We start from the raw sequence: 129,229 nt of genomic DNA, 5'->3' as shown, positions 1-129,229 counted from the left end.
AGCCTCAATGCCATTACAACCAACCAGGACCTCCAGTGGTTAGTCCAGCCATCCCTCATGCATCCTCCGGGCCCTTCTCGATCACCAGTTCCTCCATACCCAGTCCTCCCAGGATCACGGTCACTGGGTCAACCACCTTCCCAGCCCCATCACCTCAGACCGGGGGTTATAAGAGCAGCTGCAAATGTTACACCTTCCACAAGGCGCAGGAATGATGAACAAGTAAGACATTGATCTTTTAGTAAAATCTTTCAAAAACACACTGATTATTGTAGTAATTGTGTCTCTGCAGTTTGAAAAGTGAACAGGCCTCTTGAGACTTATCTGTGACCCTTATAGGAAATGAAGAAGTGTGGACAGTGGCTTAATCATTTCCGTGTAACTGGTGGTGTAACTAGTGTGTAATATCCTGTAATTCTTAATGACATAAGTTTGTCATTTCCTTTTGACATGTAGTAAGATCAGCATAGAAAAAAAATTTTTTGAAGCTGTCATTCAACCAACTATTCAACAATTTTTTTTTAAGTTCTTTGATATTTTACACAAAATCAAGGAAGGATGAAATTCTAATAAATATTCTAAGCTAACAAAACAATAAACGATCTTATGCGAAACAAAAATATTATTGGTCTATACGAGTTCAAAGAATATTCATTATCAAGAGCATCACTCTCACCAGTGTAGTGTCATGTTTAGATTTTGTCGGAACACATTGGCACATCTTTGCCACAAAGTCTAAATTTCATGGCACAGGAAGTACTCGGTCATGTGAATCATTGGGGCAAGTCAGTTTTTGTGACTCACACCTGAGTCACAGTTGGGGTCTGAGCATGAGTCATTATCCTGAAAGGGCGGGAAATATTTGTTCGACAGTAATTATTTGGTAGGATGTCGGATGAAGTCAAAGTTTATTTGTTACAACAGACAAACACCCCGACGTTTACTAAATAATTCAGTCACCATGACTGTCATGACTCAGTGTGCACACATGGTGGTAGTATTTCTCCTGAATATGTTAAGATGTGAAGATGTTGGATTAAGTTCCCATGTTTCCTTGATTTTATGATACGATATGATTTTGGTCTGACCAAAGGAAGAAAATTAAATATAGTTTGACTCTGTCCTTGTTAATCTTTTTTTTAAATGCATCATAGTCATTTTATTTATGTTTCTTATCAGTTATCACACGAAGAGCTGGAAAGACGCAAAATAAGAAGAGAGCGGAATAAATTGGCCGCAGCAAAATGTCGCAATCGTCGACGAGAGTTGACAGACTCATTGCAAAACGTGAGTGAATATTTTGCAAATGTTATAACAAAATTTACAGTTATATCACAGTTAGGTATGAATTTATGTAAATTTCTCTTTTGCTTGGTGTAGGAGACTGACCAGCTGGAGGACGAAAAAACACGTTTACATAAAGAAATAGCTGCCTTGCAAAAGGAGAAAGAAAAGCTCGAGTTGGTCCTGGAAGCTCACCGCCCGATCTGTAAAATAGATGACTCCGATTCAGATTCTGACCCAACTCCATCACTTTCCTCTTTGGCGGGCATCAAATTGGAACCAGAAGAACCCAGCCGTCCTGGACCCTCAACCAAACTACCTGTAAAGATGGAGAAGCCCAAACCGAAGATAACTATCCCCACCAAACCTGCAGCATCAACTGCCTCTGCTGTTGCCAGTGAATCCGAGTCGCTTCACACACCTATTCTCACTTCTACTCCCTCCCTCCTGTCCTTCGCAGCTGGTATGGTTTTCACATATCCATCTGCCCCTTCAGACAACAGCATCTCCATCACGTCTCACGGAACATCAGATAAGGGGAGCGCCCAGCAGCACGCGGAGGCCCCGCAGTCTTGTGGAATCGCCCATCGCCGCAGCAGCAGCAGTGGTGACCAATCGGATCACTCCCTGCACTCACCAACAATCCTCACACTGTGATTCACACACACATTGGAAAACACTAAAGTCATTTTCTGCGCCTCCATGATGCGTGTGAGAAAACAGGACCTTGCGGGAAACATAATAGAAATGAAAATGATTGCGATGAGCATTTTAAGATGACCAGCTGTTTCATCTTTATCTCTGGAGACAGTTGATTCTTTATTTAGATAATATGAAAAATGGTGGCATTACCCAGATTTTAATGTTACACTCTTTAGTTTTCTATAAAAACCTTTATATGTACCATTTTAAATGCAATAACATGGCATGAATGTGTGATTTTTTATATCTAAAGAACTGCATGCAGCATTTATACCCTAAAGAAGTTCAAGTTTTCTAGAAAAAGCTGTGATAACCCTTTCTAATAATATATTAATGATATTTATGAACAACTTATGTCACATTATAACACTTTATAGAATTCCTCTACAAATAATGATCCTTTTTGTTTCTAAGACTCATGTAAGATTCTACAGATGTATGCAAATTACTGACTACTAAGGCTGGACCGTAGGAGTTTGTAAAGATTACAACATCATATATTTATTTTTATTTGAGAGTGTAATATATTTCTGGTAATTTTTGGATTTTCAGTTTTGGTGGGCAGTGCCTTACTTTGACCTGACTTGACAGACAAAAAATAAAAATCTTTGTAGAAACTGATGGTGTAACTTTTGGTGAAACATAAACAGCTTGAAGATTGTTATAATAATACGCAAATTAGATTCCAGCATGTATAAATAATTGGAAGCATCCCTAAAAAAATGCACAAATTAAGACATTGGACTAAATATACAGGACTAAAAACAGTGTCAGTTAGCTGATCAACTCATCAATTTGTATTTTGTGTCATCTGTAAACTAAACATTTTGGGATTGTTGAGAAGAAAAACCCATTTACCCATTATGGAAATATATTATGGATATCTTTCACCATTTCTTGGCAATCAATTCATTGTGAGAAAAGCTGTCATAATAATCAACACTGACATTGATCTGTAGTGGCAGCCAGTAAAAGTAATGCACTGTGCAGTGACAAACTCCAGTGACCGCTCCCTAACCCCTGAGCTTTGATGTACTTGCTGTTACTCCATTTCCCTAAATTAAAGTGAATCTCTTGCTAATTTATCCATGGGTCAGAGAGTAGTGGATTACTAAAATAGGGTTAGAGAAAGATCCAGAGTCAGAATGAGAGCTGCAGAGTAAAGGGAGAAAAAAAATCAGTGCATATGCTGCTATTAAATGGCATCTGTGTATTTCTAAGTGAGTACAAGCATTTCTACCCTACCTCAAAATGTGCAAACAGGGATCCAAAACTAAAACTGATGAACATCGGTAAAGTCCATCAGCATGACAAGCACGGAGCATCAATCAAGCAAAGCTGGTTCAGACGTGAAGGTCAAAACAGAAAGTGCAGAAATCAATCAATCATTGGGTGTCATGTAAATGCTTGTTTTGGCAAAGTTAAACACACAAAGAAAGGCCAGGACAGTGCAGGGTGTCAGACCCACTGTATTTAAAGCTCTTCAGTGCACTACGAGTATAGCCCACCAATAAACAGCTGACGACAAAATAAATCTTTTCTAATCCAACATTATCTATGATTTAAACAGAAAATGGTAAGTAATGTTAAAGTTAATACAGATAAATTAAGATAGAGAAGGTTCAAAGTCAAGATTATCCCTAATGTTAAAGATTAAATAGTTACAGAAGAGAAAAAGCAGATAATCTCCAACCCAAACAAATTCTGTGATATGCTAACTGAACATTAACAACAACACCAGAAAAAAGTTAAACAGGTGAGTTTAAGTGGCTGAGCTTGAACAGAATAGAATAAAAAAAATCATTTAAACTCGTAGACCTTCCAGTTTAATACAAAGAGTTTCCAGTTGGATTTTTAAAAAAAGTGACAGAACTTTTTCAGTTCAGCTCTGAGTGAAGTGGAACTATCATATCAAATCTGATGTCTTAACAAGTGTGCTGGTTCTGCCTAGGCTCCAGCACCTTATACTGCCATGCACAGCAGCCCCACCTCACTGCTACCCTTATGGGTCCTTAAAACAGCCTGTACAAATTGTGACGATCATCATGCACATATGGCACTCCAATCCTGTCCTGAGGAAGAGGGTGCATAAAATATAACACAATTGGGCATCTATAGCAAAAGCTAATATCAAATAGTTTCTTTTCTTTTATCACAAGTCTATTTCAGTGCTATTTGAATTTGATAGACTAAATATGGCTCAAAACTGGATTTAAATTAATCTTTAAATCTTTGATTTAAGATAATTCTATCCAGTGCAATAGAAAAAGGCTTCTTACCAGTGTAGACTAGTCCAGTGCATGAGATAAATTTACATATGTGACCCATTTTTTGGTCCCATTTTTTTTTCTAACAGACCACTGAAAAAAGAGAAAGAGTATTTAAAAAACACTGTAAAATTTGGATACATTATCATCTGGCAAACATCTATTAAAGTCCTGAAATGTGTAAGGTGAGAGAATCTTTGTCAACTCAAAATCTATAGTGGCACACAAACGTTGCAGCATTCAGAAAGCCCTAATGGATCCCCCCTCCCATGTTTAGAGTTTGTCTCTTCAATCTGTCCATCAAAAGTCCACTGCCTCCTCTTTAAAGTGGAGAAGACCTTGCTGCTGATATAAACCTGCCATCAGTCATCAGGTGAGCACACCAGATGAAGCTGGTCTGGACTTCCCACGCTGCCTGTGCTCGAGCTTCCGTCGCCCAGATCCCGGGCCACCATGCACGGCAGATTGAGCTCCGTGGACCCTCCTGGGCTGGAGTCACTCCTGCCAACGCACTCCTCCTCCAGAACCATACACAGCTCTTTCAGGTCCAGATTTTCTTTCACGAGCCCGTCCTGCATCCGCTCCAGGTCGGCGAGCTTTTTCAAGTAGCCGCCCAGGTCTTCCCGCATCACTTTGGCCGCGTGATGCCCGAACAGCTGCCATTCCCTGGCCAGCTTTTTCACTTTGAGCCGGTCGTCATCCAGGAAGCAGCAAAGGTCCCGGAGCTCCACGTTTTCCTCCTGCAGGCGCTGATTGATGACTTTCAGTTCCCTGATTTCGAGGAGGTGTCCCTGCAGCTGTTTATTGACCTCTTTGATGAGGCGGCCGCGCTGGATCAGAGCTGATATTTTCTCCGACTCCTCCTTACGCAACCGGCTCACCAGCTCCTCTTTAGAGCACGCCAGCAAATCCTCGTCAGACATCTTTGACAGTTCTCTGTTTATTATCTCACCTTCGCTACCCATTTTTTATAGCTATAAGAAAAACGAACCTATGGGTACCTGAGAATCTAATTAAAAGCACTAAGATCTGGCTGTATGTTCACGCTCACCACAATTTCATCCTCATCTTCATCTGCATCCACTGCGTTCCAGATGCCATACAATCGCCAGAGCACCGAAGGTAAAGGAAACATGTGATATCTTTATTTAGATTTTTTTTCCTGAAGGTGTCCTGCTGTTTTAAATATGCCCTCCGAGTAGAAATCCTTAATGAGGTCGTGTATGAAGAGCTCACATTAATGTCAGTGAATTATCCTCTAAACACTAGGCTGTGTTCTCCAAAGGCCTCTGGGAGCACAACAGTCCGAATTTCCCCTTCTTTTCCGACAGCGCTTAAAAAACATCAAAAGAAAGAAAGAAAAAAAAATAGGTGGGCTTTTTCCTCTCTGTGTGCACACAGGCCTGGTCGATCGACGGAGGCTTATTCCAGCAGCCACGGATGCACACCCTGCAGATGTTGTGGGTTTTTACGTCGCAGGCATCGTCTTATCAGGCTGTGCTCTGCTCGCCTCGGCTGAATGAACCCCGATCTCCGGTGGTTGGCGGAATACGCGCCGTGCAACAGCCGCTTCTTCTACGAGTAATTCATTCTTTAAGTCGGAAAACAAACGCAACACAATCTCTCCCGTTATCCAATCATGATTAGTGCATCATCTCGGCTCATCCTCCCGAGCTGAACTGTTACCACAACAATGTCCGCCTCCACCACTTCCACCACGACTCTGATGAACCCAGAGCTGCGCGTGAAGCTGCAACTCAACCGGAAGTCTGTTTTTTCCAGTGGCCTTCAACATATAAGCATATTCTTAGTATTTCTTAAATAATCAAGTGTTTTGAAAATGTGCAGAACTGAAACATATATCCATTGTTTATTGTTATCATCCCTTTAATTGATGTTTCAGAGATGTAAGGATTTTCAACAACATCACCATGAAGACAAAAATTGATCAGCCCAGAAATCCAACAGGCCAAAGTAAATTTCAGCCCAGTTATGATATAAATGGTACCAGAGAATCCATTCAGGCCCACCAGATTAGGTCTGGTGCTAAGACTGAAGCAGATCTAGATTTGATGCCACCAATAGTTCCTTTAAGTTTGTGTGTAAACATGAGGTCCATACACAGTTCCTGTCGCAGGCAGGGATCCTCAGTCCTGGAGCTGGAGAGCCAGAGTCCTGCAGGTTTTAGAAATTTCCCTGCTGCAACACACCTGACTCAAATCAGTGGTGAATTAGCAGATTTATACAGAGCTTCGTGTCAAGCTCTGCACAAGTCTGAGTCTGAGTCAGGTGTACTGCAGCAGGGACACTTCTAAAACCCTGCAGGAACTCCAGGAATGAGGATCCCTGCTCTATGCCATGGTTTTCCCTTGGCCCAATGCTCACCTCCTCAAAAATGTGACTGAAAATCACAGCATTAAGGGACCATCATTCACAATTCATCAGCTACTATGCTACCTTTGTTTGAAGCACACTAATGGCCACTAATGGTACTGGTACCTACTCAACTCAGTTTTTAGGGCTTTCCATTATGTAGTAACACCTGATACCCAGTAATTTTGAACACATATTTGGCAAGGTTTGAGCTGAAAATGTGAGTTATATAGACTGCAGGCCACTGACTGGCATGGGAGTGATGTCACTGCATGAGTCATGAGGTCGACTCCTTCACAAGAACCAAACTCCTGAAATTTCCAGAATGTTTCATCTCACTGCCTGCAGCCTCCTCTCACTCTCCTTTTACCTTGAGCCTGACAAAAAGCCATAGACCAAGCCACAAGCATACCATTATAAAGTTCTCCATTGCTGTGTTTGTGCCAGATACAAATTATGTTATGGGACTTCGGGCAGACTTGCTATGATAACTTCACCTACACTGAAGTGGTGCTAAATTGTAATGGAAAATTACCTAAAATGAGTAAAATGAAGAGAGGAAAGCAGAGGAAAACATGTACCACGCCATAGGTTTGAATTTTTAAACTTGATCATGTTTTAATACTGTTTTTATCCAATGTTCTTTCTTTTGTTTTTTAATGCTAAATTATGCTTCTTGTATTCTGTAAAGCTCCCTGTCGTTGAATTGTGCTATACAAATAAACTTGGCTTGCCTTACTAGTGAATATAGGCTATAGATATCCCAGTATTACCATTTACGTATATGAATATGTGTCAAGCTACACGGTGTTCCTTCAGTTTTTTAGTTTACACTTTTGTAAGTGTGTAACTAAATACATCTCAGACCACTTCTGGGATGCATGTGTAAACATAACATTGGTCTCTATCTGCTTGATTCACGTGGTATCCCAGGTTGGTTTTATTTTGAGTTTGTTTTCTTTTACAGGAAGTTGTATTTTTTTTATAACTGCTAACTTGACAAGTGTAGTTATTATCAGTAATGGTAATCTGCAATGTTTGTGGTTTCTCAGATCTTGGCAGGGGCTCTTTGTCATATTATAAATGTGGCATCTTGTATAATTGTACATAGTAACACGGAATAACACTTAATAAAGACAGTGGATAACACTAAATAAAAATCTTCATGATACAACTGATCTGTCTCTGAGCTACATTTGAAAAGCATAAAGATTTGGTGATGATGATAACAGTCATTGAAGAACTCTTGTGCTGCCATTTAAATTCAAAGCTGTGTTTTTACCCTTTCTGTCATATAAAACAAAAATAATATAGATAAACCCAGTTTAAAAAGGAAATGAGCAGGAAAGACCTGTTTGGAGCTACTTCCTCTGGGCTTTTAGAATGATCTCATTCTTGAAAATTCAACCTAACTCTAACATTTCCTCCAGGCTTTTTGAATTCACTACAAATGTACAGGAGTGTAGCTCTATCACGAGACACTACTTGTTTCTTTTCAAAGAACTCTGTTGGAAAGTGTGACTGCAGGCTTTTTTTTCCATGGGTTTATGCTGAGGCATTCAGCCACATCCTTCCGCCCTTTTTTCCACCTCCATTGTTTCACTGAGGCCATAACAATGTAGGGTGTTAACCGTGCAAGGGGGAATCTGGGGATGGAATCAGGGTGTCATGTGAGGTTAGAAATGAGTGTTGATATGCAGGAAGAGATTTGATAAAAGACAAGCCATTTTCTGACTCATGTTGTGATTTTGAAGGACATATGCAGAAACACAGAAAGGGAGGGTGAAGAGAGGGATTTACAGGGATTTATTCGGATTAATCGCCAGAGGAAAAGAGAGCAGATTGTGTACAAGCAGGACAGCAAGCAAAGCGCAGACTGCAGAGCCCCTGAGGCCACAGAAACCCGTTGATTTGACACATTTCATAATAACTAATAGCACAAATGTAAGAATAAAGGTCAATAAGAGGCTACCGTCATGCTGGCTTGTCAATGTCATTATTTGAGTCTTCGCATTAACTTCCATTGTCACTTGTTTTTATTCTGATCACTGAGGGCTTTTTTTTTTTAATTAAATTGAATGGTTTGTATTGAGCTGAGTGACTTATTCTTAGTCCTATTCTGTAAACTCAAGGGATTCATAAAATCTGATGAGTTTTATTATATACAACCATAGACTTTTGTCATTCAAATGTTTTGTGTCAGTGTAACACTTTGAAGTAAAAAGACTTGTATTTAAGCTTCATACAATAATACTGAGAAAAATTATAACATAAATCTGAACTTACCAATCAAAACTTATGATTACTACACTATACACTATACACTATATAATCACAACTTAAAGACTAAAGGATAATAACTAGAAGAAATTGCCTTTTGTTTTTATTACAATTAATTGTAACTTTGACAGATTTTTTTCAATGAGGCACCCCAATCACAAAAGCTAATTCGCCATCCATCTTGCATCCTACCTGTACTCTGAGCTCTTTCCAGCCAGTTAAAATGATGTTGACCCCTCTTTTAGCTTTTGCTATATCCCTGTTTTCTTTTTCCCTCTCCCAGTAAACATTGTAGGTATCTCTTTTCACAAATTAACCTGAATGGTAAAAAAATGTGATAAGGCTCATAAAAGATGATAAAAAAGTTCTAAAGTCGTTTTTGCAATGTTTTATTTTGTGATCACAAAATAAAAAAATTAAAGTTGAGCTTTTGACTGACGTCACCCAACCGGAAGTGCGTGCTACACGACTGTGGTTGTTGATACTGCGCACCATACCAACACAGGGAGCTACCGTTTGACAGATTTTTTCTGCTTTAAACGCCAAAATCTGGCTTGTGCAGGTTACGTGATTGAATCGTGAGGTTAATTCTGTCCTAAACGATAATTTTGTTTTCTGCGCGCTGACGGCTGCTAACTTTGTGACGTAGCTGTCGGTGAAGCTAACCTGGAATTGAAGCAAGCTAGCTAATGAGCAAGACATGGCGACCATACAGGATAACATCTAATAGAATCGGTTGATTCACTTATAGTTACGTATTTATTGAAGCTAGGTTCCTGAAACTGTTTTACAAAACCGTGACAACAAGGTATAAAATCAGCTGGTGTCTGTTGTACATGTTTAGCACGTTTAGCTCGTTGTTGATGAGTTTGTGAACTAAACAGTAAGTATAAACAGGTTTTGTTTTAACTTTTTGTTCCAAACAGATGGCAGTAGAGCTGGATGTGTTCGTAGGTAACACCACTATCATGGACGAAGAGGTTTACCAGCTGTGGTTGGATGGATACACAGGTAGGAATGGCATTCTGACGGGAAGTATAAGAAAATAAGCAATCACAGATAACTTTTTCTCAATGCTTATTGTATACACGTATACATTGTATACATACCTATATATAAACTGTGCTTCTATTCAAGGAATGTTAGAATGTTAAGATGAAACAAACTGTTACGTAAAAATAGGCCTAGTTTATTTCTGGCCCACTTAAGAAAATCTTTTTATTTACTTTAGGCCTGTCACTGGTGCAACTGCACTGCAGACTGGCTTTGAGAGAAAGGACATATTAACTGTGTCTAAAATTCCCTTTTCACGAGTAACATTACACCCAATGAGTTGTGTCCAGTATGTACAGTATAGCTGCTGCTGGTTCTGTGGATGATTTCAGCCTTCTCGGCTGGAGAATTATGAAAAACAACTATTTAAACTTACTGATATGATATGTGAATAAAGAGAAAGTAATTCATTGGTAGAGTGACCTGTAAAATATGAAAAGTTGACTGTAAACTTATTTTTAATTTATTCTGTATGGATATGCAATTTGAACAAACTGCTGCAAAACATTACATGGATCATCGGCTCATTGGACAGCCACTTTAACTCTTTTAACATATCTTTTTCTTTCTTGAGAATATGGCATAAATTTACATCTTCAGTCTTGCAAAATGTTAAAATGAGAAATAAAAATGCTCACAGTTGTTTTTACAAATAAGAAGCTATTTTTTAAATAAAAAGTGACTGCATCCTGCACCCTGATAGCAACTAGTGTGATTTCTAAAGATGCAGTTGCTAAACAGAACTACTGATTATTAATGCTGCAGAAGTTATTTTTATGCATGATAGTACTTTTATCAGGCATTAATGGATTTGACCTTGTGAACTCTGTGATTCATCCAATAGTGAATGATGCGGTGAAGGTACGTATGGAGGGAGGGGTACTGGATGAGTGTGAGGCAAATGCAGATGTTGTTCTGAGTGATACCATGGACCAGTACAGGACTTTCCAGATGTGTGAGCGTCTGCTGTACAGTCCATCCAAACTAGCCAACCAGTTACTCTTCCAGATCACACCTCATCGGCAAGTCATCCTCATAGAGAGGTAATGTTTTTGGTTTCCATTCTCTATGTATATTTCTGCCTCGTTTAGATCCCACTTGGTTATTTAAGATTTAAGGCAAAATCTGTCATTCTTCAGCCCCTCTACTTTTTTTAAAACTACATTTAAAAAAAGCTCACTATGATTTCATGTTTAGATATTATGCCTTTGATGATGGATTTGTACGCGAGGTCTTGGGAAAGAAACTCTCCAAAGGAACAAAGAAAGACTTGGATGACATCAGTGCTAAGACTGGTGTGACACTGAAAAGCTGCAGACGACAGGTAAAAACAAATTTGTGCAGTGAGGAGTGTAGATCACTATGGTCCTTTCAATTTTTATTTACAATACAGTATTAAATTAATAATCCTAATAAAAACAAAAACAAACCTCACCATACTGCAGATTGATGTTTGTTCGTGACGGCTTTAACACTGATTTTCCTGCAGTGGGTGCATTTTTGGTGCAAAGGATTGTGCAGGTGATGCCCAAGTCACATTGCTGCAATTAAGTAAATTTCCTGCATCATGTGTTTGACTTTCAGTTTGATAACTTCAAACGTGTTTTCAAAGTTGTGGAAGAGCTAAAGGGACCCCTGGTGGAGAACATACGGCAGCATTTTCTTCTCTCTGATAAGCTTGCAAGGTAATCTGCGAGGGGAGAGTTCAAATCTTCCTGCCATGTGTGTATATATTTTTTAAAACATAAAAAAAAAAATCACTGTTCTAACCTGATCAGCTTTTACTTTTAACTGCTTTTTACAATAATTACTTTGTTTTTTTTTTTTTTTACAACATCACAAAGTCATTATTCAGGTTTTCTAAATACATGGAAATAACTATTTGTTTATTTTGTCCTATTTTAAAATCTACCTCTTTGCTTCTTTCAGGGATTACGCTGCCATTGTTTTCTTTGCCAATAACCGCTTTGAGACAGGAAAAAGAAAGCTACAGTACCTCACTTTCCAGGATTTTGCTTTCTGTGCTGGGCAGCTTATCAACAACTGGACAGTTGGGGCCGTTGGTGAGTTTCTTTGGTTTTCTTTGGCCATTTTGCTGACATAAGATATGAGAAGAACAAATACTATTTATAAAAGTTATGTTGTAGATTTATTAAGTGTCTTAATTCGTCGTGGCCTGAGGTTTAACAGCAGTAAAACACAAATAGTCCATCCAAGTGAAACAAAATGTAAGATGAACACTTCAAGATGTGGTAGAATTTAGAAAGTACTTTGCGTGCGTTTGAAAAGCTCTATTTAAATTTAATCCATTATTACTTAAGAATCAAGTATCTGTATAATTAAAAATATTAGAGCAGTGCTTTGTCAATGAGGGTTACTGACCACCAGAGGTCCTTTTTTTACAGCATTGTAGCTGCTTCATTAGAGCAATATTTGTTTTTTTGTTATGCAAAATTACAGTGGTTGATATAGTCAGGTGGTGTCTCTGTAATGACATAATAACAGAACAGTTGTTGTAAATAGAATATCCTTTAAACAGATTCACCAGGGTCTAACATAGTTTTTTTTTCTAGATAACATGGTGGAAGATATGGATGTTGATCTTGACAAAGAGTTTTTACAAGAGCTGAAAGAACTAAAGATTTTAATCAGTGACAAAGATCTGTTAGACCAGCACAAAAGGTAACAAACACCCTCTAAACTCAAGCATTTTTGTTGATGACTGAAAAAATATTGCCTTTCTATTATGTTTTATTCATGCACTCATATTTAGTTTCCTGCTTTTTGTCTCTTCTTTCTGCTCAGTTTGGTCTGCACAGCTCTCAGAGGAAAGACGAAAGCTTTTAATGAGATGGAGGCTAATTTCAAGGTAAGAGACATTACACCCCGACCAAAATAAGCTGTTAACTTTTACACTCAGAGGAAATGATAGTATTTTAGCACAATTCTTGTCTTGTTGTTACAGAATCTTTCCAGAGGGCTTGTCAACATTGCTGCAAAATTAACCAATACCAAAGATGTCAGAGATTTCTTTATTGATCTTGTGGAGAAGGTGAGTTCATCTCCTCATACAGCCCAGATTTTCTAAAGTCTGTGCCACCTTCAGTCTGCCTGTGAGATGATGGTGACCAGTTCACCTGCTTTTCTTCTCCAGTTTATTGAGCCGTGCCGTTCAGACCGATGGACAGCTTCGGATATGAAACTCTACCTCACTCATTACACCAATTCTGCACATATTCTTGACACATTCAAGTGAGTTATTGTGATTTTATTCTGCATAGCTTATCATGTAGAGCTATGGCACCAGTCCTGCAGGGGTTATCTACACTCTAGGGTTGACTCATTCTAAAAATACATTCTTGATATCGTCAGGGGCTTTGTGAAAACTCAAGGATAACCCAATATGGGTATATAGATCAGCCTAAAATGCTGCTCAAGTGTTAAATTGTATGTTGAAATTCTCTAAAATTGACATCTCTGCTTTGCCAGTGGGTGTCTCCCTATCTCGCCCATGATTTCTTAAACTGTAGTTACCTTGTTTCTCATGCAAACTCTCAGGAATGCTGTTAAGGGTTTATACAGCCTTGCACCACTACAGCTTAACAAAGAGATATTCATAAAAAGAAGCAAAGACCCCCCCCTGAATATACAGAGGGGAAAAAAATTGCCTCATTTACTCTCTTCACCCAGATTTCACAATTCCAGTTTTTTTGTAAGGATTTCTGTGTGTCACTTACTCACTGTTTAATTTCTTTGTTTCTCTTCTCTGCCCCTCAGACATCAGGTTGTGTGGGACAGATACATGGGTGTCATCAAAAGCTGTATCTTCAAAATGTATCACGACTGAGCTGTGTTTCTTAGCCGCCTGTCGCTCCCCTTTTGGTTTGCCCCCCCCAAAAAAAACCATTGTACTGAGCTGTGCAGACCAAACTGAGCAGAAACATTATTTTCCTCCTTCTCTGTGTGTTTTTTTAATGATGATCATTTATACTGAAGTCTTATTGTTGCTTGTTTGCTCGACGAATGTCCTTGCAGCATCTGTAAATTTGGTTTATAAATAAAGTGAACAAATTTACTTCATTCTGTTTTACATTATCATTTAACATGTCTGTATTTTATGTTAGTGTTTTATCTGCAGTGTTATACGGAGGAGATGTTCTCATTAACTCATCCCAGAAACACAATTTATGATCTCGTGGGTGTTGGGTGGAGATAAGGGACCAAAAGATAAAAGGAGATTTGAATCATGCTAGAGTGATGTTGCCAGATTTGCAAACCCTTGCAGCAAGAGTGCGTGCCCAGCACTGAGTATAAATTGTTTGAATTGTAAATAGGATCAGCACATCACATGTGTGATGAACCCAGAATCCAACCAGTGTGTGGGTTGTCTGTGTGTGGTCATGAGGGACCAACCAGGAGAGGCACAGTTGGTCTAAACCGGAGGGTGTTGGTGTAATTTTTAACAACACTCCCCCCCTGTAATGACAGCTGCCATCTTTGCCACCACACACAAATACAAGGCAGATAAACAAGCTAAAGTGAAGAAAAACTTTTAAAACTAACACACTGAAGATTTTTTAAAAAAAAAAAAAAAGAAAGAATGAATAATCTTGTCTATAAATTTTTACTTGGACAATTTTTAATGGTTCTAGAAGAGAAATCTGGAATTCTGCAAAAATGGCTAATTAAAACACAGATGACCTCACAGTTTGACTTTAAGTTGACTAAGACTTTGACTAATAAGGACATAGTAGGTTAAGCAACATCCTGACTAGTTTGCAACATAACAACCTAAATATTTTGCAAGAAAATATGCAAACCGGAAATGATTCCAAGCCCAGAAATACATTCGTCATGTACAAACAGAAAAGCAAAGCAGACAGTTGTTTATTTTCTGTATTTTACCACTGAAAACTTGACTAGTTCATTCTGCTAAATAAGCTGAGAAATTTTCCAAGTCTCCACACAGTCACTTTCTTCCACTCACTAATTTTTGTCCACATTCCATTAACTTCTTTTTCTCTTGCTATAAATATCCTGCATGTCAGATTGGACGAGAGCAAGGGCTTAAGTCGCTTTATAGGGGGGAAAAAGGAAAAGATGGGGGAGGTAAGTATAGATAGATGGGGGGTGAGTGGTGAAAAGAAGGGAGGAAAGGGTGGGAGAGCTTGGGGCTTTTGCGGGGGTTTAGTTTAAATGAAACCAGGTGTGTTGTGGGACCAGTAGAGGGTGGGAGGTGGCGGGGCGGGGGCCACTGCGAAAGAAGATGGGGGGCATGTGTGTGTGAATCTGTGAGCTTTTGTGCCTGCGATTTGGACAGATTTGGTATTTGGGCCACAGACCAGGAATTTGCATCCTGGGGGGTCAGGGAGAGGGGGTTTGGAGAGTGGAGGATGGCAGTGCAGGGGGCCAGAGGGGGGGTAAGAATGGGCTGTCCCTCTCTCCTTTTTCCCTCCCTCGTCTCGTCTCTCCCTCCCTTTGCATGTGTTCATCTGCTCCAGCTGTCGGTCTCCCCACTCACTCTCTCAGGGTCATACAGGCAGCAGTTTAAGGGACCAGGTTTGAACGCCAACTCATCTGGGACGACCACAGCCGGCAGACAGACACACCGGTCAGAGGGAGACTTACAGACCGAGGACCTAGTTGATAAGACTCATCTGTGAGTTTTTCTATGTTTCGTTAATGTCTCATAAACATATAAGAGTAGAGTCATGTCAAACAGAGAGCCGGTGGATAACTTAGGCAGTTTGAGAGTGTTTTAGGGAGACGGAATAGAGGTGAGACGTACCTCTTATGCAGTTTTCTGGTACAGGCCGTACACGTCACAGTTACACCACTGCCCTGCTGTCTGCTCTGCTCTCCCAGCTACAATTGGCTTGGCTCTGTAGTTTTCTTCTTGGCTCTGACTGTAACAGAGTTAGACAGGAAGACGAGTAGTGAGTTACAGGGCGCGAATTATGGTGCTGCATATTACAAAATTCTTTTACCTCATCTCATTGTACAACCTTAAAAATCAGCGTCAGTCTTAGTTTTCTGACTATATGGAAGAACCGACAGCAACGCAATTCAGGGGGAGTCAAATTTCTAAAAGACAAGCAGGTGACAGCACATCTTTTAACTATGCCTCACTGCTGTTTGACTTTGTACTTATAGTAGTGATTAAACAACATGCTGTATGTTGACAGGAGACAGGTCCACGTTAGTGTCATGACTCAAATGGGATTGAAAGAGAACAGGAAGGAATGATATTCCCATGAGAGCAGGCCATTTTATGCCACATTGACAGCAAACACTCATACATCCACTCATTACAAAGCAGCATCACCACTGGGAGCACAGACCAGCTTAGGGAACATTTGGTGCAGTGTGTGAATTTCTCTGTCATGCCAACGCCATCCATCATTACGAAGGATGACAATGAGACAGAGGACCTCTGGTTTTGGTTTTGCAGGCTCATAGCTGCAGTTAGAACAAAGCTCAGCCGGGACGCGATAGGCCACCGTGTTCTCTAGCTTCTCCATGCACAGCCGAGCACAGCCACCCATATTGTATATGCTTTAATAACAAACGACCATCATGCAATTTACACTCACCTTATGTGTGTATGTGTGTGTGTGGTCTAGCTGTGGGTTTTTTCTGGTTGTCTGTGTGGGCATTTTTATAAGCTGTCTCACATTGTGCTTGTTAAATTGGTCTGTTAGGTTTTAGCATCCCAGCCAAGCTCCAAATATTAAAATAACCTGACTATAATTATTTATACTATTATGATTATTATTTTATAGAACAAGCGTATATATCATGTGATACAAACCTGTCCACCTGTCTTGCTTCTGTAGCCCCTAAAGGATAAAGTGACTGCAGGTTGGAGTGTTATTTAGAAGTTACAACACAGACTGAAACTCATGATCATGTTAGGCATCCACTGATTTAATTTTATTTGCTAATTTAATCCATCACAAGTTTCCAGAGCCAACAGCTGAAAAACTGAAATGATTTAATTTGCTTACATATTAAGAAAAAAGAGAAGAAAATGCATGTAGTTTCTTAGCTGGAGCAAGGAAGCACTATGCTTGAAAAATAATAAATCATTTATCAAAATGCATTTTAATTGTCTGCGGAGTGACTGCTTCAGCTTTAGTAAACCTGTGTTTCTCAGTGGTGTTGCACTCAGACAGTGAACTCCTGGGTCAGACCCACATCCTCTGACATCCTCCTACGCACCCTGTGGAGAGATGGGAATTAAGGGGAGCGGTGGCTGGAGGTTTGGCACCAGCTGTCCTCTTATTTGAACCATGGGGGGTTTCCCAGAACCTGATACTCTGGGAACCACTGCAGTGGCAGGGCATCCCAGCTGAGAACTGGCGCCCACATCCTCGCCACGGGCATTCCAGAGGTCCACCGCCACTTGATCTCCAGTGGCAGCAGGGCAACACCCATGCATCCCCGCTGTCCACACTCAATAGCCAGTGAGTGAGTGGACCCCAGACTGATGGTCAGTTTGTTTTTTGGGCGGTTTTGGTTCACATTCTTGCTGGTTGTAAGTGGCTCCTGAGCCAATTCAGAGAGGTCACGTACTGCGGTTGCAAGATGGTATGTTTTATCGAGTGTGCTTACACAGTCTTAGCTTGGTTTCTTTTCACAATGCAAAAGGTCACAAATTGCCTGTGATGTCATCCAGAAAGTATTTGAGGGTGTCCGAGTCACCCTGTGGCCTTCTGTTTGTCTACACTCCAAATACAACAATAAGCATTCCCTGCAAACGTGGCCACTGGAGTTTATATGAGAGCATGACTCTATGCATGTAGACAGACAGTGATAACAACCTTCCTGTCATGCGCTTTGTGTGGAGCTCACTTACTTTGTAAACAGCACTTGCTTAGAATTTTTGATTGCTTACATTGACGTGTATGTTTTTTTCTTTTATTTAATTTTTTTATGCGTGGATGATTTTTTTTATTTTTAGTGAGTTTAAGAAAAACTAAACAGGAACATTAACTGAGGTATGCTTGTGCATCTCCTGGTGGAGGGTGCCAATCCATCAGAATACTAAACAAACATAGCAAAAATCATATGTGGCCTTGATTTTTAGATTTTTAGTCTCACTTAGATTTCAGCCTTTGCTGTGTAGTGTGTAGAAATTAAAGAGGTACCCAATTAAGTTGCGACATACATTTATTTACCTCTAAATGTAGTAGAGATTTTAGTATCATAAACAGGAAGTACTTAAATGAAAGTACTAAATGACTTTCCATTGCTGGCAAAAACAGAGGCCTTCTTCTACTAAGAGACAACACAAAAGAAGTTTGCTTGTCACAGTGAAATATCAACTTTAAGCTTCAAAAGTGATGCAGCTGAGCAGAAGAAACTGCTGTGAAACATGGATGAAATGGTCAGGATTGATGTCTCCACTCTGATCAATGGCAGACTGTCATTCCAGCAGCTGCTAGTATGCAGACAGAGAGCTTTCTGTAAGCAGCTAATATGAAAGTATTTCTATGATGTTGACTTGGTTATTTTTAGGGGAAGGTTGGAGTATGTCACAATGTTAGTATTTTGACCTGGTAGAGAGGTTTATTCCATTTATTATTGCTTCAATAAAGGAGGGACTGTCCACATAGCTGTTTGCACCCCTTCTTAAAAACTGACTTCAGTGCCGTATTATCCTTTTCAGCTTTGAAACTGAATCAGACAGTTTTTAATTTTGTCCTTCTTTGTCCCTCATTCTCTCTGTCTCGCTCTCTCTCTGAAATACAGATACCACTTCCTGACTGCCCTGTACATCACAGAGTCTCGACTTCAAGACACTGTTACCTGTTGTGTGTGTGTTTGTGTGTGTGTTTTACATGTGTTTCTGCTTCATTATACATCAGTTAGTGCATTAGTATGCAGGGTGCTTGTGTGTCAGTTTTGTGTGTGTGCATGTGTGTGTCTGTGCTCCTCCGCAGTGCGATTTCACAGTCACATAGAGAAACTGACACCTACACGGTAAGGATGGATGAATCTCTCTCCCTCTTTTCCTCTCTTTTCTTTCCTTTTTATTCGCATCTTTTTTCAGTCTTTCTTCTTACTGACTATAGCTTGGGAAAGTGCGGGGACCTCAATAAAAATCTCTTCTACTGCAAAAGTTAGGAGAATGCAAAATAATACCCAAAGGTACTAAGTAAAGGAAAGGCATGGAAAGTTTGTTTGTGTAGCCCATGTCATGTGCAAGACAATTTAAAGTGCCTTATATATAATATTAAAAGCATTACAACAGGGTGCAGAAGAAGCATGAATAAGTACATGAAAAACAAACTTGGAAAAGGGGATTAAACTTTACTTTCAATATTATAAAGGTCAGTGAAATCTTTTTTAATTTTATCTCATTTTAGAGTGATGAAGGAAAAGAGCATCATACAAGAGTGAGATGTCAGCTCTCAGATTACTTTAGCCAAAGTTGCAAACTTTAATTATCTTGTTAGAACTGTATGGCTTGTTGAATCATTGTGAGGAGAGGCCAAATTTAAAGCTTTATAAATATTCTGACTTCTCAAACTCATCCCAACATCCCAGTTAAAATGACTCATGCCTACAAAGCAAGACAAGAATACAAAGACAGTAAAGTATTTTGAGGAGCTGTTTTTTCACTTTATAATGTAATTAAGAAATGGTGGTTAGCAGGAACAATGGAGGTAAAAGATGAGGTCTGGAGAAATAAGAAAACTTTGGGAGAAAATCCCTTGTAATATTGATAATTGATTGATCACAAATGCTGTCTGACTGCAGGAGACCTTTAGGGAGATTTAGCAGACACTCAAATGGTGGGGCATTGTTCTACTGTGCAGCCACAAACGCACAATTAGAACCTTCATGCATTATGCCCCATTTTCCCTCATCTTAATATACATGTATCTATGTATATAAGATATGAACAAAATGTGTTGTTTTTCACTTTACATCTTTAACAAATCAGAGGCCTCATGTACAAAGGATTGTGAAGCTTGCATAGTGAAATATGGCATATGACCAAAACTGGGAAAGTACCTATTCCCAAAATATTCAGATGTAGGAATCTGTGCTTATGCTTGTTCCTGAACATCTTTTCTTGATACATACATACACACACACACATATATATATATATATATATATATATATATTGAAGAGAGGTGGGCGGAGCTTACAGCATGCTGTGTATGAGTTCATTAGCCTAATATAGTGTTTAAATGTGTTCATATTTACTTAAATACAACAGTTCAGCAGGTGTAGTGCAGTAGTCTGTGTTATTCTGTTTTAGTGCTTATATGATTTGATTACTGATAGTTTTTGTGTTAACTGACGTGGAACCATTGTTCAGAAGGTAAGCAGAGTAATAGGTTGCCTTCTCGCTAACCTTCAGCAGTCATAATCACAGCACATGGGAACGTCAGTCGTGTCATTTCGGTCAAAATGAAGACAAAATGGTCTGACATGTAAATATAAGGAATGCTGCACATCAGTGGAGTATTGCAGCCTCAAGAAGAGGTTCAGATAACGGAGCTTCCATCCTCAGCTAAACTTTCTGATGTTCTGCCAACATATCGAGCGCAGCGTCACGGACACGCTATCCACAGCTATGGGCCAGGAGCTGGAGACGGGTGAGGCCAGCATCTCTGCTGTTGCTGCGCAACTGGAGGCGCATAAGACACCTCTAACCCTTAGCTGCTGAAGGACACCAGTCTGACCACGTATTGACCAAGATGGAAAGACATTGGGAATATGATGTCTTCACGTGACATAAACAGAGAAAACTGATCAGTTTACATTTAGTTTGTGAAATTTTATTAAGGCATATATGTGGCGAAACGAGGTTAAATGGTTTTCAGTTTTGTTGATCAGGTGTAAATTATCAGTGCTCAAATGCCTGAAATTTTCCAAGTACATGTTGACTTCAGAAAGTTTACGGTAACATATTTCAGTGTATAAAGGAGCGTTTCAGCACTTTGTCACTTTCAAATGACAAGAGTTTGCATGGGGTACGTGCATTCTTGGGCAAATCGAAAATTTGCGTGGCGGTGTTCACAGATCCACGCAATTGTTTTTTTTTTTTCGACATGTGCATGTAACATGGCATACGAAACGTCTACACGAGGCCCCAGATGTTTTACTTGTTTTGCCATTCATAGTTCAAGAACATTTAACCAGGGGTGTCCACATATTTGCATGGCACTGTCAGCTTATCCTGCTCTCTTAGTGGGGTTTAATATTATCCACGAATCACTTGTCATTGTTTTGTTAAGTGGTCCACATTTTTTGCCTTCTTACTTTATAGTGGCCATTGACTGATAATGATAAATTTTCTAAACTGTACTTGAAGAAATGACATTTTGCTCTGGGGTTGAAGTGTAAAATGTTGAAACTTTTTAAAAGAGGCAGGCTTTTTGCCTCATTGGCTCAGCACTCTGACAGAGGAAACAATTTTCTCCATCCCTTGCTTAATTTTTTTCATGTTCCACTAGAGATTTATTATATACTACAAACATATTATGCAACACCTTGGCTCAGAGAGACTGTTCAAAATTTTCTTTCCATCATTTTCTCACAGACTCTTTCTCTCTGCTCCTTTTTGTAGGAATGCACAGATGGGTATCATTGGGACCCTCTTACTGAGCACTGCAAAGGTAAAAGCTGTTTACAAGCTGTTGTCCCCTCAGCACTTCTTTGACCTCTCTAAGCTATTTTTAATTAGCTTCTAATAAATACCCACTTTTATTAAATATCTGCTTATGCATCTCTCGTCAGACATAAACGAGTGTGAGACCATTCCAGATGCCTGCAAAGGGGAAATGAAGTGCTTCAACCACTATGGAGGTTACCTGTGCCTTCCCCGCTCTGCATCAGTCATCCCTGCTCCAGAGCCCCCCATCTCGCCCACTGAGGCCTTTAACCCTTGTCCTCCAGGCTATGAGCTGCATGGGACCAGCTGTGTGGGTGGGTGTCTAGCTTTTCGTCTGGGGGTTGGAGGTGGACAGGTGGCCACAGGATGAGTGATCATTAAGCATTTGTGAGTGATTGTGTAACTTTATTGTTGGTGGCCACAGATTGTGAGGGACAGGTGGCTGTAGCAGGCGTTGGCACTGGAGGCAACGTGTTGGTGTAATTTGTGTGGGTGTGAGCGAGTCTATGGGAGGCAGACAGGCAGCACAGGAATTTGGAAGATTTCACACGAGGACAGCTGTTGCGTTTTTGGAAACCGACTCACAACAAAAAACCTACTTATGGTGAAGGACGAGGTGTTCATGTGGCTTGCATGAGGCAGCAAGCATGACTCAAAATGATATTCTCAGCTGCTGGGTGCAAGTGAGGAGAACATTGTGGCCACAGCCTCAGTCATACTGTATCTGTCAGTCATGGTGAATGATGCTGTGTTTTTTCACAAAAGCCACATTTTACATCCGTCTTTGTTGCACTTTACCCACACACAGACGTCGATGAGTGTGAGCGAGACGAGCACGACTGCCAGCCGAGCCAGCAGTGCATCAACACAGTGGGGGCCTTCACCTGTCAGTGCCCTGATGGTTACCGCAAGGTTGGCACGGAGTGTATCGGTGAGATAATCTAAATTTTTGAGCTAAGATTTGGCATCATTTTGGGCTTGTATTTAGGTGAGCTTTAAAACCTTTTGATTCTGTTTTTTTTTTGTATTCTGTCAGACATCGATGAGTGCAGGTACAGGTACTGCCAGCATCGCTGTGTCAATGTTCCCGGTTCCTTCTCCTGTCAGTGTGAACCCGGGTTTCAGCTGGCGGGAAACAACCGATCTTGCGTTGGTGAGATGAATTATCTTTGACTTTATAACAATGAGAAACTCCACTACAAATAAACTAATACATACTATGCATCTTGCCATCCAAAAGGTTAAATATATATATATATATGTTCCACCCTTCCTTTATTGTTCCTCCTCATTTCCTGTAAGAAGCTATTTTAATGTTGTAGGTAATTTCAAATAGTTTATGTAACATTTGTAAGTTACATTTGTCCAAATACCCTTATTATATTAGGTAATTCAGACTGTAACCAGCATATTCAAAGGAAAAAAGGTTCTTGGCTAAAAAACAAAGAAACGAACAAACAAAAAAAAAACCCCAAAACAAATCTGTTACAGCACCCTTAGTGTTCAGATTCAATACATTTTTATTTGCTTTTCCAAACTATTAAATCGATCCCTTCCATCTTGAATAAGAGGCACAGCTGCATCATCTGTCCACTGTTTTGTTGCATCCTGCAACTGCAGTTTACGATGTCGGACAGATTAGCATTTTTATCTTAGATTCAAATGAAATGAGGCATAATCTTGTCACATAGTTTTTTTTTTACTCACCTTTCAAGATGCCTTGCTGAGATTGAGATACTGAGTGGGATTATTGCAGGAAGGTGGAGAAGAGAGGAGAAAAGAGGCACCTGATAAGGAAATGAAAAGGGCCTCATGTACCCAGTTTGGGTTTGATAGACTAAAAAGTTTTTTTTTAAAGATAAGACCTCATCCCTTGTTTGGAGCTTTGCAACTATTTCCAGATAATCTAGTGGTATCTCATTTATATGTGGATTTTTAAAAGAAACATAAAATATTTTTAAATAAATGCACCTGAAATTTTACGTACTGATGCTGCTGCAGTGACAGTGGTACAAACACTAAAGTTTAATGCATTCCTGCTTTGTTCACATGCCACCTCTGCACCAAAGTTCACTTATGTTTTTTTTTTTTTTTTTTTAATTGTTCTGCTATGGAGAAAAAACACAGAAACACATGACAAACACAGATACCTCAAAACTAAATCTCAACTATCATCAGAAAGCTGCACTTATTGCTCTGACAAAGCTCTTACACAGGTTTTATAAGGTGCCTAATAAAAAAAATATCTCAAAATCTAAAACATTAACCTGTGGATCATTACATACATCAGATAGAATTCGTAATGGCATTTTACAGTTCACTGCAGTTTGTGAAGTCACCTTTTTCCAACAGAGCCTGCCTAATTTTCTTAAACAAGTGTAACAGAAGTGTTTGTATGATTTGGCAGAACATTGTATGGACCTTTTCTTTCGTGGTAACAAGCTGACTTGCAAAAAATAAACAACAACCAAAAAAAAAAAATCATGTTTCAGTGACTTCTTTGTAGTGAAATTTACTTTCCCTCCCTTCAGATGTAAATGAATGTGATATGGGTGCCCCCTGCTCTCAGAGGTGTTACAACACATATGGCACTTTTCTTTGTCGCTGTGATCAGGGCTACGAGCTTGGGCCAGATGGCTTTACTTGTAACGGTAAGAGACCCACTATGTCAGTTAAGAATTAATTTGTGATTTGCTGTTTTCTGTTACATTTTGCTCTTAATTATAGAGAACTCATAAAACCTGAATATGTCCTTGTCAGACATTGATGAGTGCAGCTATTCCAGTTACTTGTGCCAGTTCCAGTGTGTCAACGAACCTGGGAAGTTCTCCTGTGTGTGCCCAGACGGATACAAGCTGCATGGCACTAGAATGTGCCAGGGTAAGCGCGCCGGCCTCCGTTTCCGCTTGAAATGCACACCTTCTGCTTTATGCTCTCAGAGTCACGAATGCTGCTCTGAGTCAATACTCATTCATTCTCTGGCAGCAGCTCTATTCCTGTCTCGTCCAGCTCAGTCAAACATCACGAGCTGTTTGTCCTCTGCAGATATAAACGAATGTGAAACAGGTGAACATCAATGCACTGAGACACAGACTTGTGTGAATATCCACGGACGATACCAATGTGTGGACAACAACCGCTGCCAAGACCCTTACATACAAGTGGCTGACAAGTGAGTGACACCTCATGAAGGCTGGTGTGTGTTCGTACGCAAACACACTTCCACACACCTTGTCCTAATTACTCAAATATGTGCTGGCTCTCAGCTCAGAATATAATCAGGCACTGTGGTGAGTATGGCTCAGACTGCAAAATTACCCCAATTACTTTTTCCACATATGAGTCCAAAGCTGCAACGTTTTCTTTTGAACATGTTCCAGTGCAATAAGAAAACTATTACTGCAGTGAACAAGCTGTAACAGGTGTGGGTCACTGGTAACATATCCCAGAGGATTTCATACCATGAGATATGTGCCACAAAAACTTAACAAAGGCTACTGTTTAGTGTTAGTTTAGATTTTAAGAGATTTCTCCTCTCTGTCATTTTACTCCCTCTGCTGGTAGTTATATGAACTGCTATCACTGTGACAACCCTTCTACTTATTTGACTCAGGATTGAACTCACTCTAGCTTTTTACTGCTCTTTGTCTTTTACCAGCCGCTGTGTATGTCCTGTTAGCAACCTCGTCTGTCGAGAGCTGCCGTTCTCCGTGGTCCACCGCTACATGAGCATCACCTCAGAGCGCTCTGTCCCCTCTGACATCTTCCAGATTCAGGCCACCAGCGTCTCTGCTGGTGCTTATAACACCTTCCGCATTCGCTCTGGGGACGAAAATGGAGACTTTTACATCAGGGTGAGAACTATTAGAGGGCATGGACGATACTGGGATGGTGCAGTGGTTTGATGATTAATGATTCTGTTCAGCATCTGCTAACAGGTCTTTAAAGCTAATAGTGCAGAGGCGGTATGCACCAGTTCTGTTTGATCCTAGATATATATGACTAAGATTAAGCTATTTTAAATAAAGGACTCCAGTCAGCAGCAGGCATCTACTTTTTACCTGTTTTATGCAGAATGTCTTCAAATTTGTCATGTGACACAAATGCCTTATTGTCACTTGCTGTTTTAGAGTCTTTAGTAAGATTTGTGTGGTATTTATTCATTTTACATTAAAATGCTTTTAGTTAAAGGACTTTAAACAAATTAATAGTTCCTTTTCATACAGTCAGGGAACCTGTGTCTGTATAAAGACTATACAGACACAATCTGCCATGATGCAGCTCTACAGTAGATCCTCCCATCCTCATTAATACCTGTCTAGCTCAGTCAAAGATAACCCAGGTACCAGTGATAAAAGCTCCACCAGTCACATAAGACATAAATGCACAAGTAATGATATCTGTTACTGAAAATTCTGACATTTAAAATCTCTTTTCCAAGAGTGTCATGGCAAAAAAAAAATAGGCGTCAGGTCAGCAGCAATAAACACAACATGCACTTAATCATTGATCTTGTTTTCACCTATGGGATCAAATGTGACCAATTAGTCACTTTCTCTCAAATTCTTTTTTTGCTTGACAATTTTTAAATAACTTTTGAATTTGTTTTAAATTATTTTAACACATCTCAGAAGAAATTTTACTACACTAGGCACCTAACAGAAGCTGTTGGAACAGAATTTAAGGAAACTCCCATCTATGCTTTCCACCCTCTTCAACACAATGGATGAATTAACTTCTTTGCAAATTGATACATTTGTGGACCCCTTTATGAACTTAACGCGTACTACACTCATAAATACTGATCCTCTGAAAAAGGTAACTGGTCGTAGAAGACTTACTCCCTGGTTCAACTCCAACCTCCATCTCTTAAAGCAGACCACAAGAAAACTAGAACAATCATGGTGGTCGATTAAGCTAGAAGAATCTTATGAAGCCTGGAAAGTCAGTCTTTTAACATGTAAGAGTGCACTTCACAGAGCTAAAATAGCTTATTATTCCATTTTAATTGAATAGATCAAGAAAACTCAAAGTTTCTTTTCAGCACTGTGGCCAGGCGGACTGGGAGTCACCGCTCTGTTGAACCTCATATTCCCTTATCACTTTGCAGTAATGATTTTATTCATTTTTTCACAAACAAAATAGGCTTGATTAGAGATAAAAAATCCATGGCTTGAGTCTTCGTTCCCCTTCTGATGGGTCGTCTAGTCAATTAGTCCTGGACATGACCACTGAACCTGATCTGAGCCAGGACTGTTTCCATTCCACTGAGCTCTCAGAACTGGCAGAAGCATTAGCCACATCTAAACATGTCTTCTAGATCCTGTTTCAACTAGATTGTTTACAGAGATAGTCTCTTTAATTAGCAGTACCTTGTTAGATGTTTTCAATCTATCCTTATCAACTGGCTTTGTGCCTCAGCCCTTTAAGGATGCTGTAATTAAACCCATTCTTAAAAAACCCTGTTTTGATCTTGGAGTCTTGGCTAATTGCAGACCTGTATCCAATCTTCCTTTCATTTCTAAAATGCTTGAAAAAATGGCTACCAGTCAATTAAATGAAAATGTTATTGGAATTAAAGGAACCCCAGGGTTCCAGGGTTCAGTACTTGGTCCATTACTCTTCATATATATATATATATATATATATATATATATATATATATATATATACATACTTCCACTGGGTGTTATCATTAGGCTACATGACATCAACTTTCACTGTTATGCAGATAATACTCAGTTATACCTATCCTTATAAACAAATGACTTACTTAACACAAAATAAATATTACATATCATGAAAGAAATTATGAAACATAAGTTCAGTTATCAAAAAGCTAAAGAATTAAAAACCTCTAAAAATGTAATTAGACCAAATTGGTTAATCTCAGCATTTACAAACAGATTTACTTCCCATATGTTTAAAACAAGTTTAAATAAGTCAAAATACTTGTGAAGACATTTTAAAACGTACACGACCTGAACAGATAAAATTCTTTTGACTGGATAACATGTGCCAGTAAGAAAAGCAACAGTGTAAGTAATAAAAATGATAAAGGTTTAAATCCATTCAGAAATATTGTGATTGTAAATGTAACATGGTAAGAGCTTTAAACCCATCCTCTTAAACAGTGTGCTCATAATATTTGTTCATCTTCTGCAGCAAATCAATAACATCAGTGCCATGCTGGTGCTGGCCCGGGCCGTGTCGGGGCCCAGAGAGTACACGCTGGACCTGGAGATGGTTTCTGTTAATCCTCTGCTCAGCTACCAGGGCAACTACCAGACCAGTTCCGCCCTCAGACTCTCCATCTATGTTGGGCCATATACCTTTTAATGTAGAAGAAGAGAGGAGGGACACAGATGCAAAAACAAGCTGTAAAACAGAAGTGGTCAATGCAGTTCAGCCAGTCACTGTGATGTTATGTTATTAGCTTTTGTACATAGTCATCCAAAGAAAGTGACACTCTTCTGTCAGTCTATATTACCTGTAAGAATATACATGCAGTTCAGTGTGCAAATACATCGTAGCAGCAGTGTCACACCGATAAGTAGCAGCTTTAATTAGTCCAATCAAAGATTTTCTCTTGTGTTTACTTTGGCCATTTCTCTGTTATGTTTACTTTTATTTCGTGTTTTACACCTGCCTGACAGCATTGTTCTTTGGTCAGAGTGTATGACATCGATTTTACTCTTTTAAGGGTGATAATGAATCTGTGTGGCATATTCTGCTTTCAGGTGGAGCGATCCATGCCCCTTGTCACCAGATTTATTTGTTTTCACCAGTTTACATCCTTATTTCAGCTCTATTTATCACTTTATTGTTGTTAGCCCTTTTTCCTGTTGACATGCATGAATCAGTAACCACTCACTCAAGACCTCAGCATCCACGCTCTTCATTCACCCTTCAGCTGTTCACTCCAATGTTTGTGCTCCATCTGCCATTTCTACTTTTCTCACATTGTGTTGTACTTTTTATTTTTGAAAGCTCTGAACCCAAATAAAACAGTATACCTTTTCATTTGAGTAAATACAGTTTTGTTTTTTTAAACAACAAACCAAACATCAGTCCTGTTGGCACTGCCAGTATTTTAGAGATTTTTTTTTTATTTATTTAATGAGTTTATGAGCTCGACTAGTAACTGGATAATCTCCAGCTCCCCTGTGACCCTGAACAGGAATAAACAAAACAGAAAATGGATGGATGGTGTTTAGGGGCAGAAAATGTATTGGTAAAGATTTGATGCTCTATTTTCAACCCTAATAAATAGAATATATTTATGTTAAATTATTGATTGTGACCATCAGCTGATATACAAAATTACTAAAAAGTCCATTGTCCATGAAGTGTGCAGCAGAAACTATGATGAGCATGAAAAACATGAAGGCCCTGTCTGGAGCCAGTGTTTGGATTTAATGAAAGACGACCTGAGGCCTGTGCTTTAATGCAAGATCAGTATTCCCAGAGTATCTTCGTTATATATGACTTCACAAATAAACAAGCCATGGTAATGTGACTGTAATCAGCTCAGTGAGTCAACCCATGCTCAATGAAAAGCAGTGCTTTCATTAGACAACTAGTCCCTATCATGGATCTAGAGCTCCATATTTTGGTGAGAAGTGTAAACTATAAAGTAGTCAGAAACAATAAGGTCGAATTTAAATATATTTTCATATAAATAATGCTATGAGCCACTCCCTGAGAAAAAAAAACACATTAAAAGGCTTATGAATGTAATTGCCACAATCATTAAAGTGTGAGTAGATCTGACTATGAATTGCAGGTGTATTCTTTTGGCATGTGAGACACCAACTACCTACTGTGGTGTTGAGTGTGTTTACAAATTGTAACTTAATCTCATTCAAAGAGCAACATGCCAGACACCTTCACTAAAACTTCCACAAGTTTTAGCTTTAACATGTCACGGATGTCAGAGGATTTTCGAGATTTCTGTTCCCTTTCCTTTCATATCAGAGAAAGAAACATTTTACCTGAGATACAGGTGGGAATTAGACCACAGGATGGTCCACAGGGTAATCAGGTGACACTTTTTGGCCCACAACAGATAGAATAACTTAACAGCATGATGAAACATATTAAAACCACCTTGTTTTTACCTCTACCAACACATTTACACAACCTGCCTATAGCTTCTGTCAGCTTCTGTCTATAGCATCATCCTTGTGATTTCTGTTGAGTAACACTAATAGATGAATCCTAATGTCTCTAAGCTAAGCTGCATATTAGTTACATATAACAAAACTGAGTATCATTTCCCCTCTTTATCCATATTCTGTTATTGTCTGAGGAAGAGACAGATTAAGTCCTGCAATTCTTTAATTAGTAAAGAAATACAGCAGATATTTGCAACTGAAAGTAAGCAAGGCTACACCTTTTCTGCCCTGTTGTTATTGTCACAGCATTTCACTGATTCCCTGGCCCACAAAAATCTGAGAAAATACAGAGAGAGAGAGAGGGATAGAGAGAGAGTGAGGGGGAAGCCCTTATTTCACAGTCCACTGCCGTTTTCTCCGCCCAGTCCTACACACAAATACTCCACACACACCTTCCATCTGTTCTCACTGGGGATGGGGGGTGATGACTCACAGTCCCGTTTTATGTAATTGGATCAGACAGCTTTTAGCCACCAGGGGGCAGTAGACCCTGCAAATCTCCTCTACAGCAGGGCAGCAGTCCAGGAATAGCAAAAGGCTGAGGTGAATGTGGTGTTTCATAACCTAATTGACTATTGAGCCTACATTTTCTTCAGTTGTCACAAACTCCTATAGAAAGGAGTAGGAGGAAAAACTGATGGCAACTTTGTCTATTTTTCAAGTTATGTATGAGTTATACATAACAATACAAACCTCCAAGCCCTGAAATGCAGTATACCCTGCTGCAGATATATAACATAATTTGACAGCTTGTAATGAAGATCAAAGATGACAGAGCCTGGTGAAGGTGTTAAAGATTTGGTAGGAGGTGTGTGCGTTCAAATTAAGAGAAAGTGGCTTTTTCATTTTTTGCTTGTATTCAGATGGAAAAAAAAACCTGACCAAAAAAAAATAAATAAAAAAAAATAAAGCAAAATGATGCTGCCATGGTTGACTTCTTCTACAGGGGTGGGGTTCAAGGGTTCAGACAGCCCTTGGGCGTCACCTGCAAAATGTGGCTGAATGACACAAATCTGAGGCATCAAAACACGAGATGAGTACAAAAACGACACAGGATGACTGAAAATAAATGCAAAACACATGAAGTACAAACATTATCACAAAATATACAGAAGACATGACAGAAATGAAAAAAATTCAAATTAGTAAATGATGACAATCAAAAACAAAGTAGCACACATCAGGTGGAAATTGACTAAAATAGACATAAAATTACCCCAAAGAGACATAAAACAAGCACAAGACAAAAATAGCTAAATATACACAAACCACCCACAAAGAACTCCCAAAGGATCTCTGTGTTTGTTGGAGTTTGGACATTGTGTTCCTGTAGGAAATGTGGAGAGACATTTATATGTTCCATCTCAGGTGTTCTGGACTTTATAATCAATCTGGATGCTGTAATAGCTCAGAGTGCCCACTGGAGAGTGTGTGTGTCTTTGTATGTAACAGTAATAATCCAGTACAGCACTTATAATGTGTGTTTAAGTAGGTCTATGTTTGCATTCGGTGTAATATGGTTGTTAGTGTGTTTAAATATGTGTGTGTGAGTGTATGTGTGTGTGTGTGGGCAGTGTGTGGGTGTGTACATAGGAGAGCATTTGTTTGAGAGTGGCAGTGCCCACATAGATGAGTGGGAGGAGTGTTTGGGATGGCAGAGAGGAGAGTGCATGAGCGCCTGGGCCTCTCTTTTTTGGCACCTCATCCGGAGTATGATCTAATTTCTGGACAAGTCGTGCCCTGTGGGATGCAAAGAAAGTACCTGTGTTGGGGTTTTTGTGGGACCGGAAGTGGACAAACAGTCATGTGGGGAACAACTCCTGTTCAATGCAACAAACATGGTGGATAGAAAATACACTTTCACATGCTTTACAAACATGTTCTGTCCCTCAGTTTGATGCATGTTGCCATGATGGAGGAGCAATCTTTTCCCTTTTGATCTTCTCCTGTTGCATTACAAAAAGCTCTCCATGCCTCCCCCTCCACTACACTACAATGCAGGTATTATATTTATGAATGAAAGAGTGAGGTGGAGTGTCATTTCCCTCCACCCACAACCCTAGCACTGCGATTAGCTTATTAATGAAAAGAGCAGGCAGTGGAATCTGTGGGACATGAAAAACAGGATGCATAATACAAGAAGAGGTGAGTGATTATAGACTGAATTGGTGAGGACTCGAAGCAGGAAATGGCTCTCATCTGAATATTTGTTTACAGTATATATAGATATATGTTAAGAGGGTGAACAGTGGGGGAGGATTATTACAAAATAAAAAACACAAATAACTAAAAATAGATAGAAATTTATGCTACCTGTTATGTAAATATAACAAAGTGTGATGTAAAAACAGTATAAAACAAATGTTTTTGCTGTCAGAAAAGAAAATCTAACAGGATTGTGTAAGCTGCCTTGAGTCAAATGTAAACAAACATGAATGGGTAAAAGCTGAACAGTGTTTTGTTAATCTCTTGTAAATAAAAGACTAATGTACTCTCCTATATTTATGTATTTACCATAGATGTAAATATTTTGACTCTACCAAATGCTTTTGCCAATTTTCTGGAAGTTCTGATCGAGTTAATTCAGCATGGGAATGCACATGACAGTCTTCATAAGGCCTCACAGTTGATGGTGTTTGTCGGAGAAAAACCCAAGTCTTGAGGTTGAGTGAATTGTTAGAGCCCCAAAGCAGGATTGAGTGAAAGCACAAGAAATACAGGCAGATGCATGAAATTTACGCAGCATTGAAAATTCACTAAAACATCTTTCACATGGAAAATATTTGGCACCACCAACTAACTTCCAAACTGAATAATCTAGTGGAAAGGCCAGTGATAACGTAAAATGAGCTGCAGCACACATGGAAAGCCATCAGAGCATCATTCACTAATTAGACATTTATTGTAGATTTAATGCACCTTTTCATGAAGGCTTTCTTCATGAAAAGGTGCAACATGGCTGGCTGGGCATTAAGTAAAAGGCACCTGAATAATTTTCATCTGAGACAAAGATTAAACTGTGTGGTGAAAACAAGGCATTTGGGATCTTGTTATTAATTTCATCCATACAAGCACAATGATGGCAGTATTATTATGTGATGTTTATCTGTTATAAAGCTTATCAAAGGTTTTGAATTTCAGTGACTTGAAGCATACCTCCAAGAAAACTCAGGAATAGTATCTGGAAAACTATGAAATTCTTGAAGTGACCCAACCAGAGTCTGATCTTGAAGAAAAAATGCAGAATAAGCTTTGGCTATACTCCAACAAATGTATTAGGAAGTCTCAGATAGGGGAGAAATAGTCAGCTCCTCTTACGATAGTAGGACCAAGCAAGGAGTAGACATCCTTAAGATGCTGAGGCAGTATTCACCTCAAGCTGCAACTAGAAGATGACCTGTTGTGGCGTTTTATGATGTTTTGGACATCACTGCACTGATTGCAGGGGCAGACTGGGACAAAAAATCGGCCCCGGCATTTTGACCCAGACCAGCCTATATTTGATCATTTACACCACTAAATTTTGAGTTTGTTTAAATGTGAACATCAGCTGTACAACTCCTCAAATCCACTAAAACTATGCAGTTAGAAGGAATCAGTAAAAGCAGACATGAAACTTCCAAAAAGTGTAATTTGTTCATAAAATAAAAAAATCTATACTCCAGCACATTGATGGATGTTAGAGCAGCATTCATCCTACTCTGTGTTTTAACAAGAAAGAAAACAGAAAGAATGACATGAGAAATGATGGATCAGATTAAAACTGTTTCCAGTTAAAGTGTAAAAACAGTGTCTCTGTCTGCTGCCTGCTCCTCTCTTCTATGTTATCTCAACCAAGTTTAACAAAAGATTAAATGGGGATTTTGTTTTCTTCATTTTATCATAATGATGCAGTCTGGTCCAGAATAATTGGACTCTCTGGTAAAGAGGCAAACAACTACATAAGTAATAACTTATGGACTTAAGCGTAGGCTGAATAAATAAGTGTTTATTTCTGTATATTGTCTATACACATCCACACAGAAGTTGCCTTTAACACATTTTGACCCCAAAGTATCCAGCTAATTAGCCCACAACCAATAACATAAAGAAAATCTGAAAATTGCTGACTCATGGTTTATTTCAGAAAGACATTAAAGAGCTAAATTTAAGACCTGCTGTTTCAACCAGTGAACTCAATCAGTTAACCAGGTAATAAGACAGCTGTTTTATTGGCGTGTTTTCATCACTTCATCATTACTTTGTAAACAGCTAGCATGTTCACCGCTAACTGTTAGCGTGTTCACGGTTAATTTGCATATAATGATGAGACTTATTGGGTTTACTGGGTCTCTTCACTCAGAACACAACAGTAATGTGAAAACAGTGTGACTGCTGCAGTCCTCCTCATCATCATCCACAGCATCTCATGAAGGTCCTGCTGTGGTCGAACAGTCAATCATTTTTGGAGCTCTGCCGGCGTCTTTTCTTTTTCTTTTTTTTTTTTTTTTTCATTGCATAGTTTCTCTGCACCCCCTGTGGGCTCACCAAAGGCAGGAGGGACCATAGTGCAGTGTGAGCTTGGCGGCCGCAGAAGGCAGGGACCCTGGCAGTCTGATCCTAGGCTGCAGTAGTTAGCTCTAGGGACATCACCTCTCTGGAGGACAAAGAGCCTGAGCTATTGCACAAGGCTAAGTGGGTAGAAATAGTTGGACTCATCTCAATGCATGGCTTGGGCTCTGGAACCACTGTCCGTGAGAAGGGCTGGACCTTCTTCCGTTCTGGAGTTACTCCTGGTGAGAGGCGCAGAGCAGGTGTGGGCATACTCATGGCCCCCTGACTTAGTGCTTGTACATTGGGGTTTACCCCGGTAGACAAGAGGGTATGCCTTTGGGGAGGGGTTCAGGTCCTGACTTTTGTTTGTGCTTGTGCCCTGAACAACAGTTTAGAGTTCCCACCCTTTTTGGAGTCCTTGGATGGGGTGTTAGAGAGCACTCTTTTCTTTTCTTTTTTTTCATTTAGACACAAGGAACCAACATTTTTTGGGAGACTGAGAACACAAATTTTTTTAAGTCAGGTTCCAAAAGGAATTAATAGGGAACATCAATATTTGCTACTTATAACAATAAACATATATACTTTGTCAGAAAAAACCTATTGATGAGGCCACACCTCGAGCATCTCACCAGTTTTGGCTCATGTACTATGATTCAGTGAGGTCAGTGATCTTGTGCAGTTACGGTAGTGAAGTAATTCACATCTGTCCTGGTAACACGGATTTTTCCTGCTTGATTTCATGAAACATATCTGAAAAACACCACCGTACAGATTATTTGTTGATCATTACCTTCATTACAGTTTTATTCAAGGACAGGACTCTGCCGGAATGCATAATTTGTGACTAGAACCTAGCCAGTGAAAGCATAAAACCAGGCATGGTTTCAGCAGATGGGAGGTCCACAGCTTTTTGGTAGTTGCATGAAGGGGGTCTTCAATGAAAATAAGTTGGAAACCACTGTTTTAGGGTACAGACAAATAACATAAGGTCACTTGGACTGATGAAAATTTAAGGGGCAAAGGATTTGTATGATCGATCTATGTTTAACATGTTAGCATGTTGGTGGAAATGGTTCTGCAGCTTTTTTTTTTTTTTTAAGCATATTAAGTCTATTAAATTGCAATAAGATTTAATTTTATGGGGTCACTCAACGTCAGCATAAAATTCCATGCTTATCTGATAGCTTTTGAGATATTACAGTTTGAATCAAATTTGCATACAGATTGAGTAATTTCACTAGTTTGAATGAAGAAAAAAAGAGGACATTATTGTTTAAAGATGACATTATGCTGTTTGAGGTTTCCCTTTTCCTTTAGTGTGTTAATGATGTGCCTTGGTACTGGAGACAGAACCCAAAAACAAAGACAAAAGCCAGATTACAAATAGATTTATTAAGTGTTTAGAACCAAAACAGCTGCTGGGGCTGTGAAGGCTCATTCAGGAGGGCGGGGTTTCTGGTATGGACTGTGTGAGGGTTTTCCTGAAGTGCATGAAACCAAAACCTTGCAGGCATGTGCAGAGTGACCAGAGGATGGATGAGCTCTAGGGACTGGCTGATGGTTTGAATCAGTTTCCAATTAATTGAAGAGCTTTATAAATCCAAACTGATGATGATGATAGGAAGTCCAAAAATCCAAACTGTAGATAAACTAGCACCAGCTGAAGAACAGATCTAGGCTTTAAAGGAGGAAGCCATCAGCAGTCACAGGTGAGCTGCATGTGCCATTAATCTGCACCTGGAAACCCCAAGAGAAAACACAAAAACCAATAGTTAAGGCTTTGTTTGTACATTTAAACATTTTTACAAAGTTGCGAAAGTCCACACCAAAAGGTTCATGACAAAATTCTCTCCACACAAGACATCCTTCCTGAACTGCCTAACAGAGCATTTCAGAAGTTCTTCAAATAGTGTGAGAAAAAACAATGTTTTTTTTCTTTAAAACATACAGTAACCAAACCAAACATCTGAACCTAAAATTAACACAATATACAATATGATTTTTAAATATGCAGGAGCTCTAAAGTTGAACTTTCTGAATTAGTTTTGAGTGGATTGTGTATTTAGGATTAAATTCTGTAGGACTTTCTTCTTAAAAGCGTGACCACTTGACAATGCAGGCATGACCCCAACATATCACAAAACAGTTTCTTTTTGTGAAATTCTCCCTGAACTGCCATCTTGTTACACAACTGGATTCATATCTTGTTAACTCTTGAAATAATAAGCTTATCAGTCTTGTCCAATTACAGGTTCAATTGCTGGGTATGTTCATTAATTCGGGTCAATGTAATCTCCCATCAACACTGGGAATTTAGTGCACGTTATCGCACTGAGCAGGATATTGAGTCACATGTCAGTGATTAACAGAAGCATTATTAAATGTTTGACTGTGTGCAGTAGTCTGGGATGATTGCACATTCCACGTGAAGAAGTCTATGTCAAGAAACAGGTGCAAGCAAAAACATTGAGGACACAGAAAACTTGTATGTATTTTTAAACAAACAAAACTTAGGCAGAGATGTGTTGTGTGTGGATTGTTAAGACTGATTCATATCAAAATCTCAGCGAGACCTAGACCCGCTTACTTTCAGTTCCTTCACTCGTTGCGTAAATGTGGTTACCAAGAGACAGCAACGTGTTGCTATGGATGTGTGGGTGTAGAGCGCCAAAAGGGACTGATGCTGAAAACACATTCAGCCCTGAGAAAAATAACAGAGAAGAAGTGAAAGGTATGAGAGTGACAGGGAGCAGAAGGCTAGAGAGGAATTTTGTGAATCACGAAAACACAAAGTGATTGTGATACAGATATTTGGTTAGCTGCTGATGCACTTTTAAAGAATTCAGGCAAAAAACAGGGCAATGAACTCAACAGTAGAGAAAAGTTACAGAGTATATTTACCCAAGGAGTCAAGACCACTGTTGACATATTGGGGCTGTGTGTGCATTTTCCATAAGTTCCTGGTTTGACTTGTGAACGCTGCTTCATTTATCCAAGACATAGCAATGTCTCCTGGTTGGTCTTTGGTACAGAATTTTAAAACTTATCTGAATGGACAAACACAAAAATGATGAATAACACAGATTATCCCTATAAAATGGGTTGTGGTAAATCCAATTATCCTCTGACTTTCTATCTAGATATTTATCTTTCTATTTAGATATGATTAAATACTAAAACCAGTCCTATAAGCATCAGTTGTACCTTGTCTTAAGTGATAGTTATAAAATATATTGATCATGGAAATGAATGCATTCATTCCACGACTGTATGCCTTTGATCTTACGGCTTGTTGAGTCTTAATCTTTCAGTATCTGAAAAAAGTAGAATTGTGGAGTATCTTTTTAGTCTCTGTGACCCTGAACAGAATAATACAGGTTCAGAAAGTGGATGGATATTGTAAAGCAGGAGAATAAAGTTTGTAAATGTGAGAACGATGTGTACTTTACTTGTCAGCAGTGGGGATCTGTCCCGCTTCAACACCACCCACCTCCTCACACATGAGTTACAATAGAACTCATGGGATTTGTTAATTTTACTAACAATGGCCTCCTCTCACAAATCATCTACAACTTTTATCAGATAAGAACCAGACTGTATTAGTTACATTTCATCGCTCTCCAGTGTTTACATCTTCTTATAAAGCTAAACTCCTAAAACAGAGAAACTCCCTCTACCCATGTAAACACACAGCAAGCTCCCACAACAATCAGGCAATTAACAGACCATAATATTATCATTATTTATACCTAAACTTTTAACTTTTAACAGGTTAGTCTTAACTGCATAGAGTAATAATAACATAAAAGGCTGCTTTTCTGGAAAAAGGCTTGTCATTACCTGTTACCCATTTCCAGCTTGTTGACACCATATTGTGTGTTCTTGAAACGCTATAGATAGAAAGTAGGCCTTAGTGGGAAAAAATGAATGAATGAGTTGATAGTAATAGACCCTAACCATTCATGAATCAGCCAATAATGAATGGATGAGGGAGAGTGGACAATATGAAAGAAGAAGGAGAAAATTAAATAATGACAGTTATGTTTGAGGAGTCATTTGTTTGGTTGCAAAATGCTGGGTCAGTAAAGGTGTACTCTGAGCCACACTGCACAAGGACAGCAGGGGGAAAAAAAGAGGTTAAATGGACTGAGTCTTAGAAAAAAACAAAGTACAAATCCATTCAATCTGTCCCTCCTACACTCTAGAAACCCACTCACTGCTTTGTTATGCAACAGCTCAATCTATCTCCTTATTTCGAACATACATCCAGGTATACTCTGCATGAATATCATCACTTGACCAACACATCCACTGTCTCTGACCCAGTTTATCTACACTTGACCTTTTGGCTGAAAAGGAGGCTGAGAGTTAATTGAGGGAAGCAGAACACAGATGGGGAAAAGAGGGAGGAAAAGGCAGAGAAGGAGTCTCAGTGAAAGAGCTGCTGCTAGGAGGTTTTTCATGATGTAACACATCTACATCACATCACCATGGCAACCCTGCATCAGCACCAACTAATTGTGTGGAGAAAGAGTCAGTGTTTGTGCTGGTATGTTACAGTACAATACTCTGGAAAAAAAAAAAGTCTAAAAAAATCAATGACTTATTGTAAACTAGGATAAAGAGGTTACATAGAAATGTGTATAATAATTAGTTTAAAGAGGTAAATGAATTTTAGCTGATTACAGTTTCCAAACTAAGTAAAGATGTCTCAAACTTGTCTTGGACTTGGATGTTTCATAAATACCTTGATCTTGTCTTTGAGCATGAACACATGAAATCTCACATAGAAGCAGCCTCTCATGGTTGTCTTAATAGTCAATGGAACAATGCAGGCATTTACTAAGTTATTGTCCCCATGTTCTCCTGAGAGGCTAAGAATAATCCAGGGACCTTGGAGAGACAGAAAACTCTCACACAACTAAAGAACCCTGGTGAAAATCTTATGTTCCTTGTTCTGTACCCTGGTGGCTAAAAATAAACTGGATATTGAAACTTGAAGAGAAAAGGTGCAAGGCTGCTGGCTCACAAAGCCAAGCAGAGAGAGGGTGGTAGGGAGTGATGGATAAAGGCGGGAGATGAGGTGCAGAAGCGTGAGTGGGTGTTTGTATGGCTCATATTCACAGATTGTGTCTGTCTGTTGATGGGTCTGACCGACTCAAAATCTGACTGGGCGATCAAACTCAGCAGCACATTAAATTTGTTAAAACACTACAAAAATACAGGATAATTAGCAGTTTTCCACTCTATGTTCATACATATTAATATACAGCATATCCATGTTTCACTAGCCTAATTTTGATCTTTTTGGGTTCTCCTAGCAAACACTGAAAAGAAAGAGGATCAACTAAAGTGGTGGTTAAGCTCATAAGATAAAACTCCCCCAAAAAAGATCCCCAAAAACTGAGTAAGACTGGTTGAACTGGTGAACACGAGCAACTTACAGGTGATATCAAATCAAGATTTTTTCAATTACATGGATCACAAAACCAAAGGTATTCAGGGGAGGAACACCCAGAGGACATCATTTTGGTTCAGTTTTATTCAACCAAATGATTACATCTAAAATACATCTCTTGTATAATTGCTTTTCATTCAGTCAGATGCAGAAGATACAGGTAAGCTTTGTGAAAGAGAAAAATAAGAAATGAGGAATAACATAATAACCCCCCGCCACCCCTCTCCCAACTGTGCTTAAAATATCAAGATATTCTGATAAAAGAGAGATCATTATTAACAAATGCACAAACATATCATTGAATAATTTAGATAAAATATTAATACACTCAAAATTCAGTTTGATACTATTTTAATCATGGTTGCATTGTAATCCTGGGAATTTCATGGTTGTAACACTAGTTTAATTAATTCCTGCTGCCTCTGTTGTATTGTACATGCACAGTTATTACTGCAGCATGTTACTTACTAACATAAGAACTTTTAAGCAAACATTTAGCGGACAATCACATTTTTTGCACACTTTTTGTACCACTGCTGCAAATTTGAAAAAACAAAAGGAGTTAAACCAGTTAACCTGTTTAGTCTAAATGTGTCGTGGTTTATCTGCTGATGTTTTCTCTTACTTTCAAATACAAATTCAGTATGCCACATGTTTACATCACACTACATATTTAAAAAGCGCAAATTAATAGTATATTTTCCTTCAAATCAAATTATTTTTGGGGCTCCATAAAGACTCAGACAAGCCCTGCTGATCATCTTCACACCTGAACTAGCAAGTGATGAAAGGTTTAATTTAATTTAATGTTTTACTCCACTATGTGAAAATAAATGTCTTCTCTCAACATGTTTTGTGATTTGATCAACTGCAAATTTTCTAGATACAGAGAAATGGCTCATTCCAGACATTTGGTTTGCAGAATTTGGGTTCACTTACTCCTTTAGAGGCTGGAGTCACTGCAAATAAGTACAAAGTTGTTTTTAGTAATCAACAGACACATTTCTGTACTCATAGAGTGGTCTTTTCCAAGATGAAAATGCTTCAGTCCGCAGGGCATCAGTGAATGGTTTGATAAGAAGGATGTGAATACTACCAGGCCTTAACAAATAACTTGACAAAAACTGAACAGAATTTAGACTGACATGTTAAACAACATTCTCAAAAACACAAAAGAAAGGAATATCTTATTAAAGACTGGCAATCCATCCCTTCAGCGCACTTACACAAACTTATATAATAAATGCTGAGAAGTTTTCCTTCAGATAAATGGTGGCTGAGCACCTTGCTGAGAGGCCTTGGGTTGGTTTAACCTTTAATTTGCTACCAGTCTGTATTCATTAATGGAAATCAATCTGTGTGGGTGTGTTAAATTTACCTAGTGGCTAAGATATAAAATAGCAAAGGTCTTTCACATCTAGCAAAGGGTTTATGTTGCCACTGTTTGTAGCTGTGATCAGTATTTATTTATGGAAGGATTCATGATGTTGATGAGGTTTAAGTTCTGGCACAGACTATGAGATTTTATGATGCTTTTGTTTAGTTTTTATTGAAACCAGTATTCTTTTTGCTCCTCAGCTGGACTTAATTCCTGTTTGATTTAGCAGCATGTTCCAGGTGTTTAGTCTTACTTCCTGTCCTTTTTTCACACTTGGGTTAATACTGATTGCTCCTCACCTCCGATGTGTTTTTCATCACTTCTGTAGGTGTATATACTACTAAGCTTCATTTGGTACTCACTGCATCATTGTTGTTAGATGTTATAGGGGGATATATATATATATATATATATATATATACAATCTTCTTACAGGATTCCCTGCCATTTTGGTTTTGCTTTAAAGCAGTGTTTCTCAGTCCAGGTCCTTGGGACCCACTGCCCTGCATGTCTTAGACGTGCTCCTACTCTAACACACCTGGTTCAAATTAATGAACTCCTTCATGAATTTCTTTGCAGCCTGTCAATGAGCCATTCATTTAACACACCTGAATTAAATGATTGAGCCATTCATTTAATTCAGGTGTGTTAAAGTAGAGGTACTTCTAAAACATGCAGGACAGGGGGTCCTGAGGACCTGGATTGAGAAACACTGCTTTAAAGTGTATTTTTTACATTTACATACTTAGCTCCCATCTGTCAGCCTCTGTGGGTCACTCTTCCACTACTATAACAGCTGTGACAGAGGCTATCATTTCCAACTGATTTTTTGTGTTTCCTTGTCAACTGCTGCTTCCTAAAATCTGTTTATGTTTGTGTAATCTAAATTAGTAGGAACAGTGCTGTATGCCACAGAGGGTCTTACTTTGGAATGAAATTCAGTTTAAAAAAAGTAAAACTCTTATATAAAGTAGGAGAGAAAACATCAAAACAGATAAAGTCAGCTGTGTGCTCATAAACATGAGTATCAATGACAAATCAACACTATTTTGCAGATTTTAGGAAATGACAATAAAGTTGACCAGTTTGTCAGCTTTTCCTGTTTCCAGTTGCCCCTCTCTGACTTTCCACGCTGCTTAGTATCTAAATTTCCCAAATGTTTTTTTTTCAACTCTTCTTTTTACTCCACATCCTCTCCCACTCCCACTTCGATGCAGGAGTGGGAGGTGTTGCTAGGCAACAGATTAGCTCCTTCCTCTCAAGAAGCGGAGTGCAGACCTTGACTCTCGGTGTAAAAATAAACAGAAAAAGAAAAGATAGTCTTAAAGGGAAAAAAAATATGACTATCATTCAACTGTGGCATGAGAGCCGCACTCTTTTTCTATACAGCCCATCGCTCACAGCCTCCCCTACCCCCCCCATCTTTCCCCTGAAGTGGTCCAAAAATAATCCACTTATTTATGGACGCTTTTGAGATAAACACAATCCATGTCTCATTATCATCCAAATGACTTTTATCTGCGATTGACTTTCACACCAGTATGATGGAGCTGCTGTAGAGCCTGTGTGCTCTGTTCCCTGTGATGTGATGACTAAGGATACGGAGGAACATGCTGCTCGTCCCTCATCCGCAGTGTCACTCGCTGCCAAAGGCCAAAGCTGCGAAAGTCACACCTGTTGTCAACTGCCACTGAAAAAATGTGTGTGTAGAAAAAGAGCCAAAGTACTCCCTGCCCTTTGTGCATCTGCTCAGTGAGTGGACAGAGAGTAAGTGTTGGAGAATGAGTGAATTGCTATTGAATAAGCAAGTTTGAGATTTTGTGTGGGTGAGTGACAGAGTGAATGTGAGTGAGAATGAGCAAGCAAACAGATTACAGGTTTTTTCTCGCTACTGGTTAAGGACATTTTCTGTAAAAATGTTGCTGTACTGAGAGTTATTACACCATTATGTTACACAGAACAAAAAATGCTTCATTTATTGCTGAGGATGTATAACTCCTATGCCAAAAACAGCATTAAAAAAAACGTTTAAAATAGCTGAAATCTGCATTTACTGGTATTTTACTTATTCAAAGTTTTGAAGAGGAACTAACTGGTTCTGTAGGTAAAATTATGGACTTTGTGGCTATAACAGATATGTATGGAATACATTCTAGAAAAATAGGAAAACCTTTTTAATTACATGTTTGAAACTTAAATTAATGGAGCATTACCAACTGCTTTGCTTAAGAAACAGATCCAGATAACACCTCTATAGTTGCATCCTGAAGCATATGAACTCATTTTTAAACAGCCTAAATCTTGATAAAACTCAGACAGGAGTCAGACATGAGTACTCCAGTTGCAACTTAAACTTCTCGGTTCAAGATGACTGCACTGTATGCATGATGATGCAGACATGGCAGTAATAAGAAAACCATGTCCTAAAACACCCTGCTTAATTGTCAGTTTACCTTAAAGCACAACATCATGTTATAGTGTGGAGGCAAATGTCAGTGAACCTGTAAAGCAAGAAGTCAAGTCATTTTCTCATAGACTTTTATGCCCATTGACTTGGTGCTCCTCACCTGTTATTAGAATCCTACAAGATGAAAATGGCAAGTTTTTGGTGAATCTTTAGATAATGAAATTAAGCATGTTAGGCAGAGAATGAATTTACTGTTTAACTGTGAAATTGTTGCTTATTTTCTCACCTGGTTCAACAAAACACATTGCAGACAGATGATTGAGAATGGTTTCTGCTCTATTCCACTTGAGACTTGCACACAAGCTACATTCTGCATTAGCACAGTGCTGTGGAGAAAAGAGAAAAGGCCTCTCATGAATTCAAGAAATGTGAACCAGATCTGGAACAACCTTTGCTAATATGCCACCTGTCCATCTTGTTCAAAGAAAAGAAAAGAAAAGAAAAGAAAAGAAAAGAAAAGAAAAGAAAAGAAAAGAAAAGAAAAGAGAAGAAAAGAAAACAAAACAAAATTTTAAGTTTAATTTCTTTGATGTATTTGGTTGTGTATTTTTATTTATTTATCTTTTTCTTTCTAAAAATATAAACGTCTACTCTAAAAGTAGAATGTACTTTTGTTTTATCTGCTTGAAATCAATCAATCAGTCAATCAATCAATCAGTCAATCAATCAATCAATCAATCAATCAATGTGGACAAGAAGTTGTTCTGGGGATGGTTGTGAAACCAAACGAGTCTCCACATGAATAATGAAACTGATTTTTTCTGGCATAAAAAGGTCTTCTAATCGGATTCATTTGAGTCCATTTGCTACCACGGAGACAAGGCCCTCATCCATACAACCGTTGCTCTTAACCCATCTGCCTCTTCACAGCAATGTTCTTGTCTTTTCTTATCATTGATACCAACAAAAACCACAGCTCACAATGGTGGGATCATTCTGACAACCGCACCAAGAGTAACACTTGAGACAATACTGTAGAGTGTGTGGGACACGGAACACCTTAAGTGCCTCCAAAACCACTGGGTGAAACAAACAACTCGGAGTGCTTCTGTTCTGGGCCCTCCTGCATAATAATGTGTGTCTCTTCACCCATAGAAAGACAAAGCTGTTCAGATGAAGATATTGTTGATAACTTTAAATCTTATCAAAAGTGGCTTGCACATGGTCCAAAATCCAATGAAAACAAGGTCCAGATGTGTGTGGACACCGAATATATCCCCAGTTATCTCTGGGACAAAATGCATCAACATTCAACAGTATAACAAATTAAATAAAGATGAAGACTGTAACTAATCATTTGCAGGGATCAAAATCAGTGCTTCTCATGCAACCTTTCACCATGACCAATCCACATTTGTAATATCTAAAAGGATCAGTGTTAATTCACTGGGTAATTGTAAGTAAATGTGAGTGCCGATTCTTGCCATTTTTGGCAGCTTTAATGCCTATGAGAAAAATATGTCTTGTCCATGATAACCCTTTAAGAGCTGAAACATCATTTAAGGGAGAAAAGAGCAAACACACCACTCAGCACAAACGATTCAGAGTCTGAGCAAGGGGTGGAAGATTAAGTAGAGGTAAATGCTATTATGAAGTGTGAGGTGTAAATGTGTGAAATAGAAGGAATTGGATGTGAAAATGAAGACAAAATGTGTACTTTTACTGTGTATATTTACATGTGTGTTTAACAAAAAGTCAAATAGTTAAAGAGCAAAATGAGTCCCATCCAAGACTGACACACACATATCATTACAGTGTCAGCCATCGATGCTCTGCATCGATCACAAAACTCCATTCTCTGTTAATGCTTGTTGAAGTGAGAGTATCATATATGTGTCTTATATACCAGCTTTAAGTTTTAAATGGTGTTTGATACACGTGTTCCTACTTTTTCAGAATTGGAGTATTTTGTAATATCCACTCGACACCATGTACATTAATCTTGACCCTAAAAATGTTTTTTTCTGTTTCCTTTTTAAGTTTCTGACGGTTTCCAAAGTTTTTAATTATTATTTATTTATTTAATTTTTAGTTTTCATGAAATTTATGTGATAACTTGTTTATATGGTCAAGGTTGGTCAAATATAAGCTTTCCCCCAGCCTCACGATTACTTCATATTGAACTACATCAAGGTGTACCTCTAATCAGACTGTTTTTCCCTTTGCATAAAAATATTCCCACAGACTGAGGATGTCATTGCTGTTGACTGTAGGGTTGGTATCAAAGAAATACCATAATGATCTGTATATTAATTTCAGTGGGATTTTTCCATCTTTTATGAGAAACATGAATATCTGAAATAACTAAATTTTAAAGACTGCAAAGAATGCTCTATTTGCAATATATGCAGATCTCTGTAAAACAACTAAATGGGATGTACATGATTTAATTCAATTTAAAATAATTTGTAATCAACACCAAATCAATCAAACATTTAACCACGTTGAATAATTTAGGACTGTGACGTTCTAGACTAAAACAAAGAGGTGGTGAAACTGAATCACAGCAAAAAACAGATAAAGGAAGGTGACCATAAATTATGGTTGATGAACACCACACAACAACACACCAGGAGACTACAGTCCGATCCAAACTCTGATCAACTGCAATGATCAAATTAAAGATTGGATGAGCCAGAACTTCTTTCATTTAAATGAAGACAAAACTGAAATAATAGTTTTGGAGCTGAGGAAGAAAGATTAAAAGTAAGTACTCAGCATCAAACTGCAAAGTTAAAAACTAACAACCAAGCGAGAAATCTGGGAGTTTTCGCGGATTCAGACCTGAATTTTAGCAGATATATTAAGACGGTTGTGAAGTCACCCTTTTATAACTTAAAGAAGATACTGGGAATTAAAGGACTGATGACTCAGCAGGATTTAGAAAATCTGTCCATGCATTTTTCTTTAGTAGACTGGACTACTGTAATGCTGTCCTCACAGGTCTCCCTAAAAAGTCTATCAGACAGCTGCAGTTAGTCCAGAATGCTGCTGCTCCATTCCTCACTAAGACCAAGAAAGTGGATCATATAACTCCAGTCCTCAGATCTTTATGTTGGCTTCCTGTCTGTCAAAGAACTGACTTCAAAATCCTGCTGTTAGTTTACAAAGACCTGAATGGTTTAGGACCAAAATACATTCAGAATCTTCTGGTTCATTATGAACCAACCAGATCGCTCAGGTCATCAGGGTCAAATCTACTTTCTGTTCCCAGAGTCAGAATTAGACATGGGGAGGCAGCGTTCAGCTTTTATGCTTCATGAGGAATAAACTCCCAGAAAACTGCAGGTCTGCTGAAACTCTCAGCAGTTTTAAATCAGGATTAAAAACTTTTTAATTTGGTTCCTTTTATCAGAACAACTGTTAAATTACCCACACTGGAACTATAGTTTGTGCTTTTAATCTACTTTATTTTAGGTCTTTAAATCTATTTTTTTCTGTTTTTATTTTTTTTTAGTTCTTTTAAAGTTTGGTTTTAATGCACTTGCTTCTTGCACCCCACTGTAATGCTTTTAATGTTTTATGTAAAGCACTTTTAAGGGTCTTGTACATTAAATGTGCTATACAAATACATTTTCCAGATTTGCCAAAGCTTAACTTTGATTTCTTTATATATAATTATATCTAGTGACAATTTATCTTCAACACAGGTCATGATTTCTTACAATTACTGCAAGCATTGCCGATAATAATGCTGCCCTCGGCACACCCTTGTTACAGGGTTTGTTAAACCCAACTCATCTGTCACTCCAGAGAGCTGGATGATTTTTGAGACATCAAACCAAACAAAATTGTATCTGATGCACCCACCAACAAAAAGCATGATTAAACTTTAATCCTTTTCTGTCAGTAACAAAAGTTCTCAGTGACCAGTGAGTCTATTATTATATGTTCTCTGAGTGAACTGTACTCATAATGAAAGCAGTTCATGATGTTGCATCCAGAATTGCTTTAAGGAAAACTGATGTCACTGCCCTGACACATTATAGACCCCATTTTAGCATCAGATGGGTGTGTGATGTATTTCTCTCTGCTCCAGGGACACCACTCACCCATGCGATGTGCTCTGGAGATGACAAACTTTTATCTCTCATGAGAGCAGCTCCAAGCACCTTCGGGGTAAAGAAAATCAAAGCTGGACTGAGAATGTCAGAACTAGCAGTCATTTTTTAGAGGAAAACAGTCCATTTAACACTCCCTCCAGGTGCACATTTGTCGTTTGTCTCTGATTATCTGGTAGCACTTCGGTATCTTAAGGTCATAACCAATCTGAAGTCAGTGATGGAGGAAGAGGAGGTAGAAGTGGCTGAGTCATCCCATATGAAAAGTAAAAGGCAGACCCCACGAAAAAGGTGTAATTCTGAAGATCACTAACAAGAAGCAGAATGAATCATCATTTAAATATCCATACTGACTAATATCGCAGAAAGTAAGTAAGTAATAAGTATTGCTAAATTAACCTCTTCTCTTGTGACTTATGAAGAAGATAAAACAAATCGGGTTTAGAACCACTTTGCCAGATGTATGATATAACGCTGAATTTCATCAATTTCTCACTAAACCTCAAACAAAACAATAACCTTCGTAGAGCGGACATTTCCGCCGGAATAAAAAGCTACATCACCTTGACAATGTGACTTTTAGTCTTGCAGCACTTGGAGAAAATACGCCAAAATATTCTCTCCAGTCACTTTTATAATCATGTCAAACCACTTCCGTGTCCTCGTGCAAAGGATGAGTCCATTATGTTGTGTGTGTGTGTGTGTGTGTGTGCGTGTGTGTCTGTGTCTCTGTGTGTATGATGTGTGATGTGTAGACATCTGCACAGCTGCATGTGCAAGGCTCTATGTGTTAAGCACATACGGGTCTCTTCGGGGATCTAAAAGGTGAAATTCTCTGTCTATAAATAGAACGATGGGAGCTGGATGCGGGGGCGCGCCTCGCGGTCCTTCTGTTGGCCACCGGTGAGATCTATTTTTAGAAACAGCACTGCTTTGCTCACGTGCGACGTACATGGCTGGGGTTGTGTTTGCGCGCGCGTGGAATAATTCATGACTATCATTCATTAAAACGGCTTCACTTTTCATTGAGACTTTGAAAATCGTTATTGCAACTTGGAAGCAGATGAAAAAGATGAAAGAGAGACCGGCCAGAGTCAGACATGTACGTCATTTGTTAGACTGTTAGACGACAGTCAAGGCAGAATAAAAAAAAACAGGGATCTGGTGATTGATGGGCATTTTGTGACTTTTAGTGCTCGGGTTGTTTCTTTCAACATAATGATGCTCTGATTATTTTCTGTGAATAATGCCCTCATTCATTCCACAGAGCTATGAAAATAGAAAATTCCGCATCAATTTAATTAAATGTTGCACAGAATAAAAAAGAAATGATGAAGAAGTGATTATTTTGTATTTGAGTCAACTCAGACAGCAGACATGAAGCGAAAACAGGCAGCCCATCAATTCGCCGAGAAAATTATTTCCACAAGATAATATGAGTTTGCAGTGCAGGGACACTAGAGATAGCTGTTTTAGATGTTCAAACATTATTTCCATTCATAAAAGGCGACAGAGAGACAGCGCGATGTGCATCCATGCTCGCCTCCACTGAACATGTTGTGCTGATTTCTGCGGCGAGCTGAGCTTCATCTATCTCCCGTTTAAACTGCAAATGTGCTGAGAAAGAATTGATAAAGTGCATTTAACAAGCACCCATCATGTTTTTACTGGCAGGTCCGGGGCAAACAGGCAATGACGGGTGGCGTCCCTCAAGTGCCAGACATATAAACACAGAGACCTCTTTCGTGTGCAACACAGCCCCCCCTCCCCTTTCCAATTCACCGGAGTCCGGTGACTCCGTTTACGTTTTACGCTTGCTCCACCCCTTACTCGGTTTTGTCCAAATCGGGCTTTTTGCGTCGCCGGAGCTCCCGATTTCAGCCCCACGTCATCACCGAGTAAAGGGAAGAGCTGACGTCGAGGAAGAGTCACTGAGAGGAGAGGGCACCGGAGAGGGAGGGGGAGAGTTTCACCATTGCTTATATTGATATGAGACATATCTAGCCCCCTCCCTCTCCTCTTCCTCTTCACCCCCCCTCCCTCCTTTTTACGTCGGTGTTGGTGCGTCGGGAGCCCCCCTGCACCGGTGGAGTCCCAGGCTATATAAGTGACCGGCGAGCAGAGTCCCTCAACCAGATTTACGGGTTCCGGACTCTTTGCCAGAGACGGCTACCACAGCCGCCGATTCACCTGCACTCCGAAAGGAGGGACGGACATCCAGCAGCCGGCCAGCCCCCGAGCTGGACGTTGTGGCGGAGCTAAAGTTGAAGGAGACAGAACAGGAGAAGGTTTTTAAACCTTGCTCTGGAGAAAACAGCTGAAATGAAAGTCCAATAACACACCTAAAGAGCTTTTCCACTTCTGCAACCTGTCTCTTAACACATCTGAGACAGGGCACTTTCGCCGAGGCACGACGTTTAACAGCACTCCGTTCACAACTCTTCAACTTATCCCTGGAGGAATTTTGGTAGTTCACCGCAGCAACTGACCACAATGTACCGCTCAACCAAAGGAGCATCCAAGGCTCGACGGGACCAGATCAACGCCGAGATCCGGAACCTGAAAGACTTGTTGCCGATATCTGATGCAGATAAAGCACGGCTCTCATACCTGCACATCATGTCACTTGCCTGCATGTACACCAGGAAATCCGTCTTTTTCACTCAAGGTAAGACCGAATGAAAAAGAGAGAAATAGACCTGTTGATGTATCTCATGTTCCGCTGCATTGACAACATCCCTAACACCAGTGCCATCCACAAGCGTTTTATTGATACAGTAGGCAACTGTGATGATAGAGAATCTGATTTTTGTTCAACCGTAGAGATATTTGATCGACTGGAGCTAAAAAAAAGCACTAAAATTTTAATGTCTCTCTGTTCGTGGTGCTGAAACGCTCGAACATTATGAGCTGCCGTGTTGCTGTCCATGGTGCTGAAATGTAGTGCTGCTAGTTTTTCCTGTTGCAGAGATTAAACACACTGTTCTGTCATTTTATGGTTTTATTAACAAATGCGATACGTTTTTATTGTTTGTCCTAGAAGCGGGAACTAGTGCTAGTCCTGATGAAAGCGCAAGGTTCCTGTCTTTTCACGAGCTGTCAGAGTTGATGCAAGCGCTGCCGGGCTTTTTGATGCTCCTGACTGGAGAGGGAAAGCTCCTGTATCTGTCAGACAGCGTCTCCGAGCACCTCGGACACTCCATGGTGAGTCAACATAAATGTGATGCACTCTTAGATTAGAAAATAATATTACAGCGTTAGTTTGGATTTTACAGAGTAACATTTCTGTGTGTAATTTTCAGGTGGACCTGGTATCGCAAGGCGACAGTGTTTATGATATAATCGATGCATCAGACCACTTTATCGTGAGGACCAACCTGTCAACCTCTACATCACTTGAAATGGGTAAGAGAAAGTATTCATGTTCTTAACAATTAACAGAGAATAATCTTTTTTTCACCATATAATACAGAATAGCAACCAAATATGATTTCTAATAAAGCTCCTGCAATCTTTTCCTCCACAGACCGTCTCTTCCGCTGTCGTTTCAACACCTCCAAGTCCGTGCGGAGGCAGAGCGCTGGAAACAAACTGGTTCTGATCCGAGCTCGCTGCCTCTGTCCCCCCTCCACCACTCCCGCCACCGGGTCGTACTGGACCTCCAACCCAGTGTGGGTGTGTTTCTGCTCTCCTCTGGAGCCCCAGCCGACCCGTTCCAGCCCTGGGGTAGAGAGGGAGTCGACCTCTATCCCTTCCCTGACTGAGACCAACATGTTCCTGGCCTGCTTCCACTCCCAGCATGGCCGCGACTTGAGGTTACAGACAGCACAAGACAGGTGAGTTCATCCTATATCCCTCACCTGTTGCTTTAATGTGAATTGGTAGATTTGTCTGTTTATGGGATAAAGTGGTGAAACATTATTGCTCCTAACACATCACCACCCACTCTGCCCTGCAGTGTGAGCGCCTATCTCGGCTTTGATGTGACAGCTTTACGCTCTCGCTCCTGGTACAGCCTCCTCCACCCACAGGATCTGTCACATGCCTCTGCTCAGCACCGTAGCCTGTGTAAGTGTACTCTTCATATAAGATAACCAGTTACAACCTACACAATAACAGAAATTGTGCCCACTGGCACATCCACACAATGAAATACACTATGATGATTAATAGCATGATAAACTGATGCCAACTTGTTCTCCAATCATTGTTCAACAGTAAGAGAAGGAGGGGAGGGCAGAGCTGAAATGGTGGTGCGTGTACAGGCTCAGGACAATTCGTGGGTTTGGCTCTACATGGTACTTCAACTGCAGCCAGGAGAAATCCCCATTAGCAGCAACAACTACATAATCAGGTAATTACAGCCTCTTATTTTTTTTTAGATAAAAAAAATATATTTTCAAAGGCAAAAAATCTAATAAAAACAACAAAAAACAAAGACCTAACTATTGTTTTTCTTTTGTATTTTTTTTCTGTCCCTCAGTGACTCTGAAGCCTGGTCTGTGCGTCAGCAGCTCAGTTCAGAGCAGACCCAGCTGACCCTGGTCCTGGGTGCTGGTGCCTCTCAGCAGGAGAGTCTGAGTCTACAGTCTCCAGAGACCCTTTCCAGCCCAGACCAAGTGTTCACACCAGGCAGCAGTGGTCTGTCTGCCCAGTCCTTTGACTTCAGCACTGCTGGCTGCAGCGTTGGCTCTTCTGACGAACCAGGGAGCTCTGTTACTGAAGCCATGCAGCTTGAGGGTGACCCTCGATCCAGTATCTCTTCTCTGGAAGAGGAGAGCTTCTTTCAGCAACATTCTACCGAAACCCCCTCAGCTGCCTCCTCCCCCACTCCAGTCACTGTTGAAACAGTAGCAGACTTAGACTTTTTAACCCAGAACATTCTCCTGCCACCCTCCTTCCAGCTAGATCCTCCACTGCCAGCTCTCCCTCTGCCTCTTCCACCTGTCCCCACCTCTCAAGCTCAGCAGACCAAAGAGTTTGTGTGCACTCCCCCCTACACCCCGCAGGTTTGTGGGGCCAGCTTCCCATTCAGTGAACCCCTTTTCAGCTTTGACCCAACAGGCACTACCACTCCTCCACCCTCTGCTACATCTGCCACCACCACTACATCTTTGGCCCCCTCAGAATCCTCCACAGCCCCTCCAACTACAGCCTCCAGCCCCGCTCCTCCCACTACTTTAGCCACCAAACTCCCTCTTGCACTGCCTACCCCTTCTACTGACCTTCTCTTCCCTGTTGAGCCCTGCAGTGGATCTCTGTATGAGAAACTGCCCCCTACACCTGACAGCCCCGGAGATGGGGACTGCACAGTGATGACCCTACCTGAGGTACGGGGTCCACTGTATGTAGATGTGCCACTGGGGCCCCTCCAGTGTCCCCCTGAAGGCCTCCTCACCCCTGAGGCATCACCTGGAAAACAGCCTTGCCTCTCCTTCTTTTCTCTTGAGAGGGAGAAGGAGAGGGCAGAAATTTCCCTCTTAGCACAACACATCAGCTCATTGGCTGAGGGATTCTACCTGGATCCACTGTTGTCCAAGCTTTCTCCTCCCTCGTTATCCCCCACATCCTCCCCTCCCTCCCCCTTCTTGTCTCCAGTCATAGAACCTACTGATTCAGTCCACATGCTTAGGGAGTTTTATCCCATCAAAGCATGGAGAGATCTGGACATCCCCATCTTTCTTGATGATGATGATTCTCTGTTTGAAGAGAGCATCCTGGAAACCCTTCTGCAAGAGGACTTTGCTCCTCTCCAGACACCCGGGCTTTTCTCCCCTCCAACCTCCCCTGTGCCCAATCCCTCCAGCCCAACTTCTTCTCAAACCCCAGTGTGCTGGCACCAACTCTCCCAGTTTGAGGGAGTGGGCCACATCTGTAGCGTCCAATCGGCGCAATGTAACTCCATGGCTGGATGCGGGGCGAATGTGGCTGCTGAGGCCGGGGTAAAAGTGGAAGGGGAGGGGCTAGTGGAGGAAGCAATGGAGATCGAGGTGGTGTCATCTCCTGTGCCCTCTTGCTCCTCCATCCCAGCTTCCCCTCCCCTCATCCTCACTGCCTCCCCGAGCCCTGCCACCTCCATGCCCATCACTTCGCCCACGCCCGCCGTGTCTTGCACTCAGTCCCTCCTGGAGGAACTGGCCGTCCTGGAACCCATGTTTGGGGCAGGTGCCTCGATCGCCCCTGGCTTAGGGCAACAACCTGAGTTGTATCAACTCCAATGTCATCCATCGCCACAGTGCTTCCACAAAGGTAAGAATCTCTCATGGTTTTAGTCTTATGTTTGTTTACAAAAGCTCTTAAAAATGCTAAACTAACTTGTGCTTTCTCTCTTTCCTTTTTTTGTGTCTTTCAGATGGGAGTGGAAGTGTTCCTCCGTTCTAAAATAAGTCTGTGACTTACTTCATTAAGTATGGCATATTGTCATATTTTGTGGAGACCCTTTTACTGAAAAGTAAAAAATAATTAAGTGTATAAATATACATAATGTATATATAACTTAAGGACTTTAACTCCTACATGTGTCCTGAGAACAAAGATTGGCTTTATATTTTTGTTCAGTCATTTATCTGTGTACTACTAGAAAAACTGGTGCAACATTTACACTATGGTCAACTACATGGACGCAAAACTGACTGGGTTCTGAGTCCATGTGGTGTCTCAGCTTCTCTGTTACATGAGCTTCAGATGCGATCAGACAGAGAAACATCTCTGAACTTGTAAGCGCAGTCCAACCTCCAGACGCGCGTATGTATTCACTTGTAGTGAAATATATCTGTTGTGAACAAAAACAATGATACATTTCTTGCTATTTCAGTCAGGAGATGAATTATAGCACTTTTGCCTGACAAGCAGCAACGCAAACCCAAACCTCAAATGTATTGGAATCAAATGTTTACAATTGTTTACAACCTTAGGGTGATTACAATCAGTACATTAAACAAAAAAAAAAAGGGAAGATCTTTTGTATGTAATCTTCTTTTCAGTCACCAGAGAGTACAGCTCTGGTTTGAAAACATTCCTCACAGCCTTTAGGGCTACACCAAAACTCACTACCAGTATTGAACTAAACTTAAGATACTTTGAGCTTTGTGTTTGCGACTTCAAACCTTTAACATTTCATATTTATCTCTCCATCTAAAATCTTGTGTATCAATGTGATGTGCAAACAAAAAAGAAAACTTGTGAAGAGATCCTGACACCAGAATGATGAAGGTGTCCACTGCTTTTACGGGATGCAGCATCAAACAAGAGGTTGTCTGGAAGTTTGCCGAGGCTCTGATCATGCCACAAATCCACTGCTACGTTGTACTGTACAATAAGACTCTGAATGTAGGCTCATCGGGCCGCCCCCCCCTCCCTTGGTGGGGAGGGCAGACAGCTGGATATTCTTGCAGCATCAATATTTGAAATGCTGGCAGCTTATAGCGGCTCCTGTGTGCCTGAAATGGCCCTGACCTGCTGAACTCTGAACTCTTTATCATGTCCATTCAACATGGACAGTTACATCGTTGCTCCACTGGAGCGCGGTGTAGTGAGGCACAATTGACTATGTGAATGAGCGATTCTTCTTTTTTGAGAGGGGTTAGAATACAAAGGTTTTGTTTTAAAAAATGAAAACAGGGATGGGGTGCTATTTCTATTCAGTTACCAAACGACACGGGTTGAGAATGGTATAATTCCCATGGTGTCGACATGCTCACGTAGAGTTGTCTACGGTCAAGTAAAGGATTGATTCCTACGTTCTAGCTATTCAAGGCTAAGTTAATATACATGTGTAAAATTGTATTAATATTATTATTGTTTGTGTGAAATTTGAAAAAGATGTTAATTCATATGCATTATGTCTCAGGATGTAGGCATATGCTCTTTTCAGAAAGGTTGTACACATTTGTACATTTGTATGAAACAGTTATTGGTCTGTACATATAAGAAAGAGATTTTTATGCATAAGATGGAATATATTCTAAACATCTTATTTACTGCAGAATGGACATTGTGGACCAGTGTTCTATTGTGATGCTTATAAGTGTATTTGGTTGTCATACAAATGCATTTATATTAAAGTGCACTTAATGCTGCTGATGCACTTGTGTCGTCATAATCACACCCTCTGTTCCTCCCTCAGCCTCATCATCACCATCATCATCATCCCACCATGGCTGCCTCTTTTCCTCCCTCCCCTTCACTCTCCTGCATTTCTTCCCCTGAAGCGAGTTTCGCTCAGCAACAGCACTGACGCACACGCATGACGAGACAGAATGAGACACTATCTGACTCAGTCTGACGCACACACTTGGCATAGAAATTTTTGCATGTAAGGATGTGCACACTGACACACGCAGATGGCCTCCCACTTATGATGATGTACACACACACTTACACACGCATAATAGTGGCGAGATGGCACTCCCCCAACCTACACTCTCCACCACTAATACCCCTTCTCACAAATAACAGTAGCCCATATTCCCTGATGTACCTGCAACTCCATCAGCGCTCTGTGTGGTGTAAGACTCCATATATAGGCATTCCTGCTCAAGAGCTCTGACTGAAACGTCTATTCTCAGCTCTATTCAGAAGGTTCAGAGTGGGAAGGGCTGAGACGGGGACAAAGAGAGTGAAAGAAGGCTAAAATTAGAGGTACAGTAAAATGGGGATATGGGGCAAATCGATTGTCCATCACTACACATCTGAATTTTAGATATTATTGAAATCATAGTTTCAAAAAACAGAAGTTTGGCAATGCGGTTTTTCTTTAGACTAGCTTTATAGATGGAGGGCTAGAACACGTATTTGCTTAATCTCTTCAAAAAAATATATACAAAAAAAAGAAGAGGAAAAAAAGAGTTAAATGGACATAATGAAGCATTACATGTTTTCCCTCAAAGCGAACATTTTGTTCCACTTCTACCTGCTGCAGTGTTGGTGGTGGAGGGAAAATGAGTGGAGGCCGCACTGCAAAGCTGACTGCTGCTATCTTCTGGAAAAGACAAGCACTGCACCTTCAAAGAAACTATTTTTAGTGTGTTGTGTAAGAAGTCATATGAGGAAAAGGTTATGGGGAGAACAAAGAGAGGGAAATTGACCAAATCCAAGGTACTTACCAAGGTGCAACTGGCACTGTTTAAGGCTTAGATGAACATACAGACCATGTAGGACTGGAGGATTCAGTGGCATCATTACCACAATGTGTGGAGTATATTTGGACACAAATAATGACCACTGGTAATATAGGATTGTTGAAATAATATTGAAAAGCCTTCAGCCACTTATCATTTCTCTTTACTTTGCTTCCAAGGAAACAGACTCTTTTCTAATCTTTTAAAGTGGTCTTTGATAGTTCTCCAGACTTTCTGAAGGTCTTTCAAAGTTGATTTGCTGCTTTTTCATTCAGTTCAGTTTTTCTACTTAACTAATTTTAGGGGAATGTAATTTTTTTTCTTTATAAAGCTACTCAACACTGACCTGTGAATCATCCATGTGTAATAAGGCACTTAACTCGAGGAAGGAACCAGTGTTGTGTCTAGACATAACAGACCATTTACAGGATATGGTGTGGTGTGCAGTGTGTTCTTTAAAAAAATAAATAAATAAAATAAAAATGGGTAAAACTGGACAAGAGGAGGACATAAAAAGTGCCAGGTCTTCAAAAATAAATAAATAAATAACGCTGGATGAACATTATCTAAAAGTGATGTTGAAATCAGGAAAATCCAGCAAAGACCTGAGACAGGACTTGAGAGATGCACCTGGTCTTTCGGTTCATCCATCTATTGTTCAATAAAGTCTCACCAGAAATGGTCTCCATAGAAGATTTGCTGTCAAACAATCAACCAACCAACGTAAAGAAAAACAGAAGAAAGGGCCTGGGGATGTCAATATTGAAAAAGTGTTGGTTTATCTTGACAGACACATATTTCCTGTTTTACTAGCACCAAGTAAAGAAATTGGCTAAATACTTAGCACAGTACTGTTAATTGTGCACAAAAGAGTAAATAATTTTGAATCCATGCTTAATAATAATAATAATAATAATAATAATAATAATAATAATAATAATAATAATAATAATAATAATAATAATAATAATAATAAAAGTCATTTTTAAACACTGTCTGGGTTGTGGAGCCTTAGGGGTGTCAGGAAGGGCATTCCACAGATGTGGGGCAACAACACAGAAGGCCCCATCGTCCATGCTTGTCAGCTTTGAACTGGGAATGAAGAGGTTGGTTTGAATGAGAGGAACGGAGGGGGTGTATTAGAGTTTCTGGGATGAGCTATTTCCTGACGTATTGAGGGATGTTTCCATATAGACGCTGGTGAGTGAGAAGGAAGACCTCATATTCAATCCTGACAGAGATGGAAAGCTAGTAAAGGGAATGAAAATATTCAGATATGTTCATATATTCATACTTTCATCAGGATCCTAACTGCAAAGTTCTGGATGTATTGGAGTCTCTGTAGATTCTTGTAATCAATCCCAATTAGAAATGCATTGCAAAGCTGTGAAGTAGGCTGGGACAAGAGCATGTTTACCACCATGTTGCATCATCTCTTCAGACCAAAGTCTGTAAGTGTTTGGGAATTTTTCAAATTCAATTTTAAATTCATGTGTGTTGCATGTGTCACACTGATGGAAACATATTTTGCCATTATTATTTCTGGATTACAGAGTTTCAGCTGCTTAACATTTCAGAGTCTCCTCTGGTCTGTATTGATGTGGAATATATTCCCTTTTACAAATGAGATGTGCTTTTATTTATTTATTTATTTTATACCAGCAAAATATTTGACATATTTAACTCAAATCAAGGTTGTTCTCCCTGAGTACATTTGGAGAAAGAGTAAAATTAATTTTATTTTAGGATGGCCATGTGAAAGTCTGGAACAATATTAACATTTTGTGGAGGAACTTAAATGAAGCAGAAATCCACCAACATCCCAGAGTTAAACCTGTTATGTGCAATAGGATGGTGTACAATTCCTTTGAGCTGATGGGCACGACTGATTACCAGCAATAAAAAAACACTTAGCTGTTTATTGCTGCTTGTGGAGGTCATTCACCACGATGAAAGACTCTTTTATTAAATGTTTAATGACGCTAGATCACTACATAAATATAAAATCATTTACCTAAATAAATTTAAAATTAAAAATAGAAATGAATAAATGACTAATTGTATTAATCATTTTCATAATTGGTTAATTTCTTCTCCTTATACATATGAAAACGCTCTTTTAGTTTTGTTTACATTTATGTGCAGATATGGACATTTTGAATTTCATCTTGCGTCTGTAGAAACAGTAACCAACCCTATTTACTGTCAACACTGTTTAAAAGAAAATCTGTGCCCATACAGTTATTTCCATGGCAGGCTTATGTATTTTTAATATATTGTGAAATAAGTATCTTGAATCCACAAATGGTGAAAACTGTCGTTTTATTTATTCATTTATATTTTTTACTATAACACACTGAGAGGTGTTTTGTTTAAATTGTCCATTAATAAAACCCTGAATTTAATTTAAAGTGCCACAAAAGCAAGGTATGATATATATATATATATATATATATATACACTCAACACCTGATCGATGCCTGCTAGTTAAAGACACTAACTTCCCTCCATGAGCGCTTAGTGGCACAAATGAACCTGCAGAGAGATGATACCCATCCTGAATGGCTGACCAAGGGACGAAAAGTCCAGATACTGAAGGATCACCAGAAGGAACAGTTCCATCCAACTATCGGCCGATAATCTGTCTCTCCACAATATGGAAGCTGCTGCTGGGCATGTTGATAAGCAGCCACATGGATTGACAGAGACACAGAAAGGCATTGGTAAAGGTAACAGAGGAGCAAAACACCAGCTGCTGGTTGATAGATCTTTTGTCCAAGATTGCAAAACCAAACAGACAAACCTGTGCACTGCTTGGATTGATTATCAGAAAGCTTATGACTAAATACATGGATCCTGGAATGCCTGAAGCTGTATAAGATCAACAACACTCTAAGAGCCTTCATTACAAACTCAATGAGGCTGTGGCAGACCACCCTTGAGGCCAAATTTCAGCTAGTTGCACAGGTCTCCATCAAATGTGGGATATACCAAGTAGATGCTCTGTCTCCGCTGCTGTTGTGCATAGACCTGAACCCGTCAGCCAATTAATCAACAAGTCTGGCTATGGCTACAGATTTAGGAATGGGGCCACCATCAGTCACCTCCTCTACATGGATGTCATCAAGCTGTACGCTAAGTGTGAGCAAGACATTGACTCACTGATCCACACCACCATGATCTACAGCAGGAACATCAGAATGTCATTCGGACTAGAGAAATGTGGGCAAATGATAACAATGAGAGGGAAGATACTCCTAGGGGGCAATATAGTAGATGTTGAGGAGAGCTACAAGTACCTTGGCATACCACAAGCAAACAAAAACCATGAAGAAACCACAAAGAAAGCTGCCACAGGCAAATATCAGTAACGAGTAAGGCAAGTCTTAAGAAGTCAGCTCAATGGAAAGAACAACATTCAGGCAATTATCAGCTATGCCCTGCCAGGGATCAGATACCCTGCTGGGATAATAACCTGGCCAAAGGAGGAAGTTCAGACCACAGATGTTAAAACATGGAAGCTGTTCACCACGCTTGGAGGGTTCCACCCCAAATCCAGTGTTCAGAGAGTCTACGCTAAGCACAAATATGGAGGCTGAGGACTAGTGAGCATCAGGGCCACTATCCAAGATGAAACATTCAAGCTCCATGAATCCATCAGGAAGATGGTCCCAAGGGATGAAGCGCTGAGTGAATTCCTCAGGCAATGGATCCTGGAGGAGAATGAAATGGAGGAACCATCATGGGAGGACAAGCCCCTGCATGGGATGTACCACTGACAGATAGCTGAACTGGCGGATATGAACAAGTCCTACCTATATATATATATATATATATATATATATATATATATATATATATATATATATATATATATATATATATATGTATGTATATATATATATATATATATATATATATATATATATATATATAAAGCCTTAAGAGCCCCTGTGACTGTACATTGGAGTGGGTATATAGAATGGATGGATGGAAGAGCAACAACTACAAACTAAAAACAAAACAATAACAAGAGGCCCAATCTGAAGTCCCACTTGTAGTTTTACCCCTCTGTTTTGCAAAGTTGAGACACTTTTTTTTTCTTTTTTTTTTTTCTTTTTTTTTGTAGAGGCGGTGTTAAGCCAGCCATTTAAAACTCTAAAAGACCCCCAACACCTCAGCTGATGGGCTACTTTACCACTGCCTATTGATCCCTGAAACAGAGCCAAATGATAGGGCCAAGGGGTGGAATTAGGACTGGATCTAAATATATCAGGTACATTAAATCTAAAGCTTCCTAATGCTGTATTATGGGGAGAAATTTAAAAAATAAATAAAAAGAAATTAAATAGAGTGAAATCTGTTGTATCAAATAAATTAAATTGTAATCAGAGCCTGTGGATGACTTACCAGAAATGACCTGAAATGGCCTTTCTTTAGTTTATTTTATTAATTTGATTTATTCCTTCCTGTGATAATTCTCTCTCTCTCTTTTTTTTTTTTTTAGCTTATTTTGCTCTCATGAGTTAAATGACCAAATCTGTAAAATTCTCAGTCTAAGGTGGAAAAGTTGATGCTTATGGCTTTTCTTGATTTTTATGTTCAATGGGCAGCTGAAGCCCTTAAATTGTAAAATTAATTAAAACTGCAAGTGAAGAAAAATATGAAAAGTAATTTTTGCTGCTTAACATTCTATTGTTCTCGATAAACTGGCAATTACACATAATTATTGTTTAATATTTGCACAACATAAGACTAAATATGTTTCATTTTAAGTTGTTTAACTTCATTAATTTTAACAAGTGAAATTTGTGCAGCTAAGATCACGATTCTTTTGAAAGTCAGTAATATTGAATAATCTTGGTGCCTGGAGTTCTTGAGATTTGTGTAATAATTGATGTGCTGAAACTTTGAGATCCCAGATTGATTGAAAAAGTGTGGAAATATGGAGGAGCCCATCTGCACAACCTGTCAAAAAGCCAAACTGCTTCCAGATGTGTTAATAATGGATGTTAACATCAAGTGACTGAAATTACAAACCCTTTTCAGACACAGCAACTACATTTTCAGCAGCTCAGCTCAGACTAAACTAATCCCTCCGGATCATAAATATAAATAAAAAAAAAAATCACATAAATATATTTTTGTGACCAAACTGTAGATGATAAAAAAGGTCGCACTAATATTTAATTGGACTGCCTTTAGCTTTGATTAAGGCAGCATTCGCTGTGGCAGTGTTTCATTAAGTTTCTGCAATGTCACAAAATTTATTTAGTGTTGCATTAATTTTTCCCCAAGTATTGATGATGGGAGAGTCTGACCACTGAGCAAAGCCTTCTCCAGCGTGTCCCAAAGATTCTCAATGGGGTTAAGGTCTGGACACTGTGGTGACCAATCTAAGTGTGAAAATGATGTCTCATGCTCCCTGAAGCACTCTTTCACAAACGGAGTCCAGTGAATCCTGGAATCTTGGAATATGCTCGTGCAGTCAGGGAAGAGGTAATGTACAATTTATTTTTTAGTTATTGATGGAATAACCTGCTCATTCAGTATATTCAGGTATCAGCTCACCCTATTCTTTGGGCAAAAAATGTTTCTGAACCTAGACCTGACCAACTGCAGCAACCCCAGATCATAACACTGCCCCCACAGGCTTGTACAGTAGGCACTAGGCATGATGGTGCATCACTTCATCGTCCTCTCTTCATATCCTGATGTGCCCATCACTCTGGAACAGGGTAAATCTGGACTCATCAGATCACATAACCTTCTTTCATTGCTCCAGAGTCCAATCTTTATGCACCTTAGCAAACAAACCTCTCCAGTTAGCCTCACTGATTAGGGGTTTTCTTAAGGCTACACAGTTGTTCAGTCCCAATCCCTTGAGTTTTCTTCAGACTGTGCATGTGGAAATGCTCTTACTTTCACTATTAAACATAGTTTAATAGTCCTGAGTACTAGTGTAATCTTTCTTCAATTTGATTACATTAAATGTCTGAGTGATCACTGATCATCATCATTCAGGATTTTTGTCAACTTTTTCTACCTTGAAGACGATGGTTCCCCACTATCCTTCCTGTTATAATGTACTTAACACAATTTTAGTAGTTTCTGCAATCTCCTTAGATGTTTTCTCTGCTTGATGCATGCCAGTGATTTGACCCTTCTTGAACAGACTAACATCTTTTCCATGATCATGTGGCTGTTTAAGAAATGAGAAGCTATATATACATAGTTGGGGTTAAACAAATTGTTGCCAGCTGAATGATAATCACCCATGCAGTATTTATCCAATAGGAGGCTTCCACCTGCTTGCTTAGTGCCAAGAACTGTATGAATGCTGGGAACAAATAAACATCTTTATCAGATATGAAGGAAGACAAAGAACTCATAACAAGTGACTGTTTATTAACACATAATATTAACAGAGTTCTTCAGTGAATATGGTACATGTACGAAGTCAAAGTACACAGAAATGTGAGTAAGTGTTGCAGGTTTTCACTTCTTGCCCGAAGCAGCTGCGGCTGCAGTGGCTGCAGCAGCTGCAGCATCTGCCTTCAACTTCTCCTCTCTTTGCTCCAGGAAGACTTTGTACTCATCAGCTGATAGACTGAAGGGGAGCAAAGGGAGAAAAAAGGTAAACTGATGTTCAGTTATGAAACGCGAACACAACATAATGAATAGTTTACAGACAAAATGTTAAACTTTTTAATTGGACAGTGGTTTAAAAAGGCAACAGAATTTAATAAAAAACACCACACAATCATATTTCCTGTACACATGCAGCTAATGCAGCATTAACTTTAATTCACTTTGAACATCAGAGCCCCAAAATCAAAGAGCAGTGCCGTCCCTCTGAGCCCATCACAATGGAGCAATGTTCAACGATCATGCAAGGAGAAATCCACCGCTGAAGGGGCAAATACCAATCTCTCCACTGATGGTACACTAAATAAATCATAATACACTGCAGTCACAAGACATGTTAAGTTTGAGAGGGGTGAAACTGATTCTGGGAAAAGTACTTTATTAACTGAAGCAAAAACAGGAGTGACAGCAGCAGAATAATGTGCCTGGATACCAACTCACAACAGATGATGGCAAAATAAATAGGACTGTCGGTGTCATAAATTATACGTCTCTGGAAAAACGGTATGAAAGAAAACATGGATGTTAAGATGCAGAGTAAGCAGCTTTGTGTTGTTGAATCTGCAAAAGAAAGATTACAAGCTATAACGCAGTTTCAGTGTGCACAGTACAAACTGTGTGCTGTATAAACAATATGCTGTTTCTTCTCAGGACGTTTGTGCAATAAGCATCAAACAAAACAGGATGCCATACAACATGAGCATATTAGTCAAACAGCAGTCTCTGAATGAGCTTCACCTCACCTGCAACATCCAATTAGTTCTGTTATTTCTTTTTTCTAGAGTGTTAAGAGATGTTTGATGACTACAAACACAAAATTTAAGGATTTGTGGAAACAATGACTATGAGCCAGATGCAGTAACTATGCATACCGGCACACTGTGTGTACACCTCTTCCTACTCACAAACTGGTTTTTACAAATGAAGAATGTGCACAGCCCACACATTCTTCAGAGCATGAACACATAAATGTTTTTAAAGCAATTTAATCCTGATATGGTGAGATGGAAACAGGAACAATTCATAGTTTTCTCTGTGTGATAGTGATTTTATTTGATCTTTTGTCTTATTAATGGTTTTTATAATCTAGTGGTATTTAATTGCTATAAAAACCAGCAAATCCCTAACTTAGGGGTTGTCAAAGGTCACAGGACTTTCATGATGTGAAGGTTGTAAAAATTAGATTTGACCATGTGTTAAATCACAACACGTTTTCTGAATTATCAAAAGTCTGCAAGAGGATGAAGAGCTGCTGTTACACACTGACATATGTTGGGGTATGCTTTATAAAACTGTAGGAAATAATTCTTGATTAGGTGCATCAAACATCTTACTGATGCATTTCTACTACAACAGCATATGTTATGGAAACATTATCTTTCTAATGAGTCCAACAGGTGAATAAAGTGTCCTTAATTAAACAAGATGCAGTGCAAACACAGTTTGTCCTAACGTGCAAACTGGAGTTTAGAGATGAAAGAATTTTCAGGGAGCTGTCTGGGGTGATGCTGTACGTGCATCTTTACACACATTTGCACTGGCCTGTGAACATGCTTCATTAAGACAAACAGTTTTGCTTTACTCCTCTTACATCAGAGGAATGATGAGTTGGACCTCTACAACTTTAGCCTTGCAGATGCAAAATACCTTAGCTTATGGAAATGAGATTGATCACGTTTAAACGTATTCAAAAATATATTTCCACTCCTAAAAGATAAAGTAAAAGTTTTTGACTGACAACAAGTGCACTGTTGGACCCACACTGGCAAAATGCACAGTTCCAGGTTGTTTCCCATTCAGTACCACACAAACATCTTCAGCACCATTAACAATGACAAAAATAAATGCATAAATAAATGAAAAGCTGTGAAAAAGTATTTAGAGATAGATCCGATTTCCTGGTACAAGATGATACTCAGGGACCGATTGCACTAATATTTCAGATTGTAAGTGTTGGCTGCTTGCCATTGTTGGGTTATTATGTTTTTATGACATTTCATAAGAAGAATGAGGTGCTATGTGCACCCTACAACCATTAATCATGTAACTATTACAACCGCACTAATACACCACAGTCTAACTGAGAGAAATTTAGAGTTTTTTTTATTAATGCCAGAGGAAAAAATCATTACAGCAGCTCAAATCACATCAACCATAAAACTAAAAACATGGATGCATGTGGGGCATTCACAGTAGAAGCTTGGTAAATACTGCACAGTCAGGGACCCAACGATGCCACTTTTTTCAAACCGAGTAAATGTTTAAGTACTTACACTTGAGTACCTGCTGATACAGAGTATTGATATGAGTACTAATAAATACCTTTACAGTTAACTGGTTGTGATGGACTGGTGACCTGTCCAGGGTGACCCCTGCTAATTGCTGGAATAGGCTCCAGCTTCCCTGTGACCCAAATTGGACTAAGTGGTATAGAAGATGGATGGATGGATGGGTGGATGGGTGGGTGGATGGGTGGATGTATGGATGGAGCTCACTGGTAAGGAGTGTGATCCAGATGGTCATATAGGAAAACTGAGTGGTTAATTGTGTAATAGATCAAATCGGTCATCCTGCAGCCATCCCCTAAATGTAAGACTGGATAACTGTCAGAATCTTCATAAATAATAAGGATAAAGTGGTTTTTGGTGGATTCTGTTCACAGCTGTGACAAAACACCTAAATGCTCAAAATCAGCTTGTCTCACCAGGATAATACTAAAGATTCAGATTTATTTATTATTAAAATAATCAATCTTTGCATTAACTTGTTAATTTTGACAACTCTAGTTTTTTCACATTGATTTTGGGTTCTGTAATATCAAACACTTTTATAAACACAGAGTTTAAAACAAATGTAGTACTTTAAAACTCTAATTGTTCATGCAAAGATGAGTCTTTATACAGTCTAGAACGGTGTTCTCAGACTGTTTGCTCAATGTGGTGCAAAATATACAACCAAAAAAAACTTCAATCACCAGTTAATGTACTTGTTAACATAATTGTACTTTTTCATAATACTTAAGATGAGATCAAGTAAACAATACAACAAACTAGCTTAAAAAAAAAAAAAAAAGAGTAGCTAGAGAGGTCTGAAAACTCGCTAATTATAGCGACAAGTTGTAAACAATGGGTCCCCCAGGGAGGTGCTATAGGGGCAGAGCTGCCTGCTGCAGTGCCTGTTTAAAATGGGTAAAGGCAGCTGGTTCTTTCCGTGAGCCAGAAGACGCCAAAGTGGCATTTAAGTATTGATACCTGTGCTAATTAAAATCTAGTGAGATACTACATTTTAGAATCAATTAGTATCTAAGAATCTATTTATTTATTTTTTTACACCAGTACACGCATATTGTATTGAAACCCTTACCTGAAACTGGTAGCGGTGCATCCGTATCATGATGGTGGCAAGTATTAATTTCATAGGTTACAACACTCAATTCACTACTGAACATGCAGACAGAAATAAAAAAACTATTTCCTCTCTTGCTGATCTGTTTAATGTAACTTGAATATACACAGACCAGCGGTACACTTATTGTATTAAAGTGTTTACTTAGAGTGAATCCGGACAATGGCAACATCACAACCGTCAACTGAGACACTTTCCTTACATTTAGCAGCTAAACTAATATGTTGAACTGCATCTGCATCGCTCTCGTAGGTGTTCTTGTTATTGTGATTGAAAGCACAGCAGTGACACACTAAACCTGGAGCTGCATGTCCGGCACATAGGCAGATCTAGGTTCTGTCAATAACATTTCTAGCATTTCAGTTTAGTTAAATGAGATCAGAAGGACTTACTCGTTAACTATTTTGATGCCCAGTGATTGGGCCGAGCCGATGATACTTTTGACGACATTCTGGAGGGAGGTGTTCCTTATTTTGAAGCATTCATCCTGAGTCTTCACCTGTGCAATCTCGTATACAGCTCTCACTGACACAATCCCCGCAGTCTCATGGCCTTCATTAAAAAAACAGAAAAACAAAAAATAAATGTAGATCAGAAAAAACAAAAAGGGGGGTGTGGGGGGTTTGCAGGTGTGATTGCTGGATAGGTGTGGTGGTGGTGTTGGAAGCAAAAAGCGGGACTTTGCCGCTTTTTTGTTTTTTTCCTTCTTAACACAACACAATTTCCACCTCCTGTCCCAGCCACAGCTGTTCCTCTACAGGTCATGAATATAACATCAATCACTCAGTCACAGCAGAGCTCAAACTGAGTCTGCAGCACTCCTCACCCGTCTTGCCTGCTCCTTTTTCAATGCCCGCCGCTTGCTTGAGGAAGTAAGACACAGTGGGCTGGCCGATCTTCAGGTCATACGTCCTGTCAGGCTGAGAAGGAAAGAAACTACAATTAAAAACTGTTCTCAAAGTTTGGGCATGTCAATATAAAGACTGCAATGGATATAATAATTAAGGATGCAGCCCAGTTTTTAGAGGTTAAATGTCACAATCCTCCTAGAAGAGCACCTGCCACAAAAAATGCATGCTTATTAACGGAGGAATTATTTGCTTTTGTCACATTTATCCTTTAATTTGTTTATTCATGCTGCACACTATTCCCCATTCCAGACAAAAAATAATAATTCTGCTCTCACAGTATGTATGCAGCTAACAGAGACAACAATGGCAGATTTACTCATTGATATTCATACTAATGTTTGGAGCAAGAAATGGAGATCAGAGAGACCTTGTCACTTCTTTTCTGGCTAACAAGACAAAAGTTATAGATTTTAATCAACTGTTGCAGCCACAAATTGGTTTTTGCCTCTGATCTATTAGCATGATAACCATCTATTCTGTCACAAGGGTAAATGTTTTTTCTCTAAAATGATAATTATCCTGTGATATCTGAAAACCTGAAATACCTGCTGTCTCTGTTTTGTATGAACAGCAGGTTTATAAAATCATATTTTGCCATGCGGCAGATTGATTTTTTTTTTTTTTTTAATCCTTAACAAAAAGGAGCGTTTCTCATGATCATCTGGGATTTCAAAGAACCATCATATGTGTATTTTGTAAGATCATCAAACTCTGTGACACAGAATGAGGCTAGTTGAAGTTATTTCCACAGCAGAAGTGAAAAACCCAGCTCTGTAAATCTGACAGAAAACTCCCTGACAGTATCAATCCCACACCCATATAACCCTGTACAGGGACAGAATCACCAAAGACCAAAACATTGTGATGGTTTTCATTACTTGTGCCACTAAATGAACATGTACATAATCTTGACTTGTTGAAAACTGTATTTTTAACATCTCAGTCATTTTGAGACTGAAATGTTATGAACATGTATTTGAGTCTCATCATACCAAAGACTGAACCACATTCACACAAACAGTCAACATGTTGAAACAATATGAAAACTCATTTAAATGTGATCCTGTTTGGATGCTCAGCGTAGAGATATATATTCATATTCTGGAAAACACATCCACACACACATGCAGACACACACGCAAAAAATAAATAAACAAACACTGAACTCCATATTTCCCCAAATATGCTCATTATAATGTGTCTGCAGAGGAGAGTTGCATAAAGTGTTTTGTAGTACAGGACTGTAGTATTCTACTATGGTGTCAGTGGACTAATTATGCAACTACTGAAAGTTTTGCACCTTTTTTCTTTAAAGCAATTCTGTATTTTGCTGCAGGAAATATTGGCGGCTTGTAAAATAAAACTGGGATTGGGGTCCTACAGGGCCCAAAACAAACCTTGTAGAAGATGGAGATAATGGTCAAAAAATCCATCAGCAGCAGGAATCAGAACACGGTGCCACACATGGCTCTAATTTGTAAAACCTTAGTAAAGTTAAAAATGTGCTATACAAGTGTAAACTAACTTTTTTTTGTTTTATGTTGCCATGTTTAACAGTGTGTTGTTCACCTTAAAGTCATGTTAGCTTGCACATGGTGGGTAGATGCTGAAATGTTTGGAAATAAAGCTGTCTCAGGGTGCTACTGTGGATAATATGCTCTTTAGGTAACTACCAAAGATGGGAACTGGTGTTTGTGGTACTGCTCATTTCAAACCAGCACGCACATTAACTTTGATCTTTACATGCAGCTTTCACATGAGCTTTCAACACATCTGCAAATCCTGAAGTATGACTATAGCTTGGAACCACATTTTACTAGACTTGAATATTTCTTTGGAATAAATTATTCAAGGCACTCTGATTTGCTGAACTGCAAAATGTTATAAAACCCTTTTTTAAGGCTGCATGATTAAATGAAAGATAAGAAGTTCCAACGTAACAATTTGTTTTCTTTTAGGTCTTGAAGCAGTGCGCCTGAACTTCTGGGGGAATTGATTTTCTATTTTAATCCTACCCTAAAGAACAAGGGAACATGTCGTTTTCAGTTTTTTTCTCTCTTTCAACCTTGTTGCACCTAGCTATCTTGAAATAATCAGTTTCCTTATAAGAGGTTATTTTCTATCCAAGTTACTTCAATAGAAAATATCCTGGCTGCTCAGCTGCAGTGAAGCAGGAGCGCTTGACATAAAAGTTTGAGTTGTATTTCAGTTATTATTTTTAAACTGGGGCTTATTTTCTGAGTGTTTAAAGTCCGAATTATTAAACGTGACAAAACGTTTGAAACAGGTCCAAAATTTAAGAATAAAATTGTGGCAACTGCAAAAATGCTGCTAAGTAATTCAAGCGGTGACCACTCTCGTCACAGTGCAAATACTTGTTTTTGAACTGAGAAGCTCAGCTTGATAAAACGTGCTTGAGAACATCACGAACAGGATTCCTGCAAAGAAGCTATGATATGACAGTCTCACTCAAGAAGAAATTCTGAAATCCTCTGAAATCTCAAGGGAGGTGAGCTGCCTCCAGAACAATGAATGTGAGGATCTGGTGACTTTAGTTTGATGTCTTACTACTGGGAAAAATGGCTGGTGTTTCAAGGTATCTAGTTTAGTCTGCAGCTATCCAAACAACCGACTGTTTCATGCACTTGAAATATTATGATTACATGTTGATGATTTCAGTCCTTGCTTCTACCTCATATGTTTTTTTATACACAGATTTAATATGCTAACATGAAAACACATATCAGATCGAGTTATCCTTCTGTAAATGCTCCTGTCGGTACACTGCAGCTTGCAGACCCGAATATTTGTATCTTTAACTGCTGCCAATCAAACAGGGGAAGAAATTTTACATCAAATACCTTTTCTGGTAGAAAAATGCTGCTTCTACAATAAATCCACAAATATATTTATTTTGTTGACCTGCCATGAGGACATGTAACAACAAAAATAAACCCTACTTGTTTTATTCTCAATACTGGACCAGTTCTAGAGACTTTGGTCTTCATTAATCATGTACGCCTTATAAGATGGAAAAATAGGTGAAATGTTTTTCTATCTGAGTGTCTTCAGTGAGCAGCTGTGTGTTGTGGTAACACTTGTGGGACTGAATCACAACAGGAAGGCTGACCAAAACAATAAGCCGAGACAAATTGCGGCATCAGGTGAAACTCTTAAGTTGATTTATCGCCACCAACAGTCTCTTCCACATTACACGCTGTCATTTGATCCTCTGCTAATATAAAATGTACCATGGCAGGTTTGAAGATGACTGACAGGAAAACAGACAAGCTCACAAAATATTTAACTTTAAAAGAACCAAAACTGTCAGCATGTCAGATGTTTTTATTTTCTGCTGTCGAACAGCTGCTCCCCCTTTTCCATCAGGACCAAAGTAGAAATAAACTCATTATTTCCCTCAGTTGTTCTGACCATTTTTCTTTTAAGTCATTTTTTACAGCCTGGTTGTGAACCTTTATTAACCAGAAATGAACATATATTGATCCAATCAATAAATCATTGGGAAGGAAGTTTACTTTGGATCTAATACTATTTGTCCTATAAGAAGTGCACACACTAGAGTGTAGGCTGAGCTCAGGAGATATCACAGAGGTGGATATTTATCATCAGAGCCGTGTTTTCACAGCAGAGACCTTCTGACAAAGAGGGCAGATTTTTTTCTCTGTCAATGGAGAAGCTGTTGCTTGTATAAGGATGAATGAGAAGTTGTTGTTTGCTCCTCCATTTCATAAAATGAAAAACATTCACTGTGGTTGTTTTTATAACAGTCAAAGCAAGAAAGAGAAAAATTTAAAGCCAGAGAGATGAAGGGCAGCAGAGCACAGGAAAAGTTACCGAACAAGGCATCATAAACCACACTTAAAAGTCCCTTAAAGTTTCTGTTTGTTTAGCCACGTTGTTTAAGGCCCTATCAATTTCTTCTTTGAAATGTATCATCTATGGATGGTATCTTCCTAAAAGTTTGTTAAAAGTAAAATTATTTGGTGGATAAATTAAAAAATGTTCAATATGTTGAGCCACAACATAATATTATCCAAATGGATTTAATTATTTGCTTCATAACAAATTAGAGTTTAAATTAGGCTATTAGCTTAGCTTAAACTTTGAGCTTAGCTTAGCATAAAGACTGCCAGCTTACACAAAGTTTTAGCCTGGTTCAACAACAACAACAGAAATTATTTAACTCCTAACATTTAAAATGATGCTACATGTTGTTCACTTTATCAACAAACAAACTTTGTGAGGATAAGACACAAGATGATACACACATCTATACACATACACACATTCTATACACATTTATCCATGTTCCTCTCAGGACAAACTGTCAGAACTCCTGACAATCCCATGACATATTCCTATAACCCTCACCTGAAAAAGACATTGGTGAATGAGTTGTTGCATGGCGGCTCCTGAGGCTCATGCTCCAGGTCTGTTTTTGTAAAGATTATATAAATGTAACAGAGACATAACATTCTTCTATAATGTTGTTAAGGCAGTTAATGTGAGAGCACCTGTGCGCAAGACAAATTTCCCTATTGGAATAAGAAATTGTATCGTGTCTTATCTGATGTCAGTGGCTTCCAATAGTAGTACTCCTGTGGTATTAAGGGAGCGATGTTCTGATGGAAAGCAGAGGATAAAGTATTGCTGACTCGACTGAAACACCTGAGCTGTATGTGTACGGTTTCCTACAGCTAAGTGTATCTTTGTAGACTAACTTCGGACAAAACTATAAGCTGGATTTGTAATGATATGTCGGTTTTCACAAGAATATGAGCTAAGAATTATCTGCTGATCATCTGCGTTTTTATTTTAGTCATTCATTCAGGTATTTTTTAACTGTGGAAACTGATGAACATCATACTCTGCTCCATCAGTGTCACAGAACAACCAACTCACACAGACAAAGAATAAACATTCATAGAATCTTATTTACTTTCATTTTACCAAACAACTGAGGCATCACACAACTGCAGAATGTGTAGTGTCTCAAAATTGATAGAGTGGCGAGATGCAGTTTACCCAAGTCGTACAGCAGCAGTGACTATAGCAATTATTTATGTCTTTTGATCTGTCATTGTGATCCTTTATTGTCAGCCAAAATGTTGTCATGCATAGCACACAACTGAGTTCTACAAATTCACTGCTTCTACAAAGAAATCACTAACTTTTATGACTTTGCAGGGAGCCAGGTTAGTCATTGGCCCTTGCTTTGAGTCTTTATGTTGAGCTAATTGCCTCCTGGCTCAAGCTCCTCACTTTACAGAGAGACATGAGAGACATCGATCTTCTCATCTGACTCTCTGCAAGAAAGTGAAAAGCTGAACTGTCTTAACAGCGAGATGAAAGGTAATGAGAGCTCAAAGAAACTGACATGGTGAAATCCAACTGTTTCGCATCAGAGGCTTTAACATCTTACATGCACATATTTAGTGTGCACACACAACAAGCTCTACAAATCACCAGTAGATGGCACCAATGGACAGACCCAGCTGTGACAGCAGAACTGTTGCTAGATATTACATGTAAGACAGAATTCATGCCTTTTAAAGGATTAGGCGACCCCTCCTTACATCACAAATCTCATTACAACTCATGTTTTGTCTGCTGAAAGGACACAACTCTTGATTTAAAACAACACACAAACATGAGAGGAAGGTGTGACAAGTCCAACAATATGCAACTGTGTGAAATGCTAAACTAGTAACTCGCAAACCCTCCATTTCTTTAAGCATGCGCTTAATGCCTCTTGACTCCAAGATCCTCTGGGTATTGCTTCATTAATGAATGCAAATGGAAAGGCTTACTTCAGTGGTAGAGTATGAATAATGGAACTGCTCTGATGATGTTATGCAGCTAAAGGAATTAACCACAATTGTGGGAGGGAAGGGTGTTAAGTGAAAAGGGCTGGGGTGGGTTAGAGAGAAGCACCTTCACATGGATCTTGACGGGGAGAGGAATGCCCTCCTTCAGCTCCTTGGTCTTCTCGTTGAAGTCCTTGCAGAACTGTCCAATAGGGATTCCTCTCTGCATTGGAAGAGGGAGAAAAGAGAGTATAAACATGGGAAAATGGAAAAGAATTGCTTTAAAATGTATGAGGAATCTGAGCTCACGAATCATTCAGCTGAATATCAGTAGTGTCACGCTGTGCTGACAGAATGCAGATGCCTGGGCTGCTGTCAATCAATCCATCACAAACCTTCAAAGCTCTGACTTTATGCACACATGGGAATGGTTCAGGGAGCAAAGCTGTGCTTGTGTGAGTGGAACCCACTGTTTTTCCAAGGTGTGTGTGTCTGTCATGAGAGCTATGACTAAATGCATGTTGGAGCCCAGAGCCAGAGAAACCCAGTGATGAATGAGCTCCCATTTTCTGGCTCCTGCGAGGCCAACCAGAGAAAAAGCAAAATGGATGGGTGACATTAAGTCAACACCCAGCCAACGCTGCTCCTTTACAGCATTCCTCATTGTAGCTGAATTTAGTTGCAAAGACTAATAAAGAATCTAATTACTACTGCTGAAATTTAAAGTGACCTTCACCCTCCATCCTTCCCAAAGGCAACGCACCGATAGAAATGTTCGTTTTAGAAATGAGGCTAGACAAAAAAAAAGGAAGTTTTACTCACAGTTTAATGGAGATGCGAGCTAGTATTGCTCCACAACAAAACACCCTGAGCAGAGCACATTCTAATAATGGGTCTGATAAAAAGTTAGTCATGCTGAGACATTTTCCAATGACAGGCTGGGGAAGACATTTATTTGAAGTTAACGGAGCGGCAAGATTTCTCAACATCATCTTCACTAAAGGCTTTGAAATGCACCTGATGAATGCAAATCACCCACTGGATCCCCACCACCCCGTGCCTTCATTAGCGTCTAAAATGCTACTCATTACTCACTCACATTTCTCAGCATCTGCAAATGCAAAAACAACAAAGTGATTGAAATTTCAACACAAGTCGAGACAGGTTATTGTTTCAGCTGATGGGTGCTATCTGAATTACAAAATCCACCTAGTGAAATGAAACACAGCTGTGTCCCTGGAGTCCTCGCTCGGCTCTACCTTCCCTCTCCTTTGTACTAATTAAAGGTAATCCCATGTCAGTATCTTCTACCCATACCCTTCCCTCACTCCGCCTCCCATAAAACAACACAGGAAAGGTAAACAAGCAGGGAGAGTGCACTACAGGAAACTCTAATTAAATACGGATTAATATAAAGGCTGTGATGTCGAGCACGAGTCAAAGTAAACCCTCGGGCTCTGCCTCACAAATTCAGCTTCCATTCCTCTGCTTCTGTTCTGTCCCTGTCGGATAGTGATCTCTCCTACAGACTCAGAGACAGCCTTTCATGTCACACAAAGCAATGAAAAAGCCTCCCTGACCAGCAAGAGATAATGCCTGATGCCTCCAAAATGTGCTTAAGCACAGACAGTGAGACATTATGCAAACACTGTGCTAAAGATAGACAGAGGCCAACACTTTGCATGGCCTTTTCTGCCCAGACACTGCTTCACTGCTCACACAAATATTAAAAAAAAAAAAAAAAAAGTCATGAGAGACTAGCCTGAGGAGAAGAGATACGACCCACTTGGGACCACGCATACTTTGACCTGAGCTCTTTTCACAATTTAGGATGCATCAGAGTGGGGTGATCTTATTTTAATTAAACTGTTCAACAAAAGTCACGGCACATCTGAAGACTAAGTTTTACCCTGAGTAGTTCAATAATTTACCTGCAGTAACTGCCCAATTCAAACCATGTTGGTAACTGAAGTCACAGCCTTTAAATGTGGCAGAGAGCTGGCTCACCATGAAAGCAGTGTTCAAGGTTGGCTCCACCAACGTCCCATGACATTTATCAGCGAGCGCGAGCTTGAACAGTAACATTAATGTCCTGGCCAAACCGCTAACCCTGTTCACTGCATCTGAGCATCTAATCATCCACGAGTCTGAGCCGCTGGATAAATCCTTGCTCCCCAACCATGACTGATTAGCGCTCTCCAATAAAATGGCTGCAGCCCGTTAAAGGCGAGGCCTTCCACGCTACTGCTTGTGGACAAGGACATTCAGCCACACATCTTCAAAGCCTTCTGAGATCCTGGGCAGCGGGATTAGCCGCTAATCTAAGACGATATTTCTTGCTGTCAAATCCGGCAGCGACAGTGGTGAGTAATTGCTACATGATCCATTCGAGATCAGCACTGCAGGATGAGTCTTATTACTCATAATTATGTGAGCAATTAGGCATTTGCAATTAAAATCTGAGAAGCGTCCATTTGATTTGACCCTTCTACCATCTTTTCTGAGGTCTTTTCGACATTCTGTCCGTGTTAATGTGATTGGCCTTTCAGCTTCACTAACTCTTTTTAACAAGATGAAGGGCTGGTGTGGCAGCATTGTGTGTGCGTCTGGGAGGGAACTTGAATGGAGGAGAAGAGATGGAAATGGGAAAGGGGGAGACAGCTGAGGTGTATTAAAGTTGTCAGTGGTGAGCGATCGTGGTCAATATTTGAACAATGAGCGAGGTTTGTTTAACTGAGGTGAACAGCAAAGAAGAAAAGTAAAGAAAAGGGTGCAGGGGGTCCTCATGAATATGAGTGAGCGTATGGTATGTTTTTGTCCTCCGTTTTAATCTGATGAGACTCAGTTTAAGAAGTGGATGTGTGTGCATATTTAAAGGAAGCACTCGCTGTGTGAGGTTACAGGATGGTTCTCCATCTGGGATAAGAAAAAAAAGAGAGAGAAAAGGAAAAAGATGGAGCTAGATGAGACAAAGGAGAAGAGTTGGTCAAATGAGGTATTGTGCTCATGGAGGCGTGGCAAACATGAAGATAAAGGATTACAGAAGCAGGATAAGGTGTTAAGGCAGGAGGCAGAATTAATTGCCCCTGGCATACAAGGCCACTGGATAAATTGCCCAAAGTGGCCAGCCTAAAGGAGGTCTGCGGTATGGTGACAAAGGTGTTACAGTGAAGAGAGGCTGGTGGGAGGTGAGGTTAATTAAACTCTTTAGTGTGAAACACTCTCATTCATTACCTTCATTAGCTTGTTCATTTAATCTGCTCCGGTGTTGGCATTTTATCACATTCTGCCCCTCTGCAGCGTCACACAGCTGATTAGGTTTCAGGATGAACCCCTCGACTGCAGCGGGGGTAACAGAGAAGCTGATCAGCAGGTCAGCTCAGCAGACACAGCAGCATACTACAAACAGCCTGAAATAAATTGAGCTCACGCTGGACATGCATTTTAGTTAATTTTCCACAGTGGAATCATTGGATTCGTCTTAAAAGTGGAAAATGAAAATGATTTTCGCTCTCAGTCCCCACAAGCTGTGCTGAAGCCAAGATGCAGGCCAGCATAAAAGAGCTGAGGGGTGAAGCTGAAATTAGTGTGAATGTAGAACCTGACATAGTGGACCAAATTCATGGACTCATATATAGAACCACAAAATAAACCTAAACTTTTCAGAGGTCACTCTGTTCTCTTGATCTTTGCTCAAAATAGACACAACCTTCAGTTTTTTTCATCTGGCACAAGATGAAGAATTTGCCGTTTGAGGGCACAGTGAAAGCAAGAAAGCAGGCGGCGGAGCAACAAAATGGATTGTATCATGACAAAACATCCCATTTTCAACTCCATTAGGTCTCCCTCACAGACTTGACAGTGTTGTGCTTTTTGCCACTTCACATGATTAATCACGTATGGAGGCTGCAGCAGAAACATGCCAGCCTGAACTGCAGACAGCTGTGGCTCCATGCTGGAAATGACTGAAAAAATAGCAAGATTCACCCACATGTGGAAGAGAGACACACTTCAACAAGTGAAAGCAAATGTTCTAACAAAGCCGGTGGAGTATTCAAGAGAAGCTATCCCCTTTCACACAACCTGCTAACACCAACTAATTTGGATTTTGTCTTTAAGTGTGCTTCCTGCACCCCACTGTAGTGCTTTTAATGTTTTATGTAAAGCACCTTTAATTGTCTTGTACATGAAATGTGCTGTACAAATAAACTTGCCTTGCCTTCAATGGAAGAAGGGTACAAATTGCATTTAGTCCTGGGCATTTCTCTATTAGTTTTTGCTCTGGGCTGCAAGAGTGAGTGATTTCCTGATTTAGAATTTACAACCACAACTGAATGAAAAGTCTCACACGAAGGTTCAGAAACTGACATGAGCACCAACATGCAAATAAAAAGAAATGCAGTAGATCCAATTTATGGGTTCACATGGCAGCTGGTAGCTCACACACACCCCAGTGGAAAATATTAAACTATTTTCTCAGAAAGTCATGCTTATCAGACATTGTAGTCTACTACTAGGTGTAGCACAAAGCTAGCATAATGTTAAACCAGGGTTCCTGCATATGTAACCATGCGGCTTCTGGTAACTAACAAGGATTCAATTGCGTTATTATAATAAAAGTACCTGCAGGTAAAAGAAAAACACATTTGCATGTTCATTTTGGTTTAAAATGACAATAAAATCTAAAGGAGAACTTTGCAGATGTTGAAGAACATTACATTATATGCAGCAAAACTTTAAATAAGGCTTTTTGTTCAAGTGGTGTGATTTGAGTCAGTGCTGAGGTTAAAATAAAATAATAAAAAAAAAGAAATAAAGAAAAACAAAGTGTCTAAACTGGTTTTTAATCAGAAGCCCAAATTCTTACAATGGAGATTTTGGGGCAATATTTTTAGTTTTCTGCAGCAATTAAAAAACTGGAAATAAAATAAAGAGTATGACAGCAACTCTTGGCAAAAAAATATAATAACCATGTTGCTCAACAATGCAAAACATAGTATTATAACAATATAGGCTCAGAACATGGACCATGACTATGTTCCCCCTTATTCTATGCACAGATCCCAGCTTACATGATGACATCATGGGACGTGCGGCTGCACAAAAACATTGTCATTAGCAACCTTTTGCTACATGAGAACATACACGTTGCAAATTGTTGATTTGCAACATGTGTATGTTCCCATGTAGCAAAACATTGCTGAATTCATGCGTATGATTAGGTTTTGATTAACTTACTGTTTGTATATTTTAATATTCATAGAGCAATGTTATGGTAATGGGACATGGACACAAACAGGTGCACATACATTGCTATTTCACCTAATTGTGATTATTCCACATTTTGGAAATGTGGAAACACATATTTAAGTATATTCATTGTTTTGTGAGACTGGGCAGACCCCAGCCAGCATTTCCAAACCTTTGCTCTCCACAAGAAGCATTTACCTGCCTGCAAAGCATGCTCAAGCTTATGGTGTCTGCAAACGAGAATTCAGAAACCTTCTACTACTAAAATCTTGTTTGCCTCCTACAAATTCAGATAAGAGAGAGTGAGCTCCTTATACATCTGTAGTCCCCTCCTCATCCCTGTTGGAGGCTAGTGGCTCCAGGCTTCGTTAGTTGCTACCAGCAGGATTGTTGGCAATGAAGCTGAGTTATGTGTGATACAAGTGCCAGGTTTTGACAAGAAAGATGAATGTGCAGTGTAAAACAGACAATATCTCCTGTGCTGAAGCAATTCATGCTTGACTTTGTGAGATGACACTGACCAAGAGCAAAGAGCAGAAAGGTGACAGCAACGAGTCCTTCATATTTGTGGAGGTCAGTCTCGGGTCTGATGTGAAGCACTGCTGACTGTTGACGCCTTTAGCATTCTTGGACAGACTGTAACCCCATGTGTCCTTCCAAACTTCCCCAATCATGTCTGAAGCAAAAAGTGATGAGTGCACAGTACTGTGGACAGACTGCCCGCCTGGCTGCCCCTCTCTCTGCTGTCCTCACAGCTTCCCTCGTCCTTTTTCCTGCCTTCTCTCTCTCTTTCCTCTGTGAAAGTGAGTCAGTGTGCAAGTGACCTTCAACCACACCCAGTGGGAGCAAACGAAAAAAAAAAAACTAAACAAAAGGAAAGAAGGGTGGGTGCTGTCATGAGAAGGAGGGGAGAATGGGATTAACATGAAGAGATATGTGGTGGAAGGAGGGAGAGTGGTGAAAAGCACACACAGGCATACACACATATCCACGAAAAAAGAAGGAAAAAAAAAAAACACGCTGAAGAAAATGGAAAATCTCTCCTCTCTTGGAAGCCAGCAGAGCGCAGAGCCGAATCTGACAAGAAAGATGACTCTCCATCCTCTTTCTCACCAGTTTGATTAAACCTTTCACTCCACAATGAACCCAGCACACTGAGAGCTACGGAAACAAGAGAGCTCTGGACTAGGTTTGGTTAAACGTATAGGACCTTGAGGGCAAAGTGATGCTGTGAAATTCCACAAAACTTCATCTGTGGCTGACAAAGGAACTGAAATTGAATTTCTGAGAGAGAAAAAAAGACAAAAAAAAAAAAAAAAACTTCTTCTGAAACTGTTTCTGAAGATTATTTTTCGACTGGATGCATCTCAGAAAATTCCCAGTCCCTCTGTTTGAGCATGCACTAAGCCGGCTATAATGAGTTAATCTACAACAGAGGAATGATTTCCTTGTGTGACTAAGGCAGTAAGTAGACAGAAGGAGGGCTAATTAAAGTTGTAACATCTGCCTTCTGAGCTCTAAACGTATCTACAGGCTACCAGCATCTTTCGCTCCACTTCCTCCACTCCTCTTTCAAGCAGGAAGGGTAAATGAGGCATCTGCATACTCCCACACAGCAACTAAGCTTCTGCAAGTGGTAACATCATTATTAACATAAGCTAGTATTCAGTAACAGCCTGCTTTGATATATTCGCGGCATCTTCTTCCAGCTAAACTTCCACAGTTGATGGTGAAGAAGAGAGAGGAGGGAGGAGGAACTGAGGAGGGTGGGAGGTCTGTGCATGAGCACGTAGCCTGCTTACAAATGAACACAACCAAACTCGGACAGTGTGAGTGAGTTTGTGTTGCAGCGCTCTGCCTCTCTTTTCTCCCCCGAGTCGTCTCCAAGGTTGCATCGGTCTGCGGTCTCATCGCTGCTGATGTGGCTGCTCCACTTCCGACCGACTTCCCGGCTGCTCCGCACAGCCGGAGCCCGACGACGAGCGGCGCCCCCTCCCCTTCCCCCTGCTGCTGTGTCAAAAGATTAACAGACAGCAGCAGACCCCGACACTGCGGGAAGCGACACCCGGAGATTCGGATCCAGATAGAGCCTCTGCTAACACACTGGAGAGCAAAACGAGGGTCGGGACGGAGATAACGTGCCACGCCGGAGCTGCGCGGACGAGGAAATCTTGATAACTATGGGTCGGGTTTTTTATTTGCTCTTGTTAAAAACAACTGCTTTGGTGTGGCAGAAGCAATGACTTTTTCTCTCGATGAGCCTCTCTTTCTGTGTACAAACACCCGGACAGTGACACTTTTATCACCGAGCTCAGTTCATCACCGACATTAAAAGACACTTTATTGGTCACCGACAGCGCTTCTGCCTGGGATTACTTGCTGTAAATCAAACCAGAACGATCGAGCCCAAGTGCAAGGCGAATGGTTTGGGTAACTAAAAGCTTCACTTTACTACTATCCATGCACGGATTAAAGCCACAATACCTGCTGTTAATGCATCTCTGAAACAGGTGTTGCAGAGAGGCAGTTTATTAGAGGTTGTTAAATTAAAGGACGCCTCAAGAAAACATTAAATGCTGGTCAGCTAATGAGGAAAGATGTAACTGCAAGAAAGATTGTAACGGCAAGACCAACTCTAGGATTGCCACCTGATAAATCAACAGATGTTTTTAGTCATGTGGATTTGGGTCTGGTGGGGAGATTTAATCTGCATCAAGGGCTACTGTTAAATTATTAGTTTGCACATAATGGCTCTGATGCTGTCCTGATGCCCTTGATGCTCCTGAGCCACCTGTGCTAGAGAGGGATTTTGTCTTTGATGCAATTTGGGACACCACAGTGAGTGTTTATGGAGATAAACTGCAGGTGCAGACAAATTAATCTAGGCTCTACAAGGCTTTCTGTCCATCTGGGAAACACCTGATATTAATGGAAATGTAAAAAAAGAAACCCATGCGTTGCTTTATCCCCTTCAGTGTGTGTTGGACAGAATTTAAGTGCTTTCTAGGTGATTACTTAGACCAAGCAAACCCTGTGTGCACTCATGCAACATGAGGTGGATAAAACTGTGAAGGGGGGAAAACTATTTCCAGTGGTAAATAGAATTTGTGCAAATCCTTCACCTGCACACTATTATATGCCATTACTCATGCTTACTGTGAAATAGGTTGCCTCATCTTGTCAACATTTGTGTCACTTCCCAGACAGTGAAATGATGAATTTGGTCATTATTGATGAGCTGACTGGACATGAGGGCTGTCATCTCGGTCTCTCACTGAGAAAAGAATAAATTACAGAGTGCTGACAGGGAGTCAAAACAAACATAGGGCTGACGGGAGAGATTTCCTGGGTGAGATTCAAGGCGCAGGTGGGTTAACTTAGGAGGCATGGCTCGGAGAGAGTCAACTGCAACAGTAGCTGTGAACTTGTTCACCCACACTTCCACCTCCTCCCCTGCTGCAGGTCGAGGTTCCTCCCTGAGAAGCACAAGACACATTTAAATTCCAATATCCTCTCAATCTGCACCTTGCTGAAATTCATTCAGCTCTGAGGCAATGATAATCAAGTTGCCGTGTGCGGTGAGACAAAGGGCTTCATAGACAATGAGATATTTCCAATGCTGCCATGATTCACGCCTGTCCTCCCACCATGCCCGCGAGCAGGATTAATCAGTTGAGATCATTCCTCACATCCTTTTGATTCATCTGTTTCAGAATAAGCCTTTAATGCTTGTGATTTTTTTCAATGCTCCCAAAGATGAATTAGGATTCATTCAGGGAAAAGCTGGCTCATGAAATGCATGTTTCAATTTAAGTGGATGGAAGTCACTTTCTATCTACATTTAAGTCTTTTCTTCTTCATCACGCTCACCCCATCTCCCCCTGAGCTTATTTATGAACTATTACCATCATGCAGGAACACTTTATTAGCCATGCAGACAGCTCAAAAGGCCTATTAATCCTTCACTTTTAGTTCTTCTCTGCTTCCACATGTATACAATGTCTAAAACCCTCCTTTTTTCTCCATCAGAGGAGTTTCTCTATTCTCTTTAATGATTCAGACAGCACAGAGGAGGAGGCAGAGCTCCTGGTAGTTCTACACTTATGGAAGTGATGCATCTTCCATGAGCGAGATATCAATACACATTTTTCACTGGCAGACTTTTTCAGAGGCCACAATCACACTGACAATCTCCCGCTCGATCACACTCAACTGTTGCTGTTAGGACACATCGGAGCCGGTAATGATTTTATATTACAATGTGATCGATCCAGCTGAGGGGTTGACACCCCTGAGTGGTGCTGAGCAGATAACAGACAATCCAGTGGCTTGTGCTCTGCTTTTCAGCTAAATACAATAAAGAGACACTGGCTCGATTACAGTGTAAAGCCAGTGATCATTTTTCACACAGAGAACAATAATATTTTTAATGCTGTCTGCAGCCAACATACAGTATGAGCTGCAACAAAATAACACAAACCCTCATGTTCAAACACATTTGCATTGTTGTCATGCAGTCACCCAGACACACACAGTGTGTACATACAGACACAAGTCAGGCGCCTCTCTAAACAAATAGCAAGTTATCAATATTCATCTAAAATGAGATGGGAATTCAGGGTGATTAAAGGCTGTGGCGCAGTATGAGTAAACACGGCAGTCTATAGGAGCAAAGAAAAGGCTTTGACAGGGCACCTAGCTGTGCCTGAATGCAATTAATTAATAATGAATAAGCTGAGAACAGAAACAACAGAAAAAGTAACAGCAGAGCACTTGCAGGAAAATCTACGATTCAAAAGGAGACGGTGTTAGGACATTTATAGAAAATGAAAACTATTTAATTCACTGGAGAAGATAAAAATAAACAACAATTTAATAGGCCTCTCAGCTTGAGCAGCCAGAGTATGAAGCTCTGGCCAGAGATGAAGGGCGCTCACTGCTTACTCTGTCTTTAACCATAGCAACAAGCTTCAAACTATTCAACATTTGGTTTGGAAATAGTTTTGGAAAAACAAGCCTGTTTTCCTCAGCAAATCTGTCACTATTCCTGGGCACAGATGGAACATGCAAATTGATGCAAGCTGGGTCTGAGTTCTGTGGATCTGTGTGTCTTACAGGCATGGTGCCCACGCCCCAGGTGTGCGTATCAACCCTGGTCACAGTCAGCACGATGGCAGTGGTGGACCTCTACCTGCTGGAGCAGAGCATGCTGGGCGCTCGAGGACTGTCAGGACCCAGCATGTGGCAGTATGCGGCGGTGCTGCTGGGTGATGTGGGCTTCCTGCTTGCGCTCCGCTTTGTCTCAGCTGGAGTAGTTTCAGAGGCACGGTCACCACGCCGCGGTTTTGCCAATGCGCTCTGGTTCCTGTTCCTGTCCCTCCTCCAGCTGAAGCTCTTTTTTGTCTGCCATAACTACCGGCAGGAGCGTCGGCCGCCTGATCCACTGGCCAGAAAAACGCTCACACTGCTCTTATCCATCTGCCTGCCCTCCCTGTTTCTCATTCTGACGGGAGCTGATCACATGACCCCGCAACGCAGGAAGCAGGAGGTGCGAAGTAGGCTCCTGTGGGTGGTGGTTGACCTGCTGGATGTGCTGGACTTGCAGGCGGGACTTTGGGAAGCCCAGGGCGGGTCGACAACGGGGACTGGGGGGATAATTGAACAAAAGCTGCCCATCTGGGCCGAGGGCCTGGTTTTCTTTTACTGCTACGCCCTCTTGCTGCTGCTGCCGTGTGTGGCGCTAACAGAGTTGGGGGCCACTGGCCTGCCAGGACAGAGAGGACCCCGTAAGGAGGCTTTGTATCCCTGGCTTAGCTTGGTCACCATCAACATCTTCACCCTAGCCCTGAGGGGCACAGGCATGCTGTGGTATAGGGACCCCCGAGTGTCTACTGTGTTTTTGGGGAAAAACCTGCTGGCTCTGGCTTTGAAACTAAACTCAGCTTGGGAGAGACACAAGCAGGAGCGCGGTGCTGCAGGAGCTAGGACTGTGGCTGGAGCAGAACCAGAAGGCTCCACTGTGCCATGCCAGAATTCAGAGCAGGAAGAGGGCCAGGCTCAGGGGAAAGCTCCTCCCTCTCATTATCACACACTGTCTCGCTCCCAAAGCCACACTCTCTCCCACGTCAGCTTGGAGCCAACAGCAACGCCTTTAGGACCCTCTTTCATCTCCCATGAACTGTAGAGAATCACTCTGCACGCATGCAAAAATGTATGAGTGTACACCCAAACTTAAAATTTGATTTGGACCAGCAAAGCCAGTATCACATCCCAGCTGATAACTTGGATGGAATCGGAGTAAAACAGTGATGGATATAATGCTGAGCCACGGAAATGCATTGGACAAGCTCGGCCGTCTGTGCATTCTGTTGTGTAAAGAAGAAGTCAAAATGCATTGTGTGATTTATGAGAGTGCACTTGTATATTTAACACTGTGAGCACAACTATCAGTTTGAAAAGGGTACGCTAAAAATGTGGAGCCAAGTAGTGTTCACTATTGTATAATGAAGGGATAACTAGTTTACTCAAGTTTTTTTTAGCTATAAATTTGTTATTTGAGATGTGTTTTCCTTGACATTTATAACTTAACTTTATTTTGATTTCTTGCTAAACATCCGTTAATATCTGAACTTGATTTTTGTGGTTCTGTGGATTAACTGCCTCCCAAAAAAGTCCTTAGATGTCACAATAATGACCCAGACCTTTCAGTGTGCATTTTCATACATTTCACAGGGGAACTTTCTTGGAGAAAAAGTTTAATTCAGAGGAGTGATGGTTAATTTTTTTTTTTTCTTTGAGTTCCACCGAGGCAGCACTCAACAGCCATCTACCAGTAAAACTCTCTTTTAATGCAGTCCGCCAGTAATCCTTTAAATCTAAGTCTTCTCACAGCCTCAAGTGATGTTCTGTTCGTTGTTTGGTTTTACGTGTCTGAAGAAGTTAAATTACGCAGTTTTTCCTAATATAGAGATGGAAATGTTAGATAAGATTAAAGAAAACAATAAATGGAGTAATAACGTAGAAAGATATATTTTTTTTTTACAGATTGCATTTCCTCCCATTTGCATAATGTTTTATGCAATTTTAGCATTTTATCAGCTCAGAGAATAGGGGCTATTCATTGTCACTCCTGTAGATAGGACCAGACATGGACTTCACTTTTATTTTGCCCAGTTTTCAGTCACAGTTTGGTTAGATTTAGACAAAAACAGCTTGGTTACAATGAGGAATATTATAACCACAAGGCCAGTTTACTAATCTCAAATTCACTAATTTATTCTGTTTATGCCAGCAAACATGCTAATGTTTAATCCAAACATAAAAAAAAATGGAAATCATGTGATTTAAATTCAGCAACTGTGATGAGATTCACTTTGGGAAAAAAGGGGATAAAAATGACATTAAATTAAGCTTCAAGTTACATGCTTTTTATTCAGTTTGTCTATTAAAAAAAAGGAGAGAAAACATTTCAAACTGAAATGATCAATCAGTCCAACAGCTGTCATTGTGTTGAGATACAGTAATTTTCTCTGAGACAGTATTTTTTACAGACTGCCTCCTTTGACTGGAAGAGTTACGTTCTAGTCCAACAAAATGCAAAGTCGCTGGAGCGCTGCATTTGGCTCATCGCGCACAACCATGACGCCAAGCATGGCTTTCCATCTGCCTCATATTTTAATGTGCTTTATTTGATTTTTTTAAAAGCCAATTACCTGTCAATTTCTGCATATAAATGATGTGACTTATGTTTTATTTCATGCTCTGATGAAAGCTGCCAGGCTGAAACATCAGCATGTTGACATGGATGATAGGTGAAATTGAAATTAGTCAACCTTATTCTGCATACCTTTGAATATTCAGCTTAATTCTTTGATTTGGGTTTTGAATCACAAATATATATACCAAGATAGTAAATCCCTTTAAGGATTTGATTAACGCACCATCTATTGGGTAAAGACACTGGGTATGTAAAAGGACAACGGCAGTCCTTTTACACGCACTTACTGATACAACCACAGGAAGTCGTTTAAGGGATTAGGGTTACTTTTCATGTGTGAGTGATCAGAACGGATGATGACGCCTGACTGAGCCTCCAAGGAGGTGAAGAAGAACACCTCCCGGCCATATTTATCAGGAATGACAACAGGTGACCACGTCCATTAAATTGGCCGATAAAATTCCCCGAGGGTTTATCACATCCATCCAAAAGGAACAGCGACTGATTTCATTTCTAAGATCTTCTTGTCTGGTGGAAACAGTTGATATGAGGATTCAGGCATTAATGTGTTATCTGGGTGACCAGACACCTGCATGGCCAACCCTCCTCACAAAACTGTCATTAAAATTCAACTATCTGTTACCTGGAAATAACTTCAGTAACAGAAATGTGTAATTTACCTTCTTATTGTACATTTCAACATGTGTTACTAATATCTAAACCATCCAGCAGAGACTTTAACACACCAAAATGGAAGAGACAGAGTTTAAAGATGGGAAACAAGCATTTTGGAGCATTTAGTCTACTTTAACACAATTTTCAGTCTGTTTTGCTACATTGTTTACAAAGACTTAACAACTATGTAAGTAATCCCTTTACAGTTTTATTCAGAATTCATGTTTGTTGTAATCTGTATTTGTCTAAAAGTCTTTCAATCATTTAAAAAAAAAAAAGAACTGTCCAGCCTCCTGTCCGACCCTCGTATCTCTTTTTCCACAAAACACAAAGGTTAACTTTTTAATTCCATTTTAATTACAGATGCAGCAGTTAATCTGTAAATTTATCAAGATGTTGGGCATCTCGGGAGTGGTCGGAGCAGCAGGTGTAGAGGATGTAGCATACAGCCAAGTGCCTTGTTTCCTTGTGGAGCTATGGGAGACACTGCGTGTAGGATGTGGAAACTGGATATGTGCCATGTGTTATACTGTGAAGTTACTCTACAGCTGTTGTCAGCTACACCTCCAGGACAGAGTGCAAACTAATAAAGCGTTTCATACTGGCCTGGTGTTGACAGTTCATTGGCTATTATGTAGGAGACTTTCTGGCATAAACAGAGGAGAAAAGCAGGAGGAGTCAGTTAAAAATGTTCAAAGCCAGTAAGCCCTTGGGAGAAAGAACCCTCATTCATGTCAAGTCTCCACTATATAGGAGTCAATCAACAGCCGTGCTAAGTCACAGAAAGTTGTGTGTTTTAGGTTTTTCTTGTGCTGTGATAAAGCGAATGGAAACCTCCCTAAAAATTCAACACAGAGAAGCACGCTCTTTGTCTCGCGGAGCGGCACGCTGATGAAAGGCCGTCATTTATCACAATTACGCCAGCGGCACCATCAGTCCGGATCCTCTCGCTGACTGTCCTGGTGTGTTATCTGCCTTTAAAGCTAAAACAAGAGAGGTCCCCATGCTTTGGGTGTGTGTGTCAGGTGTTACAGTAAACATGTGTGATCCTTTTTAGAGTGAACTAGGTCTTTGCTCTCAGCTGCTATAAATGCACCTGTCGTCTGAGCTTTAATGATCCCATTAATTGAAATGGAGGCTTTTTGTCAGAATGGAAACGCTTATGCTCACTAATTTATGCTTGATTTACAGGCTGTGCTAAGAGTAATGTACACTCTCGTCCACAGAAAGATATTCATTTAAATTCTCCGTGGGGAGTTTCTCCCCAGTTAAAACAGACTTTAAGGGAGAAACCACAGAGGGATAACCAGCATAGTAGATGGCATCCAACTCTCGCCTACCCCTTTTCTTTCGTCTCATACTTCTTTGTTCAGTCTTCATTTCAAACACATGGATTCTGGATGAGGTCCCTGTTGGGCAACTTCTCATATTTCCATTATACTAAAAGCAGCGACTGCAAAAGCAGCAGCAACAGCAAATGACTACCTCCTAGAATTTGTTACACCTGTTAAGCTCTAGGTATGATGCTCAGCATTTTCCCTCAGCTCCCACCAACTCTCATAACCTCTCCTGAAAACAAGTGCATGAGCTGCTATGCTATTTTCTTTCTTCTTTCGCCTATGCCCTCTATTCCTCTCTCCCACTTGCCTGGGATAATTTCACTCTAGCTTGTAATTATTCTCATATACCACAGCTGTCAGTTTCTTGTTTTTGTCTCCCATTCCTGCTTTTATTTCTCTCGTTTGTTTAAATTTGCCCTACAGCAGACAGGCAGCCTACCTCTCTGCACTTCCTTGTCAAGGGTGGTTAGTCAGATGCAAGGAAAAAAAAATGAGTCAAGGAAGGCTAAGATTAAAGGGCCGGGGCTACTGCCTGAAGTAGAGTGTTAGCCGACTGCCATTTATTTACCGTTTTTTTCCACAGATTGAAAGCCAAAGGACACGAACACACATCAAGGCGTCCTGACGACAACATTTCAAACTGACCAATAAGGAAAAAAAAACATATGGCTTTGTTTTGCTTGATCAATCACTCGCTTGCAACCCATCCCACCTTGTGTACCCCCTAATGCACCAAAGCATGCAAACAAGCCCTAACCCACCTATCTACATTTAGCGGACAGATATCTAAATCATTCATCATAGCACACACATCGTTAGCAGCACTGCTTTGGGAAAGAACATCAAAGTAAACTCTATGAGAAAGAGATGGTGTAAAAGAATCTAATATGCAATGCAACAGTGGAGACAAATGCAAACTAATACAGGTCTAAAATACTGGGGACATGACCTGAGGTTAAAAACTTAACTGAACTTCTTAAACGCAAAGTAGGGCTCAAATGATCAACTGATCAAGAGAAAATTTAACACGCGCCTTGATGACTGCTAAAGAATTATTTAAGCTAATTATCAGAACACAAACATCAGGCATCTGCTGATTCCAGCTCATCAGCTTTGAGGAAATGCTGTGGTTCTGTTCTTAATTACAACAAATAAACAGGAGCGAAAGAGAATCTTAATTTGGTTAAAAAAATTAACAACGCAGAGTAGAAATACACAGTCAGGCAAACAGTATCAAAACAAACTTCCACTGTGATTCACATTGCATGGTCTATTTCAGAATAATGCATTATTGGGTTATTCTCGGTGATGCATCAATGAGTAAGCATGCTGCAGACTTGCAGCTGTTTAACATAGCACAGACTATCCTCCATGCATCATCATTTAAATCTTGTCTAGATTGTGTGCTGATTCGTTAAATCTGCACTAAACTAAAAGCTTTTAAAGAGTGTACAGCAATCTTTAACTTACAAGGTGCAGTTACATAATGAACTTGGGATTACAGTAAGACTTATTTCAATAGGACAAAGGGTTTAGGTATTATAGCTCTTAAATGTGTAAAGTTTTTGCCAGGGATCAAAGCTGTTTCTTGGACAGGTGTGAACTATTCTTGCTTTATTATTTCTAAATCAATGAAGTAGTAAAAAGAGTGGAATTTATACCAAGTGAGGCATTTGTATTTGGAAGCTGAAGTGCACTCTAAGGAGCTCTCAAAGCAAGTAAAACAGGCCAAATCCATCTGAGAGACAGCTGCAACATTAAGACCGGTCAAATCTAGTGTTTGATATATTCTCTGAAAAACAGAACACATTAGTGGGCTTAGCAACAAAAAGAAAAAGGTCTCGATGTCTAAGAAGACGACAGGTGTACAACTGCAGTTTTTTTTTAATGAAAAAGATGGATTATTGTGAAGTGTATTGGGAGATACATGTCTGATCAGAATCAGCAGAATGCAGCAGAACAGACTGGACGGCACCTTGCAGTTCTGATGGATGATGAAACAAAACATACTTGATGCCAACAAGTGTTTTTTTAAGGTAAAGAATAGAACTATTTTACAAATATTATCAAGCAAATCATCAGATTTTTATTTGACTTAAATCTTAATCCACTTTAGATGCATTTCAATGGCAAAACACAAGGTCTAAACAACAACAACTGGGGCACATTTATGCATTTATATACATTTTTTACTGACATCTGCAGGTTTCAGGATGCAGACACTCAGCCTGCGGATGATTCTGGATCAGTGGTTGCTGATCATGACATTTCTATCCATCCTCTTAATTAAAATTCAGAGTCTACACTTCTCTTGCATTTTGATTGTTTCAGTTATGTAACAGTATAAATATTTCTATACTTTGCTGCATTTAGTGAAATGAAAACGGACATAAAGGTACAAAGAAAATGGAATTAAGTGAAGAACAAACATATATTATCAACTATACTACATGCTCTATGTACTGGACAATTGAGCAAAATTGTCTCGAGTTACTTTATATTATTTTAACTGCTTTACTATTAAAAAATTAACTGTATGTAGACAACTATAACATTACTGTGTGCGGCGGCATGGCTCAGCAAGGCAGAGCAGTCGTCTTGTAACCCGTGGGTTGCTGGTTCGATCCTCGGCCAAGTCGAGTTCATGTCGAAGTGTCCTTGGGCAAGACACCGAACCCCTAATTGCTCCTGATGGGTCGTGGTTGAGCTCCTTGCATGGCAGCTTCCGCCATCAGTGTGTGAATGCGTGTGTGAATGGGTGAATGTGAAGTATGATGTAAAGCGCTTTGGGTATCGTTCCAGGTACAGTAAAGAGCTATATAAAATACGGACCATTTACCATTTACAGCTTTTAATAAAACTACCAATTGAGCTTATAAGCAGAAAAATACTGATATCTCAAAGGAAGATTTTAAACAAGAGCAACAAGGAACCAACAGTATTGTTTAAGAACTGTGTGAGATGCCATGTGGAGAAAACTAATCGCATATAAAATAATTTTACTGGATTTTTTTCTATGCATTATTTAACCGGCTGCTCACTCAAACAGAATATTTTGACAGGACAAGTGTTCCTGTTGAAATGCGCCACGCAAACAGAGACTTGTATAAACCACTCCATACTAGTTGAAGCCGGGGAAAGAAACCACTGCTCTTAGACTCCTGTGATAGATGTCACAAACTACATTTTTTTTCTAAATGATCAAATTCAACTGTGGTGTATTTGAGAAAAAAAAGCAGTCTCTAAAAATACCACACACACTCCCACAGATGCTGAAACACCATCACTCATGTCACTGAGATATGTTTTATATGATGTGAGGGGTGGGAAGGATTATACAGAAATATATAACTGCTTTTGTCTGAATCTTCACATGTGCTTATTGGGTAGCTGCCAATAAAAACACGCCGGCTGTCGGCCAAGGATAGGTTTTCGCTTCGAAAAGAAGCAGCATTCAATGGTAAAGCCGTTAAATGCCTCATTCTATTAGAATTTAGGTAATAAGCTGTGAAAGTTAATCTTCAACCAACCATAAAAGTGCACTTATTGCTATAAATGCAAGAAGTGGGGGAAAAAAAAATATATTCAAAGATCTTTGGAGTTTGGAGGAATGACTTCTTAATTCCCAGCATTGAATCAGACGGAATACAGCGGTCTCCTGTGTAGCTAAAGGGCAGGTAAGATTTAGCTGTGATCAGTGAAAAAATCTTAAAATCAATAATATATCCAAGTAATAAACAGTGCAGAGAAGTTAAAATCAAGTTATTAAAGTCTTTTCACTTGGCAGTACTTTAATTTTAAACAGGAATAAAGGACCTTTAAATAGGATAAGATTAAAACATAAATTCACCACTTCACTGTTAAACAATAACCACTGAAAAATAAATGGGTGTATTTCAGCTGTGGGAAGCGTTACTGTTCCACTTACTGCTTTCCCTGTCAAATAGTGAACACTGGAAGACATCAAAGTTCTTTATAGCAACCCATTTTAATCCTGTAGCAAATTTAACTTCCAATCCTTTGAATCCATCTAACTGAACGGACTAGTCTGGCACTGTGACATGAAGCAGCCGTTTCCCAGAGTGAAAAACAACTGGTCCGACGAGTGCCGTCTGAGATCTAACAACTACCCAATCAGCACCATGTTGGGACTAATGCTACTGTCAAGATGTTGCAGAGTCTTGTTGGGATGTGTAATATAACAGGGATATCCTCGGCTCCTTAACTGTTCTTCTACAACTGTGTTGGCATGGTTACACAGCTATGTCAAAAAGGCAAGTGGATGTAGTGGTCCCTTGTTATTGGTTTGAGTAAATCAAACACTTTCCCACACTGAAATCAATCAGAGTGAAGGTCAGACTGAGTGTGTATAAAAAGCAACAAGAGTGATAAATTTATAATTCAGTCTAATATGAGGCACAGATTTTCAACAACAGTTGTAGTATAGAAGTTTGTATAGCTAAAGAGTGGCTTATTTACACATCCAGCAGATATGAAAGCAAAGCACTTATTTATTTCAGCTCTTAAGCTGCTAAATGATCCACTATGTTCACTTGTATTACGACCAAGAACAATAACACTGAACAAAACAAAGATGCAAGCCAGAAAACAAAATGATGAGTGTAAAGAGGCTGATGTGCTCAGTAAAACTGAGGAGATCTGCAGAATTGAAAGAAAGTTATTTTTATGCTACGCAGTCATGTGATTCATTTTCAAAACATATTCTAGCAGCTTTAAGGCAAACCTGCATAAGCATAACCTCTTCGGTGCTGTGATGTGAAAAAGCTCTGATTTCTAACACTGAATAACTTAGTAAAAACTCCCCCACAAAGGAAAGATGGAGTGTCATCTACAAAACCACTGCCTTTATAAATGATGCACGGTTTGGGAGGAAAGACCAGCTCTAGAAGTGAGCAGGAGAGATAAAAAAGGGTTGAATTACCCTGTACAGAGATAATTGATGCAAAGCTTAAATGATTCATCCTTACGCCTGCTTACAAAAATGAATTTGCAGCTACTTTGATAGCTGCTAAATGTAACCGTTGCTTTTCACACAGACAAACCAGATGTGATAGTTTAAGCTGTTAACTGCACTTTTTGGGCAAGATGAAATGCTGGACAGACAAAAACTGGAAGATGAAAAAAGGATATCTTGAATAACTGCATCATATTAAGAAAGATTGTATTCACAATGGAGTATCTTTATAGGTGCAAGCTGAAGGTTTTACTGTGACCCTCACAGTCTCCAAACCCAAACATAGACAAAGAACAAAGCGGCAGGCTCTAATACAAAACTATAAAGCCTTTTGCAGAAAGAGTGGGCGAAAATCCCCCAAAATAAGTCGTGAAAGACTTGGCAAGCTACAAAATACATTACAAGCTATGATACTTGCAAAAAATGGGAGGAGGGGGGGGTTTGCACTCAGACTTCTACTTTAGGCTCTTTGTCTTTTGTTGTTGTTTTGAAACAGTAAAAATTAAAATAAAAAGTGATCCTCCTTACGATATCAAAGTTCTTGCCTTTTACAAATCAAATCATCTATTATAATTTCTTTACTGCCACAGTAGGCTTTTTTTTTAAATAGATTAGTAGAGAAATGTGTTTTAAACAAGTGCAGTAATTTGAAGCTTGCCATTGAGATCAGGATTCCAGTAATGAGCAGGTTTTCTGTTGTTGCAGCTTCGAACTGAAGACTAAAGCAATGGTTCAGATTCAGTAGATATCAAAAGAGAGAAGCATGTTAATTTTACATTATGTATCTTCTTCCTCACATCTCAACAATTTTCTGAATTTTGTGTCGCTCTTTCTTATCTGCCAGCTTTGTCCAATTTTCCATCCTTCTGTCTGAGCATCGTTGTTAAGTCACAGCGATGGATTAACTGTGGGAATTGTCTGGTTTTCAAGTGTAAAACAGCATTTAGGGCTGGTGAGTACTGTCCATAAACGAGGTTAACGTGATCATTTGTATGTACAAAACAAGTCTTATGGCTGCTTTCATTCAATACTGAAAAGGATGATCAAGCTTTAATAGCATAATGGCCACATAAGTGGGTGCAGATTGCACATTTATGGTGTAAAATAAAATAAAGATTTCACATGAAAGATAAAAAAAAAAACAATTGTGTGATCAGGAACACTTGTGTGATGTTAACAAACACAGCATCAGCATTGAGCTGCTAAGTTCAGAGGGATTATTTTAGTTTAAATAAATAATAATTCAGTCCCCATGCTCATTGTTTGAAGATTGCTGACTTCTCTTTTTATTGTTCCAGCCAATGCATACATTGTTCTGGTTGGAGTTGGCATTGTGGTAAAAAAGTTGCAGCAGTGGATTGCTGAGCAGAAAAAAAAATCAACCTCAGCTGTCTCTAGAATAATTGAAGCAGAAACAGATATATACGAATATAAGATAAAATCTTCACACATTCAATCCCACTTCATCTACTGGTTTTTATAAAAGTGAGGCTAATGTATAGGGACAGCTGCTAGAGATGGAGGCGGTAGTGTCTTTGCCATGGAAACCGAGTAAATAGTTGCAGACTTAGTGTGTGCCACACAGCAGCACTATGCAGCTGTGAGAGTAGAATAAGAGTAGGATTATACAGAGGGCTATAGGATGAGGCAGAGGTGATGGTGGGGATGTACGATGAGGTGACTGAGGGAAAGGAAGCAAGCCTGTGATTGGCAAAACGAAAATAGGGAAAGATCAGGTTGTCTCGTGGCTAATGAGAGCTGTGTGAGAAGGACCAGTTGATAAAATGAAGCACTGCTTCCACAATTAAGTTAACATTCATGATTACTTAAAGCAAATGGATGGAACAAGAAGTGAAATCGCAGGTAATTTACCTGTCCCAGGATAGGGCCTAGTGGGGGTCCAGGGGCCGCTTGTCCTGACCTCACTATAGCTCGGATCACATTGCCTGCATCCAATTTCTTCACAGCTTTCGCTGCCTTGGAGATCTTTGACATCCTGCTCCGTTTGCAAAGCTTAAATCTGCCTCAAACTCAACTGAGAATCCATCCACTGAAAACAGGAGAAAAACAAACAAATTAGGCTTTCGAGCATATACAACTGCAACAAATCCTTCACACAGTGGGCTCATTAAAACATCATACAGTCAAGTCGATATGAATACCCACAGGCAAAACCTGTGCCTTTCCACTCTGCAGTGAGCGAGTAATTAAAAAAAATCTTTGTCTTCGATTGTCTCAGTAAGAGCCACTTTCCTGGAGCTGTTTGCAGTGTGGATGAGCAGCAGAGGGAGATGCTGGAAAACTAGCCGGAGTTCAACTTCTGTTGCCTCACCTCTGTTTCAGATAGGTCACCACTAAAGCCTCGGTGCTGCAGCAAAACTCCTCTGTATCAGCGAGGGGTCAAAAGTCAAGGGCAGATATATGGAAGAGGGATGGAGGCATCATCTTTGTATGTGAACATTAAGAGGAGTCTGCTTTTTCATTTCACCTTTAAGTGCATTTGCCAAATTAGGAGTCAATTAGTGGAGTGGGGGAAATGGCATGAACTGCTGGCCTTTCTCTGGGGAGGCAGAAGACATAAAAGCAGACTTATAATCTGCTGCTAGAATAAAAGTGATACTGACACAGCTGTACCAAAAAAAGGAAAGAAAAAAAAAGTAAAAAGTAAGACAGAAAAAAGATCAATGACTGGAGCCAAGGGACAAATGCAAGTTTTAAGGTTGAGCCTTGAGATTCAGGGGAACCCTGCATTCAATAAAAATAAGTACTTATAGGAGGGAGGGGGGACGGTCTAGCAATGATTCATTGTATGCAACAGAGGGTATCCAATTAGATCAACAGAAGAGACAGTAGCAGAGAGATATATGAGATCTCATGCTGCTTTGGAGCACAGAAAAAGGGGGATAAGCTACTCCCAAGAAAAGTTGTGATTCTATCACGGCTGGTGATTATCCAGCAGCTGTTAAAGTGCAACCACCATGAGGCAATATTTGTTAGGGCATTAAGGTGATGTGCATACTGCAGAGAGAGTCTCAAATAGAATCCATGGTCTGGATTCCTAAATAGCATTTTTTTTTGCTACTTTTCAAAGATCAATTTTACTATACTCACCTAATGTGCTCAGCTGCTTCTTTGTGGAGAAATTATGTTGCAGTTAGGTTCATTTTAGAGCCAGTTAGAAAAGCAGAGAACAATATGCATTAAATCTGAAGTTAGAAAACCTGCTGCTATTGTCAAATAAATCTCATGAATCTATATCTGCTATAGCTAAGCTAAATAAGGAATTTGAAGGTGGATTAAAGTGTAAATTTTACAAATACAATAGCATTTGGAGCTAATCAAACTGCAAGGGAAAAAGTGTTCAGACCAATATCAAGTACTAAGTTTAATTCCAACTTGGGGCAAAGGGAATAACAGTCTGCAAGTAAGGGAAATGACAATGTCATGCTTTAATGCACCACAACTCCAATCTCTGTTGGAGTATGAATAATAAAACTGCAGTTCCCTCACAAAATGAAATCACTCATCATAAGACCAAAGAAGTGCGCACTGAAGAAGAATTGACCTACATAAGGCATCACAATGCCACTGACTGTGTTTCATACAGCTGGATTTACAGTAGATTCGAGAATGAGGGAAACTGACTCTCTGACTTCAGCAGGAAACAAACCTTGAACCCTCTTCCTTCTGCAGTCAAAGCTGGGTTGATGCGGTTGTGAAGGATAAAACTGAAGCTGCACTCATTTAAAAAGGAACTGGCAATTTTGAGCAATTCTTTATGTGTTTAAAGCAGCAGCAGCATCACCGTTAACAAGGAATTCACTGAAAGAGGATTTTTTTTGTGCATCGTGTCAAAGTGCTTTGTTAAAACATGCCTGATAAATAACAAGACACGACCCAGCATTTAAGGCATTTAGGTGAGGTGAAAATCCCTCAACAATTACATTCATATCTTGGCCTTACAATAAGCTTATCAGCAATGCTATATCAAGTTGATCTGGATAATAAATTGGCAGTGATGGCCAGAATCCAACATTTTAGACAAAATCTGGAACTTCTTTAGCTCCACTGTTGCCTGTCAGATAAACCATCCCTAATGGAAACAACATCTTTGGCAGAGGTAAACATGTCAATAAAAACCGAGCACTAAGGTGAGAAAAAGCTGGAGAGAAATCCCATCTGTCATGAGAATACGCAGGTCTGCAAAAAAAGATCATCCAAACCTGGACTCCGCATGTAAAAACACATCACATTTTACCACCTGCTTACTGTTGTGCGGATGAAATTTCTAAAGGCTGTCACAGAAACAGCAGTGTTGTGCATTTCAACGTGATTAAAACTGACTGCATTTCAAGGATAAATCTGACTTTGATTAAAGAGATTAATCAGCTTGCTATCAAAACTGTGGGCCTTACTGCACCGGTAAAGCCCACGGCTAATTTTTTGTTTAAGCCGTTAGGTTCATTTCATTGTTTATTATGGAAGCCAAACATGCAGCCGCCATCAACTAGGCTTCTAAATCTGTTATTCATCCAAAAGTCAAAGTTAAACACATTGATCCTATAGAAAATTCCATTTTTGGATTAACAAATAGGTCTTTTAGAGTATTTTTTTCACTGTGAATGAGCCTGACTCAGCTCAGTAGAAATGATGATATCATATCAGCCAGGGGGAAATTAAGCCTTCTTCTTCCTTCTATATCTTTCATATCTTTTTGATGCAGCCGGATGAAATAAAAGCTGAACAGTAATTAATTTCTCAGTGGGATCAGGCTTTGTACCCGCAACAACTCAGAATCAAGACTTGTTCAATAGCCTTTGTTACACTTCATCTGCCTCCTCTTCATATCTCTGCTAAATTAAAATGGAGAAAAGTCAAGAAAATCAAGTTCAATATTTCTCATTTACACCGATTCTGTGCTGCCACATGAAATGAAGAATCAGACATTATTATCTCAAAGGAACATCCAGACCAGGATGTAAGCTCAGTCACCTAAAGGCTGCTTCAGAAAAGGCTTTTCATGGTTTTCTTTTATCAGAGCGCCTTTGTAGAGTCGGTTTATTTCTTTTGACAGCTGTTTATGATGCGCATCCTAAACCCCCTTAGCAGCTCAAAAATAAATAAATAAATAAAATAAAAAAAGTCAAACTCAACAAAACACAGCATGTAAGTCTGGCATGTGATTGCCAACATTTAATGCTAACTTGAGTGTTATATTTTTATTTTGTGCAAGGTTAGGAACCTAAAACGGTGGGCTTAGCAGCCTTTTATATTTCTAATTTCTGTGGTAAACTTTCATTAAACTGTGCAAAAACAATAAGATGTTTGTCAGATGAAGACTTTTGAAGAAATTTTTAAAATTACAAAATGGTTTGCTGTGACACTGTATACAAATGTCAATTATTTCATTAACTGGATAAATCTACAAACTTCTTTGTATTTATTGTTGCATCTACAAGGTGATTTTTCCCTTTCTTTTCCTCTATAAAAATTACATTTATGGTATAAATCAAAGGTCCGTCAGAAAATGTGTCACACATATTGCTGATTACAGTTTAAAAGCTGTTACACGTTTGGGCTTAGCCTAAAATTTCCTAGCAAATAGTCTTAGCTTATGAGTAATTCCAGAACATTCCCAGACAACTCTGAGCAAGGACTGGACAGAAACTGCTATCTATCTACCCCGTATGAGTCATCAGTTTAAAAGCTGCCATTGGTTGATCCTAAAAACTGAATTTAAAATACACTTTTGATGGTCATGGGTATAGCATGGACTGTCAAATCAACAGACTCAATCATGGAATCCAGTCTCTATGAAAACTGTGTAAACATAAATAATATTTTACATAAAAAGAACATCTGTTAAATGAATAGTAAGATATACTTTAAAATGGTCCTACAGAATGTGTGGAAACGCATGAACACTTACACAGTTTTCACATGTAGTTATTTCTATTTGCTATTTATTTAACACGATGGTCATTTTTGCACTTTTCAACTTCCTTTTGTATTAACGAGGTAAAGTGGCTCAGCTTCCATCAATGTCTGTGACTGCTAACCGGCCTAAAAGAAGCAGCGTTGGTTAGCATTCAAATCTACCACAAACCAGTGAGCAGCGACGGAGAAGAAAGGAAGAAACCCAGCTGGACAGAGGAACAGTGTTTGCTCCTGGCTCAGTTGGTCCAAGAGCATAAAAGTGTTTTAAGACGTAAATTTCACAAACAAACACGGATGTGATTCCTGCACAATCCCATCCGTGGCGTTTAATTATTTCACATTCATCCAGTGTTTGGAGAATATCCCTTTTCTGTCTGCTATTTTCTCATCTGCTTAGGAAACTCCCAAAGCCACTTAAAAGTCCTCTCCCCTGCTCTTACGTATCTCACCTTAGGAGCTCTCTTGAGAGCTAAGATTCTTTATAGATACCTTTCATCTTTACTAGGATCTACTCTTCACTTTTGGGGGAATTCTAAGAAAACACCATGATTGTAAGAATATTTTTAGAATTTGGTCACTAGGAGCAGCTTTCTGCACCAAGAATCTTGAGGAATAAGTTCTTCAAGGCTGTTCACTCATCTTTAGAGTCTTGTAGTATTTTGGGATTAGACCTGCAGAACTGTCTCAGATAATCATCAGAAGGAAATAATCAGCATGCAACAACATAGCAACCCAGATAGCCCTATTATCTGAAAGATGACAATTTTCTCTATTGTGATCCATTTCTGAGTAGTTAGAACTACTGTCTCCTTGATTCTCCTAAGCAAAAGCAACATAACTTCAATCTGATTTAGAGGACTCAACAGACCTGCTGCCAGCATCTTGGCAACGTTCAGATGACTCGAGGAGTCCAGGGAGCATGTTGTGGTTTCTCAGCATCACTCTGGTTGTGGCTACTTGGTTTATGTTGTCACTTTAAACCTGCGTTTAAAGCAGCTGACAGTTTGGATTTTGTTCATATCAGGTGACCCTATTTTTGAGCTGCACTGCTTTCTATTTTTCTTTTGACTTGATCTTCTACCGTCTCTAGTGCGCTGCGATAACATGCTATCTGTAGCTTTGCTGATAATTCTCTGCCCTAATTAGAATGATTTAATTTGACAGATTGAATTTATTCTAGCAAGCTTCTACCTCGGAAACTCGTGATCCATTACCTGATATTTCCTGTCCTAAGGGTGTAATTTTGTCATACATTGATGGGAAGTGAAGTATTCCTATTCTGGTCTCATAATTCAGCCTTAAAGAAAAAAAAGAAAAAAAAAAAAAGATTTTTTTTTTTGCTACTTCCATCTCATTAAACAGATAAAAACCTTACCAGAGGCTTTTTGAAAAACATGATTTTTATTCGCCCCAAAAAGAGTAACCCAGTTCATTTTCATCTTTAGATAGACTCTGACAATTCCTTTTATTCCTTTCTTATGTGTAAGACCATTTAGTGGCTTAGAGATTAATTCACAATGAGTTAGTGTGCATCACATTTGTTCTTATTATAAAACCCTGTTGCCATGCATATTTAAGATAAACAGGAGGGCAGTCCCTAGAGACGAGCTTCACTCTCTGTATACGGAGAAAAAAAGACAAGCACAATCATATAAAAAATTATAACAAGTTTCTGCTCATCTTGGCATAAAAAGTTTGAACACCTTTAGAATCATAATAAATGTCCTTGAATGCGCAAAGCAAGTAAATCTCTCTTAACGGCACAATAAACAGCACAGGAAGGACCTCCACTGGCAGCAGGGAACTCTGGGATGTAGCACCTGTTTCGATAGGTTCATGTTATGAGTTAGAAGCTACAGACTGTAATCAATGAGCTTATTTCAGTGCCCAAACAGAACAAATGTACCAGACAGTGATCATTTGCTGAGCCACACAAGAAGCTCTCAGTAAGATCATGAGATAACATCAGATATAAATTTATAGAGCCAGTCATATGCCAATGCTGTTCCACTACATTAGTATTCATCCCATCAAACTTTGGCCCTGGAGCTATTGATCGCTGAATGCCAAGCGCTAAAAGGCCGGTCAAATAAAACGAAAAACTCAAGAAGAGTCTGAATGATCCCTGAAGACTTTAAAAAAGGGGGACTTGCACAACCTGATATAACCTGCACATGAACCTGCAGGTCTCATCTCTCAGGGCTCTGAGCTCATCTGTGCATTTCAGGTCTAAACATCTCATTACTTCCTCAATTTAAGTCATAAATTAATTTTACACCAAGTACTCTGATGTTACATCAGATCTCATTAGCTTAAAACTGGAAAATTAGTATAAAGCAGCAAAAGCTGCTTTATATTACATTTTCAGAAAGAAGTCAGGTTAAAAACATGCATTCTTGTGGAGATATTACTACTTTATATTCATGTTATACACTTAACTGATGCTCCTACAGAGCAGACAGACATTTTATCACTGCCTTTGAACTGCAGGGTAAATTTTTTCAATGTTCAGCATGTTCTACAAACCAAACCATAAAAAGCATTATTTCAGTCTTTCCATGCAGACCACGTATCCATCTGCTGAGGCCATGCTTTAATATATGAAACATTTTAGTATTCATTTGTTGGGTTTCTTTTAATGGAAACAGTGACCAACAAATGTACTGAAAAAGCCATTTTAAAAAATTGAAAAATAAACTTCTCTGGTGGAAAAACAGTGTAAAAAGGAAACTTTCTCAGACGATGTTGACAAAAGGAACCCTGTTTGGGTATTTTTAACTGCATAAAGATTGCAGCAACTCTGAAAAACAAACACTAGCTAACATAAGTGGACAGCAGGGAGCTAAAGGTTAGAGAGAAGGACTTGTGACAGGAAGGTCATTAATTTGCGTCCTAACATTGTTAGAGCAGCCCTCGTTCAACCCTCATTATGAGGTGCCCTTTAGTGGGGACCTTACCAGTGGAGCTGCTCAGTGGTACACAGATCAGGCGGTGGTTGCACTGAGCATTACAAGGTGGGGTTTGTATGCAGCTGGAGAGTCTTTGGTTTAAGGCCATTTTCACGAATATCTGGCTAAATAAGAGGATTACACTTTTTACTTTAAATAAAATCCTCATTTCGCAAAATTACCATTGCCTATACTTGTCTTTTCATTGGAAAAACAGACTAAATTATAGAAGGTTTTTAATTAATTAATTAATTAATCATTAAAATGCTAATATAAAAAAAAAATATTAGGAAAAAGCTGAAAAATATCACCTAAATTAAACAATTTACATGGACAAACAGTTGGTGTCGCTCAAATTCAAGGATGCTCCCTCAATTTGTCCTTCCAAGTTACATCCTTCCCAGGCTAGGCTTGTGTTTGGAAAACCAGATAATAGAGTGGTCCAAGTGGGCAAACATCACGGCAGTGGTCCCACTGTTAATTACTTCTGACACACACAACAGGTGAGGAATCGGCTTGGCTGTTAGTAGGTAGCTGTCAGCTGGCAAACAAACAGCCGGAGTGGCAATTCATACCTTAGGATGGAAAACACCACAAAGCTAATGACTTCATGGTGACAGCAAATGAGATGAAGAAAATCCTGGTAACATTTAAATGCATAACTCACTGACATTTCTTTGTCTTCTGATTGTGGCATCCTGGATGTGCACGAAGGATAAAGGGTGTTGTGAGCGCTGAGGAGACACAGAAGGTTCCTTGAAATTTCATAAAACTACTGACTAAATTCTTTGAAGGATCCTTAACATTGGAACGGTCCTTTGACAGGATTTGACGACGTGACATCTTAGAGATGGCAGGCTTTCAGGATCCTTCCTTGACTTTGAGAAGCACCTTGTGTGTGGCGTTACCATGGAAACCATCTATTCAGTTGCAGAGAACCATTTTACGCTGCTGAAACTGGGTTTAATGCTGATTAGAAAGTTAGTCTATCTCATCAAATATTAAGTTAATGCAATTAACGTGATTAAATATAATATTAAACAATCTTATAATTTAAGTTCCCAGCGATCAGTGTATTTTGTATAAAGAGATGTTGTTTCTTGTTTGTTTTAATGACTATGGCCAGAGTCTGAAGAGAGTTAACACAGATTATACCAAACTAGCTAACACAAAGAAAGCCTGGCACTACACCCCTCAGGTTTTTTTTAGTGTTTGAGCTTTTAAACTATCTCACAAATATCAATCAAATAATTTTCTTCCAGCTGATGGATTAAATGATTAATTGATCCAGCTGTTAGAGGCAGACATTATCATTAGATAAAACATTCATCAATACAGCAGGTCTAAGTTTATTTCTGATAAACTGACTCAACCCTGCGCCAGCGGCAACATTTCACTCATACTTTCATTTTTGTTTTAAGTTGTGTATGAGGAAAGATGCACTAAACTAACCCTTTGCTCCTTCTCTGGTCTACTGAATCCTGCTTCACAGCAGATGTACGACTGATTGTTTTTGACATAAGTACTGCACAACATAAGGGATGCACTGAACTGGATACAAATGCTGCCAATGGTTGATAAAAATGTGTAAAGATACCATTAACAAAGAATGAAAGATAAAAAGCAGCTTCAGCATCAGTGAATCTGTGTACCTGGTAAACTCTCACCAAGTAAGCAAGATGTTTCACACTTTCATACCGATGTTAAAGGAAAATCAAAAACCCAGCATTAGCAAAACGTTTCAAACTCCACTAGGAAAACTGGAGAACGAAGGGAGTAGATAAAAGTCTTACAAGTAGACTGAAGAGTCTAAGAAATAATTGGAGAGGCTGTGCTGACAGGTGTCCAGTCGGATGCTCCACTTGAGCGATGCTGCTCCAGGCGCATCAGTTACTGAAGCCTCCGACATAGACACTGATCCTCTGCCAAGCACATCAGGGACTCAAGCCCCCACCAGCTGCTGCAGTAACATTTAAAACGATCGCGTTGGAGATCTACTCAAAAAAAGAAAAAATTAAGACTCATGTTACAGTGCTTTTAACTTATTACATGTTTTCGTCCACACTCTACATTAATAGGCATTAATATCTGACAGTGAGCCAGGGCGGGATCAGTCAGCGTCAACTTTGCAAATTTCATTTTCATTCTGATCATGGAGCAAAGGTGACCGTCTCCTGCTCCGACTGCAGCTTTGAGCGACAGGGGAGGGGCCTGAGCCAGCACCTTTGCTCAATGAGAAGAGCAAACATTGCATGCTTTTACGTCAGCCTCCAAAAATCTCTAATATCACCAGAAAATGTCTCTGGATTTGTCTCTAGTCGCTTCTTTAAAATAGAGTCACTAGAAGGGTCTGAAAACTCGCTAAATATAGTGCCAAAGTATTTAAATTGGCAACACTGGTGTATGCATAGCTCTAATCGGTGTACTGGAAATGGTGCACAGACAAACGTTCAGCATTGTTTATAACCCAAAATTGTGATTAAATGTGGTAACTTTTTAAAAATTTAATTAATCTTAATCTTAATTAACGCATTAAAGTCCCACCCTAACACATATATATACATATATATATATATATATATATATATATATATATATATAATCTATGTGAGTCTATAAGATTGCAAAATGGGCCATAATAACATTTGATTTCATCTCCTGAAAAAAGATAAACTGAACCCAATCCATCACCTCTGGGACTAACTAGAACATCACATGTAATCTAAATCTTTTAATCCAACACCAGAGTACAACCTCACATAAAGCCTACATGCTCTTAGGGGGTTCAGCTATCACACATTCAAAGTTTAGGTCTTCACATGCTTTTGGCCACATAGTGTCACATAATCTCATCCAAGCTGCTGAGTGCTAGTTATATAAAAATAAGGTAGCTGACACACAGAAAAACTGCAGCTGCCCTCTTTACTGCTTCTATGCAGATAGATGGAGACTTGACTACTGAAGAAACATGCATACCCATCAGCGCAGGTCTGGTTCAGCCCAGGACCTTGTACTTGAATAGTGATGACTTAAAAGACCCTGCGTAAATAATGTCGGCTTCCCTGTGATCAAAACTCCAGGGAGGCTGTTTTCGTTACATGCTCCTCTAAATTACATTTCCCTCCCCATCGTCTGTAAATGGCAAGACAGAATGTGTTATAAACTGCAGGTACTTGGAATAAATCTTGAAAAAGCAACAAACAGCAACAATAAAGAATCAGCAATTTTGTAGGTACTTGAAAAATAAATATTTCTGACTTCATATTATTTCTTTATATATTTTACAGACAAGCAGCTTTTTAATGTTGTGGCTACATAACTTTCAGTTTGTTTCTGGCATCAGAGCACAAAACACATCAAAACTACTGCATGTGGGGACAAAATTCATTCTAGAGATAAATGAGAAATTCAGCTACAACTTTTTCAACGTCTGGAAGGTTTCAGACCTTGTTCAGTTGCTCCATCAGCATTTATATTATCAGTTGTATGGCCAGGATGTGCAAGGACCCAAAAAGTTACTGTTATGGCTACCACTAGACATCTTTAAGTTAAAATGACTGAGCAAAGCAAAAAGAGGAGAAGGAGGTAAAGTAGTGGGACAACAGATTAAGATGTTTATGCAAACTGGGGAAAGATCACAGCTATCTCTAGGGAGCATGTGAATACATACGGCTTTGGCATCACAATATAAAATTTTCAGAAGTGTAGTTTGGAAACAGCAAGTCAAATGCGAAGTCAGCTAAATACCGTGAGCTCTGAAGCCATGAGGCCCCCCTGGGTCTGAGTTCCTGATGCAGTCAGGCCTCATATTTAGGGCACAGGAGGAAAACCATCCATGTTCTAAATCAGTGTTAGGCTGGTAGATCCTTTCTAACCTAACAGGGAGCAGATCTAAATCAGATGACTGTACTGTTAGGAAATTATGAAACTATTTAAAGTGTCGCTCATGCTCTCTAAAAATCATAACCAGTCAGGTGGAGGTTTAAGCTGATCCACTGCATTGCTGTCAGGACTAATTATGACCTGGCACAAACCAGACCTGAAATAAAACAAAACGTAGGTTTTTAATTCAGTGTCACAGTAAAAAAATTAAGAGTTTGCCATTAGCAGGTCATATGAATCTGGGAGAGATTACCCAATAATCCAAAGAGAATCACTTTATTATTCATACCTCTTTTTACCATTTACTTCCACCTCCTTGTGAGCTACTACTATACATTTAAACTAAAGCAGCCAGTGATGTACAATAATACTCTTTTCACTGAAGTAAAAGTAGAAACACTTTTATAAAATTACAAATATTATCCACTCCTAAAAGGGCTACACTTTAGAGAAAATATAATCTCATCATTGATCAATTAGCATCTACTTGTTGACCTCATGTGTAATAAATAACGCCAGCTGTAGCACTAAAATTTAATAATTGGTAGAAAGAAGCCAAATTCTATTTTAACAGCTATTTGCCTGTTTTTGCTGTTCTGACAAGTGAATTTTAGACTCTTGTGGGTATGATTAAGAAACAATCTTAGTAAGAAAAGAGACCTAAATGATGACTGGACTGTACTTACATAGCTTTTCTAATATTCTAATCAACTGCTCAGTGTACTTTATATTAGAAACCATATTCACACCCACATTTTAATATTACTGTTTAATCACATTTCAGTGACATTCGTCTCTAGCTCATGAACCACAACTGCCCATTGCATTGGTGTATGGTGCAGAGAGATTTTACCATCTCTCTTGATTATTCAAGGCTGAAACAAACAACCATACAGCTGACACCGTATTTTTCAATATGAACAACTATTGCATGTGTCACCCTAAACTGGAACATCTGACATCTACATTTTCTACATATGTATTTGTTAAAATAAAATTATTACATTTGGCATATTAATGAATCTTTGTAATGTTTTAGATTATACAATGAACATTAAATCATATTGTGTGGAGATATAAAGTTTTTTTCTTTTACATTCAAGTGGTTTAATTTTGTTTTTACTTTAATCGTTCAAATTTAAAGTAAAAATGTATGTTAAAGAAAAAAAAATCTGTATGATGACAAATAATGACACCCTGTGTAACACCATTCACTGTTCATGCTTTGAAATGTTGAACTACTGGGAAACTAGAATTTCCAGTAAATTTAAAGGCTTTACCAAGAATGTTAGTTTAATCTTTGGCTACCACTTTAACCTTCCTCCTGTGTTAGTGGGTTGGTTTTGACCCATGTCTTAAATCAGCTCTAAAATGCACACAAAAAAAATTATCTGTCATCCAAGTTCTTTCTTATCTCTTGGTTATCTTTTTAGGCTTCCTTATTCATGAAAATATTGATTTTAATGTTTTTGGTGTGGACCTCTGGGACATTTTTTGTCAGTATGCCCCTCAGTTTCACTTAAAAAATATATATATATATTTTTTATTACTGAGGGGTATTAGAAGACATTTATTAAATAAATGTGTTTTGATTTATTTTTTTTCTTTTAATGTTATTAACTATAGTAACATCTATGGTGTTACAGGTCAGGTTTGAACCATACACATTTGCTTCAAAAAAGGCCCAAAAGTGTTTTTTTTTTTTTTTTTTTTTTTGTTTTGTTTGTTTTTCCCAGCACTTTTTTTTCTTTCAGTTTCTCAGAGCTAGGATGTCTCTTTTTACTGGCATTGACATAAATAGCTCAAGATGTGTCTTGATGTCAATGACTCTTGTAATGGCAAACCTTGTGAATCCAGGGGTCATTTTGATGACATTGCAGCAGCTGACCTGCATCATGAGGTGCTGACCTCCAACAGATTTTTACCATCTTTGGATTTGAATCTTTCAGAGGTCAGATTTGTCTTACTACATCTCATCTTCCTCCTCAGGAAGCCATTCATCCATATAGCTTTTTTTACTTATTTTCACCCAAAATTTTATCCAGAACCTGCCTTACTGAAAATGTTCTTCTAATTTTTGCATACTGCAAATTAGAAGTGTACACTCTGCAAGTCACCAATTCTGTACTGAATGCTGGACATGCCCAGCTTTTTTTGTTTTGTTTTTGTGTAGGTATACAGGGGGAAAAAAAGAAAAAAAAAGAGAGAGAGAATCATCTAAAGCTCGAATGATTGGGAGAGGAACAGGCTGTCGACAGTGCACTTGTGATTTCAGTTTTGGCTCTAATTATTGCTTTATCATCTCATTTTTACAACTGGGATAACTTTGTTTTTTTTTATAGAGGTTCCTGACAACGTCAAAAAGCTTTGGTTCATATTATGTGGTTCTTTTGCTTATTTCATTTGGTCGGTGCCGACCCTAACACAAGAAGAAGGATAAACACTGATACTCTCACACAGTGTCTAACAACATTTAGCCACTTTATCACAACTAGTGACGGATATTTCAGTCTCAGTTTTGCTTTGTTCCAGAATTATACAATAATGAATATTGCCTTATAGGATTGGGTTTAGACTTAGTTAAATATATCAAACTAAACTTAATAGCTCTAATCCACGTTTAACGCTAGACAGGTCTTCTCATATGGACATGAAGCACGGGAGCTACACACAGGAGCACTGAGCAACAAAGATCTACAGGCCTTAACACGAACTCTGGAAGTCAAACAGCTCGAAACCTTATTGCCAGGTTAATCAGAGTCGTGTTAACCGAACAGAACAAATCCATGTCATCGTACCTTTCACTTGTCCTGTACCTTCACGCTGTCAGCAGCATCCTTCAGGGCGCAGACATATTGAAACACAAGGGCTGTTTACTGACACTTGTCACAGCGCTGCCCCCTGCTGGCCTGGAGGAGCAACTGCATAACCCAAGACTCTTAATGGGTCAGACTAGAACTTTAACTTTTTGGTTCCTCTCAGGTACACCTCACTTGTAGATGTAGATACTGGTTCTTGTGTTGTGACAGCACCTCCCAGGATCCAGCTATAAAGGCATTTGTAGGGAAAATTGATGGAAAATAGTAATGGAGTGAAACAAAATATGTTCCCTTAAAGCTGCTAAAATGGTCTGGTAAAGGTGATCACAGACAAACATTAAGTAAATAAATGGGGTATATGAACAAAAAAAAAAAACAAAACAAAAAAAAACAGTAATGTTACCAGGGGCCTGTTACTGTGACAAAATCACTGTATCATTCACCATAGATGAGAAACTTTAATGTATTATTCCACAGTTAAAGACCTCCGCCTACTGTTTTAAAAAGTGACAGAGTCTATAAGGTATCTACATATGCTTGTAGTGTATGCATTTGACCTTGGATATTAAGTGGTGAAAATCTGATGACATCCTAGTTTATTTTGGGTAATGTTCCACAGGACATTTTGAATGTTTCTGGAACAGCCACACTCTTCACAATTCCTAATTTTTCTTTTTACTCTTCCACATTTTTTTTGACACATTTCCACTTTTTATTTTTAGAGAAAAAAATCCAGATACAACCAAAATAAATTTGTGACCACAGGGGAAAAGGAAAAGGTAATACTGACTTTTACATGGAAGTCATTAAGCATAACATGCAGTATATGCTCTAAAATAGCTAAAATGTGCCTTACTTTTACCCTCTGTAAAAAGTCAGTGGATGACTGCAAATCAGTTCCCTAGTAATTATGTCATACAATATTTTACCACTTTATCCATTGGGAATCATACTGTGTGAGATATAAACCACAGGGTTTAAATGACATTTAATTGGGATGATTTTAAGAGACAAACATTAAACCTGCTCTACATTTGGTTTCAGCTGAACATGCTGTTGCCAGGAGCAACCACTGTCACCATTCCACTCGATTAAAGCCAAGCATTATGTTGCTAAGAGCAACCACCCTGTCAAGTTACTATGTCCCCACACATCTTTTATATACTCTCAAAATGTGTTTGTAAGTTATTGTACATTCATTTTTGTTTGTCAACTGCTAGTGCTAGTCATGTTAGCTTGTTAGCTGAGGCTCGTGTGTTGTGTTGATTAACAGCTGCAACGATTGTTGATCTTTAAAAGTTGATCATATTGTTGTTCTATTGTGAGCATTACATTGAAAAGGTTCCTGTTTTATCACTTTACCTGCTTGTCCCTCAGTAAACTGGGCATCTGCAGTTCTTTAGCATCACATGGACAGTCACCATTCTAATCTCGTTTTTGAGGTTAAGCATAGATTTTTGTTAAAAATCCAAAACCAAATTAATTACTTGAGGCTGAACCAGAAGCAGACCCTGAAGATTAGACTAAATATTCACCTGGATTTCATTATAAGCTTCAGACTAATAGGATCATATACAATCTATGAATGGCATCAAACAGGTCCCAGTTTCACCCTGGAAAACGGGGTGTTAGGTTCCTGACTGAAGGGACTCAAGCGAAATAAAACAAATTCATGATGTTACACCACCAGATGATATCTCAACCGTGGCCTGGAGCAGAATAATCCTGTAATAAATTCTGTTACACTTCCATAATAAAACAGCATAAATTTTACAGGCTGCATTTTCACTGAAGAAGAACAGAAATACACCATTGTTTGACCCTCTAGCTCTCCCCTCTCCAGTTGAATACAAGGGACTTTTTCGCCAAGTCCCTCTTAAAAACAAAACAAAACAAAAAAAAAAAAAAAAAAAAAAAAAAAAAAAAAAAAAAAAAAAAAAGAAGTAGGTCAAATCTGGAAATTACTTAATTTATTTGCAAATATACTCAATTATGGCTAGCTAGAAAATTATGACTATATTAAACAATCCTGACTTATAAATCTTGTCCTATCTCACATTTCAACAACAGGAGTTCCCTCTGGAATATTGATTCATTTAACCAAACAAATGATCTTTCATTCAGATATGGTTTCAAACTCAAATATGAAGTCATCAGCATCCAATTAATATCCAACATTGACTGTAAACAACAATTTTACTATATAAGAGAAATATTACTAAAAAGAATGTTATAAAAATATTTTATTTGGAATATATTCAAGTTTTTTTACATTTCTTCAAAGAATCTTTAGAGTGGCACCGTTCATGTTGGTATGTGATTGCAAATTACAAAAACCTAAGCATACAAATACCTTTACCATACACAAGTGCTCAAAGTGCCATAATTTTAGAAGAACATAGTTCTTATACACAAAACTGTGAGAAAATATGTAAACTAAGTAATAGCTTTTTTTCTTCCTGAGATTAAGAATAAAGCTGCCTCCCACTGATAATGTCCCTGATTTAACTCCAATATAAGTTACTGTTTACCACACTGACACATGAACATGTACCAAAAAAAAAAAAAAAAAAAAAAAATTCACAGCATGTTTGAGGTAAAAAATGACACAACAAGGTGTTAAACATCGACACATTGGTGGTCCCAAACATTTTAAGGCATTCAAAGATGGTAAATAAATTACAGAATATCCTAAAAACATCCAAACAGGCACATTAAAAACACAATGACAGTTTCACATCTCAGTTGGTGGAGTTGGTCACTTTCTGTACAGCAGCGGCGCTGATATTCAGTGAATGCTCGTCGGGCAAAAATCCTTTTAATAGCAATGAAAGGAGCATCTGTTGTAAAAGATGAGGAGACACATTCAGAAATGACTCCTTTTAGTAAAATATTAAAAACAGAGCAAAGGAGGTATGAGGATAGAACTGTAATGAGGAGATACTCACATAGACCAGAGTTTTGTTTCCTTCTTTGTTCTGGAAAACATTAAAAACGGACTCCATGTCTGTCTTCTTAAGGACGAGGTAATTTGAATCTACAAAGAGAATATTAGTGTTATATTTAAAAGATTATTTTTTTAATCAGATGTGTCTTATTTAAGAGAATGAAGGTGGCAACTACATCGTGCATTGATGAGGTTATGAGCTCGCTCTTTGGTCTCATTCTTTTCCTCATCAGTGCGAGGAGGAGGAGAAGGAGGAGGAGGAGGAGGTGGTGCAACCGGCTGAAACTCTGGCCACAGTTTGTTGCGCAGGGTGTTGATGTACGCAGCCATTTGCTCTTCTGTTGGATTCACCTTGTTTAGGAAAGAGTTTACTTTCCTGGAGAGAGAAGCAATCATGAAACACTCAAAACACAAAAGAAAACTTTTTTTCTTTTGTTATATCTAGAAGAGGGTTAATTACAAACTTACTTTTTTAAGATGGGCATCACCGGTTTCAAAATGGCATCAAAAATGTTAATGAGGATGGAGTTTCCTGTAAAGATGAGAGGAGTCAGTACAACACCTGAGCTGTGGATGTTCAAAAAAAAAATTTAAAAACACTCAAGGCAATATAACTAACTTTTGCCACTAGAGGGCAGAAAACTTTCTAAAGTGAAACCAGATCTGTTAGTAAAAGCAGCCGCTGACAGATCAAGATAGTGTTAGTAATGCTTTCAGTTTAGGATGCTCCATTACACTAAATAGCATGAGTAATCAATCCGTGTACAGTTTGACTGCAGCTTATAGAAGTAATTGAGTGCACAAGACTCAAATATGCATGCTGAAAACCCAAACTAAATCTGAGATGCTACAACACTGCAGCTTTTCTCCTTGTTCATAACTAGAATGATTACTTGGTCATGAATTTTAAATTCCTCTCCTTCCTGTCCGCACAGTCCTGCAGATTTTAGATTTTTCCTTCCTCCAACACACCTGATTCAAATAAAATGGATCTTACAGCAGATTGTCAAAGTCAACGTGTTGATGCAGATAAGCATCTAAAACGTGCAAGACAGTGGCCATCGACCACTGGAGTTTGACTTTCACTGCTTTATGTTGTCATTCTGGTGGCCACAGTGTAATTTGCTGAGTTTAGGCAACAGATTTTCTTTAAATATGACACTTTGATGAGACACTCAGATGTTCTAATTTGAGTTTACCCTTATCACAAACCATTTTCAAAAGCATACCACAGCTGTTTAGTATTTTTTTATATATATACTTGAGTTCATTTCAGTTCATTTCAGTGCAATTTAAATTAATCTTAATGGGTCTGATGTTTGCCTGAGGTTGATCATTTATCACAGTGAACTTATTATTTATTTTTTGTTAAAGCAACATAAATAACAATAATAATAATAAAAAATGCTACTGCAAGTCAAAGATTTGATGAACGTTCTGGACTTAGCTTCTTTTTATTTATTATTTTACATTTCCTGCATGATTTCCTATCTACATTAAGCTTTCGATGCATGACAGTTTGTGTTTTGAACACAAACGTGAACAAAATGCAGCCTGGCTACCAAGTGTTAGTCCTTTACTAATATGAACACACCACGCAGGTTTTTATAAAAACAAACTATGCTAAGAAAACCTAAGAAAATATCACATGCTGATTAATGAAGACTAGCTCATCACTGCAGGATTTGCATCCTCAGGCAAGTTTGAAGTCTGTACATGCAGATGTCTTTTGTAGCACTAAAATGAGCTAAAACAACTGGCTGTCAAGACTTCAGGGAAAATCAATAGAGGAAAAAAATGGTTAAAGCTGCACTATGCTTTAAAATGTTAAGTCCACGTGACAATACCATCTGAACTGAAAGACAGAACAAACCAGATATTTCTTTCAGTAGATCAAATATGGCTTTGGTGGCCTCCAGCTGCTCCCAGTTGGCTTGGCCTCTCTGACACTGGGAATCCTCTCCTCTCTGTGGGGTGCCTTGTGTCTCCTTTCCTTTAGTCTTGTTAGGCCCTCCAGACATCCTGAAACCTGTCCTCTCCTTTTTATTCGACTTTGCACTGAAACTACGCAATGACAGCCCTTCTGTGCCCTCCTGCTGCGAGCCTGAGTCAGACTGCTCCTCATCACCGCTCATCTTTGCAGAAGCCAGAGATTCTTGTGACCTGGATCTGGTCAGTCCTTTGATGATCATTTTAAAGTGAGAAGTTAAGGGGTTGTCAGAGTCTTCCGATTTGTCTTGGGAGCAGTTTTCATTAGAGGAGTCCAAGTTAACAGCAGGCTGTGGATCTGGATATGATTCTGCTTCCTCAGGCTTTTGTGGGGGAGAATTATACTGAGAGATAACAATAGTTGGGAGTGGAGAAGCAGGAATGTTGTGGCCATTCTCAGCAGAATTACAATGGTTTTCTACGGACAGAGCTGTGGATTCTGGATGTGGAGATGGCGTTGTCTTTTCTTTTGGGACTTCTGTCTGTAGGCTTGAGTTCTGAAAGAAAACAAAAACAATCTGGCTGTGACAGCCGACCCAGAGGCAACAGCTTTTATAACGCAGAGCAGCCACAAACCCATATTACAAGTTCACAGTGACATTGTTTTTATTTATAAAAGAGCAGGCCCAATTTTAAGCATTAAGTTTAGTTTACTTAAAAATAGCCAAAATCCTCTTGTTTGTAATCTGCATTGATGGCATCTAAACAATTTTTCATAAATGCTCAGTTCAATTTAAACATGTTTTTTCTCACCAATGTGTTCAAATCATTAAATCTACATTTCAGTCTACAGTTAACTTGAGCGAAACAAAAAATATTCCTTAAATGTGAACACGAATTAATGTCCAGAGACACAAGATGACTGACTGACTGAGAAATCCAATCAGAGCATCGTGTTATCAAAAGATATCATATAGATTCAGTTTATCATCAGTAAAGGTGGACTTAAACATTCTGGAAACATGACAAACAGGAGAAACCATATTACTCATTTTCATCTGAGGAAGGATGAAAAACAACCATGGCAACCATAGAACCATGAATTTTAAAAGCATCCACCAAACTCAGAAGGATTTCAACTACAAAGGAGTTTGCTTCCATATTCAGTCAGAGAACCACGGCTTTTGAGCTATGTTGCCGACGTACAACGTCCAATCCAAGTTATTTTACTGACATACTCAACAACAATCTTATGTCACCAAAACAGCACTCACAGATGATTGGCAGAAAGCTTTTCAGATGCTAGATAACAGTTAACAAGTCATTGTATTTCACATTTCACATAAGAGGAGGATGTTTGTTACACCTCTGTTAGAGGGCCTTTCATGTGGGATGTAGTGGGTGAGGTAGCTCCACTTCAAAACCCAGAGCTAAGTGAGATGTGCCATCAATGTGCACTGCATTTAGGTTAGAATAATAACTTGGAAAAAACGTTCTGTGATTGCATGTCGATGCATCCAGTTAGAGAATTCACCCACCTCTGACAAACTGCCAAACCTTGCGTAGGGTGATGGCTCTCTAAAGTCTGTGAATCACTGTATGACTAACAAGCTGTCCAATTACTCCCTTCTTAGCCTGGGTTAGCAGTCATCATGCATTTTCTGCATCAACCTAAAATTTCCAAAACATTCCTTGCCATGAGGATATTCTGAATCCACACACTCCCGCCCTTCTTCAGAAAAAGTAATGGCAGGGTTTTCCTCTGATAGCTTGACAGACCCATCCTGCAACCGAGTCTGCAACTGGAAAAAGTAGCTACTTCATGGATATCTATTCAGGTGCCTTGCAATTTGGGTGCAATTTGCACCCTGCTTTGCCTCTACCCAGAAGGTAAGCGAAGCACTTTCCACTTTCTATTTAAAAGCCCCTTTAGTGATTCAGAATATGGTGATGTCTATAATTTGCTACAATTACGCTGCTACAGGCACACTTTTCTTTGATTGGTTCTTTTTTAATGGTGAGAAATATGTTGGACAGTATAACCTTTTAAATTGCAACATGTCTGCTATTCGTTTTAAAAATATTGGAATTTTGATCATAACAAATAATCTGAAAGTACCACGTAGTTAAAAAATGTCTTGTATTAAAAAACAAAAGACAAAGATGCATTGATAAATGTTTCACAAGCACATCACAGCCCTGTGTGCTAATCAAGACAAATTGCAAAGGCATCCCTTATCTAAAGCAGGGTTTTATGGAAACTGCTTAAATAATGGTTGAATGCGTGGTGATTACCTCCAACCAAGCATGATTCTAGACAAGGTGCCTGAACAACAAAGCAAGTGGAACAAATGGATCCCATTTAAACAATTAGGTGCAAAGTTATGGCTCTACAATCCCTGCTGTTTGTTTTAAAACATATTGTCATGCAGTCCGGACAACATGGTGACCCTGAGGTTACAAGCGTTGCATTGCTACAGAAAAATCACAGGAGTGACAAAAGTATCCATGAATAGAGCAACGCAGGGCTCTCACACAGAAGGCGACTCTAACCCCCATCATTCGCTGCCTTGTGCATGCTTAGGATGGGCATGAAAAGAGGCAATGATGCAGGCATGCTCTGATTGGCTGGCTAGTGGATGAAGTGCAAGTAGGAAGAGACAGTTTTAGGCTGCCTTTGGTACGCAGTATGATTGCTAGAGGTGGCCTTATTCGCAATAGAAGCCTGAATTAAAGTCAAGATTCGATGCAATCTTTTGGTTTCTTTAGCTAGGCTATTATTTTTTTATGAACTGGCTTTTATGAATACTAATGAGATTACAAAGAATTGGCTCACTGGGAGTTGATTTATCTTGAGAATTGGTGCTATACAAAAAAGTTTAATTTAACTGCATGGATAATGATGCTCCCTGCAAAGATGAACTGGCAAATATTTCATTAAATATTTACACATGAAGAAGTAGAAAGAGGTATGCCAGGTGCACTGTCATCAGCAGAGAGCCTCACTCACACCCTCAAGTGATTATATACACCCCATCCAGTCCACCTTAAGCTTCTACCATTCATACAGCAGCTGGCATAGGCACATCAAATTTGATGCCCATTCCACCTACAGACAGAACATTTACTGAAAATGTCTAGCAGAACATAGTTGGGGCAAGAAAATCCCAATTCATTTCATTTTGTCCTGCACCTGTAATGTTCTTGCTGGTGGAGTAGGTACCAGTTTCTTGTAGTGATTAAGGAGTGGATACTAATCATCTAAACAATGTCCAACACCCTGACAGAAGGGCTAGATGATCATTACTTTTTGATCCACAGAAGATGCACCACACATTTGCACAAATGGAGGGGTAGAACAAAGGGAAGTCGCTGGGATTTAAGCCTTAAAATTCAGGCTAATTTTAGAGCCTAAAATCATTTAAAAAGGCAACAAAATGTTTCTGTAAATATATTTGGAAATATTGTATAAATTGGTCATTCTTCTAATCTACTTTTCCTGTCTCGATTTTTCTAATTATATTTATCTGTTGTTGGTTTAAATAATAATTTCTCATACAATCTATTCTATTGATAATTTCCACTCTTCCAATTTAAAGACACTAAACATGCATAATGACTAATGCCACCGAGCTTATGCAGCACTTCACTTTTGGCTGAGGCTGGTGATGTCAGACTATATAAAGGATCAGTCTACAAAACAGTTTAAGTATGAACCAATACTTTTTACCATGGTGAGCCAATACAAACACATACATGTGATCGGCCATGCTACTAATGCTAATTAGCCATTTGAAGACAATTTCATGAAGGTTAGCACTTATCAAAGGGCAAATAAAAAGAGAAGCAATTATAATTTATTTTGTGTCACTTGTGTAAACAAATAAGAACAATTTTGCAGCAAATGAGATTCAGCCAACAAGCTGTCCAGTTAAGAAAAAGCAAGAGTAAAAAATTACCTCTTCTTCCTCTTGGCCAGGAGTGAGGAAGTAAGCCAGGCCACTGAGAAGGCCCCACACACCCCCATAATGCACTTCTTCATTTAGCAGCTTGTCAAGTGGGCACAGGAACTGAAACACAGGTTGGGTGTGGCCAATCCCATTATCAGAAACCAATTCCTGGAAGAGAAAAAATGCCAAAATGTTGAGTCATCAAGCTTTTCAAATGTTTATTTCCAAAAATATCTGAGCATGCTGAGACGATCACCTGCAGGAAGTGTTCAACTGAAGCTCTGACTTCTTCTTTAACCTCATCGTTACCTGCAGACTCCTCCAGCATACAGATCATAGGAAGGTTGGTAGAGTCCTGGTTTTAAAAAAAAAAAAGTTTTCACCATTGTACTAGTAACTATTCCTCCTTAAAGTAACACTTCATACATTTCTGACCTTAAACCTTAAAGTTTCAGACTCATTTTGATGGCAGATTGATATTTGTTATGCATACATTCCCGAGGTTTGTCGTTGTCCTGAATTCCTGAGGCTGAGAAACCTAATGGTTACAAATTTGTGTCCCAACCCGGGGAATCATAAGATGGCTGCGTTTTGCTTTACAGCACCTTGTCACAATGCAGCAACTGGATATCAACACACTGGCTGTTTTTAACATGCACCATGGTTGATTCAGCAAAGAAACCCAAGAGGACATTAACAGAGGAAGCGAGTAGAAGAAAGAGAGAAAGTAACGAAACAAGAGATGAGACAAAACTGGCTGGAGAGAGCTTGAAGAAGAGGTAGGTTGCAAGATGGATGAATAATCCGCCTTTGTTAGGGGGTACCACAGTTCAAAAGGTTAAGTAATACTGCTTTAAGTTGCTTTTCATCTTTAACAGGACACTCTTATGAAATTTAAACCCAAACACTTGTAACTTCCTGGATAAGACAATCAAATAAACATGATAACCCAACAACCCGTGAAGCATTTTCTGTTTAAAAACAAAAATTTATGATTATGAAAAAAAAAAAAAAAAAAAAAGAAGAAAAAAAATGCCATTACAAACACTTGTAAAACACAGTTTTCTGCTGTTAGTCACTGTCACTTATCCAGAACAACTTAAGGTGAAAACACAGCAACAGTGGATGATGCATCAAAACAAACACTCCTTTCATTTGTAGTACTCTGCTTGTAAATTTCCATGCAAATCCATCCTCCTGTCTCTCAGCAGCTCATCTTCTACTGTGCTTAGCAGTTTTATTTGTTCAGTATTTTACACTTTTTTCTGTTATATCACAATGTAAAGTATTAAATGCATTTGTAAAATGGTTGGAGAGATAATTAATAATGATAATGAGCTATACAATCCAGTCTTTGAATCCAGCCGTATATGTTGTTGTGTATTTTAAGTCAGCTAGTGTGTTACCACACAGTTTTAAGCTGATTTCTCATTGTGGAGGAACACATTTTTTAGGGGGATAATAAATCATTTTTGAGATGGAAAAGTAATTTCAAGATTTATAGTTGCAGTTTGCATGTTAAATCACAAATAATGTTATAACTACGCCACCTGCTGTTGTAAACTTGTAGAATATATGCAGTCAGATAGTGCTGCAGACCCACAGGAGAGTCTCTCTGACCAATCAGTGGTCTGTAAAAAGTATTAGCTGGTATCAGTTATGTGGTCCTGCCTGGATGCATGAAACAAATCCCAGCTGAGAAAAGTTCCCCACCAGCTAATTTGATCAAGGACAGACTTTTCCAAAGTATCTTATATAATGATTATCTCTATGGTCATATGCCACTTTTTTTTAACATATCCATAGGGATACAAATTCAAACAAAGAAGGTACCAGAAACACCTGCCAGTCTAAGGTGTGATAATAATAATAATAATAATAATAATAAAAAACATAACAGGGTTTTGCATGAGGATTTTTACCTGCCATCTGTTCCGAAAATAAATAACATCCATGTAAGTCTTCTTTATGTCCCAAAGCAAGTTCTCAGGACTGTCTTTTTCCTCCAGGTGTACAGTGAAGATTAGCTTCTCCTCTTCCCAGTCGGCCTACAACATAGTTAAACACTTGCTCAAAGATCCAACTCAAACATTAAATCAGCCACAGACAAGCTTTTACAGCGCCTTAGCACACAGATAACAAGCCAGGAAAATACTCCTCGCTGTCACTGATATTTCCAACTCACGTGAGGGATGCTGACAGACCAGCGGCCAACGCGCCACATCTCATAAGACAGCTTGAATTCAATCATGTCCTCCTGGACACTTGCCAGATATTCTTCCAGATCACTGTCTTCCTGATAGTGTTTGGCCAAAAAAAAAAAAAAAAAAAAAAAAAAAAAAAAAAAAAAAAAAAGCAGCAATGAATATGTCAAGGTTTGCAAAGTGCTTTATTTATTTTAAATATACAGTTCTATCTGAAGCAGCCTCACCCTGTTGGACTCATCCTGACTGAGTACAGAGCCTTCTCTGCTGCTGACATCTTCCTCATTTGACACGTCCCCTTGGATAGCCATTATCCTCATCACCAGCTCCTGCTCCATCGTTTTCATTGTCTTCTTCTTGGCTTTTTTGGACTTCACCTTGTCCACAAATTTGGACCATCCTTCCTTTAATTTGTTGCCTAAAGTTTAGAATACACCACACAGCTAAAGTAGGGTCATTTCCAGGCTCAAAGTGTGAAAAATATATATTTCTTTCACCTGGATACTGAAAATGTTCATGATATGGAAAAGCTATAACTTCTCTGTAGACATCAAATAAAATCTGAACAGATTTTCACAGAAAGTGTCAAAACAAAGGATGGCGGAGAAATGTGAGAAAATCTGTTTGCTCAGGATAATGAACACTTGCTGAGGCTTATAAGCATGATTAGTATTCACTCGTTGTTATCTGTGTTATATCCCAACAGTTTGTAGATAAATATGACACATTAGGCTTTTTTTAGTGTTTGCAATGTGATGCATTACTAAAAAAAAAATGGAAATTTTTTACATCAAAGGGTTCTTCATCAATATGACATTTATTCATATTCAGTGGATTGCTCTTGGATTGTTTAAACAGCTCTTATCTCTTTCTATTAAAGACAACACAGGAGTTATTTGGCATTCAGCTTGTTGTTTGCGTAATTAGCTGTCTGGATGAACAAACAAACAGGGGACTAATTGCGCAATGAAAGGCAGGCTGATATCGGAAAGTAGAATGTCACATAGTTGACAAACCACTGTTACTTATCAAACCGTTGTAACAGAGAATATGCAGGCACAGTCATGTACTCTCTATTTAACCACAAACAACTCTTTCTGCTTCATTCAAATTCTCCATTTAAACCTTTTTCACTAAAATATAACTGAAACATGAACTCATGCAGAGCTTTGCACTGAACTACTTTTCAATAACCAAACACACCTTTCCTTTTGCCCTTGATTCCTGTGCCGGTTGAAATCCCTGCTCCTGCTGTGCTTCTAGGAAAAAATAAATAAATAAATGGATGACAAAAAAAAAAAAGAAAAAAAGCCACCCAACAGAGCAAAGCCTGTTCCAATTTCAAACACAGATGGTGTCTTGTACTGACATTTCTTTGTGGCTTACTAACACTTGGACAGGTCAGCAGAATGCAAAGAAGACAGCCACTCACACTTCTGTGCTCTCCGGCTGGCCTTCCTCCTCCTGCGAAGCCAGAGATGCCTGATCTGGGTCGGATACATGCAGCTCCTCTGCAGAGCTTTTAGGGCTAACACTGTCAAGCTGGCTCACCACCAGCTGGTTCAGGTTGTCAGGGTCGGACAGCCAATTCACCAACAGCCCCAACCCTGAAACGACAACCTTCACAGTAAACTTTTTTTTTTTCCTTACATGAAATACATGGCAAAATCTTCACGTGAGTCTTTGTAGATGGTAATATCTCAGGTTTGAATTACAGATACTGCTGCAATAGCAGTTACTGCAGCCTGATCTTTGTGAAACTTTGCATGGGTCTCAAACTCCGGTCCTTGACGGCCAAAGTTTCCCTGCTCCAACACACCTTATTCAAATCAGATGGATCCAACAGCTTCTTGTCAACTTCTTCACAACGGCACACTCATTTCAGTCAGGTTTGTTGGAGCAGGGAAACAACAAAAACCTGGAAGATAGCAGCTCTTGAGGACCGGAGTGTGAAACCTGCGCTTTACAAGAATAATTTGGTGTGTTTAAAAATATATTTACTGGCTTCTTTTCAAATTATTATTTAAAGAATGTGTCATAACTGCACAGATAATTTAAATCTACAGCCAGCAGCTGGTTAGCTTAGCATGGTATCCAACGAACATGCCATCCTAGTTCCTTTACATCCAAGTGCAACATAAGCTTACAAACTACATGTATACTGTCAACCTGACTCCTAATTTAGCAAAAAATATCAGAATAATTTCTAAAGTTCATTTGTGTTGTATTAAAAACAAGAGTATATGTATCACACCTGTTTTTAGCTAATCTAAAATGACAACTAAAGTCAATGTTATGTTTTCAGGCCTCATAAAGAGTACATGCACATAAACCTCTCAGTAAAACACATTGTTCCTTTGCAGTTCAGTTGCTGTGGTGATAGTGCAAGAAGATACAACATGCTAATTAGAGATCTTTGCAGATGCTGGTGTGTGGATTTTTTTTTTAACCTGAGGACTGCTTCCATTATTTCAAGGATACAAATAGATGTTGAGGGTGGGGGTGGGGGGTGGAGGGTATCATCACATGGAAAGATAAAAGCTAACACTTGAGTCTGTGCATCTGCCTAAAAACTAATTCTGATAAAAACACACACAGTTTAATGAGATTAAAAGACTGCAACGAATACATCACACATACAGCAACAAGATAAAACAGCGTGTGGGAAATAGCTGCTCAATAACTGCTCATCTATCAGAAATCCACAGGAAATTAAAAACACTGCATAAAAAAAAATAAAAAATAAAAAAAATTAATATCTATTACATTTGATATTTTGTGGTCATTTTGTAATTTTATTGACTCCAGCAAGTTTTTGTAGCCAGAAGTGACCATTATAAGTAATAGAGTTATTCTCAGAAAAACCATCAGCACACTGATCAGGAGTGAATTTAGCTAATGAAAAATTACTGGACAAGGACAAAGAACCACTTACGTCAAGGGCTGTGGACGGGGTTATGGAAAATAAAGCTGACAAGCTAAATCTTTTTGTTCAGAAATCCAATGCAGCATCTACTGTGATTATTCCAGTAAAGGACAATAATAAAGCTGCTCCACCATGAATGTAAAGTCAATGCAGCATTGAAAAAGAAAAAAAAAAAAGCTCAGAGTTCCTCTCATTTTCTTGCTGTTTAATGCTTTATTTTATCATTTGGGTCTGAACGCTACTCAGTGCAACACATAGTCCAGCATTTACAATCATTGTTTGCAGCTGAATATTTAAACACTGTTTTCAGCTATGCTCCTTAACATAAATCAGCTGTCAGCTGGCACGGTTAGCTGACATTACAAAGACCATGCACAAGTACAGACTGCTGTTTAAAAACAATAATAAACCAGACTGGTGACATTAAAACATTGTTTTCCATGGGAAAAGGTACAAACACTGATCTATGAAGATTAACCATCTTCCTGCACTGAAAACACAATTACTGGAAGATTTTAGGTTTAGCGTGACGTGATGAACTAAACTGGTTCTTAATAGAGTTTTAAGTTGAACCAGCTGTGAACTGGCTCTAGAACCAGCTCAACACCACGTGGTTGTGAAAAGGATTATACTGGAGACAGCATTTTAGGCAGCTAGCTTCTAGTGATTAAGGGCTGGCACTTTCTAGGCATTTCCTCACTGCTTTCAGATTTTGTCCTCTGTTTGTGTCCATCTCTTAGAGGCTATAGCACCTATAGTTAGGAGTGAGGTTGTTAAGGTACGATACAGTCAGAGCCCTCCAGAGACTTTTCTTTGGCCTACACTAATCTCTCAAGACCTCAAACTGTACATTTCTCTGAAAGGTGTGGAGTTTGGATGTCAGGCTTTATATCAAACTATCCACTTGCTCCAGCTTTAGATTGAAAGAATCAGACATACATCTTCTCTGGTAACTCATAGCATGAAGGAAAATATTTGCATTTCTTGCAGCGTGAAATGTTTTTAAATTGCTACAGCAGCTCTTTAGTTAAGTGAGACACATTATGAAATGTGGATAAGTAAGACTTAAAATTTTCCTGTGATGAAAAAGGCCTAAAATAGTAGCTATGCATCTATGAGATCTATTACCAGAAATGAGACCCCTCTAGCCAACAAACTCCAGAGCAGTCTGAATGTGCAAGTAATAATTGTACAATTAAAAAAAATAAAAAAATCACTTATTGCAGCTTGAGAACATGTACTACCAAAACCTTCCCCACAGAACCTCTTAATGAGTAATAATATTTTATCTGTTGCAAAGAAAGAAAAAAAAAGAAAGAAAAAGTGCAGGACTATGAAGGGTAGTGGAGGATTACTGCAGTAGTATTCATTCTTTTACATAACCTAAAACTTATCTCTAAGCTCTACATGACCACTGACAATAAGGGATTACATAGAATCCACAGTCTTAAAGAACTCAGGGCAGGTTTAGTCCTTATATAACACAGCATTACTGTGGAGAGATGATTTAGTGTTTCCTTACCTTTTAAGGCAATGATCTCATTTAAGGCACAACGGTTGACTTCTTGCCCCCAGAGAGATAGAGGGAAAAGGTTGCGTACCAAGGCGTCAGAAAACTCTCTGAGAACAGCAATCTCTTCTGCTCTGGAGGTGAACAATAGCTCTCTGAAACAGAAAGCAAAACAACAATTAATAAAAACTAGGGTTTCCCCCCCCCCCCCCCCATGTATCTAATAAGCTCTTGATCCTAATCTTAAATCTGATGTGATGCAGTACTCTTTAATCAGTAGATGCCTTTAGAGAATCCATTGCAGCAGTTGTTATCCAGTATATGGTTAATTATTAGTAGGTGGTAAAAAGTAATGAGGTATTTATAGGTGTTCAGAGACATCACTTAGTGCAAAGAGTAACTAAAACAGCACCAACATGAGCGTTGGCTCAATAAACGAAAGAAAAAGTCTCACCTGTCAGACTGCTTTGTATTATGCAAGTGTTGGGTCAAAATCCGAATGGAGCCCACCACTGCCTGGCAGACATCAAAGTCTCTGGCCCTCTCAATGATGTGGTCGATTATGAAGTCAAATTCCCTGCTGAGCACCTTGTGCAGAGGCTGCTGCTCACATGGCTCAGGGACACCGTACCACGGCAGGACCAGCTGAGCGTAGGCACACTCAAACACTGAGGGGAGTTGTTACAAAACTGGTGAGTCACTATAAAAAAATAAAAAATCATACCGAGCGCCTATGCTCACCTCTTCAACATCAAACTAAAAAAGGACTGCAGAGGAGTTTGTTTGAAATTCAACCTCTCTGTCTGTGGGGGGAAAAAACTTTTAAGTAGCTTTAGAGGTCCAAAATAATTTGTTTCAAAAGTTACACATCCAGGAGAGGATTTTAATCTGAACTTGAACTGACTTGGAGATGAGAATAAAATAATAATCTGTGGACACACTGAACATCTTTATTTACATTAAAATAATTTACTTAAACATCACTGACAGGCTTAACGTCAATGTTGGACTGAGGTGGTCAAACATGCTTAACCGATCAGCCACAACATTAAAACCACTTGCAGATGAAAAACATTGATCATCTTGTTACAACACAATTATCCGCTGGAAAATCTTGGGCCCTGGCATTTATGTGGATGCTGCTTAATCAGCCACATAGTTGAAAACCAAACACACACCCCCACGGCAACAGCATTCCCTGACAAATAGCAGCTTCCCCCTGCAGCAACAGTACCCTGCTGCAGCACTGTTGTTCCTGATGCTTTCTAATGGCTTTGTTGTTCATTCTGTGGGAAATATCCATGCTGTGTTAACTAGTAAAATTACAATGTGTGCAAACTGCAGCAACTTTTTCTGTTGTGAGCTTGTGCCCATTTTTGGTCAGGACACTAGAGTCTCAAGAGTTTTATCTTCTGGTTAAATGAAGGTGCAAAATAAATAATCTCAGGTAAAGATTACAAAAGTTCAAGTTGTTCATCCTGTCTCAAAATGCCCTAGAATCCAATCTGACCTAGCATCCCTTATCCTGTCTCACAGGATCTGATACCAAACAATCCAGACAATCTCCAAAGATCTTGCAGGCATGCCCCATCAGGCCAGAGCTGTCTTGGTGGTGCAGACAGGGGATGTGCTCAAATATAGAAAAATTAAGCAAGTGGTTTAATGTTGTTGCTGATTACTAATAAACTGCATTATGTTGTATATCCATCTTATTTCTCAACAGAATGTGTCTTAATGGTGTGAAAAAAATCTAACCTCCTTAACCTTCTACTTACATTTACATTGATTATTTAAAAAAGTATCTTAAGTTTCTTAAAGAGTTTCTAGTTGTTAAATTAACCAAATGAAAATATACTGACTTAAATGATTGAAAAACAGTGACTGTGAAAATAACTGTGGAAAGAGATTTAAATTCAGATGGATTTGTCTAAACAGTGCTATGTTTATAACTGATTTTTTTTTACTTATGTTTTTAGCCTAATTATAACTAAAAAGCCTCTTTTACCATTCTTAAATTGCTCAGGCTGTCAACAAATAGCATGAAATATTATTTTTACTCACAAAGACGCTGCTCTCATTAAGAACTTTGAGCTCAGAACAAGCCAATTTGTTGTACAAAACAGAAGTAAAGCAAACACTGACTATAAGGCTGTATGAAAACCTCCAGCTTATTTCCTGTGTGATACATGACATCTGTTGAGGGTGTGTTTTTCCTCTTTTCTCGCTTCAAAACTTCTCTTTGGTGCTGTAACATGAGCTGCAGGTGTTTAAGCAGAGCTATCCTTTTCAGTAGTCAAGACAAAACAATAATGATGACAAAAAACTGAAATCTGGAGCACAAAAACGTGACTTCCAACATTCCCTTCAGTCACATCAGAAGGATTTCTAACCTGCAATGACAATGAAACCTACACAACCTGCTCTGTAGGAAAATGTGCCTCACCTTGCTGTAGAGACTTCTTTACATGTGGACATTGAGACTCTGGTGGTTCAGACTGTTGAAAAGGATCCACATAGGTCAAGTCAAACACATCTTCCTCAACAGTTTCCTGGAAAATCAAACGCAGAGATTCAGGTCACAAAAAAGGACTGATCAGTATTTCTTGGAATCCAGGCAACAGTGTACAAACCTGTTGTTCAGGCCCTCTGTATGGGGAAAAAAAGTAATTCAGGCTACAAGTTACACTTCATTTGGATCGTTTTCTAAGCTAACCGATGTGTGCCAAAAAAAATGAATTGAGAATATTGCACTTAACCACGATAAAATAATTTGAAGACTTTGCAAATGAATCATCTGTGCGTCAGGCAGAACGTAATCATAAGATCCACACATGCCTGTCACACTCACATTTTAATTATTAACCAGTTAAATCGTGAGTTACTTTAGTTTTGAACTTGTGAAAGCAATTTTCTTTCTGTTTTCCAAACTATTTGCAATGCAAACAGCGGTGAGTACCTGAAGTGGATGTTCCTTCGTCTCTTCATCAGTTTGTGTGCCGCTCTCTCGCCCATTGTTTTCAAACAGCAGTGGAGTTGAAAAGCAAAGGAGGAAACATACCAAGAACTGTATGACTGTGAAACAACAGTCTGAAAAATACCAAACCAGGCCAAGGGATATGGCGATGGAGAAGCGCCACAGATACATATTCTCTTCTTACAGCACGCCTTTTCAGTTTGCGGGTCTCAGTTTAAGCCGACGCGTGTTGGATGAAGCCACTGCTGACTTGTTCGGCCACATCTTTAAAGCCGAGAAGAAGACGAAGAGTGAGCGTCTGTTTGCACCAAGCACGAACCCTCAACAGCAGAGAAAAGGGAACTTTATCAGGTTGGTGGAATGTGGAGCTGTGATTGGCTGCAGGGAATCCCCGCGTGTCAGTCGTGGACTGTGATAGGACGCCCTCTGCAGGTTACACAGCTTTACCTGACAGCAGAAAAAGGCAAAATGGTGTTCTATAGTATTATTTTACATGTTTAGTGTTTTTTTTTTTTTATATAAACGAAAGGTTAAAAATACATTCAATGTATTCCTTACAATCCCTAAATAGAACTGCAGAAAATGTGACAAAAATGTACTCACATGTACTAAAACTATTAATTAAATGACAGATTGGCACAAAAAGTAAGGAAATTTATGTTTAGGGCATGACCCTTACAAATTATACCTTGTTATAAAGACTAATCAGGCTTTTATTGTACTTTTCATCTTAAAGGGAGCAATATAAATAATTATTTTCCAACCAAGTATAAAACAACAGCAGTTGGTATTGTTAAAGAGAAAAAGTAATAATCAATAGAACACAAATTTCCTTACTTTTTGTGCTAATATCAGAGTCTCAAGTAGACTTCTTTTTTTTATGTTTCTCATGTCTTCTTGAACTGACCCTTTAAAATGATGCAGACAGGTTAAATATTTTAGAGGAAAGCTGTTCATTATCATGGTAAATGGTCTGTATTCTGGTCTGTATTGTTCTGTGACAGTTTGGTTTAGAGTCTTTCCATTTAACCTTGACAAGAAAATTTCTTCCTTAAAGCATACATAAAATGGATAAACCAATGAGCAAGGATGGGCTTCTTTTTTTTATATTATTATTATTATTATTATTATTATTTAAATCACACCTACTTTTAATTTCTCATTCATGGGGTGATTGCCAGGAAGTTATTTTATATCCAGCACAGACCATTAACCTAACATTAACAAGTGGTTCTCCCAAGGTTAGAGTAACAATAATCATAATTCGTTGACACAAAGTTCTGCAATAGTAGAACAATCCTTGAACAGATGGGGAACCGTTGTCTTAGAGATGCAAAGCACTGTTTCAACAATATATCAGTTATGTATGTTTTTACTTCTGATTACACAACTAAGAGAACCTTCCTAAAGCCTTACACGGAGGCAGAAAGGTTTGAGTTTTGAATTGGCACAGTTTTGATTCTAGTTACACTGATGGCCATCGCCACTGAACTTGAGTCAAAACAGGATTTTTTTTCTACCAGCATTTGAACAACAACTTGAGCAAGCTCAAATGGTTTAAATATGTTCAAAGAACATGAACAGTTTTTCTCAAAACTTCATGACATGGTTCTAAACACAAATACAGGCTCCAAAATATGACACAATGTACAGATATTAACTGC

General features: G+C 39.2%; 8 protein-coding genes across 15 annotated transcripts in view; 5 read left to right on the top strand and 3 right to left on the bottom strand.

The window, feature by feature from the left end:
- The window catches only part of fosl1a (FOS like 1, AP-1 transcription factor subunit a), a 2,912-nt gene extending 811 nt beyond the window's left edge, over window positions 1-2,101 (top strand). The window contains exons 2-4 of the mRNA XM_041990686.1: window positions 1-222; window positions 1,180-1,287; window positions 1,381-2,101. The exon at window positions 1-222 is cut by the window's left edge and continues 36 nt beyond it. Of these exons, the coding sequence (XP_041846620.1) occupies window positions 1-222; window positions 1,180-1,287; window positions 1,381-1,941 (891 nt within the window). The 3' untranslated portion in view covers window positions 1,942-2,101. The remainder of the gene's footprint in view (window positions 223-1,179; window positions 1,288-1,380) is intronic.
- Window positions 2,102-2,170: 69 nt separating this feature from the next.
- ccdc85b (coiled-coil domain containing 85B) lies at window positions 2,171-5,964 on the bottom strand. The gene has a single exon (XM_041990687.1). It carries the CDS (start codon window positions 5,216-5,218, stop codon window positions 4,616-4,618), a length of 603 nt encoding a protein of 200 aa, XP_041846621.1. The 5' UTR covers window positions 5,219-5,964; the 3' UTR covers window positions 2,171-4,615.
- A 3,401-nt stretch (window positions 5,965-9,365) lies between these two features.
- On the top strand, window positions 9,366-14,034 carry fibpa (fibroblast growth factor (acidic) intracellular binding protein a). Of its 4 annotated transcripts, none has more exons than XM_041990985.1 (11): window positions 9,366-9,653; window positions 9,829-9,917; window positions 10,804-11,002; window positions 11,157-11,283; window positions 11,544-11,644; window positions 11,889-12,022; window positions 12,533-12,641; window positions 12,765-12,828; window positions 12,925-13,011; window positions 13,114-13,211; window positions 13,737-14,034. In XM_041990985.1, the coding sequence occupies exons 2-11, from the start codon at window positions 9,833-9,835 to the stop codon at window positions 13,804-13,806; spliced, it is 1,074 nt and encodes a 357-aa protein (XP_041846919.1). In that variant the 5' UTR covers window positions 9,366-9,653; window positions 9,829-9,832; the 3' UTR covers window positions 13,807-14,034. The 4 variants fall into 4 exon arrangements, with proteins under 4 accessions (XP_041846919.1, XP_041846917.1, XP_041846918.1 ...); XM_041990983.1 differs by having other exon boundaries at window positions 9,366-9,714; window positions 9,833-9,917; XM_041990984.1 differs by having other exon boundaries at window positions 9,369-9,484; window positions 9,833-9,917.
- Window positions 14,035-15,427: 1,393 nt separating this feature from the next.
- efemp2a (EGF containing fibulin extracellular matrix protein 2a) lies at window positions 15,428-28,617 on the top strand. The gene is made up of 11 exons (XM_041991140.1): window positions 15,428-15,618; window positions 18,714-18,944; window positions 21,550-21,598; window positions 21,720-21,908; window positions 22,403-22,525; window positions 22,631-22,747; window positions 24,126-24,245; window positions 24,355-24,474; window positions 24,640-24,766; window positions 25,253-25,448; window positions 27,760-28,617. The coding sequence occupies exons 2-11, from the start codon at window positions 18,843-18,845 to the stop codon at window positions 27,931-27,933; spliced, it is 1,317 nt and encodes a 438-aa protein (XP_041847074.1). The 5' UTR covers window positions 15,428-15,618; window positions 18,714-18,842; the 3' UTR covers window positions 27,934-28,617.
- Window positions 28,618-49,821: 21,204 nt separating this feature from the next.
- Window positions 49,822-55,749, top strand: npas4a (neuronal PAS domain protein 4a). Its single transcript, XM_041989338.1, has 8 exons — window positions 49,822-50,339; window positions 50,712-50,875; window positions 50,974-51,076; window positions 51,198-51,507; window positions 51,630-51,739; window positions 51,890-52,025; window positions 52,155-53,920; window positions 54,024-55,749. The coding sequence occupies exons 1-8, from the start codon at window positions 50,165-50,167 to the stop codon at window positions 54,050-54,052; spliced, it is 2,793 nt and encodes a 930-aa protein (XP_041845272.1). The 5' UTR covers window positions 49,822-50,164; the 3' UTR covers window positions 54,053-55,749.
- Window positions 55,750-63,178: 7,429 nt separating this feature from the next.
- Window positions 63,179-109,199, bottom strand: mrpl11 (mitochondrial ribosomal protein L11). Of its 2 annotated transcripts, XM_041990677.1 has the most exons (7): window positions 109,105-109,152; window positions 105,401-105,556; window positions 95,412-95,589; window positions 73,710-73,805; window positions 67,670-67,763; window positions 67,236-67,395; window positions 63,179-63,400 (listed from the first exon to the last, which is right to left on the bottom strand). In XM_041990677.1, exons 3-7 carry the CDS (start codon window positions 95,532-95,534, stop codon window positions 63,289-63,291), a joined length of 585 nt encoding a protein of 194 aa, XP_041846611.1. In that variant the 5' UTR covers window positions 95,535-95,589; window positions 105,401-105,556; window positions 109,105-109,152; the 3' UTR covers window positions 63,179-63,288. The 2 variants fall into 2 exon arrangements, with proteins under 2 accessions (XP_041846611.1, XP_041846610.1); XM_041990676.1 differs by lacking the exon at window positions 105,401-105,556 and having other exon boundaries at window positions 109,105-109,199.
- tmem265 (transmembrane protein 265) lies at window positions 80,341-85,851 on the top strand. Of its 3 annotated transcripts, none has more exons than XM_041990672.1 (2): window positions 80,341-81,016; window positions 83,950-85,851. In XM_041990672.1, exons 1-2 carry the CDS (start codon window positions 81,013-81,015, stop codon window positions 85,014-85,016), a joined length of 1,071 nt encoding a protein of 356 aa, XP_041846606.1. In that variant the 5' UTR covers window positions 80,341-81,012; the 3' UTR covers window positions 85,017-85,851. The 3 variants fall into 3 exon arrangements, with proteins under 3 accessions (XP_041846606.1, XP_041846608.1, XP_041846607.1); XM_041990674.1 differs by having other exon boundaries at window positions 80,341-81,256; XM_041990673.1 differs by having other exon boundaries at window positions 80,341-81,262.
- Window positions 109,200-111,115: 1,916 nt separating the features above from the next.
- Window positions 111,116-127,910, bottom strand: si:rp71-46j2.7. Of its 2 annotated transcripts, none has more exons than XM_041991001.1 (16): window positions 127,548-127,910; window positions 127,035-127,140; window positions 125,046-125,259; window positions 124,604-124,746; window positions 121,588-121,762; window positions 121,359-121,414; window positions 120,383-120,573; window positions 120,137-120,247; window positions 119,874-119,999; window positions 118,208-118,306; window positions 117,961-118,119; window positions 113,946-114,558; window positions 112,541-112,604; window positions 112,249-112,448; window positions 112,074-112,162; window positions 111,116-111,965 (listed from the first exon to the last, which is right to left on the bottom strand). In XM_041991001.1, the coding sequence occupies exons 1-16, from the start codon at window positions 127,734-127,736 to the stop codon at window positions 111,867-111,869; spliced, it is 2,634 nt and encodes an 877-aa protein (XP_041846935.1). In that variant the 5' UTR covers window positions 127,737-127,910; the 3' UTR covers window positions 111,116-111,866. The 2 variants fall into 2 exon arrangements, with proteins under 2 accessions (XP_041846935.1, XP_041846936.1); XM_041991002.1 differs by having other exon boundaries at window positions 121,359-121,411.
- Window positions 127,911-129,229: the final 1,319 nt, after the last annotated feature.

Source organism: Melanotaenia boesemani, chromosome 7 (genome assembly GCF_017639745.1).
Source record: "Melanotaenia boesemani isolate fMelBoe1 chromosome 7, fMelBoe1.pri, whole genome shotgun sequence".
NCBI lineage: Eukaryota > Metazoa > Chordata > Actinopteri > Atheriniformes > Melanotaeniidae > Melanotaenia > Melanotaenia boesemani.
This window is presented reverse-complemented; position numbering and strand designations above follow the sequence as displayed.

What these genes read in the sequence shown, in the direction of transcription:
- ccdc85b (XM_041990687.1), bottom strand. Translation starts at nt 5,218, where the DNA reads ATGGGTAGCGAAGGTGAGATAATAAACAGAGAACTGTCAAAGATGTCT.
- fibpa (XM_041990985.1), top strand. Translation starts at nt 9,833, where the DNA reads ATGGCAGTAGAGCTGGATGTGTTCGTAGGTAACACCACTATCATGGAC. An exon ending in GTGGTTGGATGGATACACAG is followed by an intron (nt 9,918 to 10,803) that starts GTAGGAATGGCA and finishes TTCATCCAATAG; the next exon opens with TGAATGATGCGGTGAAGGTA. An exon ending in TGAAAAGCTGCAGACGACAG is followed by an intron (nt 11,284 to 11,543) that starts GTAAAAACAAAT and finishes TTTGACTTTCAG; the next exon opens with TTTGATAACTTCAAACGTGT.
- efemp2a (XM_041991140.1), top strand. Translation starts at nt 18,843, where the DNA reads ATGCAGGGTGCTTGTGTGTCAGTTTTGTGTGTGTGCATGTGTGTGTCT. An exon ending in TCTTACTGAGCACTGCAAAG is followed by an intron (nt 21,599 to 21,719) that starts GTAAAAGCTGTT and finishes ATCTCTCGTCAG; the next exon opens with ACATAAACGAGTGTGAGACC. An exon ending in AAACAACCGATCTTGCGTTG is followed by an intron (nt 22,748 to 24,125) that starts GTGAGATGAATT and finishes CCCTCCCTTCAG; the next exon opens with ATGTAAATGAATGTGATATG.
- npas4a (XM_041989338.1), top strand. Translation starts at nt 50,165, where the DNA reads ATGTACCGCTCAACCAAAGGAGCATCCAAGGCTCGACGGGACCAGATC. An exon ending in AGCACCTCGGACACTCCATG is followed by an intron (nt 50,876 to 50,973) that starts GTGAGTCAACAT and finishes TGTAATTTTCAG; the next exon opens with GTGGACCTGGTATCGCAAGG. An exon ending in TGCTCAGCACCGTAGCCTGT is followed by an intron (nt 51,740 to 51,889) that starts GTAAGTGTACTC and finishes ATTGTTCAACAG; the next exon opens with TAAGAGAAGGAGGGGAGGGC.
- mrpl11 (XM_041990676.1), bottom strand. Translation starts at nt 95,534, where the DNA reads ATGTCAAAGATCTCCAAGGCAGCGAAAGCTGTGAAGAAATTGGATGCA. An exon ending in CCGTCAAGATCCATGTGAAG is followed by an intron (nt 67,764 to 73,709) that starts GTGCTTCTCTCT and finishes TTTCCTTCTCAG; the next exon opens with CCTGACAGGACGTATGACCT. An exon ending in AAAAGGAGCAGGCAAGACGG is followed by an intron (nt 67,396 to 67,669) that starts GTGAGGAGTGCT and finishes TTTTTAATGAAG; the next exon opens with GCCATGAGACTGCGGGGATT.
- si:rp71-46j2.7 (XM_041991001.1), bottom strand. Translation starts at nt 127,736, where the DNA reads ATGTATCTGTGGCGCTTCTCCATCGCCATATCCCTTGGCCTGGTTTGG. An exon ending in AATACAAAGCAGTCTGACAG is followed by an intron (nt 124,747 to 125,045) that starts GTGAGACTTTTT and finishes TTTCTGTTTCAG; the next exon opens with AGAGCTATTGTTCACCTCCA. An exon ending in GAAACAAAACTCTGGTCTAT is followed by an intron (nt 111,966 to 112,073) that starts GTGAGTATCTCC and finishes CTTTTACAACAG; the next exon opens with ATGCTCCTTTCATTGCTATT.